This window comes from Protopterus annectens, chromosome 10.part0 (assembly GCF_019279795.1).
Source record: "Protopterus annectens isolate FY-2018-M chromosome 10.part0, PAN1.0, whole genome shotgun sequence".
NCBI classification, from domain to species: Eukaryota; Metazoa; Chordata; order Ceratodontiformes; family Protopteridae; genus Protopterus; species Protopterus annectens.
This window is the reverse complement of record NC_056744.1, coordinates 804,722,237-804,866,415: the sequence shown is the minus strand read 5'-3', so window position 1 is coordinate 804,866,415 and position 144,179 is coordinate 804,722,237. Positions and strand designations below refer to the sequence as shown.

The 144,179-nt window shown below is 39.4% G+C and overlaps 1 protein-coding gene and 1 long non-coding RNA gene across 2 annotated transcripts; one reads left to right on the top strand and one right to left on the bottom strand.

The window, feature by feature from the left end:
- Positions 1-31,611: 31,611 nt before the first annotated feature.
- Positions 31,612-81,566, bottom strand: LMO4 (LIM domain only 4). Its single transcript, XM_044085622.1, has 4 exons — positions 81,091-81,566; positions 73,022-73,118; positions 40,033-40,188; positions 31,612-32,331 (listed from the first exon to the last, which is right to left on the bottom strand). Exons 1-4 carry the CDS (start codon positions 81,324-81,326, stop codon positions 32,323-32,325), a joined length of 498 nt encoding a protein of 165 aa, XP_043941557.1. The 5' UTR covers positions 81,327-81,566; the 3' UTR covers positions 31,612-32,322.
- Positions 81,567-82,050: 484 nt separating this feature from the next.
- LOC122813355 lies at positions 82,051-119,828 on the top strand. The gene is made up of 3 exons (XR_006366670.1): positions 82,051-82,407; positions 88,256-88,349; positions 118,153-119,828. It is a non-coding gene; the product is annotated as an uncharacterized LOC122813355 (long non-coding RNA).
- Positions 119,829-144,179: the final 24,351 nt, after the last annotated feature.

Here is a 144,179-nt window from a genome sequence, read left to right as displayed (position 1 = left end):
TGTTTATTTACTTACTTGTTTCTATAGCTGAATGTAAAGTTTTGGTTTACTGTTGTATTTCCTTCCCTTTACATATCGAATTGAAAATCTTTGCAATAAAAAGTGTTTTGAGAAAATATGGCAGCATACTTTTGCAGTTGAATGTGCTTGAATTAAGAGTCAGACTAGACTGCACCTTGGTCTTAATCAAAGTATGCCACCTGGCAGTTAATGCTGAATGGATGCTTGCAATTTTATCTTAACTATCTCCTAGCTTTGTTACCAGTGCAGTGCAGATCATTCTGGGAGACAGCACCCCATCACCACTAAAAATATTTACACATATAGTAACTTAAACATGTGGTACCAACATAAGAGAACTAGACATACTGGAAACATCTGCAACACTTATTTTCATAAAAGATACTGAGTAAATAGGGTAGCCATTCTTTCACATATGTTATTAAACTCCTGAGATGGCAACTGTTACATCAAGGAAACAGTTCATTAGGTTTTGAAATTACAAGGCAATTTAATCAGGAAATGCCCCTGCTTATGAAAAATAATTCACTAATAAGGCCATTTTGCTTTTTTAGTACATAGAGATCATCTTATCAGCCATCCTTAAGGTTTGCATAAGATTTATTCTTTTTACTGAAGCACAGAGAATGGAAGAATAAAGCAGGGGAAATAGAGAGAGGTGGGTTAGTTGTTTAGGTTGTGGAACAGAGGTTTTGCTTATGTTGTATGGTGTGAAAAATCGGGGACTGCTATAGAGAGCAGTGTGTGCATTGGAATGGGAGAACTAGCTGTTTAGTCTGGGACTGACACAGACTGATAGGTAGAAGGCATCAACAAGGCAAAACACAGGATTAGAGGAAAATAAGGTACAGGAGGAAGCAGATGAGAAATTAACGAGACAGATGGCAAGCAGAAAAGAAGTAGCAGGTGAAAATCAGCAGACATGAAGGTCACGAGCGACTAAAAAAGTCAATTATCTAAAGCTGTTGTCTGTTTCTTTAAATCTGCGGGCTCATATGACATTAAAATGTACTTCCTTGCATGATGACAGGCTAGTTACAGTAGTAAGGGATGTGGTAAGAAAGAAGAATGAGATTTAAGGTTTGAAGTGATTAGGTGGAAGCACTAGAGAAAGGCCAAGAAGGGAGGGTCAGAAATGAATGTCAGGATTAGCTTTAAAATATGTGCAAGGGGATAAATAGTCAGCGTGAGTATGTGACCAGTAGAAGCTGCACAAGGGGAAAGGTAGGCTTAATCCAAGAGAAAAAGGGGAATCTTAGCAGTGAGGGACTCATATACTAACGAAAGTCCATATGCAAACAATGTGGAAGAGGAAAAAACTAAAATGATGAGGAAGGATGAGGTAGAAATTTTTCTGGAACTAGAAATCACCAGAACAGGCTAAATAGTAACCAAACTGGTTACAACAGTAAATATCACATGCAGTGATCCACGTGGGAATAAATTAATGACCTTGCAGAAAGGGCCATTTAAAAACAACTCATGGGACAAACGGATTATAGTTGTGTAAGGGCTTGTGACATAGCACTCTTTGAAGCACTAACTGTCCAAGGACCAGACTATCTGTTAAATGAAGAACAAACAATTCATCTGCTAACTTATGAAGTGTAGTAAAGAACATGGAATATGAAACTGCGTAATCCCATGTGACCTATAAAAGTAATCTATGTGGTGGGGCAATCACTTTTGCAATCCCAGGAAACAGTACTATTGAAATAAGGGCAGGGATTTAAGATGACTCCATCTTTAAACTAAGACAGAAGTAATATGGTAGAAATTAAATGAGACATTAAATGAGACAAAGTGGCAGGATGGAAATAGAACAAGGCAGCTTCTCTGAGGGAGTAGAACAGAGTAAAAAAAAAAAATATATATATATATATATATATATATATAAAATGAGGAAGCAGTTGATAACAGTAAACAGTAGCTGGAAGAAGTTATAAAGGAAGGTGGGAGGAGATGGCACCACTAACTATGAATAACTGGGACGAGGTAAGGAGGAAAGTACCAATGAAGGCAACACAAAAGAAGCAAGGAAAGATGAATCAATGGAAATTGGTTTATTTCCCTGGTCCCATTTAGCCCTCTGACTGGTCTCACAGTTGTCATGCCCATACACCCTCCCAGATGCTCTTATTGCACCTGTCAGGCTGTCTTTAATATGACCCGGACATCAGCTGCTCCCCACCACCACCACCTTTTCTGGCAGCCAGCCTTGTGCTGCTCTGTTGTAAAGCCTGTGGAAAATGGGTTACACAGGAAACATGGCACTAGCAGCCATCATACGCACTGTGGCTGGTCAACTGACTCTAGCCCTATTATTTCTCCAGTGTGCTGAAAACTAATACTAATGATAACAAACCTTAGCACTAGACTGCCCTATAATGTAGAGAAGGACAAGGCTCTCTATTCGACCTTACCAGCCAATCAGTAAAACAGCTCACTATACCTATCCAGGCATGTCCAAAGGGCAGTTTCAGGTGTACTCTCTGGTCCAACTGGTGAATCTGGGCATTTTGAGGCAGTTACAACTGCCTCATGTACACAGACAACCCTCTCCTTCTACCACCAAACACTAATACATGCGAGAGATGCAATTATACAGCCAAACTGGTGGCTAAGCTCTCTCAACCCAAGACTACACCAGACAGTCAAGAGGAGGAGGGAATTACTTGCATCACACAACCTGTCTCACATAGACCTATGAAACCAGCACTGGCAAAATACACACATAAATACACAAAAACATACTCGGAGGCTCTAAATAAAAATCTGCAAAAGCAACAGAGACCTCCAAAGCAGACATCCAAGCAACCTCCACCCCCCCCCCAACAGAAACCATGAAGCACATACTTCACAAAACCAGTGTGCCGCACAATCACAGCCCTTAAGGCAAAATGACATACCCAACACACTAGTGATAGGTGTTTTGAGAAAATATGGCAGCATACTTTTGCAGTTGAATGTGCTTGAATTAAGAGTCAGACTAGACTGCACCTTGGTCTTAATCAAAGTATGCCACCTGGCAGTTAATGCTGAATGGATGCTTGCAATTTTATCTTAACTATCTCCTAGCTTTGTTACCAGTGCAGTGCAGATCATTCTGGGAGACAGCACCCCATCACCAGTAAAAATATTTACACATATAGTAACTTAAACATGTGGTACCAACATAAGAGAACTAGACATACTGGAAACATCTGCAACACTTATTTTCATAAAAGATACTGAGTAAATAGGGTAGCCATTCTTTCACATATGTTATTAAACTCCTGAGATGGCAACTGTTACATCAAGGAAACAGTTCATTAGGTTTTGAAATTACAAGGCAATTTAATCAGGAAATGCCCCTGCTTATGAAAAATAATTCACTAATAAGGCCATTTTGCTTTTTTAGTACATAGAGATCATCTTATCAGCCATCCTTAAGGTTTGCATAAGATTTATTCTTTTTACTGAAGCACAGAGAATGGAAGAATAAAGCAGGGGAAATAGAGAGAGGTGGGTTAGTTGTTTAGGTTGTGGAACAGAGGTTTTGCTTATGTTGTATGGTGTGAAAAATTGGGGACTGCTATAGAGAGCAGTGTGTGCATTGGAATGGGAGAACTAGCTGTTTAGTCTGGGACTGACACAGACTGATAGGTAGAAGGCATCAACAAGGCAAAACACAGGATTAGAGGAAAATAAGGTACAGGAGGAAGCAGATGAGAAATTAACGAGACAGATGGCAAGCAGAAAAGTAGTAGCAGGTGAAAATCAGCAGACATGAAGGTCACGAGCGACTAAAAAAGTCAATTATCTAAAGCTGTTGTCTGTTTCTTTAAATCTCTTGGGCTCATATGACATTAAAATGTACTTCCTTGCATGATGACAGGCTAGTTACAGTAGTAAGGGATGTGGTAAGAAAGAAGAATGAGATTTAAGGTTTGAAGTGATTAGGTGGAAGCACTAGAGAAAGGCCAAGAAGGGAGGGTCAGAAATGAATGTCAGGATTAGCTTTAAAATATGTGCAAGGGGATAAATAGTCAGCGTGAGTATGTGACCAGTAGAAGCTGCACAAGGGGAAAGGTAGGCTTAATCCAAGAGAAAAGGGAATCTTAGCAGTGAGGGACTCATATACTAACGAAAGTCCATATGCAAACAATGTGGAAGAGGAAAAAACTAAAATGATGAGGAAGGATGAGGTAGAAATTTTTCTGGAACTAGAAATCACCAGAACAGGCTAAATAGTAACCAAACTGGTTACAACAGTAAATATCACATGCAGTGATCCACGTGGGAATAAATTAATGACCTTGCAGAAAGGGCCATTTAAAAACAACTCATGGGACAAACGGATTATAGTTGTGTAAGGGCTTGTGACATAGCACTCTTTGAAGCACTAACTGTCCAAGGACCAGACTATCTGTTAAATGAAGAACAAACAATTCATCTGCTAACTTATGAAGTGTAGTAAAGAACATGGAATATGAAACTGCGTAATCCCATGTGACCTATAAAAGTAATCTATGTGGTGGGGCAATCACTTTTGCAATCCCAGGAAACAGTACTATTGAAATAAGGGCAGGGATTTAAGATGACTCCATCTTTAAACTAAGACAGAAGTAATATGGTAGAAATTAAATGAGACATTAAATGAGACAAAGTGGCAGGATGGAAATAGAACAAGGCAGCTTCTCTGAGGGAGTAGAACAGAGTAAAAAAAAAATATATATATATATATATATATATATATATATATATATATATATATAAAATGAGGAAGCAGTTGATAACAGTAAACAGTAGCTGGAAGAAGTTATAAAGGAAGGTGGGAGGAGATGGCACCACTAACTATGAATAACTGGGACAAGGTAAGGAGGAAAGTACCAGTGAAGGCAACACAAAAGAAGCAAGGAAAGATGAATCAATGGAAATTGGTTTATTTCCCTGGTCCCATTTAGCCCTCTGACTGGTCTCACAGTTGTCATGCCCATACACCCTCCCAGATGCTCTTATTGCACCTGTCAGGCTGTCTTTAATATGACCCGGACATCAGCTGCTCCCCACCACCACCACCTTTTCTGGCAGCCAGCCTTGTGCTGCTCTGTTGTAAAGCCTGTGGAAAATGGGTTACACAGGAAACATGGCACTAGCAGCCATCATACGCACTGTGGCTGGTCAACTGACTCTAGCCCTATTATTTCTCCAGTGTGCTGAAAACTAATACTAATGATAACAAACCTTAGCACTAGACCGCCCTATAATGTAGAGAAGGACAAGGCTCTCTATTCGACCTTACCAGCCAATCAGTAAAACAGCTCACTGTACCTATCCAGGCATGTCCAAAGGGCAGTTTCAGGTGTACTCTCTGGTCCAACTGGTGAATCTGGGCATTTTGAGGCAGTTACAACTGCCTCATGTACACAGACAACCCTCTCCTTCTACCACCAAACACTAATACATGCGAGAGATGCAATTATACAGCCAAACTGGTGGCTAAGCTCTCTCAACCCAAGACTACACCAGACAGTCAAGAGGAGGAGGGAATTACTTGCATCACACAACCTGTCTCACATAGACCTATGAAACCAGCACTGGCAAAATACACACATAAATACACAAAAACATACTCGGAGGCTCTAAATAAAAATCTGCAAAAGCAACAGAGACCTCCAAAGCAGACATCCAAGCAACCTCCACCCCCCCCCAACAGAAACCATGAAGCACATACTTCACAAAACCAGTGTGCCGCACAATCACAGCCCTTAAGGCAAAATGACATACCCAACACACTAGTAATAGGTGACTCTATAGTCAGGAACACTGACGTCCCACTCACTAGGCTGAACAAGGAGAAGGTTACTGTTAGCTGTCTGTCGGGTGCTAGGATCCACCACATAACACAAGCACTCAGGTCACTCCAGAACAAGTACAAATACGACTCTGTCATTGTCCAAGTTGGTGTGAATGACCTGAACCGTACCTCCCTGGACTACATGAAAAGAGACATGGAAGAGCTCTCTGATCACATAGCCCAGGCCAGTATGACCCTGGCCAGTATGACCCTGACCCTGAGTAGCATCCTGCCCTCACCAAGAATGATACCACAGTATAAAGAAAAAAATTATCAATTTCAACAATTGGCTAAGCTTCTGGTGTCATTCAAAGGGGACCCAGTGTCTGTCAGTCTGAAATGACATGCTCGACATGCCACACTGCTTTGCTAAAGACAGCTTGCACCTGTCACCCTTAGGCTTCCTAATACTGGCCAAGGCTCTTGCCACCCCCATAGTGCTTTTTTAGGCAAGGCTCAAAAGACAAACACATTGCTGTAAATAGCACAAGTAACAAAAAACTGAGGGTAATGTGCTACTCAATGCCAGAAGTCTAAAACTCAAAATGCATGCACTCGAGGCACTCCTCAGTATGGAGAAAATCGATATATGTGCAGTAACAGAAACCTGGTTTAAGGCTCCAGAGAGCACCCCAGCACTACCAGGCTACAACTCATACCATACATTTCGGCCATAAAACCCAGACCAAAATACAAAAGGTGGGGGCGTATCCATATTCATCAAGGATACCCACACTTCCAGGTTAGTGGCACAGCCCGATGCTTCAGAGGTCATCCACGTGCAACTAACAATGGTCAGAACTGCAATTCAAATTGTAGCTTGCTGCAGATCACCCACCATGTCCCAGGACCCCCATTCCGCATTTCTGGAAACATAAAGGTCCTACCAAACACCCTGGTATTGGGCAATTTCAATTACCCAAACATTAACTGGGAGAACTACTCAAGTACTACCTCCCTTGCTCAACATTTCCTAGAATTTATAAACTCAAACACCCTGGATACTGGTCAACACCCCCACCAGAGGTGACAACATACTGGACCTGGTCATCACCAACATGGGCGACCGGTGTTCCACACCAGTCAACTCCTCGCTGGTTAGATCTGACCATAAACTAATAACTCTGGATATCCACATTCTGCCCCCATCCCTGGTCAAAGAAACCACCATGAAAAACCTTTCAAAAGCAAACTTCACATTACTTAAGACCGAGGTGGAAAGTTTCAAATCCCCCATGCTAAAGGATAATGCTGCCCAAGCTGCAAAATCCTTTACTAATGCACTGTACTGGCACCTACAAAAATGCATGCACCGTGCTATCCCAAGAAAAACCAAGACTCACTCCTCCAAGAAAAGGAAACCAGTCTGGTGGACCCCTGCCATAAACAAGCTATACAATAGGAGGAGGAAACTAGTACAGAAAAGGGTAAAATTCCAAGAGGGGAAGACATCCCTGATCAGTATCAGCAAGAAATTACGATCTCTCATAAAATCATCCAAGGCTAGCTTCGAAAGAAAAACTGCCAAGGACTCCAATGATAACCACAAGGCATTCTTTAGGTATGTCAAGAATCTAAATGACAATTCCCAGATCTTCTCGGAGTTAGCCCAGAATGGCACAAAATACACTGAACTGACCAATATCGTCAACATCCTGGCAGACAGGTTCAGTGCAAACTTCAGCCTCCTCTCACCCCCAAAAGGGCCAATAAACATACCAGAAGAATGTAATGCCCCTGAAATCACAGACATTACAATTAAAACAGCCCTCTCCAAAGCCAAAAACACAGCATCAATGGGACCAGATGGTGTCCCAGGCTGCATCTTACATGAGCTCACAGATGAACTAACCCCTCACCTAAACACACTGATCAAACTCAACCTTTCCACATGCTATGTGCCCATAGAGTGGCGCACAGCAACAGTTATTCTGCTCCACAAAGGTGGAGTCACAACAGACCCTGAGAACTATCGTCCTATAAGCCTGACTAGCTTGGTCTGCAAGGCTATGAAGCACATCATCATGGATCTCATTAACAGAGACATTGGGAACCTTCAAAAACTGGACCCTACCCAGTTTGGCTTTGTTAAGGGCAGATCATGTCTCCTAAACTTGGTGGACTTTTTTGAGACAGTTACCAAGGCTATAGACGAGGGAAAGGTGGTCCACACAGCCTACCTAGACCTCACAAAGGCCTTTGACACCATTCCCCATTCTGGTATTAAAGACAAGCTCACCAGCCTGAACATAAACCCCTACGTCACGAGATGGGTTACCAACTGGCTCACAGACAGAACCCACATGGTAAGAGTTGCGGGAGCTAGGTCTGACTCTAAACCTGTTACAAGTGGAGTTCCCCAGGGCTCAGTCCTAGGACCCCTCCTGTTCAGCATATACTTCTCAGAGGTACAGGCAAGCACAGGAGGACTATGGCTGACCAAGTTTGCAGACGACTGCAAACTAGGGGCTATAATTGACTCACCGGCTGACACAGACATCCTCCAAAAGGGTCTCACTGAGACAGATACCTGGTGTCAAAACCATGGCCTCAAGCTAAATGCCAAAAAGTGCATAGTCATCCCCTTTGGAAAAAACAAAGTACCAACAAATTACCACATAGGTGGTAGCACCCAAAATACAGAAGATGAAATAAGGGATCTGGGGACCCAAGTAGATAGTAATCTCTCCTTTTATAATCACATTGCCAAAGTGGTTAGAAAATCCTTCTGTGTGGCCCACCTCACAAAAGGGTTTGCATCCAGATCAAAAGAGGTTATTGTGCCCCTCTACACATCACTCATCAGACCCATCATAGAGTACAATGCCCCATTTGGGATGTACCTTACAAGACACCTGCAACAGCTGGAAAGACCACAGAAGTACCTCACCAAGAGGATCACTGGCGTCAAACAGATGCCCTATGCAGCTTGACTGAAGAAACTCCAGCTGTACTCGGTTGCATACCGCCTACTCAGAGGTGATCTCTGCCTGACATACAAGGCCATGTCCAACCCAGAATTGATGGACATGCTCCACCTAAAGAAAACCATATCCCCTTGAGCTACACGCTCTAGGGATCTAAATCTCACCACAATAATAAATAGGACATGCTGGAGGGACAGATTCTTGTCCCAGAGACTTCCCATGCTCTGGAACAAGATTCCAATCTACATTAGGCAGAGCTCCTCACTAACACTCTTCAAGAGAAACCTTGATGAGTGGATGGGAAACAGGAAGTTTACCCCAGGGATCACTTCAGTGGCTCTGCTGGACAGAGGCACAGGGAACTAATCTAAGGGTCGGCATAAGCAAACACATTCCGGCTAGGCTTATAAATGCCTTTGGGCAGATAGCCTAGTATCTACCTATGAGGGGAGGGAATACAAATGTGGCTTGAAGATGCCCCATCCCTGGACAATGAAAGAAGACTAGCTCTTATCCTGCCTACATACCCAGCTTGATGAACAGTCTTGCGAATAGCTCATGCCTTTACAGGAGTTTAGCAAGATCTCTGCTTTTCATGCCTCCTCCCAAGATGGGCGCTTCATCCTTCATGTCTGCACTATCATGCCTCTGAACTGGTAACTGAATCTTGTTTACCTGGGCCATAGTTGGGGTTTTATCTCTCTATAACACTGGTGCAGGATGCTGACTTAAATCAGTTTACTAATGAATGTGAGGAAAAATACAGGACAATATATGGCAATCCGAGTATAGATGGCACTTAGGAAAAAATAATAATGTAAGAAATTATGCAGAGACTGTAGGAACACATCTCCATGAAGTATTAGTGGGAGGTACAGTAGAGCAGGAAGAAAAAAATGAATATAGCACAAAACAGGGCAAGCCAACTGAGGAAAGATTGGGAACTTGCAGCTTCTTATCAGTAAAGCTGCTGGAGAAAAGAGGCAACTGGGTATTCTAAAACACTCTACAAGCTGCACAATGCAACTACTAGACATGCTGCTTAGGGGAAGAAAGTAGCTACAATGGGAGCTCCCTAACCTTAGTAAGGCCAAACTGAAAGATTTCATACTCTAAGACAGAGAAAAGAGCTGATTAAGATGCTCAGTAGTCTAGATGGGTTTGAAAATATGGCAACAGATGGGACCAACAAGGGAAGAAGAATTGAACCAGTTCTCTGCAGAAGTAATGAGATGTGTCATCTATAAATTACAGCTCTACCTGCAAACGTAAACAATGGGCTTGGGGAGGAAAGAAATGCCTCAGCAAGGACCAGCAAATAATGATAGTAAAGCACAAGAATGGAGAAGATCTGATACTGGAAGAAAAAAACAACTATTAAGGGAGAGTGAAAATTCTATCTTCAGATATGTGGAAGAAAGAAATAGGGAAGATAGGGAAATACATGAATTGGCTTGGGAGGGCAAGAATTTCTAATGAATATTCCTCATCTGTGTCTACCAAGGAAAGGGCAGCCAGATAACAATCTGATACAGATCAGACGTTGGACAGATAGGGGAGGTGATAATAACCTGAGGAAGTAATGTAGGCACCATAGAAGTCACAAGCTTGGCGGAATTGGACTCCAGCCCACACCTATTTTTTTTCACAGTCCTGACATGTGACACAGACATCTTGATTAGTTTCTTTGCAGCAGAAACCAAGACAAGGAGTAGCATTTGATGGAGTTATAAGTCTGATAAGTAACCAGAAGAGAATGAATGAATGGTCTGAAAGGAGGATCAACATTATTCCTATGAAATAAATACCAATGCTCTTTGAGATTGCATATACAATATGCATGAGAGCACAGCCATAAATAGGGTGATGTGAAGGGGCAACTAACCCAAGTGCAAGTTGTCAGGGGACACAATCAGCAGGTGTAGAGGGTGTGCAAGTGCCATACTGTATTGACTTATGAAGTCATAAGAATGTTGTGGCTTAATTAATAATTGTCAATACTACATTTGTGGTTATGGCTCAGTGTGTGTGACAGTATGATAGTAATTGTAGCAAGCAGATGCTTGTTACATTAGTTGTAGCAGTTTTGGTACAGTGTACAGTCACAGAGTGCAGAAGAGATTTGTTTCTGTTTTTTTTTTTTTTAAGTTGGGAGACCCAGTTTTAGCAACTGTCCATGTGTGCCAGCAAACCTAGCTATGAATCTACACAGATGGTCTGGACTTAAAAAACTAAAAAATAAAATAATGTTGATGGTTATTACATACAGCATTAACTGAAAACCAATGAAAAGTCATACATACAGATGTATAGCAGCTGGGGACAAGAGCGTTGGTGATGATGCCTATTAAGGATTTGTGGGATCACAGATGGAATAGTACATGCAGTTCTGGAGACTGTATACAGCAACAGAGGTCACATTACTAGACAAGGTGCAAAGTAAAGACAACATAGATAATGTAGAAAATAGAGATATATGCAAAATGGCAGGTTTAATGACCCTGACCTCATTTAAAAATGACAATGGGGATACAAGGGCAATGAAGGTAATAAAAGACTGTGCAAAGGGATTAAGTTTGCTAGGAAAAAATGGACATGTAGGAGAGGTTTAACTGCTATATTACAGTCGTAAAGGTTACAACAAATTATGTTTATTTTTGTGGAAAGGATTGCAAACAGATATCATGAATTGCTCTAACAAGTAATACATGCTATAACTAGTGAGATATTAAAAATGAGTCATCCAGGACAAATATAAGGCAAGGAGAATACAGACAAGAGCTATGCTAAAATGAATGCAACTGCTTTCATAGAAGAAACATAGGCTGAATGAAGCTTGCAGTTGTCTTTCAGTAAAATATATAGAAAGCTGTTGTAAGCTGAATTAAATGTTAATATTCTTCACAAAAAGCAGTTGTTGCTTCCAAATGTATAAACTATACAGAATGTAAAAATAGAGATGTTACTGAGTGTGCAATTCCTTCCAGTGGAAATGAGGCAGGGCTGTTAGAAACTGAGACTAATTCTGCTTCTCATGATGTGCACCCATTGCAGTGCCTAAGAGCTCAAAGAGTGCATTACCCTACTTGGAACAACTCCAGTACTTAAAGACTGGAAATAGCAAAAACATCATTCAAACAGAAGAAAGAGAAATTTTGCATGGGACTCACAGAGAAAAGAACTGTTAGCCAGTTAATTAAACAGGTAGATGACATTTTTAGGCAAAGTTCTTGTTAGAAGATCCATGGCTTTGAAAATTTAGAATTACCTTCAAACTCATACGTCAGAAAACAGAAATCCAAGTATATATTCAGCTAATGATACTGATAGGGTCAGAAAAGCAGTTAGTTAAAGTTCTTCTGTACCTAAGCATACTTGTACTGCATAGTCTTTGAGCAACTTTTTCTAACTGCTTGTTTATTTTATTTACAAAATGCACTGCTTAATTTGATTTATATGAAACAAAGAATGTTATTATTCACTTTTAAATGCATGTGGTTGATAACTTACTACTAGCTTAAGGGTGTGTGTGTGTGTGTGTGTGTGTGTGTGTGTGTGTGTGTGTGTGTGTGTGTGTGTGTGTGTGTGTGTGTGCGTGTGCGTGTGCATTCTGAAGTTTCTCCTCAAATTACTGATACCAAATACTTTTAGGCTGCATCTTTCTCTTTCTATTTTCTGTAATAACATGTTTACTGACATATCCTTGTCAACATGAACACAGTGCAACTGTCACATTTGTTTGTGTCTTTCGGCTTTTAGGGGTTGCCACAGCGGAACTCCGGTCTGCTAATGATTGGTAATGGATTTTTACATACCGGGTTACCAGCCCTGACGCACAACCTTCAATGAAGGCACGCCCCATTTACCTATGCCTCCACACAGAAGACACTCTAGCTGAGGATGAAGTACATAAAGAATGGAATGCAAGTCTTGGCATTCAACTATATTTAACTTGCATCTTCATAAGTGAATCTTTGAAGAATAAATATGAAAATAAGTCCAAAACTCTATAGCAAAACATTTCCTAACGCTTGAAAATGCAAGCAATGAACATGACAACCATAGCCCTAATCCAAAATACAGTGGTGTAGACAAATGATGCTATCAATTCCAAGAGGCCAAAATATCCCAGTATCATCTTGTGGGAGCATGACACGTGAACCACCTAACTTTGTTTATTAGAAACTGGCACAACCTTTGCACTTCATAACAGTATCAAATCATCTATGACTATAGTCTGCCTGCTCCTTCCCACATCAACAAACATTGCCAAGCCCTCCAGAGTCTCGATTTATGTCTTATTGGGGGAAGCCTGGCAAAATACATTTTCATAAAGGTATACTTACTTGATGGTTGTATGCGTTTATTGTTTACACAATGTAAAAGCTTATTACAAATATTTTTATGAAGTCTTTACCTTAAAGTACTCCTGCCTGCAATGTTATGCAATAAATTCCACATTTGTCTTTGCCTTGATTCAGTAACTTAAACATGTTGGAGTTTATCAAAGGAAAACTCTCCCTACATGTGCCTAATCCCTAGCCCCATCAACTATGCAATCCATGGGTTGTCAAGTCCAAACTCTGATTGGTGCAACAAATCAAGAAAGGAGAAAACCCCAAGCATATTTTGTTTACCCAGAGTGTATTTCCTCCCTACAAAGTTATCCTCATACATTCACATATCAAAAAAAAAAGAGTTAGCAGTTTCTTCCCCAGTTTAGCATTTCCATCCTAGTCAGCACCTCAGTGAACACTATGCTCAGGCTAAATGAAATCCCATGATAATCTCATGATACATTTTTAGGAATTCGACCCCTTTGTCCTTGAATTTCACTTATCACTTCTGAATGTTTCTTACCAAGGAAAAGACATATAGCAAAGTATTTGTAGCTATATTGTTATTTTAGAGCCGCCATAGCCATAACACTATTTAGTCTACAAATACACAGCCTTTCTTTTTCTCATATAACACTATTTAGTCTACAAATACACAGCGTTTCTTTTTTCTCATACAAGTCATACACCTGCATTCAATCACACCACTAAGGCCACAAATTTATTGAGAATGTTATAGTAGAAAGGGGAACAAGTCAGATATTCACCAACAGCAACTTCACTAATTAGATGAACTTTTCCAAGCCAAGAAGTAGGAGACTCTGGTTGACTATAGGACGGATGGAGGAAGATTAAATCTGAAACTCATAAAATGTTACTTTTTAAAAAAAACTATGTTAACTCAAGCATTTCTTTACATATTATTAAGGTGAAAGACTGTACAACACACGTAGTAAACAAGAGCACACGCATCACCGAAGAACAATCACTGGCATTTTTTTTTATTGAGGATTGTCAAACTTAACACTTGTCACTACTTCCATTCTAAAAAAACTAAATTGTGATCTGATAACTGAGATTTGGGTGAAATGATCATAGTAAGTGTGCCCATAAATGCACTTTGGGCAAAAAGTAGCTTACTAACAAAATAAGATCATATCACATAAAATCCTGGACTTTGTCAAAACAAATGTCCTAGAACAAGTAGTCAAGAGTACCTGCTAGGAGGAAAAATGTCTTGGATCTTATTCTTGCTAATATGGGGGCATCTTACACCATTCCTTGCATATCATTGTCACTTGTAAGGTCTGATCATAAAGTCATCTCCTTTGAAATAAATTTGAAACCACTCTTCTCACCCAAAATATCTTCAGAAATTTCTGTAAAACAAGCTATCTATTCCTAAATGATACACTGGTAACCTTCAAAAAACACCCAGTTATCTCTGCTGAATATGTGGAAGCATACACAGCCACATCATACCAGCATGTAAACAGCTGCAGAGATGCAGCTGTACCCTGCAGAAACAAGTGCAGGGCAAACCCTAGAAACAAACCTCCATGGTGGAACTGCAATTTCAGCAAGCTTTATAATAAAAGGAAGATAATTTTGACCAACAGTAAGAAGAATAATTCTCAGAATGATAGAGCTTTTGTAACTGAAATATACAAGCAACTCAGGAGGTTAATAAATTCCACCAAAGCAGTCTTATGCTAAAATAGCTACCCAAGCCAAAAACAATCACAAGGCTTTTTTTGTTATGGTCATATTAATGGAAGCACAATGCAGTAACACACTGAGCTGATTGTGAATGAAATTCCCTACACTGATACTGAAGATACAGCGAATCTGCTGGCCAACAAATACAGCTCAAACTTTACCCTTATTTGCCCTCTGTCTATCCCACAAGATATATCTGAAAATGACTCTCCTCCAGCTATCACACAAGATCATGTCCTGAAAGCGCTGTCAAAGGCTAAAAACAGTATATCAATAGGCTCTGACAATATATCTGGAGGAATCTTAAATAGCTTGAAGCATGATTTAGCCATGCCACAGTAACAATTTGGCATGCATCTATCCAGAAACATGTAACAACTGAAGCATTCACAGAGATACCCGACTAAAACTATACGAGGCCTAAACAGGTTTAAGTTTATCTATCTGGCTTACCACAAGAATGTATTCTGTGGTTTAATTGTCCAATGAGATTGGACAAGAATTTTCAATCTACTTCAGAAAACGCTTTTTGGAAATCCTTTAAAATGGCTGTCACTTGTAAACTTTCCTTTGTAACTATTTCTATATATTAAATATGATGTTTACCAGGACTACATCTTGTCACTACAGCCCCATCACATGGTCATCCATCACAAAATAGCCTGAAGTCATGTCCAACTGATTCAGCTTAAGCAAAGACATAGGACTATTGTTTGAACCATCTTCCCTGTTTTGCAGAAAACTCTAAATTCTCCTGATTTTCCACTTGTTGGAAAACCCTTACCAAAATGAGCACTGCCTCTTTGAATTTCTTTACAAAAATCTGGTGAGTGCATCAATCCATCCATACTGTATTACTTCCTGCTGTGACAGATTCAATAACCATAGCGATTTCCTTAATAGAAACTGGAGCTATCAACATGGTCTGTGTGATGCAGCGATGTATGGTAATCCTATGACTCATGTTTATGATGTGAAAAAGCAGTCTGATAATCCTCAATTATAACTGCATTCAAGCATTCAGTATCATATACCATGTCACTTCTGCCCACTGAGTTGTTTAGAACTGGGGTAGCCAACTCTCTAATGTATTGTCTGTATCTTCTTCAGAAACAGGTTTCAATATGTCAACCATTTTAACCAAAAAACAGTTAAATATTTTCCATCTATCACAATTTTCTTGACATGTATAGAATTTTTATATCAGTTTTATCACTTTAATAATTTCCAACAAAACTTTATTCACTCAAGCTGTCTGTCTGTATTCACCTTCCGCTTATTCTATGCAACTCATAAAGCACCTCAAATAAAGCTTGGGTGCACATGCAATGACAGTTCTGGATAAAAATCACCCCAAACACTAGTAATACCTTCTTAATGTAAGTATAACACTAACTGTTCAACTCCCTTGCCCTCTCTCTTCTGTTCTTCTCTGCCTTGCACACTATAACCACTCATTACCTAATTTCCACTTCATCACCTCCCCCCTCATTCCTTCCAACTTTACTACACTTCTCTTTTTGCACAGATTATTGTATCTCACTTTAAGTACACACCTCCTTGCTTGGATAAAATTCCACAAATCTGTTAGGGGAAAAAATATAAAAAATAAAAAAAAACATACAATACGCTGGTTGCATAAGTGTGCACACCCTTAAACTAGTACTTTGTTGTGTGTGCACACCCTTAAACTAATACTTTGTTGAAGCACCTTTTGATTTAATTACAGCATTCAGTCTTCTTGGGTGTACTTCTGCGGTGGTGCAGCGGTAGCATTGTTGCCTCACAGCAAGAGGTTCTCCCGTTTGATTCTCGGCTGGAGTGCGGGGAGTGCCTTCTGTGTGGAGGCTGCATGTTCCCCCCGCAGTTGGGTGGGCATTCAAAAGACATGCGTAAATGGGCGTGCCTTCGTTGAAGGTTGAACGTCGAGCTGGCACCTCGGCGTTCGTGAAAATCTACTGACAATCATTAGCAGACCGGAGTTCCGCTGTGGCAACCCCTACCCGGGAAAAGCCAAAAGACAACAACAACATTCAGTCTTCTTGGGTACACACCTGCCACCAATTAAAGAGATTCGCATTAACCCCAAATAAAGTTTAGCTGTCCTAGTATCCCCGATTAAGACTAGCCTTAAAGCCAGGCAGTGGAGTTTGATTTTTATTTCCACGTGGCAAGTGGGCACAACTGATATTAGTGTTAAGTTAGTATAAGGCATCATTAGTCATGTTTTGTTATATGCAATGACAGTGATTCATTTCTGTGTACAGTGATAAACTCATATAACCATGAGTGCTGTATGAAGAATAGCAAACATGGGCAAGGGCCATAATCTCCAAGACACAAAGGAATGCAGGCAGTGTAGCTAGAAAACTAGTGTTGCCCCCTTCATATGAGTAACTCTAATATAATTATGCTGGTATGAGGGCTGCTTGATGTCTGAAGGCCATGAGTTTGAAACACTGGCGCAGGGAGATTTGTACTTTGTCTGAGATGGAGTGACTGTGGAGTTGTGCTTAAGTGGGGTCAAGGAGTTTGCCTGACTGCAAAAAATACTTTTTCTTTGTGTTTTGTTATTTTGCAGTGCTTTGAGCTTCATTTTATTGGCTGATTGCAGTTATTTTCAGGCTTTTGTGTTTGTCCATCTAGTATTTGCACTTGTTTCTGCATATGACAGAACTATTGACATACAGTAAATACTGTTTTACATTTCCTGTTTTACTCGCTATGTGTTAAAAGGCCTGAATCATGAATGAGAAGGGTACTCTGACCAGTATACTTCCTCACTTAAGAAATGTATAAAAATAATCTCTTCTAGCCACCTTGATTTAGATATTGAAAAAGGGGAGGGGAAACCTTTTTCTTTTTTCTGATTAATTTTGCCTTCAAATGGTTCCATGTTTGAAATAAATAATTAATGGGTAAATTATTACATCAAGCTTCTGTAAACCACTGTTTCATTGCTGTTAACTGACCATACTCTTTAGGGATCAAGCCTCAAGAGTTCCATTCCTCTAGCCATTCCCCTTGAAAAATGCTGGCTAATCAAGCAACAGTACAATAGACTGGAAGGGACAACTGTCAGATTCCTAAAAAAAAACATATCAAGTCTGTTGGCTACTTCTGGGGTAGGGCTAAGGACAGTAGTATCACGCCATTGGATTTAGGATTCTATAACAGTCTAATAGATACACTTCATACATCATATTTTTTCATAACAGTAGTAACTCTAAAAGGCCTAATCCAACCTACTGGTAATTTTTCTAACACAGGGTCTAATACTGGAATCCCCACTGACATACTAAACATTAGGTCCCCTTAACCCATCAGAGCAAGACAGGTACAGCCATCAACACTTGGCTCACCAAAGTTCCCTAAGAACTTGGGTTTGTCATCCCTTGGTCTCCACCTCTTTTATTAACTGCCTACAGAGTTTGGTTTAAGTCCAATATCAGCTATCCCAAGGATTTGTTAAAGGAAATTGTTACACTTCCTTTTAAAGATTTAAAAGAACAAAAACCTTTCTATTAATTTCACCCAGAGTGAAACAATAGAAAACATTTCATGCCCGTCACCTATGCTTAATTTATACTCAGATGGCAGGTATTTGCTGTTGCTTTACTACAGCATGCTTGAAACTTGGGGGTATATATCTCTATATTATCTTTATTGCTGCAATGAGGGCAGGTTAGCATTGAAACAGAATATGTAACAAAGGAGTTATACATAAGACAGGTATTTGTAACATTTCATCTTAAAACTTTACATTCTGCAATCAAAACAAGAAATCATACATTTGCATCATGAATAACTTCAGCTCATTAACGATTCACATATTAGAAGCTCCTTTCCCATGCCTCTGGAGCCTTGCCTTCTGAAGAGAGTGGAGAAAATATGTAGCACAATAATTTTGTGTACATACACATAAACCTACATATACACAGTTTACCTTTGTGAATGCAAAGCAGTGTATTTCGACTCACAATTCATCACAAAATATACACCGAAATATGGCGAGCTGAAAAGTCATAAACACGCCAAAAAATCTTTTTTTTTTTTTAGGGAACAGACTATGCTGTACCCTCCAATAAGCAAGCCCCCTACACTCCCCAAAATGATATATACCAACTCCATGATCACACAACAGTGAAGAAAAGTGAAAACTCCAAAAAAATGCACCACCAGATCATAGTACATTACACTGTAATGAAACTCATAGCGAAGAAACACCTTTGCACTAAAGACACATGATGGCAGAGTCAGTAATGACTCGTAGGTATGCCCTATACACACATTTCATATATACACACACACATATATAAATATATTTAGATAGATATATACATCCAAACAGGTGGATCACTCAGCAATAGTTAAGTATCCAAACAGGTGGATCACTCAGCAATAGTTTAAGTAATCTAGTCACAATAATAATGTTGGCATATAAATGTCACACTACCAAGACTTCCAATATTCCAACATAATTTGGGCTGCCAATTTCAAGCAAAGCTTCAAAATCATACTTCTGCATATTCTGGCTAAGCACAATATGGTAGTTACAATGAGTAGATTGTTTTACTGACTCAAATAATTTGGCATAATTACTAAAGCAAAACAATATGACTTACTCCAAACAAAATAGGTTATTCATTCTTTAGCTGTATACATCCAAATAATCAGACTACACAGCAGCTGACAGCACTGTTAATTAAGTAGGTCAAATTTCACTGATGTGTTTCAGACGAAAGGCCTAGTGAAGTAAATAAAACAATACTTCCTGATGGTTACCTTCTGTACAAGACTGCGAAGCACCACCTCTATCAAAGTCATTCGGAAACAGAGACTGCCTGGCTCTTGCTTGATTAGCTGTTCTCTGATCTTCATTTGATGATCTTCCCATGACTTTTTCCCTTTTTAAACACAGAACACTAGGGCTTCCCTTACTGTTGAGTTTAGAGTACTTAGCCATGTTTCTAGTAATTCAACCAAAAGCACATCGTTGTGCAGCATCCCCAATGTTTCAGAAAGTTTTCTACATCACAGAGCTCAGTAAAACAAAACCTTTACTTCATAAATAGTAAGACATTTCACCTGTGCTCCAATGCCTAGCTCCTTCCCCAACATTACAACAAGGAAATGCGGTGCTCATCTTAATAAACAAGCAATGTAGTAAGAAACCACATTAAAAAGATACGTATCGATTTTCAGGTTTAGATTTGGTTTTGTAGCTTTTTTTTTTTTTTTTTTTTTTTTAAAGTATCCCTTCTCCATAACTGCATTCCAAACATCTGAATATGAAGTGCTCTGGAAACATTTTTTATTTATTTCTGGATAAAATTCTGTCTGCTGTCTCAGTAATGGGTGGACTACAAATCTTCCACCAACTCACACATTGACTTTCTAATAAATTCAAGTATGTAAATTCCTTTCATACTCTCAGGCAAACCCAACATTCTTAAATTATTGCATATGGAATGATTTTCCAAATGAACAAACTTGTTTCCCAACTACCCCAAATAAAAAAAATAAATGACCTGCATTTGCAGTGTAGCATGATGTTCCTCCATTTCAGACTTATGCAGAGCCAGAGTTTGCTGCAGTTGTTTGACAGATTTGTTTTAAGACCAGATAAGGTTTCCACATTAGTTCTAATCACTCTAGCATCTTCTGACAATGTTGCCAACTGCTTCCCCACCTCAAAAACACACCCCTAACCACCTCCACGGGAAACTAGTTTAACAGACTTTAAAACAATACTCCCAACAAAATAAAGCTTAAGAGTAGCTGCTACATACACACCCAAATGGTTATTCACAGTTTACAATAGCTTTTTATAAACTTCTGCCAAATTTCAAGCTAAAATGACTCATGAGGAAGAGCCCCCTCTCTCTCACATGCATTCCTCCTACCATACCAGTGTTTGACAGTTGGCTTATATTTGCAGTGCCAGTGGCTGAACAGGTAGCATTTGCCTTTGGTGCAGAAGGCTGTGGACTCTATTCCCACACCTGTTGATGCTCCAGTGCAGCACTTGGGGGGGGGGGGGGGATCTGCACTTCTGCATGTGTCATCCTTTGGATGAGACATTAAACAGAGGCTCCATCTGCTTGACTTGGTAGTAGCTCAAGTGAATATAAAAGATTCTACGACACCGGTTAAAAAGAGTAGGAATCCTTTACTTAACAAAACATTAAACAAAACATTATTTACATATAACGCATTTCTATTTTTACTATTTATCATTTTTCTTATAACAACCTCATTATTCTTCATAATAAACTCCCTACTCCTCTTCTTCCACAACAATAATCTGATTTTTCATAACATATCTGCCAAAATCCACAATATTTCAATCTTTTATTCCAAGTAATCCATATTACACAAAGCAAATTATCTACATTTCTCAAATATTCTCTCTTATTCTTTTAATATCAATATATAATCATATTCATATCTATATTGTCATTAATATTTTCAAAAACATTTCTTTACACAACTTTTTCCGGAATTTCACTACTGTTTAACATAAATAACATGTTGTTGTCTCTTCCTCCCCATAAAATAAACTATCTCGACTTTCTTTTGATATAGCATAATCCAATTTACTGACAGCTTATTTTTACTTACTTTAATGGCTATAATCACTTCTTCCGGTAGATTTACATAATGATATTGCTTCATCACATTATTATACCACATCCTTCTGTATTTTTCTATATCATCAAATTTTATTTTCCATGCTACTATTTTTTTCTTGATAATTTGTATTTTTTCATTTACATATTTTTTCTTTTTTTTTCTTATTCTCATTCTTTCCCAGAATTTTTGTACTTGTATTCAAAAATTCTCATCATTAAATGTCCATTATTTTCCTTTACTCACTTTAATATTCTATACAAGTTTAATGAAACAGAACAAACAACTGGATTAGGTACCCCTTTTCACTGGGTTTATTCTTGAGCTCCATATGAAAGAAAACCCCAATTGCACAATTTCCATATGTTTTTCTGTGATCACATAAACATTTGACACTTACACTGTTTTTCCCATCAATACTGAATTCACCAAATAAACCTGTTTCCTGAATGCTAATCTATATGTCCTCCACATAATACACATTTCTTCAATTTCTTTTATAAAACCCTCCCACTGCATAACTACATAATTTTCCCCAAAATTTATTCCTAGCAAAGACACTTCATTCATTGAAAAATACATCCTCCCCCCATTTTTCACCAGTTCATCCAAACCCTTACTTTTATTTTTAGTAAAGGTTACTCATTTCTTTTAATCAGCCATTCAGACAAACCAACACTTCGCTCATCCATATTTTGTACTCAGCAACAGCTATATCGTCTGCATATGTCAAAACTACTGGAATCTCCACCTCCTTTTGCATTACATACTGACCATCTTCCATGTTATAAGCTACTTCACTTTCTATCACATTCATTAACAATGCAAACGATGTTTCACTCATGAGATATCCTTGTCTTATACCATACTCCATGCATATTTCGTTACTCACCCACCCATTCACTAACTCTCACTGTATTATTTTGATATGCTGATAAAACACACTCTCCAAATTCTATTACCTATTCCATACTTCTCCATCACATCTCGCAAAGCATGATGCCTCCTTGTATCAACTGCTCTGCTAATATCAACTACCATAAATTTCACATCCTCCCTTTTACTTACATCATCCACAATTTTTCTCACAACCAATAACAATTCTTGACATCCCCTCCCTTTTACACCATATATACTTTCTTCCATAACATCCCTCATCTTCCTTCTAGTCTCCTCTGTATTACTCTCAAAAAACATGTATAATCTTGTGTGGTTGGTCTTCAATTTTTTATTTCATTCTTTTTATACTTCTTCCATACAAAAATTGTAATATCCCATTATACAACTCTTCATAAACAAACCTTTCCTTCAGCCATTCATTCAGTGCATTACAAAATACTCTATTTGCAAATCCAGCAGTTTCTTGCACATTCCATACCCTATAGCATCTGAGCCTGGTACTAAGTCAATATTTATTTTCTAAAAGTTTTTTTCAAATTCTTCCTTATCTCATTTTGGATTTTTTTTTAACTTTCCATTCTATCTTATTTCCTTCTTTTTACTTGTATACATATTTTCCCCATGCTGTACTACAATACTCATGTTCATTTTACCCAAAAAACATGTTTTCCTTTCCCTCATTATACTAATATCCTCTTTTATCATTTCACACAAATATGCAGATATCTCCCTTCCTTCTCCCTCATCTCTGACTAAACAGTAACGCCTTAATTTTCCTCAGTTTCTTTTATACATTTCCTTTTCCATATCACAATATTCTCCTGTATTTTTCTCTAACTTCTCAAATACATTTCTATATATTTCCCATACTTCACTTTCTCTTCCATCCTTACATTACAGTCCCATTGGAAAAACATTTTATACTTATTTTTACATTTAATCCACCTTTCAGACCATTTTTTATAGAAATTCTTCATGATCATATGATACTTCCATAACTACAATTACTTCACACTTTCCAATTTCACATAATTTCTTATTCTCTTTATTCTTATTCCTATTTTAGTATACTCCCATTCTCCCATCATCTCTATCCATATTGCTAAATGGTCAGAAAAAAACAAACAATCACAACTGTATCACCATCTGTTACCCCCAAAGCCTTCCAATAATACAAAATAATAATTTTCAGATCACAATGTCCTCCTCCTAAAATTCCATTGGCTTTTGTTCCACACAACTAATTTAACACATTTTTGAGTTTTGTGCATTTGTTTTTACATCTTTACCTTCCTTTTTGCATTTTCCCTTTAAATCACAATTAAAGTCCCCTGCAGTTATAATTTTCATGTTAACCACCACACAGTCTAATATTTGAAACAGATTCTCACTCTCCTTGCTAGTTATATATGCCTATAAAGTGATAATTCTATAAACATGGTCTCTCCACCTCACATCCATAACAGTTAACCTTTCCATCCTTATCAATGTTACATCTAGTTCTTTCACTTTTTACACAGCACACTCAAAAACAATGTTCACTTCCCAAGTTCCACATTATATTTCCACCCTACAATTTTTCTTTTTGCAGTCTTTCTTCATTTGTCAGGAATCCTACATCCTCTAACAGCATAACCCCCACATTACATGTAGCGCACCATTCCAGTATCCCTATCCTTCTTACAGAATTAATAATACTGTTCACATTTACTGAAAGTGCTTCAAAATTGTTTTTCCTCTTTTTAAGTTTAGGTGAAATACTGTTAAATTTTCTTTTTATTTTTACTCTTTCCCCAATTAAACATGATGCTCTCATTATGCCCATCCATATTATTTCTTCTTCTACAATTTCTTCTTTACCTACTTCATACTCTCCCCAGCATTTTGTTGTCCTTCCACATGTATATTTTCTTCCACTTAGTCTTCTTTTTCATTTACTGTTTGCTCTTAAGGATCAATCCAAGGGTCCCTTTTTTTAGAACCTGCTATTGGCGGTCACCTTCTTGCTGTATGTCCTTTCTCTCCACACTGGTTGGACTGTACCAGTTCCCACAAAAAAAAATGTGATTTAGGCTGGCCAGCAAAGTTTCATGTCTCTCTATGACCAGACACAAAAATACAATTGGCAAGTGTTTTATAATGTTCATTTCAAAACAGTTTTGAGCCTCCCCCTTCCATTCCATAAGTTTCACTGACCTCTAACTTTCACAGTACTGAGAGTTTCACAGAAACCCTGCATGCATTTTTTAACATAGTTTTCTTCCAAATAATTAGTTCTAAACTGAAAAGTAACTTTTTTTTAATTTACGTTACTACCAGAAAATGATTCTACAGATAAATGTCCTCCTTTTTATTGCACAGTTCCAGAAAATTCAATATTTGAAACTGTGGGACTAAGTCACAAAAAAATCTCAATCCAAAATGTGTAAAAGAACATATTTCTTGAGCTTTTACACCCAGAACAGGTACTAAATTGTCCCATATATAATATACATCTATTAAAGAGTCATGTTTGCTCTTATTATCATGATTAGTCTTCTTTATAAGAACAGTTTTACTTATAAATTTGTTGCTGCTCCCCTTTTTTGCCTGCTGTCCCAGCTGCATATGTTTTAGTTACTACATTATCTGCTGGGAAAAAAAAGACCTTTCTTAGTTTGTTTCTGCTTTCCTCTGTTGCTTTATGTCACTGCTGCATAAGTTTTAACTGCTGTATTCTCTCTGCTGCCACATCATCGGATATCCTCTCTACATAACCATCTTCAGCACTTCCAAAAATGTTACCTGCCATCTCACCCTCTGAAACAGCAGAACTGTCACCTGGATCACCCTGTTAGATTATTTCTAACAAAACATCATGTGCAAGCCCTCCTGACTTCTGTTCTGTTATATGCACCACTTCAACAGACTTACTTCCTTCTCCACTGAGACAGCTAAATGCTGCTCATTTGTAAAATCCACCACAAAGGAATCTTTGTTTACATTCTGAAGCATCATATTGAACAACATTTTCTCCATTTTCCACATCCAAACTTTCCATAGCTTTTCTCTCCTCCAAGTCGCTGGTTCCCTTATGCCTCTTCCTTGCTGCTGTAGTCCTCCAAAGCCCTCTAGCAGCTCCAAAGAGTAGGAAAGTTCCACAAAGCCCTGGCCAAATTTCCTCTACGAGTACAAATAGCATCTTGTTTCTCCCATGAAAAGAGGCCACTAGCCTAGTGGGACTAACCCCATCAGCAAAGCATATTTTCAGTGAAAACAGTCATGTTATTTCTATTGTGTAAAAATGGTCTGGAAGAATGGTCTAGCTGGTGGCAACAACAAAAGGCAGACAAAGGAGTGTTGGTTCTGGAGACATGTCATTAACCCCTTCTGAGAAGTGTGTGTGTGTGTGTGTGTGTGTGTGTGTGTGTGTGTGTGTGTGTGTGTGTGTGTGTGAGCACGCATATGCACAAAACAATCTTGGTCAAGTTTCAATTAGTATTGGTTGGATTGCACTACATGGCATTGGGCTCAGTCTGAAGTGGATAAAATACTGCACAGCAGATGTTTATAACTGATCTGCTGTACAGTACAGTGCTTATCGGAGTGTGGCAAGTGAGTATTACTTGAGGCTGAACTGAGCATTTACTGTATGCTCTTAAAGTTAGTTGCCTCCTAAATATTACTATTTGGTTTGGCTTTAAAGCCCACACTATCACACATTAACAGGGGGAAGCCAATCAGATTGAGAGGCCATAGCCTATGTCTATCACACATTATAGTGATGGTAGCAGGTGGGATTATACACCTATTTGTTACATTAAACAGAGTTGCTGTGCTGTGGTGTGGTGTGGTGTAGTCATATATTGTAAACTTCACTTGTATAGCCTGCAAAACAGTGTTGTTACCGGAAGGTGTATGTATCCTTGTAGCTGCAATTTAAATACATAGTAGTATATCTTACCCTGCAGTTATTTTATTTTTTAAAGTAGGACAAGAAAAAATGATTTCTGTGGAGCTTTTGTATCAGTTACAGCTGCCGAAAGAATGCGACAATGAAAGAAGCTGGTACAACCAAAGATGACAACTGCCTTGAGTGCAGTTAAGACTTAGCTCATTGAACTACATGTAGATCAATAGTGGTTGCATGACCTCAGAATGCAGTATAATCTGAAAAAAAAATGAAGCCAGAGTTGAATATAAGAAGCCTCAAACAAAAGTGAGAAGGTACAAAGGCATCAGAGAGCAGAGACAAGCAAAAGCTGGAAAGGCTGCAAGAAGAAAGGAAAAAGGGACTGGCAAAAGAAAGAACTGCTGACAATACATCTACAGTATGCATGCTAATGGGTAAAAACTGAGCCCTGGGTATCGGAGTCAGTGTTAAACTGCTTCAATAGTATACAACGGTGAGGGAGGGGGTACAGACAGCTTTATCTGGGCATTTGAATGTGCAGTTTGAAGACTTTTCATTTACTAATAAAGTGTATAAGAAAATGTTTGGAGTCAGTAATTTCTTTGCAAAATAATCACTTCATTTAACAAGTAGGTGAAGTTTTGGGAGTGTTGTGATTAAGGGAACAACTCGGCACATTGCCAGAGGACATGAGAACCTGGTTAACAGAGTGCAACACTCATAAGAAAATGGGTAAAGAGGGAGTCCTTTATAAGGGTAGCACAGTACAACTACACATGGATATAAGGGGATCTATGGGGACTGCCTAAACCCTCACAACTGGTTCCACAGTCAAATGGGGAACTGCTTGATTTTTACAAAATACCAAAGACTGTAGATTGAATGTTTCCAGTTTAACCAGGTGGAGTGTGCACAGTCCAGATGTCTATACAGTTAAAGGGTGAGGACAAAAGTCATGCGAAGAAGCTAACAGGGAGAACACCAGAGTACTTGTGGTTATGTTGAAATTGCAGCTGCTCAAGATTATCACAACGATCTCTATCCTATAATGGGAGGTAGTAAAGAATCCACTTCTAAGAAAGATAATGCATTGGATGTAATTATTTTTAAGCCTGTAACAATATTTCTCTATGCAGCCTGGTCCCATTAGAGAAATAGGAAGGACATCTTTCCAGGTGCCATTTCATATGGTTCATTGGAATGCGAAGGGGGCGGGGTGGCAAACAAGTGTTTTTTTGATGATACCCTGGCAGGTGTTCTAATAGGTAATGACTATAAAGACCTAGTACCTTCCACACAAGAGCAATTGCTCCCTGCCAAGTCTGGAGTCAGTCAAGTGAAAAAGGTAGCAGAAACAGAGATTCCAGCATATCAAACACAGGAAAAGGGGCTGTTACACAATAAAGGAACTTCTGAAAGGGAATAGTGGGACAATGTAGTAGCTGGTAGTCCCAACAGTCTATGGACAGGAATGGCTAGCCTCTGCTCATGATATTCCTTTCTGGCCATATGCCTAGGGAACAGACAAAAAGAAGGCTTATGCAAATACTGTATGGGCCAAACACTGCAAAAGATGTGAGATGACACTGTAAAGGTGGTAAGGAAGGACAGAAAGCAATATACACACAACTGGTAAAGCACCATGTAGACAAAGGATGGAACTAAATGGGCAACCAAAGGGGCAGGATTATCTCTTATGGTGAAGAGATGTCTATTAGAAATGCTAGGTGTTCTACCTGGTTACAAGAAAAGCAAGGAGTCTTTCAAAATAAGGGATTGTACAAATGTTAACTTGATATGTACCTTTTTACTCCACGCTTCATTTCTAGATGGTCTTTTCAGAAAGCTCACTCGAGTCTGCAAAAGGGGAAAGAAATTTATTGAAGTGTTACTATGCTTACAAAAATATTTTCAGAACAAAACATGTCAGGCTGAGTGTGCTGTCTTGCAGTAAAACATAAAAACAGGTTTCCGTTTTTTTTTTGCTCCCCTTGTCTTCATTTTACCAGCCCAGCTCCCCAAAGCTACTCTAGGTCTACCACCCAATTCGCTACAACCTGGACTTACTCCAGTATGGCAGGGGCGAGTTGTGGACCCTATGGGCATCCTTAGGACTCTGCCATCTTTGCAGCAGACCAGTGTTTATTTTATGCCTCACCTCCCTCCCCATGCTCACTGACCATGTCAGAGGGCATCTCCATTTGGGCCCCCTTCCCTTAAGAGAGCAACACAGACAAATGCCCTCCCACCCAAAGGAACATGCCTATCCCTCCCTGACACTCTGTCAGTCACCCAAGTCACTAATCAAACCAGAGTTGCATGGGCAGTACCATCACACAACAAAACAGCATCGGAGCTATAAAGTAAACTATATAATCCAACAAACAACTAGAGTTGGACTGCAGCAACCAGAACAGCTGTAAAACAACATCAGTTAAATTAACTTAACTTTAACATTTAATAGAGAACTGCACAGAACAAAACTACATTAGTTAAGCGCTTTCATCTAAGCTAATCAAGGACTTCTTCAGAACTCCTTGCTTAGCTCAGATGAAAGCACTTAAAACTTTTAAGTAAACATTAGTTCAGTTAATTTAACTTGTGTTGTTTTATGGCTGTTGTGGTTGCTGTAGTCCAACTCCTCTAGGTCACTGGAGCAACACCATACAGAAACTTGTTTTAAGTTGAATTAAATGTAAATATGAAAAAAATGTTAGCTGTTGATTCCAAATATATAAAATTACGAAATAAAAAAAAATGTAAATTATAATGAGTATGCAATGCCATCCAGTGGAAATGCAGTAGGAATGTCAGAAATTAAAACTAAATTAGTTGAGAATTGAATACATCTGCAATATCTGAAAGCTCAAAAATGCATTACAAAATCTGGACTCTGCTTCAATAACGAAGACAATGGGAAGATGAAAAAGCATCATTCACAATGAACACAAACAAGAAAATTTGCCTGGAACTCTAAAATAGAGTCTTACTTCTGGGCTGTGCAAATGACAGCATTTTTGGACAGAGCTCATGTTGGGAGTGTGATGGCCTGTGAAGAGTTACAATTAATATTCAGACTTACAAGTTAGTGGTAAGAGACAGAAAAATCAAAACTCATCTTTAGCTACCAGTAGTTAAAATAGGCCCAGATATGCTGGAATTCTTCTGTATGACATTTATCTGCTTATTAAACTCCTAATTATCTTTGTGCACTATAGATGCTTGACTATCTGATTTTTCATCCTGCAATGCTTAAACGTATTGCAAGTGCAGGAATTTATTATTCAGTTTTAAATTGCTGATAGAAGCTATACTGGAAAAATGTACCAATTGCTGGCTTCAACCTTTTGAAGAGCTACTGTTCAAGCTGTAATTACCATATCAGTGTTAATGGTCTGCATACTTAAATGACACAGGAATTGTGTCTTTTGTGTTGGGAGTGCTCTCACTGGTAGAAATGTTACTGCAATACAGAAGGGGTATTGGTATTGGACAAATGTTATTTACCCCTACTGGAAAATACTGTGTGCATCTCTTTGTGCAAAATAGTCTTGGTCAGGTTTTCAATTACTCTAGGTGAGACTGCAGTAGAAGGCAATGCCTCAGTCTGAAGTGGGTGAATCTTGGGGAGCCACTGGTTATAACTCTAATCTGCAGGTATACAGGGCAAAAATTTTAAACTGGGTATAGCAGGAGTCTGCTATTATCACATTCTCTTAAAGCCAATTACTTCTTGTATAAAAAAATTATGTCAAAGCCTATAACATCAGCATCAGTGACATCAACTGGGAGCCACAGCCCCTATCCAATCATTTTTTAAACTGGTGGCAGCAGCAGGGATTACAGGCCCGATCATCAAAGGGAGAACCAATCGTTTCTGCAGCCTTCTTTAGGTTGCGTTTTGGTATATGAATTTGTCAACAAAAAGTAACACTTGCTTTAGCTGCTCATTGACAATAACTAGAGAAAATGCTTCTGAAAATGTTAGAAATTACTTTTGTTTAATTCAACAAATGATAGGTCGAAGGAAAACTCGACACAAGCTTGGTGGCTCATAAAAAGAAAAGTAGTATGTACTACAACTACAAACATGTCTGGAGAAATGAACACCATCTAGACAGATTGATAAAGAACGGTTTGCTATCTAATGCCAAGCAAATTCCCCATCTGAAATTCCCATTATATGGACCCAGCAAAGTATCTGGGGCAATGAAGTTCAGGAATGGAATTTGGTCAATTGTAAGTTAATTGGCAGTGACAGAAAGTAGGCTCCACAAGGAGAGAGAAATTGGGTAAGAGAGGACAAGGCATCATAAAATGAGTTTAAGACCCGACTGGAGCCATTGCTACATGTGAAAGATTTTGCAGTTAGATATTAAACCTAGATGGTCAACTTTGACTCTTTGGAATAGTCACAAAGGGAAAACACATTGATAATAAGAGACTAAAAATGAGGTGGGTCATAGCTTGTGTGATTAAACTATTGTGTTGTATCATAACTTGGAAAACCATATTTCTCGACAATGGTGCATTTTATTATCTTTTCTAAACAGCATCTAGACAAAGTTACTTCTGTTGACAAATCTACAGATACCTCTCCAGACATACCTGAAAGTTGGAGGAACTTCCTAGACTTAACAGATGGATAGAATAGAGTATGATCCAATTATAGAGTTGCAATGAATAGGTAATTGATATTACAAATAGTGTAAATAGTTTTCTATCTTAATATTTAACTTGTTTACTTATTCTACTTTGTAAGTGGCTGTACTTTCTTCTCTTATTGTTCACTAATCTCTTTCCATAGTTGATAAAACATATAAAATGTAAACTAAAAGCAAAACAAGGCAGTTTATCCAGTAAGCTGCCAAGAAATTAAAGTGCAGACAAATCTTATCTAGATGTGTATATATTCTATAGTTCTACACCTATGGTACACTGTTCTTTATGCTAGATGGGGTGGGCCAAGGGAAAAATAGCCATGGTGGTATAACTGTTTGTGGAGGAGGAACCCAGTCAAACTGTCATACTGGGCTAGAAGGTAGTGATATGGGGCTTGCAAAGAAATCAGTTAGGTAGTCATAGAAAAAAAAAAGTACATTGCCTTTCAGAACATTTTTTGCATAAATAAAAAGATATTATGGTTGCATGTATGTTACAACCGTAATGCAGTACTACACTCCACTTTGTTTTTAGTGCACTCATTAACAGCATATTCTGTTTCAAGTTAATTTCACAAAACCTCAACATCAGGGCAAAACTGTCATATACAATTACCTGCTATATAAGAAACAATGAAATACTGGCAGACTATTCACTGATTTAGAATCGGATACCAACATGTAATTTTCTTTTAAAACTTTTATTATTTAAATACACCATACTAGAGCAAATGCCTCTGAAAATATCACAAATAAGATTTTTGTTTTCATTCAGCAAATTATAGGTAGGAGGAAATCTCTACACAGTAGCTGTTACAAGACATTTTACTGTATGGAGTAGCAACATCTGAACAAAACACTTACATGCATACATACATGTTATTTTACAGAGATTACACTGAAGAGTGTTTATGATAGAATACCACTAAACCACAGATTTTTTTCCTTTAGCCCATGGTCTGCTTTGATCATGACATTCCCTTACAGCACGTAAATATACAAAGAGCAAACAGAATGTTGCAAAGTTAAAACACAGGGTAAAAACTCCAGCCAGTGCCCTGCTAATTGTTAATGGAGGTACAAACTGGATCTGAACGCTCTTTTAATTAGGTTCATTTGTCATTTTTTCCAAAAATGTCCTCTGGTGTTTTTTTCTCATTTTCTATTTGGTCTCCATTAGCCCAGGTTCATGGAGTCTTTAATGTTCCTCTTCAGTCATTTCAATACACCAATAAGCATGAGAAGGGCAGTCAAGAGAAAAGAGAAGAAAGGGGGCTATGGCATGAAGCTGGCACTGCTGCCAGTCACAGATGTGACTACTGGAGACATGTGGCATCCATCCATGATAAGCAAGATTGGAGATGAAGGCACGCATTACGCACTGCTCCAACCTTTAACAAACCTGCAAAGAAAATGAAACGGGCAAGTTAAACGGCTGGAAGGGTTAACAGAAAACACTGCATGCTTAAATGACCTACTTAACCAGACTTCTACAATGACTGGCTCAAACTTCTAGCAAACTGCTTACCTCTGTGCCATGTATTTATAAAGAAACGATGATCTAAAAACGTAGCTGGCAAATACCCATGGTCTGCTTTTTTTAGCTTTGTCTCTCTGATAAATATTTATCACTCTGTCATTTACAGCATGATTCTTACAAAATTAATGAAAACTTCCAAACAGCCACTGTTTTAATTTTCTATTTTTTACAGGCTAGTCATCAAGACTGCACACACAAGTTATATAGAGACTGACGTTCAATACTGCAGTCCTTATTTAGCCATTTTCTAATACTGCAGATCTTGTGTGTATATATATATATATATATATATATATATATATATATATATATATATATATATTTTTTTTTAAAATATATATACACCAATACACACACACGCACACACATCTAGCTCTTAAATATTTAATTGCCACACCACATAAATGATGTCCTTAAATGATAAGGCAGATATTGCAGAAGTATATTGTTAAATCTCCGTGTGCGTTTCCCCAAAGTAATACTCTAGAATACCTTTTTCCTCAAGTTGCTAAATGCCTGAAGTTCTCTGTAAAGAGCAATCCCCTACATTCAGGCTAATTAAAATGGTCAAGGCTTGGAAGTTAAATTCCCTAGAGCTGATGCTCAGCGTGAGAAAGGTAATTTATCTGCCCAGAGCAGAGAGATTACAAAGCAAGCAAGCATATTTAACAAATGTGCATCAATTGTCTTTCACTATGAGACAGACATCAGCAACTATGCCACTAAACACAAAACAGTGTAAAATTTAAATATAAAAAGTTCTTCTGCTGAATAGACATCCGTGTACAAATGGATGTCCGTTTACAGCTGGACCCCAAAATGCTTTAAGGGTTAAGCTCTCTATTTGTTCTATCCAGACAGTGCATTGTTCAGCAATTAAAAATGCATGTAAAACGTCTCAAATTCTCAGATATTGTATTAGCAATCAATGGTTAATATTTTACTTAAATGCTTCCAATGCTTAAAAAAAAAGCAAGTTTCTGCTATTATACATGTAACCACAAATATAGATGGCACAAGAGAATGGTAAACACAGAAAAAAACAACTTAAGTACAGAAGCTCTAATGAAAACAAACTAGGCTTCACATTGTTCTGACAGTGAAGCCTAATCATCCTATTGCTCCCTCCCCCCATGGCAAGTCAGGTGGCAGAAAGTGGCCAGCATCAGGTCCGTAGGACAGACTCAATTGCTACTTAGTTAGGAGGAGACGGCGTGCATGGTCCCATGTACACTTGCCCCTTTCTTAGTTCCAGAGAGCAGAGCTCTACAATGACAGGCCAAGGCAACAGGGACATTACAGGCAGGTGATACACAAAGCCAGTTCTGCATGTCACTAATGCTACAAACGCCCAGTTTCTCCTTTAAGAATGAGGCCAATAGCAGCATTCTCAAACTCTTCACCCTCACCTGGCCTCACAGATGCATATGCTGCTAACTGATCATGGGTTTGCTGAGCTGTAATGAGGACTTCCTCCTTCTACACCGCATCTTCAATTCTTTTGACTGAAAAGCAACAGAATACTATCAAACCATTTAGTTTTCCCCATGCAAATCATACTCAAGTGTATAGTTCTGCCAAATTTACAGGGCCTTAAGGGACATAAAGGACTGCCCTTAAAAACTACTGAGAGGAATTAACTACTAGCTAACCAAAAAGCACAATGATTAAGGAAAAGGCTAGTTCAAACAAAATGTCTGCAGTAGAGCAGGAAAACACTAGTTTAAAATTCTTTGGCAGTACTGGGGAAGGAGAGCGTGGGAAATCCCACTTCAACAGTGATCCTTCCCTTCACACTTCAATATTTATGGTAAACGTACTCCAATAACTGTTACGTTAATTTATGCATCACAGAAACATTGCACTCTTGCCAGAATCTCACATCAGGATTAACATTGGGTGTTCTATTCATAGTAAAAGGTTACAGTATGCATTTTTATACCACAGTAACAAAACCAGCCTTACTTTTTAGGAGTGCATCAAGCTAGTAATGTTGTGAAAATGCGTGATGGAAGACTAGGTGGCTGGTTAATAAACACACTGACCTTCAACACCTTTTAGTCTCTAGTGGAAAACTGCCTTGTCCTGCCCAGGTAGCATTTTGCCAAGTTTGTTCATCAACAGCAAAACAAAAGGTGACGCAGTCAGACAGTATATGGAATGTTTGCCAAACCTTTTCAGTCTGCATGAAGGGCACAAAATTCATCTGTTTACCCATAGTTTTGTTTCGAAAATGCCCCACACAAACAGTCATAGTGACTAGCATCCTAGGACTGGTACAGATAACTGTAAAGCCACCCTAAGCACGAAACAGGTGTATGTCTTCGAGGATAACCTGCCCTTGTGAGATGTGCTACAAGTCTTCCAGCAAACACACAAGGGCTTTCAGTTCAGAAATCACGTGAGATGAAGTCTAACAGGTAATAAAAAGACCTGTAAGGCAAGTATTTCAGATGCGCCATGCTGGCAAGTTCAGAGTCAGACTGAGATTTTGTATAACAAAGCTAGTGTGTGTCCCAGGCTAGAGGGGTCCATTCTAGATGGGATGAAGTAGACTTTACCCTTCAAAAATAAATAATTTTAACGGATGCATTACCTGAGAACTGTAGATCCAGACAGACGCAAGACACAGCTAATACATGCATCTTATTCAAGGAGTAAGCTGTTTGTACAGCTCACAGAGGCAGCCAAGATGCAACATGTGGGAAAAGAAGGTGGGGACTACTACCTTACTCTAATAACCGAGTGAGAATCTAGTCCAGTTGGAGTTATTAGGATTTTGATTTTTTTTTATGATACATATGACATCTGTAGAGAAGAGATGGTTGACAAAAACCTAATCTCTCTCAGACTCTGAGGCTGAAGCATGTGATGTTGGGGTGAATAGTGTCCAGTCCTGTTGAAAAAGGTCATCAGCTCCACTGCTACAGTCTGCATCAGCAGGGAAATGTTGACTTTTCTTGACCAGCTGAAGGTTACATGTAGCTTAAGGCACTCTCTGGAAAGAGAGGAATTAGAGAAAAAAAAGAATAGAATTCAAATAACTGACTCCACCCAATTAAGATTCTTGTACAGCATATCCTAAAACAGAACTCGTACCACATGAGGCACAAGCAAGGTCAACCTTATCAGGGCACTAGCTAAACACATCTACTTACTAGGCTTGGACATGCAAGCTGTCATTACAATCAGCCTGCAGAGGGGCTATGAACAGGTACATCTCCTACAGGATGCACTGGTATCACTGTTGTGTTGTGACACAGCCTGTGGTGTCAGTCATTTTAGGGCTGCTTGAAAAGCCATCACAGCATGATAGACGACAGTCTTTTCCATCAAGTAACAGTGTTTTTTTTTTTCCTTTGGGGGGGCCCTACTCCACTGGTTTTGGACATAAAACAGTAGCAAGTATGGTCTTTATGCATAGTCCAATGTACATGCAGTCAGAGAATTTCTGATATGACCAGATGAAACTCTGGATTCCTTGATTTCTGATGTCACAGTTCAAACTTTCTAATTATGGCAGAAATTATGCAAGTACATCCCAAAGATTCTTTTAAACCACTGGATCTTGAGTATTTTCAGATACAATGCCATGAGAATGAAGATGACATGTAAATCCAGAGGTCTAAAAAGCCTAAAGACATGGCCCATGACAGATGGGAAAGAATAAAACAGTACTATTTTGTCCTATGATAATGAATCCCTAGAGCTAACTTACTTCTTAAACAGACCCAGTCAGTAACATTACACCTACATTCTTTTTTTTTTTTTGTAAGAAAACATCAGAGTAGTACGCATGCTGACTTGGAGTACTACGGACAAGAAACACACTTGGGAAAATTCCCTTACTCTGTCATAAAATGTCAAGAGATCTTTTAGAACTACCGTAGAGTCTCCAAATCAGTTCAACATCTCATCAGGACAGCAGCTCGCCCCACTTATGTTGCACTACAGTGTCAGTATTGGAACACGTGTCCAAGCTCCTGGTGAGGGAATATGGCCCACAGTCTTCTGGTCTTCTTAGTATCGAGGCAAAATGGGCTACCTGTTGAGGGACTGATACAGATTTGTATCCACTATAACCCCCTAGGAACATATTTTGTTGAGCAAGTCCTAAGGTGGACTTATGTGTTATAAATGACAGAACTATACATCAAGATCATGACTCATGGTAGAGCTGCAAAGACTAATATTATACTGAAAGTACCGGTCATCTGCATCTGGTACTACATGCAAGGCATGTAACATCAGAAGGTGGGCATACATCTGATGCACCAAGTACAAAGCTAGACGTCTGCAGGTCAGCAGTTGTGGTAGCAAGAAAGTATTCAGAGGAATTAAGCCAGGTTATACAGGAATACATCATTACACTATTAGTAACAATGTTTAATTCACACTTTTTTATTGCATACATTTTTTAACTTGATAAGCCCACCGTGTCCACTTTAGGGGCAACTTGGGAGTACTGTCTTGGCTAAGTGATTTGATTATAGTCACAAAGTAGGTAAATTAAGGTGGAAGGATTCAAGCCATATACCTTGAGCATAGGATTCAGCTTGTTAGTAGCTTAGGGACTGTGTTAAATGCCAGACAACTAGAGAATACATAAGAACAAAATTACTCAGAAAAAGAAACCTATACTTATACTAAGACAGTGCTACACAATAGACTGCAGAAAAAGTAGAGGTTAAAATTGCTTTGCTTGCTTCTAAAGCAGTGATAAACAATTCTATATACCTTACACTACATACCAATACTACACATACTTGTTCTCTACTTTTTTTTTACATCCTACTGTACTTTCCATTGTAAATCTATAAAACAGAATAACCACGTTAACTGCACACTTTTTATTTCCTTGCAATAATTCAGTTCTGTAAGACTGCCTGGGTTAATGACGAAAAAGTTAAATATGCTATCAGGGCTGATGGAAAAATCTATCACCATTCTGAAATTAAAATTCACCCATGGTCAATATGATTTAATACCCATGCAAGCAGTGCTATAAAGAGTAAATGAATCAATGCCATCAATACATAATCAGTATGAAATATGATGTGAATAAAATTATGTGGAAGAGTCATACTTCCAGTCCTTTCTGGACCAGCATGGTATGAAATGCCTCTTCATTGAAAGCTGACAGTAATTGTTATAAATTAGACATAGCACTTATCAAAATGCACTCACATGTATGGCTATAGGAGTTTAATACTTATTAAAGTGATTTGGACTATCTGTTTTAGGAAATTAAGATAAAAATGGTAATCTATTCCTTAGGCTATATAAAGGGGAGGAAATATGAAGACACAGCAGTAAGCTAAACCTGATTTACCTGTAAGTGTAAAGAATATCCCATGACACACAAAAATACACAACACAGTGCAACTGATGAAATAATTCTCTCCTTTTCAGGTCACAAAACAGTGGAAAAATGCATACACACACGCATATATACACACACTTGTAGATACACATACAAACATGCATGTATATGCATGTGTGTGTATAATACACACACACTATATATATATATATATATATATATATATATATATATATATATATATAAATATTATATCTTTTCCCCAGAGACTACAAGTGTATTTCACTTTTGATTTAAAAAACATGAAACAACTCACTGTATTATGCATCTAAAATGCATGTGGAATAATTTTTCCAATGAAGCAAAATTCGAGTAATATGAGTTTCATATACATTTCTCAGTGTGGCTACAAACAACTTTTAGAGAATAACATTTCTTAGAAGACAACTCTCAGAGGAGCAAAAACAACTTGACCTCAGTCCATTTTTTTTAAATAACTATAGCATTAAAATCGGTGAATCATGGCTACAGGCTAGCTCACCACTGCAGCAAAGGTTGACTGCATTAGGTGGTTGTTATGCAAGTAAATAAATCGCTAATCTGCTATCTGAAACAAAACAGGTTTAAATCTTTGTAAGCTCACTTTCCTACTGAAGTCTATGAAGCCACATTTTGCAGGTATATTGACTCCCACAACATGAAAGGGGCAAAGTATCAAAGTATTTTAACACTACATTATTTCACAATATTATTTATACTATGGTGCAGGTGAAAGAGAAATACATCAAAAAGCCCTACACAGTAGTAAAAATGTTCCCAACAATGAAACAGCCCTAGACAAGCCTGAATTCTTACATAAAGACAATTCAAGACAAGCCTGTACAACAAATGAGCTGTAGCCAGCTAGTCAGCCATATGTTTCACAGTTAATTAAATCAAAACTTTTTATTGTTTAATAACATTTCTTATAATAAAACATACTGAAAAGAACAAGCTCCCGATGCACTCTACATAAAAACATTACCATTTGAATGTTTTTTTTCTGGGTAGTCCAGCGTTCCCCACCTTACAAAAACATGCTAGCTCCCACCCACTATTATATTATACATGGAACGAGAGAGAATATTTTATATTTATATTATACACATACATACATACATACATACATATGTATTGCATTAATAGACATACACATACTTATCACTGATCTTGTGTCCTCTGTCATGTTGAAAAAGGTCAGAGGTAGACCAATTTCCTTACTCAATTAATGCATTAAAAATGAAAAATATAAACTGAACAAACAAAACAATCCCAAATTACATCTAGGTAAATTTATTTGTGCATTTCACTGGATGACCCATACAGAACAATAGTACTTTGTCATTATTATAAACACCACACATAAGCATCTGTATTTACAAGTAACCTTAAGAAGAATAGTGTACAGAAATTATTACAGTTATGCCTATATTGCTTTCCCTTGGTCCCTGCTCCTAACATCCCACTTGCTTGTTGGTGCACTACAGATTTAAAACATAAATGGCAACCATTAGGGCAGTAAAACTGAAATAATTCACAGTTAAATGTAAATCACATTAAAGCCACTTAGAACCCACTCCTAGATTACATTACCCTTACAAACTGTGCAGCAATATTTTATTAGTACATCATCTGCTAAACATCAAAGACTGCATGTTTTCCTTTCTTTGGCTAGAACAGATTATCTGAATGCAAATTTATTCTTCTTTTAAACTACATTTCCATATCCTTTGCATTTTTTAAACTACAGACAAAACTGCTTTTTGTTCCAAGGATACGCTTCTGCCTGGATAACCTTGTATACACTTGGGCAACTAAAAATCACATCGAAACAAGGCTTATCATGACACTGTCTCAAAAACGTGGACCAGTACAACAACACAATCTGTTAAGTCTCACAGTATCCAGAAATAGATTCTCCAAGTTCTAACTACCTGTGGTAACTCACACAGGTTCAGTCTTAAACATCTGCTTTTTTATTTTATTTAAACCCACTAGACGCAATGTTTTTCAGGGTGCCTTACGAGTGCAACCTACTTGACAGTTAAATTGAATGCAAAAGAATCAAAAGAAAGACTACAAGCTGAAGCTTGTTAATAACTTGCAACTGAAATCCTCTATGTTAAACAGGCAGACAACTTCCAGATTCATTATTGCTCAAAGACTGAATAAAATTTTCAGAAATTACTTAATGGTCTCACCTTTTGGTCTGGCAACAGCGGGTTACTCTGAAGTGAACTCAAATGGCCGCTGATGAGAGCTGTAGGTCTATCGTGTTCACAGAACAAACTGCCGTTGATATAATGAAATCGATCCCCTGGTACCAAGCGATTCCGACATGTAGCACATGTGAAACACTAAAAAAGCAAACAAATCCACCTGAGTAATAACCCAGCACATTAATTCTGTAAAACTGGATTTTTATCAAAATAACTAAAGTCTCTTAACTTCTGTTTAACAAAAGAACATGAACGCCACATATCCACAAGTCTCTTCCATTATGTACAAAGGAAGAAATGCATTCATTTTGGTTAGTCAAAATAAACAATGCATCAGCTGCTAATTCTGAAAGTAAAATTCAAAACTCAAACATTCCAATGACATTATAGAGCTATGGCACAGGAAGTCAAACATTAATGTCTGATAAAATATTAAAGATAAAGTCTGGTTTTCTGTATGATGTTACTTAATACTTATCACATACACAAATGCAGCAGACACAGTTAATGTTGAGATTCTTTTTTAAACAGGAGTTAACAGATGCGAGCAATACTTCTATAGTTTACTGTGCATGAATGCAGGAAATTTAGCACAATCTGATTTGGCCAATCAAAATTTCTGAGCACTTTCAATGTTTGCTGTTCTTTTAGCTACATTCTTTGCATTCCCTTACCTTGCCAGCTACATACAGTTTTGCTAAACACCCGACAAGGATTTAAATATCTCAAATTAATAGCAAAAGCAGACATGCACAATGTCAGTGTTACAGACATATCAGGAAAAAAACACTTAAAACATACCAGGTCACTCCCAGTTCAAAAAGTATGAGTAGGCACAAATCAAGCAGGGGGAAAAAAAGTTTAAGATGCATCCAACCAGTTTCTACAGCATCTGTACTGCTGAGGCTCAAAATGGCAGCATGTTGAGCATAGCAGTCAGTACCTCTTTATCCCCAGCAAAGCTTTATAGCTTATTCTGGGATCCTCAAGTACTTTCTTGCAAGCCCTTCAGCTTGTCCTGGTTCTGACCCAGGACACCTCCTAGTGGGGCATAACTGACATTTCTCACATTCTCCCAGTGTGTAATGCCTGGCATGTCCCCCTTGGGGGATGCACAGGGGACACCCTTATCAGGTGCCAAATTCACTTCAAAAAGTATTCTCTACTAATGGAAGAAGTGCTGCTCAGGCAGCTTCACAGACCTGTACAGTTCTACAATCGCAATGCTGCAGAAAATCTTCACTTTCACTGCTTGTATAGGTGATCTGATCTGCTTGTTCACCAGCCAAAGTTCATTACCACAGCTGAGGTGGAGATGTAGCCTCACCAGTAAGTTGACAGTATTACCCTGGGACTCTGCTCTGATTTTGCCACTGCAATCTACAATGCCTGCAGTACTGTAACCACTTCAACTATTGCCCTATTAGTCTCTCAGTACTTTCTACCCTCACTCATGGACAAGCCCCTCCCTAGGAAACAAAATCTGCTACTTGGTGTAGCTACTTTCCTCTGACCTACAGAAAATTCATTTTTTTCCATGTCAGAAACACTGCCTCTATATTTGGGCCTTGGGTCCCCCCATTATTTATTTATGGCTTTGCCCAGATTTCTTGCTCTAAGAAATTGAGAGCTACGACCATTTCCAGTTCCACAAAACATGTACAAATTAAATTGGCATAGGCCTTCTCAGGGAAGCTGATAAGTGTGATCCTTATACAAGCGAGACATCATTCGGTAGCTAAACACTGGAAAGGCAGGTCCATGTCTTTCTTTGTTGTATAATAAAATTAAGAATTATATCGTGGGTGTAGAGTTATGACGTTTGGGTTTGGATCATGTCCGCGTCATGGTCAGTATGCATGTATCATTCATGAAACAACCTAGGCAATGCACAGACGACTTCCTCCGATGTTGCTGGTTGGTTTGTCAGAATCCCTTTGAGGTCATCCAAAAAGTCATTTGGTAATGTGTATGCACACTCCACCTATGCAAGGGTCTTAACTTGACAAATGCTGCTTCCTGGACTGATGGTACCTTTCAAATCAGTAAAATTGAAGAATCAATCAACAGCACTGCATAAAAAACTAACTTCACAGCTTCTCTCATCACTAGTAATCACCAGCATGTCCTAGGGATACTTCAATGTCAGCAAATCTTTTTTGTATACAGCTCTTGGAAGCCACCTTACTAATAAGTCTTGAAAAGGGTCCATTTAGACTCCATATACACTACCTCTCTACACATAAGAGGCAAGCTCTTCCAAGTGTAGGAGCTGAACTCATCCCCGAAAAGAAACACTTGTAACTCATTAACAAGAAACGCTCTGTATATATTTATCAGTATTTGGTAACTGAAGGACAACATTAGCCCACATGGATTTTTCACAGACACAGTTCAGTAGCACTATTTAGATAAGTGACTTGCTCCCAGTCAAACAGAGGGTGAATGGAGGCCAACCGAATGAAACCCTATATTACAGACTACAACTCTAATGACTCACAGCCTTAATCCTCTGCATTAATTGCCATATTGTAACCTCACACAAATCTGTCCAGTCATCTACCTGGCTGTCTTGACACAATTCATCAACAACTAGTGGTTAACTAATAGCCAAGAATCTCTGGACTTGAGTGTCTAGATAAAAGCTTCAACTCTGATGACATCACTACAAAGTCCAATAAGAGATCTTCAGTTCAAGTGTTCTGCAATGGAATACACTTATGACTCATCTTGTGTTTTAAGCTTGTTCTGGATAATCCATTACTCATACAGAAATCTAGAAACAATTCATCACTTGGAAAAAGATCAAGTAAGCTGTTCCGCTCAGTCATGCCCCCCCCCCCCCCCCCCCCGTACTGCTGCTGTTCTGTAAGAGAGTGCTGAAATCTTAAAACACTATTAGAGGTTACTTGGGTGGCACAATGGTGCAGCACATAACATTATTGCCTCAAAGCAAGAGGTGCCCAAGTTTAATTCTCAGCTGGGGTGCCTTCTGTGCAGAGTCTGCATGTTCTCCCTGTGTTTGCTTGGGTTTCCTCCTGGTGCTCTGGTTTCCTTCCACATTCCAAAGACATGCAGTAGGTGGACTGGACACTAAATTGGCCATAAGTGTGAGAGTGTGTGGTGTGGCTGAACTACAACCGCAGGGCTAGCCACCTGGTGATGTAAACCTTGACTCTACTAGATTGTGACTGTTGTGAAAAAGGGGTTGTGGATAGATTAGGTGGTATCATGCCAAGCATAGCTACCATGGACTTCAAGAAGGCTAAAGACTCTGAACAGTTGTTTGCATACACATACAAATAAGTTTTACTTTCTATAACTTACTGTCACATCAAGATAAACCTCTCAGCTACTGGTAAAAATTACAGCTGTACAACACAGAACTAGGCGCATGTGAACATCTTCACTCTTGCCCAGGGTCTCCCTCAAAGAACAAATTAAAGTGCAACAGAATCCCTCTTACCAAGTTTAAAGAACCACTACTGGTGAACAGGTAAAACCACCAATATATAACTGGTATTATTCACCCTCCTATAAAAGCTCTGTCTCCATCCCTAGCAAGCATCCAACATTCCATACATAAAACAGACACTTTCCTTTTCCAAAGTCTAGACCATCTTAATTCACCTCACACCTGCCTACTAACAGACTGGTATCTTTTGCTTTGCAGGTGGACAGCTCACACAGATACATGACACAACTTATTGCATCAGTCTCAGCAGGAATGCTCAGGACCTTCTGTATGGCATCTCTCATGTAACACTAGAAGAGCTTGCTAATTTACTTGGCCTTGTGTTTTCACATTAGGAGTGATGCTACAATGCCAGTTGGTCACCTAGTTATCATTGTAACATATGGCTATAGACAAGATTAGTAGTAGTAAAACTGAGCTAAACAAGTCAAGTCATAAGGGAAAAACTACTCTCAGACACAGGACTGAAAGGTGGCAAAGTTAAGGCAAGCAAACAAGGGTCGGACTACTGAAAGACTTTTGAAACAGACATTCCAGCAAATGCAAAGAAAACAAAATGACATAGACAGCCCCTCCAAAAGAAAAAATCAGCAAGAATGGTTAAAGGCACTCCAGCTGGCAAAGGAAAGAACTACTCAAGGAAGGCTCAACAGGTTGCACATTTACCTTTGGTGCTGGATGATCAGATGGTTGTGGGTTCTATTCCCACCCCACATGATTTTCCCCATTATTGACACAGCTGCTGCACTCCTGGGTGTGCAGATCATTTAGAGAAAAGTCATTCTCTGAGGTTCCATCTGCCTGAACTGGGCTAGTTCAGATGGATATAAATGATCCTACTGTATTTACAGAAAAAAAGAGTAGGAGAATGTTATACAGTGCCTTAGCCAAGTTTCCTGGTGAATACCACCTTGGATATCCTCCTGAAAACAGGCCATTGGCATATTATGATTAACCAAGTTAAAAGGTATAAATAAATAAAAAGAAACTGCATGGCAAAAAGATGAAAAAATGAAAAAGATTCACTCATTGAGCTGCTGGACCAGAGAAGTAAGCCATACAAAATGTGATACACGAATAGAGGAGCTCTGTTCTAAATAGTCATTTCTGTTTAGTATGCATGGTGCAAAATCTGTCTGAAGCAAATCAATGGCAAAAAAAGAGCCTAATACATAAGCTGGTTAGAATGTCAAGAAGATTCCTAAAAATTGGAAGTTAGAAGCAACAATGGAACCCACCAAGGTACTATGTACACCATCTCCACCTCCATCTTGCCCACACACTTACTGATGCTGACAGTTATTCCAAAGTTTTTAGATGAATAGAAGTTTCATATTACAAAAATGTTACAAAAGCTGTGGTAAGGATTACATTTCCAGAACAATGGACCAGACTGCGCAGACTGGGATATTAGTACTGGATAAAAAGTGAGAAAAGAACATGAAGGATGGCAATTATACAATCTACTTAAAATGTAACAAACTCTTTCAATTGTGCCACACCACCATTCAAACATGAAGGACTTGCAGGTATACTGAGTGACTCGTACATTAAAAATGGCTGACTGCATACAAAACAAACAGCTGACCGAAGGGAAAAGAAGCGTAACTAGACGGAATGGAGAATAAAACAGGAGGGTCCTGTCAGGATCAGAGGTGGACTCTGTTCTCTTACTTCTTGATCACACTACACAGAGATTACAAACAAAGACACAAAAAGTGTGTGTGTGTGTGTGTGTGTGTGTGTGTGTGTGTGTGTGTGTGTGTGTGTGTGTGTGTGGTGTGTGGTGTGTGGTGCGTGGTGTGTGTGTCCACACACGTTTCATTATCAGTATTCTAAAACCACCAAAATACAGAAATGTGGAGTGAAGCAGCCTTACACTCGGAAAAGTAATGCCATTAAGCAACGTATTACTCATTGGACCACATCATTACAGCAAAACATTGAGAAGGAAGACAGCCCGAGATGACAACTTCAATAGTACTGAAGAATTTCAAACTATAAAGCATCGTGACGACTTAGGGTGGCCACGGTGGTGCAGCGGTTAGTGTTGCCGCCTCACAGCAAGAGGTTCTCTGGTTCGATCCTCGGCTGGGGTGCCTTCTGTGTGGAGTCTGCATGTCCTCCCTGTGGTTGTGTGGGTTTCCTCCGGGTGCTCCGGTTTCCTCCCACATCCCAAAGACATGCTGTAGGTGGATTGGACACTCTAAATTGGCCCTAGGTGTGAGTGTGTGCCTTCTGTGGATGGTTGGGTGCCGGGCTGGCAACTCAACACCGTAAAACCACACTGCCAATCATGAGCAGACAGGTGATCCGCTGTGGCGACCCCTAACCGGGAAAAAGCCGAAAGAAGAAGAAGAAGAAGAAGAAGAAAGCATTGTGATGACTTCCACTTGTATGTGTATGTACTAGGGAGATAAAAGACTTGAAGCATGTCTATTTCCATAAAGCAGACACCAGGATTTTCTCCAGGTAAGAGGTAATTTACATTACATGTTACACCCCTAATTCTACAGTGTAACAAAATATTGGCATTACAAGTGCCACGAATGGAGCATATTTTTATTTTGCTACATTGATAAAGCTTCACAGCAACGTTCAGGTTGAGAGGCCAAAATAGAGACAGAAGCTATTAAAAATCTATGGGAAAGATCTTGGAAACCACTACATTTAGTGGAAAACTGCTCATATACCATCTATATAGCAATTTAAGCAGCTTAAGATCAACATTACCACATCTATCTATGCCTATCTATATATTTATAGATATGCTTACACAGGTTCATACGTAGTTACTTGGCATGCAGTCCAGGAGACCATTAAGGAACATAATCCAAATTCCCAATTGCCACAAAGCACTGTCTGGTTAAAAGTGTATTAGTCCCTTTCAGAAGCATGTTTGTAAAGATCCAGGTGACTTCTCCATTTTAATTTTTTTCATTTCATTGTTTACAGTTTTTCTATAGAATCCCCACAAAATGTCATAATAGGTATTTGGAAATGATTTACGTAAAATGCAAGGCATAGCAGGTAAGCAAAAGCAGTTTCTTACTTGCATTGTGGTTTCACTGTTGTATCATCACATGTAAAAATCATCAATGGGAAGTGTTCTACCTGCAGGATGTAGTTGACAACTGGCTTTTCTAGGAAGAAAGAAACTACTACTGGTGGATTTAGAATGGAAATACAGTAGCATATACATTAACTTAGGCAGTGAGGCATTGTGGGCCCGGTCTTTCATGATGTCCTGGCAGGAATTTTTGAGCTCTGAGAAAAAAAAATTCAGGTGGCCACCCTTAACACAGAATGCAAAAATAAAAAAGCACACTTTTTCCCATCAAAAGTGGCACCACTTTGATATTGTATATGGTTAGGAGATTATATCCAGTTTTAAAAGGTATGTTACTTACATTTGCTTCATAACATGACCAATACACTAAGTGACTTGCTCAAGGCTGTAGGCAGACAAATGAAGATTGAGGGAAGCACACACATGCTCATACATACACACAAACTTCCAACAAAAAAAGTTCTCAACGTCTTGCTCCCATTTTATCTGGTCACTAGACTCCCCATCTCCTCAACCTTCTTATGTTATCTTAACTATCAAATGGGCATTAGCTAATTGACTATATAATATTCCCTCCTGGAAAAACAAGTTCTAAATCTTTCAAATTAACACCCTCCATATAAGGATGCCCTTAAAGTCAAACCAAGCAGGCATCAGGCAAATTTATCTCACCGCCTTTCTAGATCACCAAAACGCTAAGGAGTTATACAAGAATTTGGAAAAACAGAGTGTCAATGCTTAATATATGAAGGTGTGAAGAAGCCATACTAACAGAAGCTATTTTAACTTGTAAAACTCACTCTTCTTAGAGCTCTTTCCAAACTCTTACTGAACTGTTTATTTTTCTCTTCTACAAATCTAATGACTTAAAAGTCATATGCTTTCCTTTGCATCACATTTACTCGATTTCAGTAAAGCAGAACTCATAACTCTACCACAATATCTATATCAAATCTAGCTTAAATCTATTTTCACCAAAAATATCAGGTTTGTCTCGGTTTTTTAAAGGCCTCAGAAACAAATCAGCACTTTGGCTCCTATTACCTGCATCAGGATCAAAATGATGCAACTGTGACAGGTCTTAAACCAATTAATTTACTTCTAACACTATACCTTTCTGCACTTCTGTCACTTTTTCATTCTGAGGTTGTCCTGTATTAAGATACAGACACTTTAAAATTACAAGAAATCAAACTGTGGCCTTGCACTTTCTGCTTTACACATATTTTATTAAGTCCAGTACAAAAAAAGAAGAGATGATGCTTTACTCCCCCCCTTCCACCCAAGAGGCTTCTCAAAAACCTGTTCAAATGAACTTATATACATAAAATACTCCCGAAAGCAGGAGATACAGAGTTTGTCATCTGAGAAGAACAGCACAAGGACCTAGCAACTAATTCACAATGTCCACAACAGTTTTACAGTACGAGACAGGAAGCACAACACCCAATAAGACTTTTAAATGTACCAGCACGCAAGTTGTCTATCCACTTGAACAGGCTTCAGAATAATTTTTTCTACCTGTATTCTGCACCAGCGTCCACAGACAGACAGGTATTATCACATTAATTAACTCATCTTTAAATAAAGAAACTATATGCAAAGCCCAAACTATACAAAGTTCAATCAAAACCTGAAAGAGTTAGGGAGTTTACATGATTAAAAAATTATATTTGGGAGCCAACTAACTGCAATCTGATGCTACTATATGCAGTTTCCTGCCTCCTGATCTCCCCATTTCAAAATACAAATCCCTCGTGTTATTTCTCAACTATGAATGTTTATCTAAGTAATCAACTGCCGTACCCCACTCTCTTGCATTTAAACATATTTATCTGTAGTACTTTTTTTCTCTCTTTCCAGATCAACTTGATCTTTGGCATAAAATCAAAGTACTCAATTTCATTACTTACAAATACTGACTACTATACTGTTATATAATTTATGTTTACCTAATGCATGTTCATCACAACACTGCAGGATTTGAATTATGATCATGCTTATGTTTACTCCTTTATCTCTGCACTACAATTATTACCCTATGTGACTAATTATTTGGAGTATAACTTCGGTGTGGAGATTTTCTCCCTGGGCTTTGGCTGAAAAGTTTCTCTTATCTTTTTTCTTTTTTTGCCCAGTTGCATTTTCCTTGTCAGCAAACGGAAATAAATTAAATAAAAAGACAAAATCAGAATGTGATCAAAATGCGTTGGGGCTGCCTAGCACAAAGTCTCGCTATTATTGGAAAGCAAACATTTAAGAAACTGAACTTTTACATAGGTAATATTATTTTCTTGAATTTCCTGAATTGATTTGCTAGAAAAGACAAGGTCTGCATACAATACGATATTGACTAAAAGAAATTCGGCATATTTTTTGCTTTTAATAGAAGTGGAAAAGGGGGGGTCTAAAACTGAACCTTGTGAACACCAGCTACAGCTGGAAAAAAAAATCTGAGCATTCCATTTTGCACATTAAAAGCATCTAGGACCAAATAACATTTCCAACAATACATTCTATGTAGCAGAGAGAAAAAAATCAATGGCATTTAAAAAAAAAAAAAAAAAAAAAAAAAAAAAAAACATGGCTTCTTTCCTCAGCTTATATAGACATTAACGGTCATCACAGTTTCCTTAGCTTATATAGACATTAACGGTCATAGTTTCCCCAGAATAAAACACATTTAAGGAGAAATTATCTTACTACAGACTGGAATTCATAACACAAGCTTACTTTAAATGAGGTTTCATTCTCGACACTATAAGGCAAAGAAAGATCCTCACCTGGAAAATATAAAAGGTTCAGATATAACTGGATTTGGAAAAGTACAGAAATATTTTTAATACCTGCAGCCTAAAGAAACCATGGACTGCTAGCCACATTCTGTCTCCATCTGGATGGATTTTACTGCTTTTATACCCCAATGCTGAACTTTTTTGGGCACTGGTGAGTACAGGATGCTTGCTTGATTTACAGCATATCAAAATCTTACATCTCCCAAAACTGCCCTGCTACATGATTGCTTGTCTACTGTAATTGGCAGCAAATACATGCAGCACATGTTATAGAAGACATAGTGGATGCAACATGAAGTATACACTCTGCAAATGGTATGAAGCTAGGTTGCAGTGTTTCAAGACATACTCGGTAGCTACCTACAGCATATTTCTATAGCAAAGCAAGCCCAGCTTGAGCACAAGTTCTCTGACCATCGGAAACTCCTGCAATAGTGGTACATACGTTAACTATAGAGAACTAGCCAACACTGATATTTTTGGATGTGGAAAACACCTTCAGTTTTAAACTCACAAACAGCATGATAAGCGAGGGAAAGAATAAAACTGATACCAACAGCCTAGTACACTCACAATCTTAAGATGTGGATGCAACATCGAATCACTATGGATCTGCTCAGGTAAAAGCATAGCATGTTAAAAAAATGGTTTTACAAGAGAGACGCAAACACAGCTAGATAGAGAAGCACCCACCAAACCATGGAAAGAACAATTACTATGATTGTGACCACTGAACGCCAAAATATTATAGACTGTAACATTACTCAAACTGCAGGAGAGGTTCTTAGGAACCACAGAAGCTTCTTAATACAAGGTAGACAAACATAGCCCTGAATTTTCTTCTCAGCCTGTCCACAAAAACTCAAAGGTCTAAGACATGGCCAATACGTTTTGAGAAAAACACATAATCCTTAATCTTTCATTATTGCAAGCACTAATTAATATGCATACTAAAGAAAATTTCTCTGTATACCAATACATATAGCAAACTCATTCTCAGAGAAAAAAAAGATGCGTGTTTGACAGATGCAAGGCAATACATAAAAATTTTCTACTTCCCTGATAAGGTGCAGTGTATGTAGAGCCATCAACTCCTTCAGCTGTTTCTTGTCAAATTGAACAAGGACAGTTGTTCCATTGCAGATTCCTTTGGAAATCAACAGTCCTAAATTTCCTAATGCTCCTACACAGTAACAGTCTATTTTGCTAGGCACACGCAGGGAGCTATCAAATTAAAGGTACAGGAGTTTTAGGATGAGATTCCCTCTTCCATCCACACTGCATAGCTATCTGAAAAATGTTATTTTGTTGGGTGTAGCTCAGCTTTTAATTCTAGCACTACATGAAAACTGTACATAACCACACAGCTGCCACTATTAACTGCGGCATGCCAAGTTGCTGGAACTTAAATGGATCTCACATTCTGGACTACTTTACTTTTTAAGACTCCCTCTAGTTGCTGTATCCCCTCACCCCTCCATATAAATTACATTATAGTCATACACCGTTATTCTATAAAAACGCACGTTAATCATTTTACTGTGTACCAGTGACTACATGGAAGTTTCTTTGGGTTCTTGAGTGAAATTCCTAATCAGCACTTACCATCATCAGCACAGTAGCACAATATAATACAGCTGTAATCAAATGGTCAGGCTCTGAGGAGAGCCGAGGATTGTAAGCCACTTATGAAACCTCATTCAGAGCCCTGTCTTCTCCCACAATTGAAAGTTAGTTGCCATTTTTATAATTCACAGACAAGCCTGGCAATCTGTTATTTTAGTCATCTTAATGACACAACTGAAAATCGGTGCAAACTAGTGGTCTCAGTGGTCTTCAAGCCTGTTTATATTTTCGTACAGAATGTTCTTGATTAGAGACGCCTTTCTTTTTAATTTTATATATATATATATATATATATATATATATATATATATATATATATATATATATATATATATATATATATATATATATATATATATATATATATATATATATATATATATATATATATATATATATAAATAAAATTTCTCCTATGGACATTGAGAGTTTGTTTCCAGTTTCAAATGTGATAGCACTACTTTGCTTTACATATTAAAACATAAAGAAGGTATGCATTTTTTACTTTTTCGTTCAATACATAACAATTTAAATACTCGGCATATAACTTTCAATTTAAATCTTTCCAGCACTGTGAAAGACTAGAAGTCACAACTCTTGTATCATTCTGCCAGCTGAAGCTTCAGGCCAAGCAAAGAGTCAGCCATCCTTCCTTCCCCTTTGACTTTCATTATTCTGTAGTCAGATCCTAAAAGCCACCACCATGAGGTTATAGAAACCACACTGTAGAGTGTCATAAAGTAGCACTCTTGTCTTTGATGCTGGAAATCACAAGGGTTTAGCCCAGAACTAACTACGTGGACTGTTATTTTGGGAGGCTGCAACTGGGGTTCAATCCTCTCAATAAGATAGTGAGGGTGGATTCAAAAATCCCAAGGAGGGGGAGAAGACTTTCCCCATTGGTATGGTGAAAATTACCCACCTTTGGAAGGGGGGGCATAGGATTTGCAAAATTAACATCTATATCCTCCAGGTACAAAAATGTAGAAAGATACAGACGAACTTGAGAATACAGTTCAACAACATAGCCACATACTTTAGCCACATTCAAAAAGGGCAACAGACACTGATGAACATTACAGAGGTTGCACTGGAATTTCTCTTTCCCAAAACAACAAAGCTATTTATATCACTTAGCTAACAGACTATGAATCCACTATAACAGCCTCAGACAGAATCGGTGACTGAAGCCCAAAGCTGCACATGCATACCATGCGACAAAAATGTGGCCAGAATATGAACTAGCATAGGAATATTCACTCAAGGAAATAGCCATTTGAGCTAAATGTAGACTTCATTTTGGAAAAATTAAGCTTTACTTTTCCCTCCAATATGATGCTGCCAAGAACAAAAATATGGAAACCACAATACCGTCTATGAGAAATAACAGAAGGTGAAAATATTTCCTAGAATGCCTGGGGAACCTTTGATGCAAAGTCGACATGTTCTCCTGATGTTGGCATGAGTCTCATCTGGCCGATCATGTGTCCTCCAACCTCTAAAGACATAATAGCAGATTGACTGGCAACCTTTGAGTTTGTTTCATGTGCAAATAACTGTGCTGTTAGCCCCAGACCAGTATGAAACTCTACCTATTGTCACAACTAACAATTACCAACAAGATGATATGTTGGTTTCTTATGCCTTCCATGTACACTACTGGAAAATTACCTTAAATTTTCTACATCATCTTTCCCCTTCTCCCCAATGCATACGGCTCCAGCCAACTGCTATTCTTATACTACCGGAAGCAATGCCCATTGTACATGTTAATAATACTATGTTTGCTACAACACAGGCCTGTTTTGATCTCCAAGATATACAACGGATTCCATCTCACGGATGTTTTAGGACACCACTCTCTCTTTTCTAAAGTCAGACTTCAACTAAAAGCCTGGCTTACTCCACTCCATGCTACCTTGTATCATCTGCTCGATAAACCATGCACCAATTAACAATGATGCACCAATATTTAAATCTAAAAAACTACAGGAAACGGAGCAACGAAAGATTTATCCTGCATTATCTTTCCTTTGCACGACTGGAAACCACACATTTCACAGAGGATAAATTCAAAGAGCAACATTTTGTCAATCTCAGCACACTTGGAAACAATTTGCAAATTTCTGGCAAGGAAGAAAAAGGAGAAAGGTGAGTTTTACTGGTATTTTAAGGAGGAAGGTGAGCTTTACTGGTATTTTTTAGTTAGTGCTGCATAACTTGCTCTGGTATACAGGGAAGTGGGAAGCAAAGGCTTGGTTCAAGGTTTTGCACCGATCTTGAGTACCACATTTCATTTAACTAAATGAGGCAGATCAGATTTTAGTTGACTTTATCTTTAATGAGAATATAGCACAACCTGCATCCCCACACTGTTCAGCATACTGCAGCTCGGCAAATCGGAAGAGTCATCATCTAGTGTTTAATGAGGACCTTAAAATAAAATACTTTTCACCACCACCACCGACTGCTTTGCAGTTCTGCAATTCCTATACACATCAAGAGACACATCAAGAGACACACACACTTCTACAGACTGCAGCATTCAAAGTGAGCCCCGATCTCCCATTAAAATACTTTACTGGGTTTTAAATGTACCTTGACTCACTGTCAAATTCAAATGTAGTGATTTGTGAAAGCCAACCATAGTGAAGGGAGACTACCCCCACCCAAGTATAAAAAAAAAAAGCCATTTTCTTTGGACAGCAGCATCTTAAAAGAAATATGTAATTATCACATTCATGTCAGTTAAGTGAAGACAATAAAACAGACAATGCAGCTATTTATAAATTTGTGGCGGTCCAAAAACCATTTTCAGGCATGACCTGGGCCAAAAGAAAAAAAAAAAAGTAAAAAGCATGACACTTTACTAAGAAGTCATGAATTAGTACAGAAAACAGTAACACAGGATGTTACAGCACTTTAGTAAAACAAAAAGTCCTCAATACAGACGCCAGTCATCAGCATTAAATCAAATGAATCACATTGGAGTCACTTTGCTTTAAAATTTACCAGCATGTACATAGACTGTACATAGTAAAGATATCCTTGATGGTAATATTTATAAAGCTCAAAATGATAAGCATCACAGACATGCTGAATAACTTGACAGAGGGATCAATGCTAGTGTCACCATGCTGCTAAACATCCTCAACACAAGCAATTGCATCATTGTTGATATATACGGTATGATAGTACACAACAAGAGTCCTTCACCAAAGACTACTGATTAGTGAAGCAGATTAAGGGGCATCCCTAACTGTTAACAGCTTTGAGTATACAAATTCAGCACCAAGACTAGTAACAGTACCGGTAAGTGTGACCACTATCAGAGACCACCACCAGCAATGTTGTGTCACCAATGTTACCAGCCTCTATCATATCACAAAATAGCCATTAGTAACACTGCCTTTTTAACACACATACGCACCAGTTTTAAGGGAAGGTTTATAGTAACTCTATGATCACATCTAAGTGGACTAACAGTAAACCTTGGTTGGGGAATAACATGCTAAATGTATCACTTGATATAGAAAAGATCATACAAAAGTACTATCCAGTTACAGCATAACCTCCCCTCTGGCCCCAACTGCATATCAATAAACATAAAATTGACTTTGCTCAATAAACCCATCAATTACATGACAAGCTCCCCTAATCATCCAAACTCTTACATCAATTAGTATTCCCTCAATGGAGAGAGTTAAATCCAGATCAAACTATCATTTTTTTAAAACACTGGACATTTGCCTATGCATAAACCACCTATGGCACTTTGACATCTTCAGTGTTTCCCCATTTGTCCCCAGCCTGGAGTAGTAATACTTTCCAATGTCTTACATAGTTTAACATTTGCCTGGTAGAGCTGCCTTGACCTCTATTGGGAATGGAAAGACGTTTAGACAATTTTCTTGCACAATAGTTTACACAGCATTAATAAAAACTCAATATATTCTTACACAGAAACAGGATTTTAATGCAAGGGCAATACTACCTATATTGCCTGCCCAGTGTTTAACAGTTAAGCTGCAAGCCCTTTTTAAGTTTGTCCACATCCACAAGCCTTATGCCTGCCAATCACATTTGTAAATTTAGTCATTCTTCAAAACTTGCTTCATCTAATTCAAATTCAAGGGAGAAGAGCATATCCCTGCACTCAATGGACACACAAGGCAGAGGAAGTAATTCTGGATGGCCGAGGAAGTAATTCTGGATAAGATGCCTTCCTCTTGCAGGAAATAATACAGACGCCCATAGGCAAACTGAAGGATCACCATTTCACCTGTGGCACATCTCTGGGATGTACAAAGGAAACCGAAACACACAGTGAAACTCAAGTAGGACATGCAGACTCTGCACAAAAAGGCACCCCAGCCCAAGAACTGAAAAGGAACCAAAACTGTAGAAAGGTAGCAATACTAACTGCTGTACCACTAGGAAATCAAGACAGGATATTGTCCTAACCTGGGTGTAGTTGGCTAAGTTTGCAAAGATTCTTGTTCCCTAACCTGGGTGTAGTTGGCTGAGTTTGCAAAGATTCTTGTTCCATTAGCCTAGTAATCACCTATGAACTGGGCTGCCAACACTCAAATTTGGTTATTGTTTTTCATACTACCATTTTTTCTCATTGGAGTTCATTATAGGCTATCTGCCTAGGGGCAAATATTGTATGTATAAGATTCCTATAGCTTATGTAGTGTGTACCTTTTTTTGTAGGCTTTTTGTGCTGCCTTTTTGGTTTTAGGCCTGTCGGTGTAATCCTGGGACAAACCCTGGATCCCCCATACACCATCCCCATCCACGACTGGATTCTTCTTGAGTTCTTTCAGAGGCAGGTTGAGTCCCTGGGGCGGGATCCTCTGATTCCAAATGAAGAGTCTCAGCGAGGAGCCTTGATCCTGTCCAGCAGTTCCCTCCATTTCTGTGCTTCTCTTCAAAGGTTCTGTGCTGAGTGGCTCTAAGGGATTTAGATTTACAGTTGGATTTATTGAGGTAGAGGTATGGATTAATTCTGGATTTGACCGGGCTTTTGTATGTCGGGCATAGATCGCTGCAGTAGGTTGTATGCAAGTTTTTTAACCGAGAGAGTTAGATGCTGTTTGTTTATGTGGCATCTGTTTTGAGGTTCTACCTCTTTTGACTTCTTTTTGGGGGCTGCAGGTGTGGGTCAGGTATCCCAAAGTACATCCCAAAAGGGGGTATTCTGGGATGGATGTGGGATGGCTGATGGGAACACTTGTATTTCACTTCTTCCTGATGTAGGAAAGACCCTTTTGTGATGAGGTGGGCTATGTAGAAGGTCTTTCCTTTTACTTGGAGGTGGGCAATGTAGATCAAAGGAGAGAACTTTACTCCCATGGTCCCCAAGGAAGCTTTCTGTCTTGTACTTAATGGGTTTCATATGTGGTTGTTGTAATACATTGTTTTTTCCAAAGGGTATGACTATACATTTTTTGGCATTTAGCTTTAAACCATGGCGCTGGCACCAGTTATCTGTCTCTGTGAGACCTTTTTGAAGGATGTTTGTGTCAGCTGGAGAGTTGATTATGGCGCCCAGTTTGCAGTTGTCTGCGAACTTGGTGAGCCATAGTCCTCCCACGTTTGCCTGTACCTCGGAAAAGTATATACCAAAAAAGAGTGGTCCCAGGACAGAACCCTGTGGGATGCCACTTGTGACTGGTTTTGAGTTTGACATGGCTCCAGCAACTCTCACTCTGTGGGTTCTGTCTTTGAGCCAGTTTGTGACCCAACTTGTGACATAGGGGTTTATATTTAAGCTGGAAAGCTTATCTATGATGCCCGAGTGGGGTATTGTGTCAAATGCCTTTGCAAGGTCCAGATAGGCTGTGTGGACTACCTTCCCTTCATCTATGGCTTTGGTGACTGTTTCAAAGAAGTCAACCAGGTTCAAAAGGCAGGATCTGCCCTTGAAAAAGCCGAACTGGGTAGGATCTAGTGTCTGTAGGTCCCCAATGTCTTTGTTTATGAGCTCCATGATGATCCTCTCCATAGCCTTGCAGACTAAGCTAGTCAGGCTTATGGGGCGATAGTTTCCAGGGTCCGTAGATGCTCCACCTTTGTGGAGTGGGACCACTGTTGCTGTACGCCATTCTGTGGGCACATATCCTGTAGTGAGGCTGAGATTGTATAGCTGTTTTATTTGAGGGATTAGTTCCTCTTGTAGTTCATGTAGGACCCAACCTGGGACGCCATCTGGTCCCATGGAAGCAGTGTATTTTTGCTTTGGAGAGAGGACTTCACATGAGCATCTGAGATGTTTGGGAGGCAGCCATCTGCCGGGATAGATACTTGCTCTTTTGGGGGGGGGGAGTTTGCACTGAACCTGTCTGCCAGGATATTGGCGATGTCTGTGGGTTCAGTGTATTTTTGTCATTTAGAATCAACTCAGAACAAGTCTGGGAGTTGCATCCCAGGTTTCTAACATAACTGAAAAAAGCCTTAGGATTGTCTTTGGTGTCCTGTGCAATTTTTCTCTAAGCTGGCCTTGGAGGATTTTATGAGGGATTGTAATTTTTGCTAGTACTGATCAGAGATGCCTTCCCTATTAGGATTTTGCTCTATCATGTAGTAGCTTCCTCCTTCTGTTGTACAGTTTATTTATGGCAGGGGTCCACCAGACTGGGCGCCTGCCTTTGGATGATTGGGTCTTGGTTTTGTTTGGGATAGCATGATCCATGCATTCCTGGAGATGTCCGTAGAATGCATTTATATAGGATTCTGCAGTTTGGGCTGTAGTTTCCACTGGCCCTGAGGCCTTGAAGGATTCCGCCTCGGTTTTCAGAAGTGAGAAGTTCACTTTTGAGAAGTTTTTCACTGTGGTTATCTGGGCTGGGGTGGGGTCGGGATGTGGACATCCAGTGAAATTAATTTATGGTCTGATCTTACCAATGAGGGATATACTTCTGGTGTGGAGCATAGAGTCCCCATGTTGGTAATGATCAGGTCTAGTATGTTGTCCCCTCTTGTGGGAGTGGCGACTAGTTGTTCCATAGCATTTGAGTTTATAATTTCCAGGAATCTTTGGGCTAAGGTGCTGGGGCTTGAGTAGTGCTTCCAGTCAATGTTTGGGTAGTTGAAGTCGCCCAATATAATGGTGTTTGGAGAGATCTTCATGTTCTCCAATGTTTTCAGGAAAGCTGAATGGGATTCCTAACTTTGAGAGGGTGGTCTATAGGATGCTATAAACTAAAAAGCAGTCTTGCCCACTGTTAGTTGCACATGGATGGTCTCCGATACTTCGTGCAATGCCACTAACCTGGAGGTGTGGATATCCTTGATAAATATGGAAACTCCCCTCCTTTGTGGTTCGGTCTGGGTTTTGGGGCCGAAAAGCATGATATGAGGTATAGCCTGGTAGTGCTGGGGTGCTCTCTGGAGCCTTGAACCAGGTTTCTGTCACTGCACAGATATCGATGTTCTCTATACTGAGGAGAGCTTCGAGTGCGTGCATCTTGAGGTTAAGACTTCTGGCGTTTAGCAGCATTACCCTTAGTTTCTTGTTCCTTGTGCTGTCTATGGGGGTGGGTTTGACTTTTGAGCCTTGCCTAAAAAAGGCACTATGGGGGTGGCAAGAGCCTTTGCCAATATCCGAAAGCCCAGTGGTGACAGGTGCAAGCCGTCCCTAGAGAAGCAACGTGGCTTGTCGAGCATGTCATCCCAGGCTGACAGACACTGGATCCCCTTTGAATGACACCAAAATTTTAGCCAATTGTTAAAATCGATCATTTTGTCTTTGTACTGTGGCATCATTCTAGGTGAGGGTAAGATGCTGCTCAAGGTCAGGGTCATACCAGCCTGGGCAATCTTGCATGAATTTCCCTTGAGTAGATATGCATTTGTATGATTCGTGTGAACTTCAGTATCTTAAGTATAACAAAAGAAACTAAAAAAATAATTCAGTAAATCAATTGGCAGATGACAATCGCTTAGATAACCTCTACCATGAAAGGTTAAAAAAAGAGAAAATCTTACCGTTTTAAAGTACATACCATAATGTTTATGGTTTTTGTGGATCATTTTCCTCATTAATCTGGTAGTACAAGTCCAACATTCCAATAACTGTCCCTTCTGCAAGCAATTAATGAATTTTCGCTCTGTTTAATATTTAATAAAACAGAATCTTCAAATCATACCAAGTAATATTGACAAGCCTACTAGAATGAACACTGAGCCACCTAAACTGCCCTTTATTCCCCTGTAACCACACAAAGAAACTTCACAAAAAGTTGTCACCTCCAACTTTGGATTTAGTTCCTTTAAATCTGAAGGAATTTCAGTTTCCAGCTCTGTTCTGATTAGTCATGTGATACTTAACTGATATGCCCTTGCCTTACGGAGCCCCTCCCCCTTAACATAAAGGAGGTTCCTTCACTGGATACGGTAATTTCCCATCTCACAGCTACTCTATTAACAATAAGATGCACGAAAAATGCATAAACAGGCAGGTCCTCGTACCATTGTCCAAATATGTTTTTACCATTATACACTTACATCAAAGGACCTAAAAAGTCACTCAACTTCTTATGTTAAAAACTCCAAACACATTCAGCTAGAACAATTTCTTAACCTGTCAAAAGCCTTTGGTACATTATGGGATAAGAGACCTTGGGACACAGGTGGACAGTAGTCTCTCCTTTGATAATCACATCGCCACAGTGGTCAGGAAATCCTTCTACGTGGCTCATCTCATCACAAAAGGATTCTCATCCAGAAAAAAAAGGTCATTGCTCCACTCTACTCATCACTCATTAGACCCATTATAGAGCACAACGCCCCTTTTGGTATGTACCTCACAAGACATCTACAACAACTGGAAAGACCACAGAAATACCTCACAAAGAGGATTACTGGCCTCAAACAGATGCCCTATGCAGACAGTCTCAAAAAACTACAGCTTTACTCAGACAGTCTCAAAAAACTACAGCTTTACTCCATCGCATATCGCCTACTCAGGGGCAATCTCTGCCTAACATACAAAGCTATGTCAAACCTAGAGCTGTTGGACATGCTCCACATAAAGAAATCCCAATCCCTCCGAGCTACACGCTCTAGGGACCTAAACCTTGTCACCACAATAAACAGAACATGCTGGAGGGATAGACTCCTGTCCCAGAGACTTCCCATACTCTGGAACAGACTACCTATCTATGTCAAACAGAGCTCCTCATTAGCACTCTTCAAGAAAAATCTTGATGATCGGATAGGAAATGGGAAATTCACCTCGGGGATCACTTCTGTGGCTCTGCTCGACAGAGGCACAGGAAAATAATTTTCTTGGGTGGCGAAAGCCAGGGTACATTTTTTGGCTAGACTTGTATGGGCCCTAGGGCTGACAGCCTAGTACCTACCTATGAACCTATAAGCATGTGGTCCTGCACAATCTGTCCAGTTATGGCCTAGAAGTGTGTAAAATATAAACATCCACCCAATCAGCAGGTGCCTGCAAGACAAGTGACTATCCATAATAAAACAGGACTATATGTTTGCTCAAGATAGTTGTATGTAACAAACTTGGGGGGGGGCACTTGAGGAGCAGGTGCCAGTTAGACAGGAAATGGAAAATATATTCCTAAGGAACAGACACCTGTATGACTGGTACTGAAAGACCTTCTAGTTAGTAGGCTTGTGCCAATGGAGCTGACACTTGATATGGCTACTGATGGAGGACCAGTATGGAACTACTGACAAATTATTGGCCTTCAAATGTTTAAGGCTTTCAGTACACTATAAATCACTCAATCTGTGGAAAAGTGATGACTAGGGTCTGCCTAAGAGGAGAAGAGTACAAAACCAGGGCCCAGCATGGAGGTTATTCTGAGAAAGGAAGGGAGGCAGTACAGAAAGGATGGAAGCCTTACTAGCTGAGTAACAGTAATAAAGTACTCTTAAAGTAGTGAGGTTAAGCTTCGATTCACTTTTCTGATCTTAATATGCCTTGCTTGTAGTTTAAGTGAAGAGGCACATTTTGTTCCCTTGGATCCTGAATGTCCAATCTCAGTTTCTGAACTGCCTGGAACAGGAAATAGAAACAGCTCAGCAATGCCTCTTTACGGATTGTCCAGCTCAATACAAAACTAACAGACAATGGAATGCAGTGTTTCTCAGCAGCTGACACTAACAAAAGTCATGAGTGTGAAGACAGCTTACAGTCTCAAAACAGGGAAGAAAAAAAATGATGAAAGGAAAGAAAAAGGGAAAATATTCTTCTGCTGAGAGACAGAGCATGAGCAACTCTGAATTCCATCATCCAAAATTTAGAAGAATCTCTTCTACTTCCAAATAGCAGACTACGCCCCCCCCAATTAAAGCGGCAGGTAAAGGCACTGCATTTTGAGAAAACAGAGAAGAGGATAAACAGCTTTGAAAAATTGTGTGTGTCAGGTAGTCCTATTGGTTTCTATAGTCACCGTCCAAGTGTCAGCATTTTCACCTAATAGATAATAACAGTCTCCTTTATTTAAATACAAATCTAGTTTCAATGTGATGCACAAAGGGCAAATTCATGACCCTCGTGTGCCTGTGTTTTTTGAGAGATAAATGTTATCCCTACTAATCAGTATCTTATTTCTGGTCCACTTCCTCAATAAATCAAAGTTTGAAATGTTTGGTCATCCATTACATTTACTCACACCATACTTGCGAGAAAAAAAAAAAGGGAAGAAAACTTTTTTTTCTTGTATTTTCTGCCAATGCTGTGTTAAGATTTTCAGTTACATTATTAAGAAAAGTAAAACATGCGACACTGCTGAATAAAATAAACATGCATATCTAGTTGAGAGACAAAAATTAGAATAGAAAAGGTTCCCAACAGCAGAATGGTGTTATGTACTGAAAGGGCCAGGAAACCAGGTCTCTGTGGATAAAGAATACAAATTCCTTAAGACCTTCTGGGAAGCACTTTATTCTCAAACAGATGGCATTGGCAAGAATGTCTATATACATGCCAAGATGATACACTGTACACAATTAGAGGGGGTGGTCTAAAAAGGGACAGAAACAAAAAAAAAAGACAGCCAGCTCTTGTAGTGTAGGGAGACAAAACCCTGACTACGAACCAGGTGACCTAATTAAATTAGTGGTTTGGTAGTTTGCCAAAGATGGCAAGAAGGATACCCATCCTTGATGGTAGAGGTAGGGAGCCACATATGCACCACCACAATCTCTTCAAGAAGGTGATGGAAATGCAAAAATGCAGCCTGGGGGTTGGGTGCTAGTCTCAATTAGCCACTACCTGTCATAGACCTCAGTGATGATGTGGGTCGCAGGTTTCCTGCCTACAGTTAGGGCTAGGTCAGCAGACAGGAGGGCAAAGAAAAATACACTGAAAACCACAAGAGAAACAAGTCTCAAAGAGGAACATAAAAAATATTTTGTTGACTATTACCTGAGCATTCCTGAAACAAGGTCACTGTCCAACACTGCAGACACTTTATTCCAGTAGCACAGCTCTCCGTATCAAACTTGTACTGATTTATCAAATAGCTAGAGCCATCAATGCAGACATACAACTCCTCCATCAAATTTCCAAACCATTAGGCACACGTGCATACAGTACACACAAATATACACTGTCATTGGGGATGTCATTAGGAGATATCTAAAATGATGGGCATTCCAATTAAATTAAAATAATAAAATATGCAGAATAATATCCAGAGTTGCCTTCAACAATCTGCAGATACCGTATAATCCAAAACTGCCAATTTTCACGCACAAGACGGTTTTGCTGAAAGAAATTAATTGCAAAGACATTATCTGTAGAAAATTCACCATCTGTAAACATTCAATCTAATGAAAGACTTTGGTGCAGACTGGCTGACAGGTACCCATAGATAAACTCAATTGTTCCAGTATTTGAATTCAGTCAAACTTAATAAATGCCTGCCCCCCATCTATACTACCACCATCTCAGTGGATTAGATCTCAACTAACAGACCAGTGGGATCCAAAGAAATGATTATACTTCCAAATATGACAATGTATGAGTGTCTGTGAGGATTATCTGTGTCAAAATGTCGAAGCTCCAGAAGCAAAACAACAGAGATGCATTTTCTCATTAAAGAACGTAACTACTTAAAAGCAGTCTTTCCCAAAACCTGAACAAAAATGTTTAGCATTTCTGGATGATGTCTGTAATATGAGTCACGATCACTTTAGGTGGTTTCTAGCTCTCTGTAATACACCTGGCTTGCATTACTGTGAAGTATCTCTAGTCTTGAATTGCTCACTGTACTTTTAACTAATTAACTATACTTTAAGCGACCATTTTCTAAATCTTCATCTAAAAGGATTGTTTAATGTCAGACTTGAAATAGACAATACTGGAGTTAAGCTCAGAACGACTGCAATCAGGATAAAGTGTAAACATATTCAAGAGTTACTGGCTAATTAAGACTTTTTATTGGTCAATGATCTAGACTTCTGGGGCTATGTCAATGAGCTAATCAGGAGTGTATCTCAGATTTTTGGAATTGTACACCAAACACTAGAATGCAATCACACTCTCCCACAAATATAGCTCCCTTCAACCTTCCTTGTCAGTGCATGTTTCTGAACAGTGCACCCTTTTACCATTTAAAAAATACTAGCTACATGAAATAATCAACAGCCTTAATACCCCCCCCCCCAAATTCTTGCTTGAGTGAAGAAAAACACTCACTGGTGAACATTTGCATTGAATTGTCCTTTAACACAGCTCTTAGACTGAAGCCTCTGCGCCAAAGCTCAAATTATAAGCATGCAGTGCGGTGCCTTACCACAATATTTATAGGCTTTGAAAACAAAGTCTTTCCTTTTATCAAAAATGGAGAAGGGGTAAAATGAGCAAATGGCTAATGAATTCACAGGGACCAATAGTAACATAATCTTTTGAAAAACACAGTACGACCTTCAGTACAACAGTTGCTACTGCAATTATGAAAGTCCTCTACACACAGAAATATAGAATTATGCAGGTAGATAAGGCATGACCCATCTAATCCACTCAATACCTTAGATGAAAAGTTACATCCACCAGCTTTTCCAGCCCACTGTCCATCAATAACCCCTTATGTCTACGTTATATAATACATCACTAAGTTCTGCTCTACTAACTTTACTGGGAAGGTGTTTAAACTGACAGGGAGCAAAAATTCCATGCAGCTGAACTTGGAAATAAAAGCATCATTACCAGGTGTCCATTCCATTAGTCTACAAGCAAAGCTAATCTCATTCAAAGAAACAAAAGTACCCCTAAATAAATATTGCATCTTCAGAGGTTACAAATACATTTACAAAAATGTGTGAGATTGGTGCCTTCCTGTGTTGTTTTTGCTGTAATGTACGCATGTTAGAATCACACATAAAAAAAAATAACTATTACATGTACTACCCATCCATTTCTAGAAACTCCTTAGCACACTTTTTGCATTTCTACATCCTGAAACATACAAGGCCCATGACAAATGTATACCCCCCTCCCCCCCAAGTAGAAATCAGCCTCCTTCACCAGACCATGCAAAACACTAAAACCAGCTACTCAAAAAACCTAAAAGCTCAACTCCATTGTAGCAAAACTATCAAGTCTTTCAGAAACTGATCTCCTTAACTTAAGAAGTCTAACCTCCTTGCATAAGAACTTGATAGGTGACATGGTTAGTCTCCCACAGTTCTGGAGCTTCTCGATGGTCTCCTTGACAGTAAGCATAGTAGGACTCTGTACTGTTACAAACACCCTGACTACTCACTCGAAGTCTCTAGGACAATGAGATTGACCTCCTCATAACCGCTGTACTTCTAGTTGTTAGAACACCTTTTCACAGTACCTGTAAGTCACTGGTACCAACTCAGTTAAACTAGGAGGTCTTCTCATCCACACAACAGCCCAGCTGCCCAGTTATCCCTGCTTTACATTTTGTAGGCATCAAATCAGGCACTCTGCACTAAGATGACCTGAATTCCATGATAGATCAGACACTTTTATCTTTATAAAAGGTTATCAACTGATTCCAGCATAACCCCTAATAAGGCAATACAAAGACCAATATGACTAAATATGGTTCTGATATTGACAGTCCTCTAGGAATGCAGGACAAGTAAAGAATGTGTAGTGGACGTCATTAAACCTTTCAGCCAACCCCTACTGTGCACACATACCCCTTAACCTTTCAGCCAACCCCAACACACACACACACACACACACACACACACACACACACACACACACACACACACACACTCCTACCCTTACACCCCACCACACATACAGAAACAGAATTAAATCCACTCGACAGAAAGAATGCAGTTGCCCACTCAACAGAAAGAATGCAGTCACAAAGTTCAGCGATTGCCTTTAATGCAAACGCTCCCCTCCATCTTCACCCCGCCTTGTCCGACTGAAAATACATTTAAAGTCCTGAAAAGCTAAAGATAGAATACTTACAATGGTAAAGATGGCATATTACTTGTACAAAGACAAAGATTATCTCAAACAAGTGTCCTTGGTGGAACTTAGTAGGACACCAACTCAAAACCACAGCATGCTTTACTTAGATAATGTATGGAAGGAGAATTCCAACATAAAAACCATACTGCACCAGCAATAAAACACAATACTCCCCAAAGCTTGAAGTGGAAAATTACATGCAACAAACATCGCCAATGACACTGCATACGTATGAGAGATTAAAATGCACACATAACATGGCTGGTGTGACAGGGAAATAATTCTATTAATTTGACTAAATTCAAACATTTGCTAGTTTCCAAAAAAATTTTTTAATATATATATATATATATATATATATATATATATATATATATATGGGTGTACTTTTGAAGAACGAATGTTCACTACTTCGAACTTCAAAAATACACCCGCACTAAAGCGAAAGTACACTTTCATGAACCCGCTAGACCGAATGGGCTAGCAGTCACGGACCTTAGGGCGCGGGTTAGGGTAAGGGGATAGTTAGTAGGGCTATCCCATTACCTTGACCCGTGCCCCAACCCTAAGGTCCATGACTACTGTACCATAGGTTCATAGCCTAGCACCTACCTATGAACCTATCGGTCCAAGGGCCTACGTAAGCCTAGCCAACAAGGTTCCCTGTCTTACGCCACCCAAGAAAGTGCCACTGTCAAGCAGAGACACAGAAGTGATCCCCGGGGTGTATTTCCTATTTCCCATCCACTCATCAAGATCTTTCTTGAAGAGTGCTAATGAAGAACTTTGCTTGATATAAATTGGTAGTCTGTTCCAGAGTATAGGAAGTCTCTGGGACAGGAATCTATCCCTCCAGCATGTCCTGTTTACTGTGGTGACAAGGTTTAGGTCCCTAGAGTGTGTAGCTCAGAGGGATTGGGATTTCTTTAGCATATCCAACAGCTCTGGGTTTGACATAGCTTTATATGTTAGACAGAGATCACCTCGGAGTAGGCGATATGCTACGAAGTAAAGCTGGAGTTTTTTTTGAGGCAGTCAGTGTAGGGCATTTGTTTGAGGCCAGTAATCCTCTTTGTGAGGTACTTCTGTGGCCTTTCCAGCTGCTGCAGATGTCTTGTGAGGTACATTCCAAAAGGGGAGTTGTACTCTATAATGGGTCTAATGAGTGTCGAGTAGAGAGGAACAACAACCTCTTTTTTTCCTGGATGAGAACCCTTTTATGATGAGGTGTGCCACGTAGAAGGACTTCCTGACTACTGTGGTGATGTGACTATCAAAGGAGAGACTACTGTCCACCTGGGTCCCAAGGTCTCTTATCACACATTCGGTGTTAAGTAGATTGCTGCCTATGTGGTAGTTCATGGGTACAGAGGTTTTACCAAAGGGGATGACACTGCACTTTTTGGCACTGAGCTTGAGGCCATGGCTCTGACATCAGGCATCTGTCTCAGCGAGGCCCTTCTGTAGGATGTCCACATCATTTGGGGACTTGACTAGGGCTCCTAGTTTGCAGGGGAAGACATTCCAAATCGGGCTATGTCCTCCACTGTGGTGTGATAGTCACAGACCTTAGGGTTAGGGCAAGGGGATAGTTAGTAGGGCTATGCCCTTACCTTGACCCGTGCCCTAAACCCAAGGTCCATGACTATCGCACCACAGTGGTGGACATAGCCCATTTTTCAATGTCCTCCATTGTGGTGCGGCAGGTTCGGTCTAGTGAACTTAAACAAAACTGCACTTCTGTTAAAGTGCACTATCGCTTAAGTGGGGATGTACTTACCCATTTTGAAAAAGTGAATTTTCGTTGTAGGAAGGTACACCCATATATAGTGCATTGTTACGGTGAGGTTTGTAAACACTATATTGTAGAATCACTTATAACCACTTGTATAAAAATTCAGTGTTTTCATTTTGGATCTAGTACATAAAAATTCTAATCAATTATGACTATGAATATGGAACACACATACTAACAACGCCATACTGCAATTATTTATTCAGAGTTACATGCCTTTATTTCTCAGAGGATGAACACAAAGAAATGTTTCCTTAACAGGAGTATCTGAGACTGTTTAGCTTATTTAAAACTGCACTCATTTTTTTACTCTTGTGAAAATATGCACTAAATGTCTATCGCTCCCTTGCTGCAGGCTTACTAAAAATTTCAGAGACATTATTTTACTACATATTTGTAGACAAATGGAGTTACTCAGAACTGCCAAGAAAAAGCTACACACATACACTTATGCACAGACTAAGAAAGAGACATTTCAGATACTAAAAATAAGCAACTTAAAAATACTCCAACGAATTTGGATTACAGCAGTTACTTTTGAGTACAGCAATTAAGCCATTTTTTTTTAATACAAAAAGTAACATTTTAAAAAGAACATAAAAGCAGTAAATAAAATAGACCTCTTGCAAAAGTTTTTTTGTGTCAAATGCCACAACAAAATGAGTGAGCTGAAACTCAATAAAACACATTAAAAATAAGATGTGAGTAATAACTGCAAGAAAATTGGTTACTGTAGACCCTCCCTAAATTTCCACAATTGTATGTGGGGGGTCACTGTCCGGTGATTATTTTTCTTGAAAGTTCACATTCCAAAAGAAACCTACAAGCAAGGTCAACTTCTTACAACATATTGTAACAAGTACTCTGCAGCATCAGTTATCCTATGCACGGCCTCTCACATCTCTACATTTTATGGACTGCTTTCTAATGGTTTTCACAAGTATAAAATACTGACACCAACAATCAGAGTTTTTCCTGCTGCTGTAGTTGTGCTGTGCTCAAAGATAAAGTCTGACCAAGGAAAATTTTACTCCATTAGCGAGTGCAACTACTTGCTATAAAACATTACACCCAGCCAATGGAGTGCTTCTGTAAAATGTAGCTTCGGCCACATTCAAGTCCACTACAAAGGAGGGACTAGGACTCTTAAAACTTCAAAAATGGCCCATCTCCCACATCCCACTGCACATTCAGACTCACACCAACAATATACACAGCCAATCATAGATTAGTCCCCACCATCCACAACCCACGGTGCGCTCCGTTTCATGTCGGTAGCATCCGCACCACTGAAACTCAACGGCTATATTAAAGAGCAAAATGGAAATATTCAGCAGCTAGTCAGTTTCTTGCATCAAACTCAGCTAAGAAAAAACAGAGTACTAGTTAACATTATCAGAATATTCATGAATGCATTCAATAAAACGTGAAGAGTAGCAAATTTTCTCATCAAAAGCATCAAACCTGATATGTCCACCCATGTGCACCCTTCATCTCTTTCTCATCTTTTGTACAATTCTTAACACAAATTAATTCAATCATGCAGAGTGTTAAATAGGTAGTTCAAACAAAATTAATCATTAAGCACAGCCTGCATATACAAAACTGTATATATACATATTGGCGTAGTCATAACTGAAAGCTTATTTTACAAACTGGGGATTGCACCTTAAAATCAGAAGTCAGCTAAAGGGTCTGATTGACTTTTTCACTTTTTGTTTAATGAGAAAGCAAGAATGTGCAGATATGCATGCATGCACACATGGATTCATTTCATCTCTAAAGTTGCTTGAAAAATGCATAGGGCCATAAAGTCTCTAAATGTATGTTTTGACTATATGAGAGTAGCCGGCATTGGGGTGGTACTCAAAAGCACAACATGCTAATCTTTTTCTGTATTAAGGGAATCTGCAGTGTATGTAGTACAAAAATATACACTGCACAGGTAAACTTAGGGTCTGCAAGTGAAATTTTATATACAGCTATTAACAAGTGAACTTTACTATTAAATGATAAAGCCTACAAGCTGTTAAAATGCCTGTGTGACTCAATTGTGGGGTAAAGCCATGTTATGTATTTATGGGTGCGTGTATGCTTACTTCATATGATAACTTTAATAACATGTATGCATGTGTTGTTTTTTTTTTCCTCATTAAGTCTACAGCTATCTACAGGATGGACTGCAGGAAAAAGAAAAAAAGTGCACTTTTTACATGAACCCCCTACCTCCACTGCACTAGATTATATCTCTCTCACACACACACATACCATATAGTTGTCTTCAGAGTGTGTAGAAATATACTGCATAATTACAGCCATCTAGAAAATGGACTGGAAAATTCTTACTACGACCCTACTCTTTACATTTGATAAGGTGTATGTATATTTATAAAAAGCCAGGGGCCTCTACATCACTATGTAATGTTACATGCACACAGTAACAGGACTGCCTAGAAAATTGACTGTGCAAAAAATAATGCATTATTTCCTCAACACTCCTCTCCCATGTATTATACTGCACAACACAAACACACAGCTATCTATAAAGTGCACTGGAGAAAAATAGTGTAGTTTTACCAGAATCCTCCCTCCATGGCACGTCTCTCTCTTTCTACATAATTACATATAATGCACACATAGACATACACATACATATCTACCCATCGTGTGCATGTATGTAACAGCACAGTTATCACTAGTAAAGCCTGTGAGGTACTGCTTTAGTATGTTAAAACTATGTTATAATACATTGTATCAAAGTGAAAGTCTGTACACTGTAGAAACGGCATATCTAACTTCTGCATGTGTGGCAGCTTCCCCACTTAAGGGGAATTAAAAAAATTCCTGAAATTTAAATTGAAATATGTACATAAAGCAGATTTTGGATAACCCTAATCAACGGGTGTAAAACCAAGGAATTCCAGTGGACTTTGGCTTGTGAAGATAGAGAGAAATCCACAGCCTCAACTTGGAGAAGGGGTACTTTCTCCAAGGGTTTAAGACCACTGAAAGAACTGTTACTATATCCACTGGAAGTGAACTACAGCCACAGACTTTGTGGACTTCACTTTATTCTGCACCTGAACTGTTTGTTAGACCACAGATACTATTTGTAGTGGTGAAGTCAGATTTATGTGCCACACAATAACACTGTTAGTGTGTGTCAGGTGCTTGCATAGCTATACATGTGAATAAACAAAAATATGTATTTATATTTGTTTATATATAATTTATAATTTGTTTGAATGATACTAGGGTCATCTTATATGTACAGTAGCTTACAGGTCCCGGGACCTAATTTTACTTACTGCTCAAGAATAAATCTACATTGGTATGAAATTGAAACTGGAAAATTCACATGGGATATCAATGTATTTTATGAGCCTTCATGTGCTGCTATACACAATGACATACATGTTTTGAAATAAACTTCTCACTAGTAATGTTTATGTCATTTTGCATGGGAAAATGATAAATACACAATATATCCAAAATAAAGAAAACTTTAGCAATGAAATGGGTGCATGGCATACTGTAGCAAGAACTACATACATTGTATTGTTTGTTGTTGCTATTTTGCTTGCTTTGGTTATATACAGATGCCAGCAGATAACAGTTCTGGCCAAAGCACATTTTGATTGTCATCTTAACTTGGCATCTAACAGCTGGGATTTTTCTGTGGGGGAACAGAAGAATTTTATAAATATAGCAATCAAAGAGCAGTTTTGTTCCAGTGAAAGTAATGGAGGTTTATATCCCGCTGGTATTCTTTAAAAATATAGGATTAAAAAAAGGGTGCAGCTGAACCAACAATGGAATCAACACTCTTTATTTGCTCATAAGCACTGTAGAACTAAGTACGCTTGCATACTGTTAACAGAAAAAAATGGGAACTTTACCACTTACTAGTTAATAATCAGCTGCAGTATTAAATGCAGATTGAACAGTTAAAAACTGCACTACAAGCTCTGCACATAATCACTGTAATCTGTGTAGAAACACAGATTCAGAAATTAGCCAGAGATGATGTCAATAACCCCAAACAAAGAATATAAATTCCTAACCAGGTAAGCTCAAATGCCAATTACAAACAAGCTTTTATTTTCAGAAGAAAGACCGAAAACACTAGCTAGTTAGCAGACTTGCTCCAGCTCACAAAGTATGCAAATCATAAATGAAACAGACCCAGGTCAGCAAAGTGAAGCATGTTTACTTGAACTCTGAAGGACACAGTAAAGCCCTACCAAGCTCACAGTAGAATCGCTTAAAAGGTGAAAGTAAAGTGGGGATTTCCTACAGTAGGACGGTTACACATGTCCAAAAAAAGAATGTTGGTATGCCAAAAAAATCAGGGAAGGAACTTGATTTTGAATAAGCAGAAAAACAAATAATGGAAAGCCTAATAGAAGTTTTAAGACAAGCCTTTGGAGCAGCCAGCAAACCTGTACGTGATGACCTGAACAACCAGACAGGAGCATAAGGGCAAGTAGCGCCTTCAAACAAACAAGGATCAGACTGTGAAGGGTATGGAAAGTGACCAAGGTTATTACAAACACATCCGACTAACCAGCAGCCAACAAAAGTCACAGATCACTGAAATGACATGCAGTGTCCATGTAGTTCCAATCAGCAACCTGGCTACAGACTCTTGTACCTGCTGTCACCCATATCACAGCACGAAACATTACTCCAGATCCAAAGGTGGTATACAATGTTTAATTCCAGGTGTATTCTTCAGATGAAGATATGAAGTCCTAAGGGCAGTGGATAACTGGTCCTATTCTAATGGATTCCATTCAAACATACATGTAAAAAAAAAAAAAAAATAATAAAAATACACACATACATAAATAAATAGGAAGAGCAAAAGATTCAGTCTTAAAGCACTTACTGGACACCTATCGAGGATCAAATCCAGGCATTCCTTACTCTCCAAGCAAGCTATAGAATTATGTAATTACTGACAAAGTACATAAAGAAGAAAAAAGCATTCTCCTGGACACTGCTACCATAGACAAAATGTAAAGTATTAACTAAAAACAACATATGTCAAACACGATTACAAAAATGCATTTCATTAGTCAAGACAGACAGAGAGAGTGACAGTGTTTGTTTTACTGCCTTAGTTCATATGGTGCACAGCCTTAGTTCATATGGTGCACACAGCACATCATTGTTATAAACTGCTTCTAGAAAACGTACAGAAGTCACCTTTTGCAGTGATACATGAAAATTAAGATACTTGTGACTTAAGGAATCAGCAAGCCTTTTGGCTTCATTTTTTTTTTACCACCATAGGTTAATGTACCATCATACAGCCAGTGGCTGCTTTCTAAAAGCTGCATTGTTTCCTAGCAAGGCAAAATGTGTCTAGGTGATACATGAAAATGCAATCCATAATGCAAATCATACAGATTTACTCTTTAAATCAGAGATGCACACAAAGAATAGTGAATAATGACCTATATGTATATGGAAATATAACTGACAAAGGTTATCTGTAGCAGCCGTAAAGCAATATCTGTACAAGTACATATTGTATATTATGGCTACGCTCTAAATCAAGAATGTATAATGTCTGTTCACCAAAAATGCAGTAGAAGTGTCAACATCAGTCATAAAACTCGGAAGTATGGAGCAAATATATGCATTTACACCCCTGAGAACAGAGCAGCAAATGTTGTATGTAAAGATCTTACTGCTATTAAAATATATGATGATCTTAACAAAGGGAAAAAAAAAAAAAAACATGAGGTGGGGTAGCTACCTTGAGATGATAGACATTTCCTTGTGCCCTCATGACCAGCTCACTGGCTGGAATCGACTGCCCACACGCACTGCATGCTCCGCTGTTTCCAAATAACCTGAAAATATAACAGCAAATTATTAATGACATTATAAATGAAGTCCTGGTGCTTATACTTTAAACATCTTTTAAAATAATGACGTTCCTGACCTATGCAATGAAACTTAGATTGCTAACATGTAGAAATAAATACCTTCAGCTGCAAACAGAATATCTTTCTGCATTCTTACATATAATAAGAAAGCTGTATGTATTTTCTACAAACTAGGTCACACACTGACATTATAAATGAATAGCAAAGCACAGAGAAAAAGTTATTTAAAATGGTATTTCATCAAAAATATTGACTTGCACCTTTAGCAAATACAAAACAATCTTGCGCTACACACATTTGATCAGATTACTGGATTCAACATAAAAAGATACATTTCATGACTGGAGTTTAAATGGTACTGTGTCCTTGAAATTATGTGAAGACCTCTCTTTGTGCTTTAATCATATCTTGAGATATGAGTCATCAAAAGGGTTAAGAGGATTTGATTGTATATCTAAGAAGACATCATGCTTGGTGTATTGAAACTCCAGTAAACCTCCATCAGTGCAGTTTCCATTAGAAACTCCTGGCTATCCTGGTTGATATATAATGTGCATGGGTTAACCTTTTCAATCATGGTGTCAACACTTTAGATTTGCCTCTGCTCATCTCTTTCATCCTAACCTTCTCTCTCTCTTGATAATGAAATGCTTGCTCCAACTTCCCTCTATCTGTTCCTGAGTCCACAATTTAGATTACTTCATCTCTGCTAGCAACAAACTGAATGAAATTTCGATTTGAGCAGAAAGTAATTTACTGGGATCTGGACCAATTTGTCATCATATCTCTCTGGGTGTTTGCTGTATCACTGCAGTTTTCCTATGCAATCAAATGAGACCACAACATCTGCCATGGGGGGACTTGAAGAAAAATATATACATAATGCTTTACGTTTAAAGGGACAGCAGGAAAGCAAATATGTACAGCTACTTCATTTTCACCTGCATATTTCACTACACAGCTTTTGACCTTTCTAGTCACAAAGTGTACAAGCAAGCAAATCAGAGAAAGGACAATCAGAACAGCAATATGACACTTTAATGAAAAAGTGCATGTTAAAGGCGTAGCCAGTCATAGAGGTGTACTCTTTTTTTTAACACCTTTATCAAACTATATTAAGTTCACATTTACAAATATACTTCACATATATTGCTATATCATATAAACTAAGCAACATTACATACATTAATTCAGTTCCTGCCCCTGATGAATACACTCTTTGGAGCATCTTATATTATGACCCAGAGACACCAGAAAAAATATAAATGGCTAACCCACAATATACCATGCAGATCTTAACTATTACTGTTGCTAAGCAGCATGTGTAATCTAAAAAACCTTCCTATAATACCAATAGCTGAAAAAAATATGTACTTTAAGTTTACGGGGCAACATTTAAACAGACGTGTACATTTAGTAACTTAACTGGATGTAGCATTACAAGGCTGTGAACGCACATAGGAAATGTCTGACTATACCCATGGGTGCATGTTAAACATACTGAAGGTTGTTTACAGGCAAACCTGGGCTTTATAATTTACACACACCGGGGATTTGCGGGTAAGAAAAAAGAAAGAACATGCCTTTAAACTAGATGAGACTGCACCAAGCCGCAGCCTTTAAATAATTGGTGGAGTTTTCAGGTTCAGAACTTGCAGTGCAGTCTTGTCATGTCTAAAGTACTAATTCGCTGTCGCCACTTCATTGAAAATAGCCTGTAAGTTGTTATTAAATGCATCGACAGAACGACAGGGTGAGTAGTAAAACTGCCCCCTATGATGGCTTTTAATAGGAAGCCTGAGAAACAAATTTTGCAGCAGCATCGATTTAAAGAGTTCAATCAAAACTCCATTTCAAAACTAATTAGTTTGAGATCCACAACATATCGACACATTATTGCAGAAATACAACAGCTCACAAGCTTTAGAAACCTGAAAGGGGCACTGCACAGCCAAGCTGCAGTGAGGATGAAGCATGCCTACAACACAAATACAAAACAAAGGCGATTCAAAACCACGCAAAAGAGCACCCGGGGTGCAAAGAAACCGGAAAGGGCAATCTCTATTTCGGCGCACGGCTAGTAATCCAAAGTATCTACCTAAATATGTTGCACATTTACACGGCTGATCTGTTGCAGCACAATGCAAATTCTAAGACCAGATGGCAGAGAATGTAACATACTAGAGAGGATGCAAGTAAAGCCCCACAAAAAAAGAACAGAATAGTTGCAACTCTCTTTGCCTGTCAGAACTACATATGTTGTACGGATAGTCGGGCCACTTATGCTAAAATTTCTGCAGAGAGGGCAGAATTATTCGTGGAGTTTTATATAAAAACAGTCCTGGATGAAAAGATGACATAACTTAGTAAGTTTGTTGAAACAGTTGTTGAGCGCCCAGCCTTTCTTTAACAGAAGTCTGCTGACCTCTCATCACAGCTGAAGGCCACAGCTGTAAGTCGATCCCCCTGAACTTTCCCCTCCTGCTCTTCTTCCTCAAGTTGCAGGCTTCATTAGGGAACCTGTGCAGTGCAGGACGTGAGCTGATTTAAGGGGCTCAGCCTGCAGCTACTCAATTAAGCTGGCCAACGTTGTCCTTTAATGGTCTCTCTCTTTAACGCATGCGATGGGTACAGATAGCCACGGTCAGGCTAATTAAGGCCAGGGGACTGGTTAATTGTGATGACAGAAGTGGTTTCAGTTACTTCTCCTAAGGTCTGCAGACCAAAGAGCTTATTAATACTTCAGCAAACTGTGCGACGCAATCAATCACAATCACAAAACATCAAGAGTTTTTTTTACCAGATTTACTATTGTTTTAGATGTGTGAATGTTTTCTTCACCAGGGCTGTACCCAAGTCAACGTGATCAGTGCACTACCCTAGCAGATCTAATGTACAGATGTACACACATTACATACACACACACACATATATAATATATATATATATATTTTTTTTTTTTGGGGGGGGTTAAGACTCCATACCATACATGGATCAGCAAAGCCCAGTACATGACTTTGTGACTTTGGCTAGAACTTTCTAGGGATCCCTCACAGTTCGGTCACGGTACTTTTGTGAGAAAACAACTTAAGTACTGTTAAGAAACAGAACCGACACTGCAGTCTTCAATGTCCAAATCTCTAGCTTTACCAAATAACAGGGATAACAGTGCAAGGCGTATCCCTGTTGCTCTAGCATTTCCTTATAATGTTGACTTGAATCTTTTTAACATGCTAAATAAAATAAAAAAACCCTAAACCAGCAACGTCCCACTCGTGAGATCCAACGTGCTTTAAAAAGCAGGGATAAGCACCATTACCTAAGAAGGGCTTCTGTTCAATAGCAAATGTGGCATTAGAGACTAGGAAAAAAAATCAGCCAAATTATGCTTGGTTAATTCAGAGTAACAGATCTGCCCCCAAGTGAATTGGAGGCCTTGAATTAATTCTGTTATGACAAATCAAGATAAACGTTCCCCCTAAATTGCATGCGATTTAATTAATTTTTGAGATCCTGATTTTTTTCCTAGCTAATAGTTCACATGCTCCTGTGCTGTCATTGTGCTTCAGTGGGCAGACTTCAAAGTGATATTAAATAACCAACTATTAGATTTACCTAGCACGTCCTATTGGAAAAGTGCCATTTAATTACCTAGCCTGTTCAATTAAAGGGACAGCGTTCACCCAGCAAGGAAGCAAGACGAAACTCCGATTTTACTACCACCTTCAAACCCACGCAGCCTGCTAATGGCAGTGCAAAGCTTAAAATACAGTAGTTGGCAACCTATTTAAGCAGGCACATATTAAAATGCATTCTGTAAAAAATGAAGTACCCTCTATGTACACTCTAGCATCTAAAGGCAGGTAGTTTTATCTTTTACACTATTTGTCAAAATAACCAGAACCTTACCTGGATTAAACAATCTCAAAGAAATCTTAACATGAAATGTTAAATATTTTACCACAACAAAAACTACAAGTATGTAGCACAGCACACCACATTGCTTATGGCACATCAGAGCCCCCCCCCCCCCAAAAAAAAAAAAAAAAAAAACAGAAAAGTGTCAGCAGATCATGCAGAAACTCGTGTGTACAGAAGTCCAAAAAAGCACCGCTAACCAACTGTCTAGCTATTAAATGGAGGCACTTTAAGAAAGCCCTGTTTAATAATTATCGCTGCCTTTCATGCACTCGCCAATTTTGTTAATTAAATGTTTTGTTTGCGATGCTGCTCTCATTCATTTCAAGCACGTCATTCTGAGTGATCAAGATAGGCACCAGATCTCATTAGATAAAAACGTCCCACGGTTTAAAAAAAATTACAGGAGCCATTAATTAAACAATTTCATTGTGTGACTCGACTGTCGGGTTCCTTTATCTGAACTCTGATCTATAGGCGCAGAGTGCAGTTTGTCTTTTACCTGCCTAATGTTTCAGCCGATGTCTGGCCACTAGGTTCGTCCACTTTTAATTAGGGTCCACAGTCAGGGCCAAGCACCGTGCCGCCTGCCCGTTTTAGAAATGCTACCTTCACAAATACGAAAGTATCTTCCAACAATATCGTTTGTTATATAGTCTGCGTTCAGCACTGCTTTCCTGAATAGAGGCTGAAATGAACCTGTTGGGATCAAACCATGACCATTTGGCACCACTTGCACGGCAGTGGCTGGAATAGTTGTTTGCATCAAACTAGTACCACTGTTAATGAAAAAAGCACTAAACAAAAAGCTAAGGCACTCAAAAGAATAAACAAACCAGAGTACAGAATATTAACTTTTTATATGATTATCATTAAACATCAGGTGAAAGAAAATGCCTCTTTATATCCACATACAGTACAACATCGGGTGAAAGATAAATGTCTCCATACCCATATACAATACAAATCGCCACTGAAGGGCAATACACCCACTAGTTCCTATGCAACTCAGAGAAAGTATGGTCTGGAAGCATTCATTATGTATTCCTTTGGTTTTACTGTCTTCAAGTCTCAAGTGACAATGATTTCACAAGAAGTTCCCACTTCACAGCTGGGGGGAGCTTTCCCCTTTAAAAAGGGAATGATTGTTAATCCAAACACTCCAGGCCATATTACCTGCAACTTCTACTTCCAATTATAGTAAAGGCCTAAACCAGCAAAGGGACCAAATGTAACTTACAATGTTATCTTTTATAACATACGAAAATTAATATATCTTGCAAGCCAGGGTAGAGAACAAAAACACAAGCTACAAAACGGAGTCAGGTTAGTTCCTAGAATCAGATGTTTACTCAAACAGGCCAGTTAGAATGTTAGCAGAAAAATGCACACAAAGTTTAGGGCAACTATCCACAACACTTAATTTTAGTTGTCCATGTCCCTTCATATTACCTGAAACATCTCAAGCTGATAAAGGCTAAACTCAGCTATAAGTATAATGTTAATGAATAGTGCATTTCTAGAGAGAACAAATATCTTGTTTTAAAATAAAAACAAATCTTCAGTTTGGATTCAGCAAAATGCATATGTGACAACACACAGTGAGCAAAATATGACAAAATTAAAACTGGAAGCAAACAATAGAATTAAGTACATCAGTCTTTTCAATGTGTATTCAATGTACAGCATTACTGCCAATTATGAATTTATGATTTAAAATGTCATTGGACAGCATGTAAAACTACACTTTTCTCCAAGATTACAGAGGATCTTCTAGAATCAGAATGTGTAATATACCTTACAAAGTGTAACAGTTGAAGTAAAAATGATACCCTACTCACATGCAGCCGGAGAAGCTGGTCTCCCACAGCCTTTGAAATGACTAATTCCATGTTATTCCTTTAAACTTAATTTCTCAAGATTAAAAACATTTATGGCACAGGCCAAAGATCTGTTCAAATTAAGACTACTGCAGAAAAGTTAAGAAGCAGCAATTCTTTTTCTTTCATAATGTATACAGTTACTTTTTGTGTTTGCCTTGCTTTTGTTATCTTTTACACTTTGTGCTCCATCCCTTCACTTTTTCACTCTCTTCTCCTCCCCTTCTTATTATAACCATCTACTCCTACTATCCCTTATACTTCACACTTACTGTTATCAATTTATTGCCATCTTCGCACAACATTTTGCTTCTATGCCTAATACTTCTTGTTAACTTGCTTGTCTACATTCCGGACTGAAACTAAAATAGGTCCATTTGACTCAGTGCTCTACCCTGGTTACCAAATTAAATGAATGAATAAATAAATTGTGAGTTAGTGTGTAGCAAACAATTTCACAAATATGCCACTCAAGTCACAACTGCTGAAAACATTTATGATCACTACTCATTCAGCTAAACTAGTGCAACAACTCCTTCTCCAAAGTATGCAAAAAAGAAAACATACCTTGGCACCCTAATTACAGCCGTATTTGGACAAAGGCAAAACTACCTGGCATCAAGAAGCATCAAAACAGCAACAAGCCAGTCAGCACAAAAGCTTTCAGTTGAGCTACCTGAGAATGAGCTATCATATATTGGAATTTGCTTGCAGACAGAGGTGAAAGGAGCAGCTATAAAAATGTGCTACAGCACAATGTTGTAAGTTATACTTACAAAGTAAAAATGTTTCCCATTCTTGAAAATCAGAACTTTAGCAGCATCCAGTGCCCAACACAACAAAAGAAACATCATAGTTTAATGGACCATTGTGTATGTGTGTGCGTGTAAAAATTGTCTTTCAGACTCACTTGCATTTCAGTTCGTATGATCCTAAACAACATTAGCAGTGACCATCTGTACCATTTTACAGGTTTCTCACCATTCCTCCATTTGCCCATTTCCATACAAAATAAGGGTCACTCAAAAATAATGCAAACTAAGAAATTTTACAGTAAAACGAAACGTAAAACTCTGTATAAATGCACACGTACTTGTGTGTGGTGTGTGTTGGGGGGGGGCGGGCAATGTGGTCCAACTCATTGAAGTAAGTTACACCTCTAAATTAGAAAGTGAGATCCAGTCTTTAAAATATACCCAACTCAACATCCCAAGTACAACACAGCAGGTGTCAGGACAGCTTATTGGACAATAAGAGATTTGTACAATGCGGCCATCTCAGCATTTCAGATAAGAAACCACTCATCTGGGATAAGCAAACCAATACCAGTGTCAAAAGACACACATCTCCAGCCAGACTAATGGGAACCAAATATACCTCACCTGTTCCTCTGCTTTTGTCATATGTGATGTTAAAGCCTATTCTGCAGTGGATACATAATGTTTACTTTTTAGAATCACTTCTTAACATAACACTGGAATTCGTGCACAACAACTGATTATATCACAAAGCACAGTCTATTAAACTAATGTGGTGCAAACAGCCTCTAACAGTACCTCGGATGAACATTATTACAATTAGAAGAAAACTTGTTTTAAGGAAATGAAGAAAAAAATACGTTTTTTTTTTGTTGTTGTAACACGTTACACTAGACAACAGGTTACGGAAACCCATGTTTGGCTCTTAAATAATAATTTTAGAAGTGGCACGGTAAAAACCCAGAGGGGAAGGCTTCCTGGTTTCACTTATGTAGTAAACTACAACACTAGCGATAGCAAATAGTTTGACCTTGCATACAAGAGAGGGGTGAAACAATAATTGACATAAAACAGTAAACAGTTCGGGAAAAATGAACAGCATTTTGCAAAACGATTTAACAAAGACAACTATCGTCATCCAAGTCAACACAAATATACACAGGCAGATCCAAGGGGATCAGTAATGCACATTCTGGCATAGGGAATTCGGATCAGTTTGCTCTTTTGACTGATCAAGTCATGGGTAGAGGAAAAAGGAGAAATCTCATTCAGTCAGTAAGTTAATAATACATAACCACCTTAGCCAAACTAACCTGGAACTGGAAAAGAAACGCCCTGCTTATATTCGCAAACAGACGAAGATAATTTGTCATGTTTTACCTGATATAGTCGTTTCTACAAAGAATCATTCCACTCTTGGTGTAGCAAGATGTGCCAATATCTCCAAGTTGAGCCTGGCAACAAGAACACTTCAGGCATCGACTGTGCCAGTAGCTGTCCATTGCATAGAGGAGGAAGCGGTCTCCGATCTTCCCTCCACATCCCGCACACCTTTTCCAAGACAGAGAACCAGCGGTAACTGTGGGGGCCTGAGAGCTAGTGCCTGGGTTCACCATGTTCTCTTAACAGTTAAAAAAGTGCAAATTACAAAAGGCAAATTACATATGCAAAGTGCAAAGGAATAAACTATTAAAATTCACACATTTTTCCTGTGCGATCACTCCCTAGCTTTACTTATTACGTGCCGAAAAGTAGGCTTAGCTAAAATCAACAACACAGGTACCTATTCCGCGCACTTAGAGCTCAGACTTTCACACTGCAGCACTAAACAATGGTCGTGGCTAGATTCCCATGGCTGAAAGGAACCTTTCGACGTCACTGTTGACGTCACGGGGAGGCGAAAGAGGAGGGATCATCTTGTTCGGCAGGAGAAAAGGCGGGGTAGTTGCTCGCATTTTGCAGTAGTCGTGTTTAAAATACTTTTTTTGTATGTGTCTTACCAATAATCAAGTAATTTTATTTGTTATGACTTGATCCTTTATAGCAAATAAATGAGAAACAAAACAAATATTAACCAATTGTTCAAAGGAGTTGTCGTCTTGATGTCTGGATATTGCATTATACTTGTGCAGGAGGCATTATTGTATTAGTATAGGGGTATATACTTTTTTAAACTTATTTTTTTTTTGTTGCTTCTTTTCAAAAACATATAGTCACTGCGTAATACTGAGTACTGATTTAACTAACAATCATAGTATACTTTCAGTAGTTTACAGATGCGCAGTAGCAAGCCACGCCTACATCCTAATCACGCCCAAATATCGAGTCCTTACGTAATGAATATTCATGAGAGATCTCTGACGCAATTGGGCAAGGGTGAGGAAAGCTGACAAAGAGTATCCGAACTGTGGATCTTAAATGTGTATTATGAATAACGGCGCTAGTTTAGGTGTCCTCCTGGGTAAGGTGGACATCCTGAAGTTGCCACTGAGGAAGAAACAAGTTGGGAGGCGCACCAGTTTGCTGGCAGACATTGAGTTTGTCACACCATAACAAAACGAGAAGGCTTTGTGGGAATGAGGCCCCAAATCTGTAATAGAACCTGTCGGATGTGGTGTACTGCCTAGATGGAGGAAGTCACCTAAAAGTAAGAATCAGCAGCAGGAAGGTTCTGTCGAGGAGTTGAGGAACAGTAAGGTATAGTCATTTGGATTTTGAGATCTTATTTAAAAGCCGTGGGTTGTGATGGTGGGGTTTGACTGAACTTGATTGCCGACAATTGATAGCTTTGGCAACTGGTAAGCCAAGTGTTGAAATGCTAAAGTGTTACATTTGCTCTTTTTAAAGGTACAAGGCAAACCACTGTGATGGAAATTGCAGTAAAAATAATAACAATGATAACTACCTTTTATCTATTTTTTTCTGTTTGCTTAATATCCTCCCTGTCTCGAGTCTACTTGTCCCTTCAGTCCAAATGGGCAAGAGCTGGCCAGAAGGCTATAATCAAAACAGTCTTTTGGGTTTATTTCTTTGTTTTTAACCTGTCCCCCAGACTTCTTTATGGTCACTAGAATGTATCTTATAGTGCCAGGCCAGTCCTTTGATGTATATCCAGTTGCACTCATGCACTGATTCCAGCTACAACATAATGTGCTGCTTGGTAAGGACCAGGTTGTGTGTGTGATTCCAGTATTTGTGATGTACACTGCCTGGCAAGGAGTTCTTGTACAAGATTTCTTAACCCAACGTTTTTCAGCTGGGATAGTATATGTTGTGTTGTGATGAACATCACTACTTTTAGTCCCTTAGGATGGTTGAGCAGCTTTTGGCCATGTCACTTCCATCCCCATCAGTGGCTCCTCTGCTATCTAGTCCACTATCTGAGACTAGATCATTAGTCAGGGCTGCACGTTTTTCTCCACAGACCAGTTGCTCAGTCTTGCATGCTAAAGAAATCTCTCCAAGGAGCTGCATTCACAAAATGTGTACATCTTTATCCGTTACCTGGCAGATGAATAAAATGCTTAAGTAGATAAAAAATAATTTCATGATTATCGCAGTGATTTCTGCAGAGTATCTTCCTTTTCAGGTGTGATCACAGAAGGTAATAGTCGACTGAAATTGCCTTAAAACTTCCAGAAAAAAGGGAGGCTGTGGGTGTGTTGGGGGCAGGAACCAAAGTCTGAGATCTTGCGCCTAACCTATGCAATATGATAGCCCTGGAATGGAGGAATGCCCTTGGTATTGATAAAAAATAGCATACAGCACTCACTGTTTGTGCAGAGTTTCTCATGCCTTCTGTGATGATAGCCCAAAACCATAAGATTGATTTGATAGAGTATTTACAAAAGACGCATTATCTTCTATTACTGCAACATTGTAAAACAACAGCTTTTGTAGAGGAACTATCTTGGCGGACAAAGGAAATGCTTGTTTTTCTCCATTCCTAGCATTTTTAGTTAGAGGGGCAAAGGGTACAGTAAAGCTTAGCACCCTGCAGTTTTTATTTTGCATTGCACTGAGAAGTTGCACATCATCTGCATAGTTTTTGGGGCTCCCATGTCAAAACAAGTATGTGTGCATTTATACAGAGTTTTAGCTGTAGTTTTTCTATAAAATGTCTTAGTTCGTATTGTTTTGAGCGACCCTTATTTTGTATGGAAATGGGCAAATGGAGGGTAAACGGCTACTGATAGTCACTGCTAGTGTGGTTTAGGATCATAGAAACTAAAAGGCAAGTGAGTCTGAAAGACAATTTGTACCTTGCCAGTGCCCGATCTTGTGTTTTACCTCCCCCAGCAGTGATTTACTCTTTTTGTTTTTATCCTTTCTGTGTGGTTGTGTGACTGTAGAGTTAAATATATTTAAGTAAGTGGGATATGGGGTGTAAGGTATGATTGCTGTATGTGAAATTTTCTATGAAATGTGTTTTTCACTTATTTTTTGTTTTTCAGTGATTTGTGCTTCAGTAAAAACAGCATTCAGTAAAAAGACATAATGGTTTCCTTGCCTCTTCTTAATAATATACACGCAACTATTTTTTTTTTCTTGACCTCCTTCCACTTTTTTCTGTAGTGTCCAAATCTCTCTCCTACACAATTTCCAACACGTACAAACAAATCATATATGGCCTCTCTGTCATCATTCTACCTAATATATGCTTCCTCTTAATTGTACTATTTATTCCCCCCCTACATTCCATGTCCCTACTCTCCAAAACCCAACCACTATTCCTACAGAGCTAGGCTCATAGGGCCTTTAGCTATGTCCATCAGGCACAAACAATCCCCCCTAGACCCATGACTATAGGCCTGAGTCACTTCTGGCTCTCTGACCTTTAGGCAACATACACCAAACCTCCTGGTCTGTGTCTTATCGTAACACACCTACCTGCTTGGATTCTGTCCTAATCATACCTGCCTTTTGCTCTATTATCCCCTTTCATTACTTTTCATGGTTCCCTCTGTCTGAAACCTGCAGTGTTCTGCATTCTCTTCCTTTTTGTGTTTGCCTTACAGTTTATTTTATATTTGGCCACTTGAACTTATTCACATCTATAAGAGTCACAGAGCTGACAACTTTACTTCCTACCTCCCTTTAGTACCTCCACTCTTCCTTTTCCTCATCTGTGTGCTTATGCCAAATTTACTCCAAATACATATGAATTCTGTTAAAGTCATTAGTACTTCACCACTTCACCTATCTTCCCATCTATTATTGGAGGCTTAATCGTATAAGAATAAATATGTGCATAAGACAGAGTGAGACATTTAAGAGTATGTGAGGAAAAAGTTAAAAGTGATTAAGAAGATAAAGTTTTGCTAAGAATTCATGTGTGTGAAAACTATTTAGTGGAATGGTAGGCGTTGCAGTTAGGTATAACAGTGTGGTTGTATGAAATGTAAGTTACTGATGAGAAACATTATGTTAGTAGATATGTGGATTGTGGTGTAGGGTAGGATTTATGCTAGAGGTAGATTGATTTGTAACGAAGCCCATTGTGAAAGAAAATGTGAGAATGGATTGGTTGAAGTGGTATAAACATTTGGGGTGAATGATGTGCAGAAGAGTGATAGGAGGAGGGTTATATGACGTGTATGTATATGATAGGGCGTAGTTTGGGAGCCTGTCTCTAGTTAAGTATGCATTTAATGATATGGGGGGTGGGAATGGGGGTAGGGTGTGAAATGTGGCTAAACGAGGCTCAAATTCCTATTTTCCAGAGAAAAAAATCAGTGGGGTAGGTGATAAGAAAGAGGAAAACAAGACTTTATTTTTCTGTGGGCAATATGCAGCATTGGAGAGTACAGCGAAATGAACTAGATGCATAGAGGCAAAGGAAGAGGAGTGAGTGAGATATCAATAGTCGATGGTTTAGTGAATGATAGGAGGTACACCTTGGAAGCACAAAACTGGGCTTTATACTGTTTATATGTAAAACTAGATTATCTTTAAAAAAGTGGAAGAAAATGTGAAACTTCTAGGCTAATACAAAGAGAATAGAGTGATAAAAGCAGAAGCCTGGAGAGTACTAGTGCTATTCAGACAGAATCTAAAATGAGAAAAGCAGGGAGAAAATAAAGGGCACCAAAACCACTTTACAGTTGAATGCACAAATATTTGATCTGCTTCAAGGAGCAACAGACTGACGATAACAAAAGGTTTCAAGACGTGTCAGAGCTTACATTAAATCTGTTAGGACATTAATGGGAGCATTTCATGGTTGTTTTAGAATACTGTATTGCACTGGGAATGAAAGTGCACTAGTGTATCATAGAGAAGGCAAAAATTCTTTTATATGTGTGTAAAACTTTTTCTATTTCATAGAAGTTCATTAAAGTAAACATGCAGTACTTCGACTATGATAAATTTTTGCAAGCAGTACCATGCATCAGTAGATAGAACAAATACTACATGGAGTGGAGACAAGTGAGAATGTTTGTTTATTTATGTTAGCCTTTTCCTTTTTGATGACAAGGTGGGGTGGTTGTAAATTAAAAGAGCAAAGATAGTGTACCATGTGCAGTGTTCTATTCTGTGCACATAAAGGGCTTCACTAAGTTTGAGCATCATTGTTTAACTGTAAGTATTTGGAAATATAATTCAATTGTAGTGTGTATTTCTAAACAGTTGTCAGAATGATGGCGCTTGTAGATAAAGCTGCACTGCTCATATGTGATTAAATGGCATGAAAAGTTTAGGTGACAATGAAATGTTAGCACAGACTGTGAATGGCTACTAAAATATTGATAAACAAGCCTGTTCATTTGGGGAGGGGAGTAGTAACAAGTGTTTCTTGCTGCAACACTATTGGATTATATACAAATCTCTAGTCACATTTGTACAGGTCATATTTTATAACATATGCACGTGTGAATAAATATATATATATATATATATGTGTGTGTGTGTGTGTGTGTATATGTGTGTTTGAGTGTATACACACACACATACTTCAAAGTATCGAACTACCACTGCATCGACTCCCATATCATCAAGACAACTTTGCCATAACTGCAGAACATTGAACACCCAGAACATCGAAAACTAACCCTGGGAAAACAACCACTAACCCAACATAAAAAAAAGCAAATCAGACTCACCAAATGGGGGGGGTGAAGCCCCCCACACCGCCCCCCCCCCCCAACTAAATATACCAACTCCGAGATCACACTACAGTGGGGAAAGGGCGAAATTCACCATGGTGGCCAAGTGCTTTCCCATGGAAAAATTTCAATGTTCGATGCTCTGCATCTCGATGATGTAGGATTTGATGAAGTGGTAATTCGATACTTTGAAGTAGACCATATATATATTAATACACACACGCATATATATGTATGTATATATATCTATATATAAAATGTATTTGCATTTTTATATAAATTTTTTATATATATATCACATACACACACTGTAGCATTTGCAGAAAATATTCAAAAAAGCAATATAGACACTAATGCTCATGCTTCGAAATGTAACCTCGGAGCATGCAACTTTAAATCAATTTTGCACTCACCACACCACCTGCTAAGTTATTTTTTTAACTTCAATCTTTAATGATTTGCTACTTTTTACATGCATGTAAATGTATGGGTGTCTTTCTCTTTCTGTATACACACGTGTATAAATGCGCACACACAAGTTATATAATATAATCTAGGTTGGGAGGGTGGTGTAATGGCTAAGGTATTTGCCTTACAAACACAAGGTGCAGGGTTTGAATCTCACAAGGGATAATTGGCTAGGCTTAAAATGGCTTGCAAGGGCAGTTAGCTTAGTACTAATCTATGAACCTATTCTATGAACCTATTTATCCTAACTCAGATTGTATATTGCCAGGGAAATGGGATATTCTCCAACCTAATAAAGTAAGAGTCTTGCACAATTGTTGAACATCTGTTTTGTCAACCACAGTGTGTCCATATATGTGTAACATATATGTGTGTGTGTGTGTGTGTGTGTGTGTGTGTGTGTGTGTGTGTGTGTGTCATACCTCTTGGAGCAATAAATTTGGGCAAAGCCATAAATAAAAATGGGACAAAGGCCGCAAAACAGGGACAATTTTTAAATATTGCTCTTACAAACTTAGAGTAACAGGTTTTCTGTTTTAACATGAATCTTCTTAAGGGTATGAAGTCTGAAACTCAAATGTCTGTCATTATTTTTTTAACTTCAATCTTTAATGATTTGCTACTTTTTACATGCATGTAAATGTATGGGTGTCTTTCTCTTTCTGTATACACGTGTACAAATGCGCACACACAAGTTATATAATATAATCTAGGTATAATATGTGGGTGTGTTTATCATCTACGGGTGTGTCTATATGTAAATGTTATATTGGTGTTTGTGTGTGTTTAATATATACACACACGCACTTGCACATACACATGCATGTATATACATACACACGTGTGTATATGTATGTATATACATGTGTGTGTTGGTATAATACGTGTGTGTGTGTGTGTGTGTGTGTGTGTGTGTGTGTGTGTGTAAAACAGTCTTTACTTGTTTAACTTTGCATTTTTTATACCGTTAGAGAACTGGAATTACTACAGCAGCTGACAGCTCGGTCTCGTCTCCTTCTCACCATCACAGACTGAAGGGAAGAACATCATAGCATGTAATGACAGGTAACACATTGTGTGCACTTTATTTTTGACTACAAGTTATATTTGTACTCCTGTGCTGTGTGACCACCCCAGATACGCCTTTGATCTTGCACATCAAACACAGCACAGTCCATGAACTCCCCTCTAGCAACTTGTCCCTTTCACCTCCTACCTCCTGCTACTCTGGCCCTGCAGCTCTTTGAATCATCCTGTACTTGCATTTCAGTGCAATGATGGGACATTTCTGCACTTACCCAGCATGTTTAAACATATATCCCTTATACAGTGGGTCTTTTAAATTCAATCCGTGTATGAGAGGCATTTTACTTTTTTTTTTTTTTTTTTACAGGAGGCTAGAGTAGTCCCCATAGTACCCACTAAGGTAACAAAACCAAACCATGATTAAAGAAAATGGTTAACATACTGAGATTGAAATGTATTTAAACACCTTTTGCAGTGTAATAATCCTAACTGTCACTCCTTCAGTCAGAAACTGGGCTGTTCATCATATTTTTTGCATGCTGATATCCTTTCCCAGGCTGGTAAATATTTTATAGTTAGTGAGACCCTTCTTTAACTTAGAATGGCATGTAAAAATATGTGAAAAAGGCTAGCTTCAACTGTTGGCTTAGATCATGGGTGACAATCCATGGAGGTTCACTGCTTCTCCTCTTGAGGAATGGGCTATATCGCTCCTCAGAAAGGGTTGGGGTACTGAATAGCCCCCCCCCCCCCGTGTTGCCTTTCCTAGGCAAAGCAAAATTAATGGAACTTTTAAGGAAGTCTGCAGACACATACAAGGTAAATGGGGTCTCATTAACACCTACAGTTATATACAAACTAAGTTGCTTAGTGGCTTACCATGTTCTTGAGGGAATTTGGATATGTGTTGCAGAGACTTGTTTCAAAGATGCTTCAAACATTCTGTAAATGGCTGGTAATATCTCAGTTCAGCCCACTAGCCAAGGAGGTGATGTATCCATTTTATTAAGTCAGTCCTTCAAAAGGAGAAGTAGGGTTATACAAACAAATTGTGGATATGAAGTATTCCACACCGAAGATGCAATAAACACAACAAACAACCATTTTTTGACATGTTAAAGCACGCAGTACGTGCCACAAGCAACACTTGTAGAAGGTTATCACACTGCCTCCATGTCACCCCAAGAACATTACTACTTAAGTCACCCCGTTGCAGAAAATATTTAATTTCGTTGAATTGTCCCTGCATTGATAGAACTGCTGAGTCGGGCACAAAAAACTGCTAGGCTTTGTAAATCTCAAACAAAATGTGAAAATGTTAACAGGGAGATCATCCTAACATCCCTGGCAGCCTTGTGATGAATGTTGCCCCCCCCCTTTTCAATATGACCATAATGCACTGACATGCCATGTTTTGTACTAAATATAATAATAAAAAGTACTAAATATAATAATAAAACGTATATATCATCTTTCAGCCGCTATGGTGCCATGAATAGTCACCATCTGTCTTTTAGCTGGGACTGTATATTATTTTCCCCACCTGCACAAGCTATTGAATCATTTATTACCATCCACAGCACTAAATAAATCACTGCCTTGATAAATGTATCCCCCAGAGGCATAAATATATTGAAAATGTTTACAGTAAACCAAAATGGTGGAATTACAAAATCAACCAATTGATAACTGAAAAAAAAAGAGCATATATGGTCTTCAAAATTTAGCCAGCCCGATGCCACATTTATATTTTGTTTATGTGGATAATAAACTGATTCCTAACATCCAGTTGAGGCCGGCAACCCAGGATTGCAGGAGATGCAGGGTATGGTAGAGCACTACATAGTAGTTAAAACCAGGCACTAGATTGCTAAGCAGAGACTGTTAGCACCCAGAAGTAGGGGAGGTTGTGGATCACCATGCGTACCAAGCTTTGCACTAATGTTCATCCTGGCCCAGTTAATTAGACTAAAAGAGTGTAAAGAGAAGAATTGGCAAAAACTGTGAGAAACAAAGAGAAAAGTGGACTGTCTTATCTCATACAGGATTACACAGAGGAAAAATGATATAGAAAGTATTGGAAATTATAAGTGGGGGGTGGAAATGGCTATTAAGTTTTGGCCAACATACATCTCTAGCACCTGATTTAGGAAGAGGATAGGAAGATTTGGGAAGCTTGTGGAGTAACTTGGATCAGCTATTAAGCCAGAAGATGAGACATTAGAGGGGTTCATACAATATTAGGCCTTCACATAATTGCATGAAGTAAAATACAGTATTCCCCAGCACACTGATTTACTTTAATTAATACGCACACTTTCTTATAATAAGGATAGAAGTAAGAATAGTAGGGAGAAAAGGGGAGAGAGATTAGCTCCCTGAAAAAATCTGTAAGCATTAGACTGTGGGGGGAATTTAATAAAGCCTACACAGTCTTATTTACCATGTAGACATGCCACACTGCTTACATGAAAGTAAGCAGGTTTGCGATCCAATAAGCACTGCTGGTGGTGCACATGCACGCGCCGACGTGGGAAGTTCCGTGGCATACAAATCACCTCATATGCAGGTGAATTTCATGCAAATGAGGCCGGTAGAGCGATCCAGCAAGCAGATAGGCAGCCCTGCAGACCCTGTGTCAGTGTTCTGTGTACAAGACTATAGACAGACAAAAGGGGATGTAAAAATGGAGGTAGATAGACAGAAATGGTATAGCACACACAGATATGAGCAAAACTATCCTCTGTCTGTTTCAAAAGTTACAATAAATTTGTATAAATAAAAGTCTTGGCATGTTTGTGTAGTGCGCCACAGTGCGCAAACATGCCTTATAAAAATGTGAAAAAATCAAATATTAGTATCATGAGACAGGAATGTATTACAGGACCCTGCGTGCAGTATCTACAATGGTGCATCGGTATTGTTGCTAAGGTGATAGGGCTCAGAACCATGTAGTATCCGGGTTGTGAGCACGGATCCCTATGCAAATGAGGTGGAGTTACTGAATAGCATAATTGGGTAATCATGTCCAAAGATCCCCTCCTTGTAGGCAGAGAACCATGTTGGTGTCGACAGAGGAGGTAGCTGACATCAGGCGAGAGTGTGTCCACTAACGTCTGAGCTGATTGGAGCATAGCTGCTCCTGTTTGTGAGGCGTGCCCCCATGCTGAGCATGCAAGTTTGGGGGGGTGTGCACTGACTGCTAAGCATTGTTTACCTATGGGGTGCGCATTTGCACTGTATGCTGCAGTGCTCAGAGTATTTAAAAGGCCAGTTATGTATTAATTAATATTGATCCTTGCTTAACTTAAACTAGGGCCATTAAATGATGTCAGTGATATACTAGGCAGGTGCAATGCATCATAGGTAGCAAATCATGCTGACAGCACAAGCAAAGAACTATAAAGTATGCATACAATCTACTCTGCACTATTGGAATAAAGATTTGGGAATTTTAACTGAAAGAATACTACTGGATGCTGCAGGTCTGCTACATTTGTATGTGTTTGATTAAGTGAATGCTGCTTCTGCTGACAGTAGGCCCAGGCAGAGAAGGAGTAGAGTGTTGAGGCCCAGGGTAATCTTCCAGGATCTACATGAGTTGGAGATTGTAGAGAGCTACAGGGTGGACAGGGACATACTGCAAAAACTCGTTAAGCTCTGCCACCCTCCACTCACTCCCAGAGCCAGCAGAGGGGGGCCCATCCCAGTGGAAACAAAGGTATGTGTAGCCCTTAGGATAATAGCCACAGGTACCTTTCAAGGACCAACTGGGGACATGATGGCGGTGTCACAGGCAAGAGCATCCAGGGTACTCCACCAGTGCCTGGATGCCATGCTAAAGCATACTAGTGAGCACATACATTTTCCCTCACCCCTGAGGCAAGGGCCAGCAATATGCAACACTTCTGCTGTGTAGCACAGTACCCTGCTGTACTGAGTGCCATACATTGCACTCATGTACACATCAAGGCACCACATAGTGAGGAGGATAGAATATACATTGGCTGCAAGAGGTACACTCTCATCAACTGCCAGGTTGTGTGCAATACTCAGGACATTATCATGAATATGTGTGCTGGCAGCTGTCACAACTCTCCTATTTGGTATGCATCAAAGCTGTAACAGATGTTTGCTAGCAGGGACATTCCACACGGCCATTTAATGGGGGATGCTGGAACCGCGGATGATGACACACATCAGAAATACACACACACACACTGAAGAACGCCATAATGAGGCACACGCACAACTAAAAAGATCATAGAGCGTGTGTTTAGGTTGCCGAAGTCATGGTTCCGGTGCCTCGATATATCTGTTGGAGCCCTGCAGTACTCTCCAGCCACATGTGCACATATGTTCACAGTATGTGCCGTGCTACATAATGTGATCCTGTGGAAGCAGCTGCAGCAGGATCAGCATAGGGAAGGGATACACAGCCTCCCGCCAGTGCTTAGGTCACCACAGCCACACTCACAAGATGACTGTGAGGAGCCCCCTGATGATATCCCTGTAGGCAGATATAAGCATGCTCAGTATGCCCTGGCATTGGCTAAGAAACAACACGTAGCACATTTCACTGACAACCTAGGGTCCTAGGGACTGACACCCTTCTCCTACTTACAGACATATATTAAAATAGCTGATGCCAGGCAACCCACATAACCTGTACCTATCCATGTACTGGCTGTGTACTGCTTGCATCACACAGTCAACCCTGAACTACAGTTCTGTCAACTGCTGTATTTTCAAGGTAAGTCTCTAACGTACACACTAATTGTAAGTATTGCTATAATAAGGTATCATATGTGTGGACCTGCTGCTGTTATGCAAGGAAATATAGTGGGCTGTTTGGTCAGATTTAACATGCACATGGGACAACTGATACCCAGTTCAATAGGATGTGTTCCTTAATATTCACTAGGCCTCATGGTTGGAATGTTCATAACATCAGACAAAGGAGATGTTAAACAGTGGGCACACATAATATTTAGAATGCTATCTGGACTACTGTCTACCCAAGCTGATCATGTGCTGTTGTTCCCCACCCCCAACACAGCAGTGTACCCATATAACCTCTTTAACAGAAAATCAGCTATGGTATATCAGTGGAGCAGGCAGTCTCAGGGCTGTAACATATATAGCGTTTACACATTGTGTGTGTCTCTTCAAGCAGGATAACAATGTACATATGTATGTTGTTGATTGATGAATGACCCCTTTCTGTCTAGTGACCTGTGTGGCTCAGTGGACTAGGGATGCTAGCATGGCTGATGGTGTTGATGGTTCTAATCTGGATTTACTCACATATTTTGCTTGTGAGGTAGTGGTATGTTGGTGTTTTCACAGAATGTCATACCTCTCAACATCTTAGTGCAAGAAATTTGGACAAAGACAGAATGATTGGGGGACAAAGGCTCAAACATAGGGACAGATTTTAAATATTGGTCACATAAACCTAGACAGTTGCTGGAATTAAAGGTGTTGCAGCAGTACATATTTTCTGATGGATATAAAGTCTGACACACAGTTGTTTGTAGTTAGTAGAATGTTTTGATGTCCCAACATTCAATAAAGCACCAGAAGACCACAAGTGTATGAGGAACAGACCAAACATATGAGGCAAAAATCAGGACATTTTGTGAAAATCAGCACAATTGAGAGGTATGCAGACTATCAGTCTGTTGGTGGTGTAACATTACCAACCTCAGTCACATATTAAGTACAGCAGACAACTGGGGAATGCTGTGGACATTTTGAGTGAAATGCAGTACTGCAGAAACAGGGGTGGATGTTAATGTCTGTAACATACAAAATCCTGGACTGAAATACAGGTAGGTGTGGCCTGGAGTCACATTATAATTACTGACAGTCCCACTGAGCATGCCCGTACATTTTGTAAAAATAAGTGCAGTTCATTGAAATGAGCTGTTCTGTATAAATGTCTAACAAATACTAGCATATACATATTCATCTGTCAGTATCTCTTTCACATGCATAGTATAGTTATGTAGTGTCAAGTAGATTATATCTTGATATGTGTGTGTCTGTATATATGGGGTCTACTGCTTTTAATCGAATATCACTTATTCAAAAAAGAGCAGTAGACCGCTCAGTTACGCGAAAGTGCACTTATGCACTTTCGCGGAACTCGGTTCAACGAACCGATAAAAAAAACAGAAAACACTTACTAACATTACATTGAGTGGGGGGCTTCACCCCCCCACACACCCCTACTTAAATATACCAACTCTGAGATCGCACTACAGTGGGAAACAGGTACCAGTTTCCCTGAATGGTTCGTTGAACCGTGCTTTGCGGAAGTGCACTTTCGCGTAACAGAGGATCCACTGTTCGTTTTTGAGCAAGTGGATTTTCGGTCTTTAACAATAGACCCATATAAATATATATATGTACGTATATATATATATATGTGTGTGTGTGTGTGTGTGTGTGTGTGTGTATATATATATATATATATATATATATATATATATATATATATATATATATATATATATATATATATTTACATATATTAAAATGAGACATAGACTCCCCCATATATTTACATAACACATCTACATAGCTACATTTATATATACATTCCTGTTATATACAGAAATGTGTGTGTGATTGTCTGCATTGTCCGACATACCCTAATAATGGTGAGTAAATTGCACTGTCACACAACCGTAATCTTGCTCAATATATTTACATATATTAAAATGAGGCATAGGCTCCCCCTATATATTTACATAACACATATACATAGCTACATTTATATATACATTCCTGTTGTATACAGAAATGTGTGTGTGATTGTCTGCATTGTCCGACATACCCTAATAATGGTGAGTAAATTGCACTGTCACACAGCCATAATCCTGCTCAAAAGATCCAAACTAAGGGCGCAACAGTACATAATCCAATTACCTACAGACCCCCATGTCTGCTGGATGTCACTACGTAGACAGACACAGGTGAGCAGGTGGTGTAATATATAATGGTGACAACACATGTATGGATGGAGCACATTGTCCCTGCCCACAGTGTTGCCGATCTAATTGCAAGCAGCCACATATCCATACTGGTAACTGTACACACATAGCTAGGATAACAGCAGTTATCTCACTGCTAGGATACTAGATGCAGATAACAGTGCGAACCAATATCAGTCTGCAGGCCAGAGATTCTGTTCAGTGCAAGCCTAGTGTGAGTAATGCACAAGTACTGTGCCAGCAATGACATCTACAATAGACTTAACCTGTGGTGCATGTAATAAATACTGTGATCTGTAGTGTATAAGCCTAGGTACGTAGGGGTTCTAATCTCAGTGCAGCCCACTTGGGGTGCATGCGTGTGCGCGCGTGTGTGTGTACAAGCGTGTGTTCGCGTGTGTGTGCGTTCGCGTGCGCGTGTGTGTGTGTATACCCCTGCAAAGCTACGGACATACCCTCATTGGCTATCCAGGAGCAATGGTTATGCACATTTTGGGCCCGTAACTTGCTGCTGTCTTCTACAAGACCTGATGATGTCAGCCACCTTAAGTCTACCTGCTCACAGTGTAGTATCAGATGTAAGCTGTGATGCATGCGATATGTAGTGTGATCTATAGTGTATAAGCGTAGATAGGTAGGGGTTCTAATCTCACTCCACCCAATGTGGTCCATGTGTATATCCATATGGCATACATATGATAACCCTTGTAATGTAGAAATAGTTAGGGCTTTACATCATTTTGTTTGTAGCGGGTGATGTGCCCCCCCCCAAATGACTGACCACAGTAAGGCTTGCTGATATCAACAAGCATTATTTGTTCTAAACTGATAGTACTAGCAGACATGAGGTGTGTTGTGCGCATTGGGTACTGTGATCTGCAGTGTGTACCAGTTAAGTTTTCTAATCTATGTACAGCCAACTTGCAGTATGTGTGTGCCTTGGCGTGTCTTGTATGCAGTGAGTGGAAGTGGTGCTAGCGTGAATGTGGCCATGCTTGTGTGTGAGGCTGTTAGAGCAGTATAGGATCATAGAAGGTTACTACGCTAATGGCCCTGGGACCCTTCCAAGCCTAGCCACAAGTTTATCCCCAAAAAGAAACCTCAGTCAGCAACTGTTGCCCCTGTCAATGGTGGAACCCCTGGGACAAATTTTTGGTTTCTCATCCACTCGTCAAGGTTGTGCTATACATCATGTTATGGAGCCATAGGACATGTGAACTTAACTAGCGTAATGGCCATACAGCCTTCACAATCAGAAACGTCTGTATACCCCTCGGTACAGGACCCGCACATATTGCCCAAGAGGGACTCTGGCAGATGCCATGTGTTGAGATGGCGGCCACCCAGCCACCGTGTCTTGAGATGGTGGCCACCCAGCCAATCGAACAGATGGCATGTACTGAGGTGCTGTGTGTACCATTAGACAGGGTCTGTTTCAAGGGTGTGCTTGTCTGTTAGACAAATGTCTCCAACAAGCATGTAGTACTGACGTGACATAGTTAATGTCCTTAAAGTTGTTATCCATCTACTATGCTCCCTACAGATAGGCAGCATATACACTCCAGCAAGGTCACACCTTGCCCTGTAGCAGACCTTATCACAAATTATGAATGTATGAGTGCGCTGACTGCAGCCATTATCCTTGGTGGCATGGCAAAACAGTACTGCATTACACGAGTACATGTCAGGTAATGTAATCACCCTGTGCATCAGAAACATAGCTTCGTTTCCCTGCATCGATGGGAAGGATGACAGGGTTGTGGCACAGGTATCATCACTTGCCTAGGGTGATGTGTGGGGGTCCTGGAGGCATAGGCTGGCCCAAACAGTTGATAGCATGTGTGTGAGTCAGGAAAGGGAGCAGGTTAGATGGACCATGGAGAGGCGCAGTGTGCGTCTCTAGGTGACCTGCTTGTGACACTTGTGTGTGAATGTGTGCGTGTACACAGTCAAGCTTAGTGCTAGCCCTATACATGTGTATGTTGGACAGCTTTTGACCATACAGTTGACTGTTCACCGTCTCTGTCCCTGAACATGGGAACTGGCTCTGCCAGGATTTGCACTGGCACCAACATACCCAAGGTCAGATGGGGTGCTAGTACCTGACGGTGACTGCTGTCTGCTGAGACCGTGTCCCCCACGGGACCTCCCAGGACCACTTGGCCTGCCATGTCGGGGTGTGGACAGCACATTCTCCTCTGTAGCACTGGATGTACTACCACTACAGGAGCATAATTGTGTGGACTTGCAGTAGATGGTGTTGCTGATCTACGTCCACATGTCCGCCCAACTCCAAGCACACGTTCCAGCACAGACACTGTGCAGTCCAAGACGGACACTGCCTCAGCCCACCATTTGTCCTTTGCTTCAGTGAACCATTCCAGGGTGTCCCCAATGTGATGGAGGCGGTCATGAATGTCAGACTGTGCTGCATCTGTAACCCTAAGCATACATCTAGTGTTCTATTCAAAATGTGCCTTTGCCTCCACGACGGCCCGAAACATGCACCGAGTGACCCGTGATGTGACACCTGCAACAAGTGGTGGGTGGGCAGCAGTCCTCCTGTGAGCACCCCTGTCAATCCGCCTGTGTGGGACCTTGCCAGCTCTCTGGCTATGACCAGTGGTTAAACTCACTGAAGCCAAAGTTCCCACATTGGCCTATTCAATGTCTCCATCCTCTGCCTGTCCAAAATCTGAGGGGTGTAGGGATTGGGTATGTGTGGGGAATACTGACTGTGTGAGGTGACAGTGGGGGCAGAAGAAGGATGTCCACCTCTGTGACAGATGCACCCCCCCGGCAACTCCAGCTGTGTCTTACTTTGGCTACCATCATCATCAGAGTCTGAAGAGACACTGACATCAAGTTGTGTGGGGAAGAGACCCCAACCCCCCCCCCCCCCGGTCACCTGTGGAAACCAAGACAAAACAGAACATTACTACCCGCACTATTATGTATGGAAAACCCGCAAAGATTCATAATAATGAGGATCCACAACTGCATTGCCCGTATCACATCTTCTCATCTCCGCTTTCATGCACAGCAGACTTCCTCACAACAAAATATACATTTGACTCAAGGCCTTTATAGCAAGCACATCAGATAAGTCACTTGACCAGTACAATATACCTTTTAGGTATGCAGTATGACCTGATAAATGCAAAAAAAAACAGTACACCTCAGTATTTCTGTCTTAACAAATATATACAAATACAAATTTCAATGCCTAAGGTATGTACCATCAACCTTTTCAGTTTTTACAAGGTATGTCTGATTAATTGCCTAATGTACACCAGTAGGCTTATTAGCTCTGAACTATAACTGCAAAAGTGTTTCTGCTCATTCATCTACACTCCTGTAATTACCACTTTAGGAAACGTAGGTAACTGTTCCAGACTGGAATTTGCAAACATTCTACTCTGGTTACACACATTAAGTGTACATAGGGAATTATCTTGGTCCTTAACCTTAATAACATATATATTTTTCATAACAAAACTGTATCAAGCTTACCAGGAGCAGAATCACAGCCTTGGACAACTCCTGACGGACCTGTAAAAAAGGTGAGGGTGAGGTAATTTTAATACCACTGCATGTTGCAGCACAACATGGTAATACCTGCATATATCTCACATGTAGAGTAGCTACTGTGTTACTTGCTGTATTGGTGACATTCTGAGTATGAGTGTACAACTGAGCTTAAACCCCCCCCCAGCACATTGACCTGACATCTACGTAAAGATATGTGCAGCCTAACAGAATGACGGCTACAGTATTAGAGTGGTGATCACAGAAAACATACCTGCATTCTCCTCATCTCTGGACACTGTAACACCCACCTCCATGATGTGTGGTGTGATGGATGCTTGGGAGTTGTGTCCCTAAGTTCACCAGGAATTCCTCAGCGACTGTGAGTGGTTGTTTCGTTGCAGGCCCTCCACCGGTGACAGCACGATCCCTGGCTACATCAGCTACCCTTCATCATGCAGCATTCACCGTGTCTGTAGTGCAGTGATGAACCTGTTCACATGTCCTGTCCTGGTGGCCACTGTCATTCACATTCCAAACAAGGGCTGCCTACAGTGCAGCCTGCTGTTCCCTGTTATGCCTTCCCCTGGATAGGAGGATGTGATGATGCTGCCATATTATTCGTTCATTCTCCAGATCTGAGAAGGGGGCATGGTGTCTGCGATACATTAGTCCTGAAAGACATCAAAAGGGAACACATTACAGGAGCAAATACATGGATGTCAACTATATACAGATACAGCAAGAACAAAATGGCCGGCACTATCCACTGCTTGCCTACACATGTCATACCCCACAGTGTGACAGCCTACTACGTGTGTGGATACAACTGAGATAGTATTGTTACTGCAGTAGCTCCCTGTGTGCCATGAGAGATTCTTGCTCCCTGTGTGCCATGAGAGATTCTGCTGTATGATCAAACACCCAACACTCTGGTCCACTGTGATAAGTCCCCTAAAGCCAGCCACCTAATAATATGTCGTAAGACCAGTGCCAGACAAATAGTGTGCTATTATGACCACTATATAGGGACAGTCCAACAACACCAGTGTGCCACAATGTAACCATGATGTTGTACATCCCCTGTTTGTATAAGACAGCAAGGTATCAATGACATGTCATTACCACAGGTCTAAGACAGGCTTACTGCTGTAATCCCTATTCCCAATACCTCTATCCTCCCATCTGCATCCTGTTATACACAAAAAACAGTTACATACCTGGTGGAGTGCAGTACTTCTCTGTTGAAATGTGCTGCTAGTAATGTTTAACAAAGGCGTGCTCTGTATGAGGAAAGTCTCATACATAATGTTTCCACATAGCTGTCTGCTTGCATTTTAACATGCTTGTCATTAGCAGGTTATTGCCTCTAAATGAATTTGTGACTCTGATATGCTAATTGCAGCCAAAACAGCTGTATTGCACTATCATTAGCCAATGACATGCAAACACCGTGCAATGTGTAAGGCCTTCATGTAGAACAGGGCCCCTTTCTTAGCCATTGAGATGGACATTACTGGAGTGAGGAGACTGCATAATTGCAGAGGGTAGGTCTGTAGCAGAAACCTTTATATAGAGCTGTGTGTACCACAGACTGCAGCTGCTGCTGCAGGTAATAGACATAGGCAGAGAGTGTGAACACTTTGTAGGACAACAAGCTGTAGGTGTATCTGTGTCAGCCTTGTTGTAGAGGCAGAGCCAGGGTGAGGCTGGGTACCCTTTGCACTCCAGTTATGGCATGTATGTTAGGCAACTGTGTCAATAACAGAATACTAGGTAACATATAGTAATGCTATATGGATATGTGAGGTGTGCCCCTACCTGCAGGCCTGTGATTTCCAGCACTGAAAAGCAGTTATTTAATTTGCAATGCTTTGTGTGGATAATGATTGCATGAGTCCTTCATTAATTTTGTCTTCACGATAATGTAATTGAAATGCAACACAACACTGGATTTGAACCCAGGAGTGTGTGTGGAAAAATGTACTGTTATGTCAGGCATTTAATAGACTGAGCTACTGAGTCACTGCTATAGCAAGTGTATTTCCAAGGTATATGTGCTCACATACAGGCTGTGACAAACATTTTCTCCATCCATCAGTATGTGCATGGCTTTATATGGATGTATTTCTCACCACAGTCCCAGTTGAATATTTATTTTGCCATGAATGCCTTAGTAGGTGACTTTTTATATGTTGCTGATAAAAGGGCACATTTACCTGCTATCACAGGCCTCAGTTACATCCATTGACATGTACTTGGCTGTCTAGTGGTGTCCTGTTGCACGAGAGTCCAAGGTACACTCCCATTTCTTCCATTACTTTTTATTCCAGTTTGCGTGGTGTGGCACGGTGCTCAGCTCCACTGAAACACGCCTTATGAAATGACTGTAATAGGCAATTACTATGTTTTGTTTAAACCACCTGTTTTAACTAAGAGTTGCATGTCAGGTTAATGCATTGTGCTGCAGGTGTGATGGGCTTGGGTTCGAAACATGGCAGAGGTGTTTATTTTGTACATGTGTCTTACAATATTAGAAACACATATAGTCATTATAGCTCTATTTAGCTGAGCTGAGCGAAGCTGCGAGATGCGGCGCATCCCGCAGCGCCATATTAAAAATAAATGAAAATAAAAAAAGGGGAGATAGAAAAGTGGTTAAGTTGGAGCAAGCAGGGAAGAATGTGCAGGAAGGGTATAGGAAAGAACCATAGCTATCAATTTCTTGTACAGCAACAACTGTGCACTTTGACAGAATTTGTAGATGAATTTGGATTCTCAAACCCCAGAGAGAGGGGTGAGGACAACACAACTGCTTTGTCAACCCAGTTGGACCAAATTACATGTGTCCAGTGGACACGTGTGCGAAATGGAGAACTATGTATGGGATGAATTTTTTTTGGGATAGGTGCCTTTTTTTTAGGGGAGAGTGGAATGTTGGGGAAGGGACAAGGGTACGTGTGGGGGAGGTAAGTTGATTAGGTGAGGATGCATTTGAAAACAGACAAGATGGCAGATGGGCGGTGTTTGACACATGAGGGGGGTGAACACCTTGGATAGGGAGGATGTTGTGGAATTCAAGTCCCTTGAGCCTCCAGACAGCAGCAGCATGACTCACATCCCCACCCATGGGACTGTCGGCACTGCCCCTTCACTGCCCCGGGGGTGGCAATACTGGAAGCTGGGCACTGGGGCGAGGGTGCCCCACCAGGTTGGCCAGCATCTCCTTAATCTAGTGCAGGCAGCGTTCGTAGCCACTGTGGACTATCATCCACACCAAGACTAGCAGCTCAGTCCGGGTGATAACACGCCCTCTGCCACCACTCCCAGATCAGGGTTTGTCCCCATCCCGTTTGGTGGCACTACTCGACACCACAGGTATTGCAGGGGTGGCAGAGGGGACACCATCAGTCTGGGTCCCAGACATGCTGGGAACCGGTGCCACAGCCGGTTGAGGCAAGGTAGGGGGATCAGCCAGAACCGGCCTACCTTGACATGCTGTGGTAATTGAGGCATATCAATAAGTTGAGGTTAGATTGTTAGTATTAACAGTATACATAGCAATGTATATTATGTATGACACAACATGATATAACAGAACAGTCAGTATGTGAACAGAATGCCAGTAACAGATAAAGCATAAGGGCAAACATGGTTAATTTAACAAGGTATGTTAATATGACAGCATAATAATAATAAGCCACATTTCCCAAAAACAAAATATGTTAATAGTAAATCCTAATAATACGTAACATTAAATACATGCAGATAAGATGTGGGAAAAGAGAGAGAAACGGTCCATTCGTCACATTGCAGATTATATCCCCCAAAACAGTGGGAATATTAAATCTACAGATGTGTATTGTCAGTTTTGTGTATACTGACTACAAGTCTCCTGTAGGTGATGTAGCACTACATACCTCTCAAGCTGTTTCATGGGACAGTATGGGCCAAGCAATAACAAATGCAGGTACACAACTAGACAGAACACTTGCACATCATGTGGACTTGTATAACTACCAAGGTGTTCCATCAGCAGATTTAAGACTTTGCATTTCAAGTAATAATGACTGTGGTAATCCTGTGACAGACGAATTATGCAATATTAATTACAGTACGAGATAGTGTGACACTTGAGAGCCATGTCTGTGTACAGATCATAAACTAGACAGCAATCATGCCTTAGTTGCCAGGCATGGGGATAGAACCTAATAGCTGTGACTGCAGGAGCCATCTACAAATAATGTAATAAGTGTGACTGTAGCAACCTAGTACAGACATGCAAGGAATACAGCCATACTGGAAGTAGACAGATTTATGTATGATGGTCATCTCCCTGTCTGCATAAGGGCTGAGCCATAACAAAACAAAACAAAAAAAAACTAACATCAAATCCACCGTGGGCTGTATGAAAGTGGTGAGCTACTGTGTTATCCAACCTCATATTCCTGATATATCCCAAGTCTTCCAATGTCCAGCTCTTGACCATTCTTTTTGTTTGTCCTAAATACAACTTGGTTGGTGTGTGCCCACATCTATTATATAAACTACCCCACACAATCTGCAACTAAAATTATTCATAGCTACATATTTTTTTGCTATTAATTTTAGTCCCGTTCAAATTTTTTAATCTTCTACAGATCCTGCACCTTCCACAGGGAAAACAACCTCTACGTCCCCCACTCTGCTGGGGTTTAGCCAGATTTAATAATTCTTAAGATTCAAAAATCTGCTATAGGAAGAAGTAAACTTCTTAGGGAATAAATCCCCCCCATTGTCATCATCACAAACAGTGGGTCAAAATCTTTCCAAAATTCTCCTAAGTGAATCGGAAAAGGGAGAAAATTTAGAAACAAAAAAAATCTTTCAACCTTATCCCTTTCCTTTCTCTGTCCTAATGCTGCTCTCCTGGGGTGAGTGTTCCCAAACGTGTCTATGCCCCTTACTCTTTAAAAGCGTCTGTCTGACCTTCAAAAAGTCTCCTCCTATTATAGATTTGTCATAAGTGTTGTTAAATATACGTTTGTATTCTCCATATGATAATGAAGCTAAAAGATGTGGCAGATGCATACTGCCAGCCAACAAAAAATTGTTGGCAGCAGTTTTCTTAGTATAGGGTCTGAATTGTACCTTATTATCTGATGCAAATAAATCTGCATCCAAAACTGTATACTTTTCGCACTTGCCTTGAATGTAAGTTCCAAGCCAAATGTGTTCTTATTAACATGGGCCATGAATTTATCTAACTCTACCATGTCACCTTCACAGATTAAATTAAATTGTCAGTAAATCTTTTATATATGATGACATGTTGAGTAAAAAACTTCCATGTTATAAATGAACAAATTTTCAAAATGGTTCATAAGCATAATAGCATATGATATGGAATATGCTGCCCCCATCACTGTACCCTCTTTTTGTAAAACAAATTGTTTACCAAACTTGAAACAGTTGTGTGTGAGAGAGAACTTTAAAAGTTGTAACAAATAACTTGTTTGTGGGCCTTCTCCTAACATCTTTTTCACGTCTTCCAAGCCCCAAATGTTTCTAATGCTGGTATACAAAACCTTAACATATACACAAGCCCATTACAAATTTTTCCTCCACTGCATTCCTCCTATCAAATCACAGAGTTCTTTTGCATTCTTAATGTGAGACATAACCTTGGATAAATAAATGTCCCTTTAACTGATGGTCCAAAAAGATGCCCACATTTTGCAAATAAGAACCTCTCCCCGAGACAATAGGTCTGCCAGGGGGTTCTGTAGGGACTTACGTATTTTGGGAATGTTAAAAAAAATAGCATCCCTGGAATTCCTTAGATGTAATTTCTTGATGTCTGAAAGGGAAAAAAAGCCTAATCTCTCACCCCTTTCCAAGAGTTCAGACAAACTTGCATTATATTCTGTAACAGGATTAAATTGCAACTTCACATACACAGATACATCTGCAAGCAATTTTTCAGCCATTTCATTATATTTAGCTCTAGAAAAGATCACCCAATTGCCTCCTTTGTCTGCTTGGGGATATACACGTAATTATTAATATCTCTCAATTTCTGCAAAGCCATCCATTTATCTTTCCTCATAATAAACTTTATACAATTCTTTCTACTTTTGCTATATTCCAACTCTAACTGCGTACATATTGTTTTCAAATGAGCATATAGCTGCAGATAATTTAAGAGGTATGAAATTACTAATATGAGGCACCTCGGGTACATATAACTTGCCATATCCTGTAACGAAAACAGCCCCAGCATATCCATAACCTAAACTGTCATCATCCAGAATTTCTTCATTGATGTCAAAAAATTCCTTTTTCATACAGATATACATTTAAGAACGAATCAGCCAAACTGACATCTTCATCAGGTATTCCCTGATTTTGTATCAAAAGTCAATTCATTTATTTTTTTTGCTATTGAAATAAACTTTTAAATTCAATTTCCTACAAAATCTGCTGACCTCTAAATAGAGGGCCGTCAAGCTTGGAAATAGAGTAGGAACAAATTTCACATCCTTAGCAAAAACAGACTCAGTATCAGAATCTAAAAGGTCAGACAAATTTATAACTTTTAAGTCATTTCACAAGTCCATGTCTTTGTCAGGATTTAAAGTTCTCCAGTAACTCACGTATTCAGAAATTCCCGACTAACTAGGTAGAATTGTGCAGCAGAATTAACATCATGCTAGTTAGTTCTTTTTCTTCTTACTGCCACTGTTGTTATAATTGCTGCCCTGCCATCTCCATCCACAGCCCCTGGTTTGCTGTGAAATGGGACGCTGTTCCTGTCCATTCATACCCTCCGTATTCAAGTTCTCAAATGACACGGTCTTCCTGCTAGACATAGTGTCAACCGATGAGACTGAAGAATCTCGCAAATCGCTCTTCCGTTTGGCTCCTGGTTACCCTGCCTCTTCTGGGTTTCCGTTGCCAGGAGAAAATAAGATTATTTTTATAATCTTTGATGTCATGATCCAACTTCCCTTTCTTGTGGCTGACAACCCCCTCCTCCACTTTGGAAATGCATTTTTTTTTTTCTTTCAGCCTATCATAAAGAATTTCCTCTGGTAGCAAACCCGCCAAAATGTCTTGCAATTGCAGGATTTCACCTTGTATTTTTTCCTTTCGTTTGTTTATCTTGATAAGGATTTTCAGCCAGCCACAGTTACATGCGAGAGAAAGTGTTTTCCACTCCTCCAGCAGATCAGTTTCATCCTCGGCAAACTCAAAGGCAGGTAACCAATCAATTCTAAGCCCTCTGGGGTAACGTCCAAACCAATATATTTGTCAAGTAACCTGATGTCATAAGACAGTTACCTCTCTAATAAGTTCGTCTTCTCTCTCTTTCGGCTGTTCGCATTAGGGGTCTCCACAGCGGATCATCTGTTTCCATTTCTTCCTGTCTCTGCATCTTGCTCTGTCATACCAACCACCTGCATGTCCTCTCTCACCACATACATAAATCTAATCTTAGGCCTTCCTCTTTTCCTCGTTGCTCCATTCTTAGCATCCTTTTCCCAATATACCCAGTATCCCTCCTCAGCACATGTCCAAACCAACGCAATCTCGCCTCTCTCTCTGCCTTTGTCTCCAGATTGTCCAACCTGAGCTGACCCTCTAATATACTGATTCCTAATCCTGTCCATCCTCATCACACCCAGTGCAAATCTCAACACCTTTAACTCTGCCATGCCCAGCTCTGACCGTCCGTTTTGTCAGTGCCACTGTCTCCAACCCATACAACATAGCTGGTCTCACTACCCTCTTGTAGACCTTCCCTTTCACTGTTACTGGTACCAGTCTGTCACAAACCACTCCTGACACTATTCTCCACCCATTCCACCCTGCCTGTACTGTCTTTTTCACCTCTCTTCCACACTCCCCATTACTCTGAACTGTTGATCCCAGGTACTTAAACTCATCCACCTTCTCCAACTCTACTCCCTGCATCTTCACCATTCCGCTATCCTCCCTCTCATTCACACACACATATTCTGTCTTAGTCCTGCTGACCTTCATTCCTTTCCTCTCTAGAGCACATCTCCACCTCTCTAGGGTCTCTTCCATCTGGTCCCTATTCTCACAACAGATCACAATGTCGTCTGCAAACGTCATAGTCCATGGGGCCTCCTGTCTGATCTCGTCTATCAACCTATCCATCACCATTGCAAATAAGAAAGGGCTCAGAGCTGATCCTTGATGTAATCCCACCTCCACTTTAAATGCATATGTCACTCCCACCGCAGACCTAACCACTGTCAAACTACCCTCCTACATATCCTTAGGCACCCTGTCGTATGCTTTCTTTAAGTGCACAAAAGACACAATGCAACTCCTTCTTATCTTCTCTGTACTTCTCCATCAACACTCTCAGAGCAAACATTGCATCTGTAGTGCTCTTTCCTGGCATGAAATCATACTGCTGATCACTAATCATCACCTCCCTTCTTAACCTAGCTTCCACTACTCTTTCCCATAACCTCAAGCAGTGACTGATCAGTTTTATCCCTCTGTAGTTACTACAGCTCTGCACATCATCCTCTCTAATAAGTAACTTTTCCAGCTGCATAAAACCAGCCTCATATGGATATGGGTGCACACCAGCCAAGTGATATATAGGACAAACAAAAAGAATGGTCAAGAGCTGGATATTGGAACACTTGGGATATCCAGAATATGAGGTTGGATAATCCAGTAGCTCACCACTTTCATACAGCCCACAGTGGATCTGATGGTTTTTTTTTGTGTTCTGGATCAGCCCTTATGCAGAGAGGGAGATGATTATCTTAGGAAACTGTTACAGCTTGAAACTAGATTTATTTATAAGTCAACAATCCTAGTGAACATGTTATTCTTATTGATTTTAAAACTCTGTGAAATCAAAACACAATATCTGCTCATAACATGGGCTACCTCAATTATGTACCTTTTGTTCCTGTGGAGAGAGAAAATGTGAGCATTACATGACTGATACAGCAAGAGATTCTCCACTTCGATTCTCGGCTAGAGCATCTTCTGTGCAGAGTCTGCATGTCCTCCCTGTGGTCGAGTGAACATTTAAAGACATGCACGTAGGTGTGTGAGTCTGTGTGCCTTCTGTGAAGGTTGGGCACTGGGTTGGCAAATTGATACCATAAAAATCCACTGCCAGTTGAGTGGACCAGTGCTCCGCTGTGGCATCCCTAACCGGAAAAATCTGAAAGAAGACATGATTGATAGTGTGCTGGAGATGACCTTGAACCATACTATGAGATGAGCAATACAAGTTACAGGACATTCTTTTTGCATTCTAGAACTATTACAGTGTTATAATTGAGTGCACTGACAGTAGAACACACATGCATGAAATACAGCCATTCTGCATATACTAAAACAGCTTAATTATCGTATCAGCAATGCTGTGAACATTTTGTATTGTTATTGCTTTGAAATATCTGTGACGTACACACACAATATCTGCCCCTGGAGTGGTCTACCTCACCCATATACCTTTATTACCTGAAGTAGGAGAAACAGAGAGCATTATGTGACCGAAGTAGGAGAAACGGAGAGCATTATGTGACCGAAAGTGTCCTAGAGACAGCCTTAGACAGTACCATGAGTAAAGCAGTACAGTTTGAGGCCATTCGTTTTGCATTCCACAGCTGTTAGTGTTGCACTTAATTGCAGCAACCTTACCATAGACGAGCAGTTCATACAGCTCTACTGCCATGGTTCTGACAACACAATCCTGCTGAACACCATTTTACTTGCTGTTATTGGTATTGTTTATTGAACATCAGTTGGCATTGTTCATGTATTGCACTACAGCTCTAATTGCCCATTTATTGCACTACAGGTCTGCCTGCCTATTTATTGCACTACAGCTTTTCTTGTTTATATTTTATTGCAGTAAATGCTTTAGTCTTTCTTGCTTATTGAACTACAGTTAGCATACTACAGTGGATATAAAAAGTGTACAACCCCCTGTTAAAATCCAAGGTTTTTTAATATAAAAAAATGAGACCACGATAAATAATTTCAAAACATTTCCCACCTTTAATGTGCCCTATAACCTGTACAATTCAATTGAAAAACAAACAAATCTATTAGCGGAAAAACTATAAAAAAAATAAAAAACATGCAATAAGCTGGTTGCATAAGTGTGCACACCCTTAAACTAAAACTAATACTTTGTTGAAGCACCTTTTGATTTAATTACAACATTCACTCTTCTTGGGTACACACCTGCCATAAATTAGAGAGACTCTGATTAACCCCAAATAAAGTTCAGCTGTCCTAGTAGGAATTTCCTGACATTTACTCAGTTGCCTGCAACAGCAAAAGCCATGGTTCACAAAGAGCTTACAAAGCATCAAAGGGATCTCATTGTTGCAAGGTATCAGTCAGGAGATGGGTACAAAAAATTTTCCATAGCATTGGATATGCTATGGAATACAGTGAAGACAATCATCAAAAAGTGGAGAAAATGACATTGCAAAGAACTGGACATCCCTCCAAAGTTGATGAAAAGACGAGATGAAAACTGATCAGGGAGGCTGCCAAGAGACGTACAGCAACACTGAAGGAGCTGCAAGAATTTCTGGCAAGTACTGGTTGTGTACTACATGTGACAACAATCTCCCGTATTCTCCATATGTCTGGTCTAAGTAGGGTTGCAAAACTGAACTATTTTCTTATACAGAAAAACATCAAACCCAGCTAAAATTTGCAAAACAGTACATCAAGTCTCCCAAAAGCATGTGGGAAACTGTGTTATGGTCTGATGAGACCAAGGCTGAACTTTTTGGCCACAATTCCAAAAGGCACATTTGGCTCAAAAACAACACTTCGCATCACCAAAAGAACACCATCCCCACGGTAAACTATGCTGGTGGCATTATCATGCTTTGGGGTTGCTTTTCTTCAGCTGGAACTGAGGCTTTAGTCAAGGTGGAGGGAATTATGAACAGTTCCAAATACCAGTCACTTTTGGCCCAAAACCTTCAGGTGTCTGCTAGAAAGCTGAAGATGAAGATGAATTTCACCTTTCAACATGACAATGACCCCAAGCATACATCCAGATCAACAAAAGAATGGCTTCACCAGAAGAAAATTAAAGTTTTAGATTGGCCCAACCAGAGCCCAGACCTAAATCCAATAGAAAATCTGTAGGGTGACCTGAAGAGGGCTGTGCACAAGAGATGCCCTCACAATCTGACAGATGTGGAGCGCTTTTGCAAGGAAGAGTGAGCAAATATTGCCAAGTCAAGATGTGCCATGCTGATAGACTCCTACTCAAGAAGACTGAGTGCTGTAATTAAATTAAAAGGTGCTTCAACAAAGTATTAGTTTAAGGATGTGCACACTTATGCAACCAGCTTATTGTATGTTTTTTATTTTTTATATTTTCCCCTAACACATTTATTTGTTTTTCAATTGAATTGTACAGGTTATAGGTCACATTAAAGATGGGAACAGTTTTGAAATTATTTGTTGTGGTCTCAGATTTTATATCACAAAAACCTGGCATTTTAACAGGGGTGTGTAGACTTTTTCTCTCCACTGTACATCCATACTTGCCATGCTCACAGTGCAACCTGGCCAGGCTCCCGGCATGGGACTTGACATTGCGAGCCCTCTCAGCTGCAGCTGTTGGGAGAGAAGCACACCATTATGCATACCAATTTTGCAGACATTCAGCGTGCATATTAGTAAAACAAAGGAAAAATTACTTGCATATTTGTGGGGCATTTTCTGCTCTTGCCTCTTGGCCCCAGGTGTCTAAGGTTCCCCTCTTTCTCCTTTTCAGGTAGTCATAATGGTGACAACACTACCAATCTGTGTGGGGATACCAGTAACACTGGTGAGTTCCCTGGCCAAATGGTCCCAGGCCTCCTCCTTACACTCTGCGCCCTGGAATTCGCCCTGCATCATGGTTTTTAACAAGGAGCCCGACCATGACCCTGGACTCCTGAATGCCCCACTTCTGCAACTGAAAGCACACACCTTCTCGAACACCACCAGCCATACCAACAGTTGATTGAACTCCAGTGACTGTTGCAGAATTCCTGCCTATTGGACTTTAATATAGGCTGTTTTCCCATCCTTACAAGTCATTCAGCAACATTCAAAAAAGCGCTGTGTCACTTAGCAGTGTGAAAGCACTAAGCACAGCCAAGCAGTGTGAAAATTCACAGAACCGTAGTTTTAGCGAGGCTTGGCACCGAGCAAACGTTATATTTATGGCTACGGTGGTGCTGCAGTTAGCATTGTTGCCTCATAGCAAGAGGTTCTCCCATTCGATTCTCGGCTGGAGCGCCTTCTGTGTGAAGTCCGCATGTCCTCCCTGCAATCGAGTGACGTTTAAAGACATGCAGGTAGGTGTGTGCGTGAATGGGTATGCCTTCTTTGAAGGTTGGTTTTCGGGATGGCAACTCAGCACCGTAAAAATCCACTGCCAATCATTAGCGGACCGGAGTTCCACTGTGGCGACCCCTAACTGGGAAAAGCTGAAAGACAGTAGTGGCACCGAGCAAACATTGGTAGCCGTTAGCATGTTTATGCACTGCTTAGAATGAATGAGCAGTGCGTAGCAGAGTGCAGCAGTGCAAAAATTCACCATAGAAATTAAACAAAAATATTACAGTCACTTGCAGACATATTCTGCCTGTTATGGAATCGAACCCAGGACCTGCTACACATAAGATTGTAACTCAACCCATGTAGCTAGTTGGATGTTATAAAAACTAGTATACCTTCACATATACTACTAGGCTACGTGTTAGCGTTGCTGAACACCACTGAGCACCGCACAAACGAGCTTAAACACACATATAAATAATTGCATCCAGTTTCTATTTTTAGATGTCTGGCAGGTGTCGGACATGTATATATGAGCTCTGCTCGGCTGTGCTGCCATCCGCACCTCATCTCACAAATGAAAATTAAAAAAGAATAAAAAATGTAATTATGATAATTAATTACATCCTGTTTCTATTTTTAGATGTCTGCCTAGTGTCAGCTGTCTATATGTGAGCAAAGCTTGGCATTGCTGCACTCAGCGTCGTACAAGCATGCAGATGAAAATAACAATGACATATTATACAGTTGATACACTTCACAACATTACAACAGTGGTGGGGAGCATTACAGGGAGCCTCACACTCCTCTCCAGTCACATGTAGCTGCTACACCTCTCCCTACACTGATTCAATATTCATGTTCATTGGCTCTCCTTCGACAACACGCCATCATTAATATGCACAGCATGCTGCCGAGGGGGAACCATGGCCATGTACATGGATGCATTCTATATAGGCTCTACACTGTGCCTACATGGATTTTATTAAATCCTGGGAAAAGACAGGAAGTAGGACGTCTTCTTTTTTTATTTCAGCTTTTCCCGGTTAGGGGTCACCACAGAGAAACTCCGGTCCGCTAATGATCGACAGTGAATTTTTATGGTGTCGAGTTGCCAGCCCAGCGCCCAACCTTCAAGGAAGGCACACCCACTCATGCACGCACCTACCTGCATGTTTTTTAAAGTGAATTTGACTGCGGGGAGGACATGCATACCCTAAACAGTGCACAATGTGAAGAGGTTTGGAAAAATTGGGATTTGCTGAAAAAAGAACAGATTTGTATGGGAACAGTACATGAGAATACTGCATATTTGGTACTTAACACTCTGGATTGTACGTAGCGGGAGAAATTTCCTGGTGCATGTTGGAAATATGGGGAGGAAGTGGCAGGGCCCTGTCTAGCGTATGTTTTGGAAATGTGAAAGAGCCCGGCATGGATGGTGACCGGCCAATAATATGGTGTTGCAAGCCTTATCAAAACAAACAAGCTTGTTACGGGTATTTTTTTATTGGAACTGGAAAACACTAACTGATTATGGAATAAGGATGAAGTACAGGTACTGCTGGCATTGCCTTCACTTTTGAAAGATAAATTGTCTCGGGAATTGATGACTAAAATGCATAAATGTATGCCAAGGTTGAAGTTAGAGAATTATACCACGTTATGGAACTGAAGATATTTTAAGTTAAGTTCAGAAGAAAGAGTTACTGAATGTTGGAGAAGATTTTTAATTGGTTCTTAACAGATATTTAAAATGCAATCCTGTGTTTATATTATAGTTGATAGGAAATATCTCTTGAATGTTGCTGAAATATATTTGTTTGCCTGTGCAGCTTTTCTGAGTTTGTATTAATAGTCTCTGGTCAAATAAGACTACATGTCTGTTTATGTGCAAGTATTGTGGTCCCAATTCACATGAGAAGCAGATCCACAGACCCCAGTAAAAACAGACTTAATCATCCTCCATAAGAGTATTGCATGACATGACATGACAGAAAGAATCATCGTACGACTTATTCAGGCACAGGAAAACCTCCTCCTCTGTGAAATAACCTGTATAGTTTTGTTGTGCTTTTGCAGTGCCATTGCAAAATGCGATTACTAAGGTTATTGGTATTCACAAGGACATGCTTACTGATCAAAATATTCTCCACCAGTATGTCATTACTTTAAAGTCAGACTGTTGAAGTGTCGGTCTTCCATCTGCAGACTGAGTTATTGGAGATGTTTGGTAAAACACTGAAATCTATATTAGGCTAAGTTTTGTTTGTGTAGGTGGGCAAAAGTGGAACCACCTGTTGCCCCATTTACTGTTTGTAGTCAGAAGTGAAGCTTCGTCTGATACCCCATTTGAATCTGTGTATGGCAGGCATCTTTGACTATTGCTTGACATTGCTATGCCAGGCATCCAAGAGGTTTGCTTAGCATTGCTAAGGAAAGCTGTGAAGAAGAAAAACACTCTTTAAAGTTGTGATAAAACACTATGATTTGTAAGGTAGATTAAAGATGGTTATGCTAATAGTAATGGAACCCAGGAAATGCAACAATGGGTTTATAGTAAAAATTCTCAACTTAGAGAATTTAAACCAGGAGATAAAGTACTATTAGTAGTGTGCTGTTTGGAAAACAAATGGGCTAGATGGTAGGGATCATTGAAGTGATGTAAAGAATCAATGTAGTAAGCTGTAAACGTAAACAACCAGGAAGGGGAGAGGTAGAGCTAATTTACTATATTAATTTGCTGAAGGAACTTCAGGAAACTGAGTAGTATTTCAAAGTTTGATACTATCCTGTGCCCTGAAGGATTGAGAAAATGGTCAAGACCAGACATTAACATTAGATTTGATTAAAGGGATGCTAGTAGATACCAGCTACCACCCCCTTGCCAAAATAAGAAACCGCTTTTGCAACCTTTGATGGTCTGTTTCAATACGCCATGTTTGACTTTTATATGGAGCTTCAGCTACCTATCACAGGCTGAATGATAAAATATTGAAGCTTCATTCTTGCTATGCTGCAGCATGCCTGGATGAAGTGCTCATTCATTAAGAAGTGCTCATTCATTAAGAGGCTCGGGAGTCTTACTTTTTGGAAGTTTAAGCTAAGTTAGAATCCATATGACGGGTAAGCTTAACTGTAAATGCTAAGGAAAGTAAAACTGGTATTGTGGGAGCAAGGTATTTAGGATCTATTCGAGGAAGAAGCATGGAACTATCACAACTAAAAAGAGACCATTAAAAAAAGATTGTACTGTTCTCTCCATTAAAGACTGGGGAAGGCTTTTCTTGCATTAGCTGGATGCTACATAGTTTGTGCCAAACTTATGACTATTGCCTGCCCCTTGACAGATCTAACCGCTCTAGTGACTGGTCTCTTATTGTAAAAAAGGGGTCCTATGGGCTAAGCATATGTTAGTGACTCCTTGACTCCTCATTTTACTAAAAAAGATTACCTTGTATATTGTTGTATTAGGTGTCATTTTGAGGGCAGTGCTGATCCATTATATTCAGGGTGAGAAGCAAGGGAACATTTAGTGTGCTGTATTAGCAGGAAGGTGAGCAATGCAGAAATGAGATACTCTGCTATTGAAAGTGAGTGTCTAGCTGTAAAGTGAGCTATTATACCTTACAGTACTATTTATCGGACAGGTACTTCCATTTGGTGACATATGTTCTGTTGTAGTAGTTAGGTAGGCTGGCTAATAGCAATATCAAATTGTGCCCATGTGCTCTATATCAATCCAACCCTTCCAATACACCGTGACCTACAGGCCTAGCCAGTGCTGATGAATTGGAATTCATCACCCATCATTATAATTCCAAAGCTCTTGGTTTTGTGCTGCAGTGGGGTAATTGTAACTTGGTGGTGGTAGAGAATGTGTATATGCCTTTAAATATATACTAAAACGTGTACTGCAGAATGGAGTTTGAGAATATTTCCACACTGTTTAGGCAGAAATCAAGCTTAAATACAAGTTAGTGTGATTTATAAATGGAGACTGCCTGAAGCAGCAAAGTGGAGAGGCTAGCTCCTCAATGAAGGAGCATCTGAAGGAAGACCTTGTGGACATGGAGTTAAGAACCCAGTCATAGCTACCTGTGGCTTATTTCTGTGGAATGCACTTTTGAAAAGTACCTTTGCTTAAAGCTAACATTTGGGTTTGCATGAGGCCTACAAACTTGCTCATGGATTTGGAAATAATTGCATCACTGGTGGTAAAAGCTACAGCAAAAAGTGGTAGTTTACACAATGCTGGGATTTCAGCTTTAGAGACATGTTGGGCACAATGAGGAAAGACCTTAATGGCTAAGTTTCATTTATTTATTTATTTATTTATTGCAGTTGGTTTACCAGGATAGTCCATTGGGCCACAAGGAACCCTTTTTTCAATGAGTCCTGGGGGAAAAAAACCAAAAATACATTTTACATACATATAAACATATATTCACACTTACACTCAAAGATTAACAATAAGGTAAAAATGTTTCATGTTTCTGAATCGCTCTTAACTGCCACTAGCGCTAATCAGCACTGTCGTGTGGTAGTTAACACTGACTGATAATGCATCATATTGGTACAAGAACCCTTCTCATTCACTCTCCCACACACACAAACACACACCAGATTTCTCTTGCCCTTTTGGCCATTTAGCCAGATGCACTTCTTTGCAAATGCTCTCATTGTTGAAAGTGGGAGGTTAGAATTTGGACAGTTGGACTGCGTTTATGTGTTTGTGGATGTGATGTGATGTGGCAGATATTGTTAAGATGTGTGAGTAAGGGATGAAATTACTTTTGAGGGTACTGCTAGTGTGGAGAGAGAGGGCTATCCCACATGACTGGAAAATAAGTGTTCTAGTGCCAGTATACAGGAACAAAAAGAACATTTACAACTAGGAAGTGTAGAGCTATCAAATCTTGTCACACTGCATGAAAATGCTGGCAAAACTGATTTGATAAATAAATACATAGAATAGTAGATAGTGCCTGAAAGAGATATTGAATCAAATGCTTTAGCCATATCCAGGTAGGCAGCATGCACCATTTTCCCCATCATCCATTGCCTTAGTGATCTTTTCAAAGAAGTCCACCAGACTTCAATAAGCATGACCTTCCTTTGACAAAGACAAATTTGGGATGGATCCAGGAGGTTTCCTGTGTCCTTGTTTATAACTTCCATAATAATTCTTTCCATGGCTTTGTAAAGAATACTAGTCAGATTAGTACTGGGTATATCTGATAGGAAGTATAAATCAGGAGGTCTTCTCCGGTGCAATCCATCCATTTCTTGGATGGGTGTCCTCCTTTCCTATTGCCTTCTGCCTTTCCCAACATTATTCATCAAATTGTCTTCTGTATTCCTGCATGTGTATGCCCAAAGTACTGTAATCTGTTCTTATGACCTTGTCTGCTGTAGAAGCTATTTTGGCTTCTGTTCTGATCTCTGCATTTTTATCAGTCCTGTAGTGTGCATTCTACATCCAGTCTCTGGTACCCTATCTTCATCACCTCTAGCTTCCTCAGTTGCTTTGCCTTCACTGCCCAGGTTTTTGTCCCATACAAAAGTATTGGTACTTTTCAGCTTCTTGTGTATTCTTCTGTCACACACTATCTCTGACATTTTGTGCATTTGGCTGCAGTAGCTCTAATTCTAGATTTGACCTCCTCATTCAGACCTCCCAGATACTTGAGCTGTTAACCTGTTCCACTGTCAAAATATTCTTGTGATCCTTGTTTTCTGCATTGGTATAGAATGGAAAGGCCAAGGAGGAACTAATTTACACTTTATACTACGTTGCCTGGGATGGTAATCCTATATATTTTGTTTCTGTTCCCCTGGTATGTAGTTCTAGGATCGTATCCCCAAGTTGACTAGCGTCTTTTTCTTTTACACTGTCCCTGTATTCTCTCAGTTCCTGTTCATTTTATAGTATCTCTGTACTACCTGAGATTTTAATATTATAGTATCCCTGTGTTCTCTAGTATACTGCTCCCTTATTTTATTGTGTTCCCCTAGGATATATTTCTTCTAAGATAAAAAATGAATTCTCATTGGCTTCATGCTACAGAGGGACTGTAACCAGAGTGATCTGAGATTGCTAAGCAACCTTGGAGCTAGAGAAACCTAGAAGTGAAGGTAGGAGTGAATGCCCGATGCTGTCAATCTCAACATGTGGGGAGACAACAAGGCTTGCTGCTGTACTAACACCTAGTGAAGATTGGGTGTACTGTTATGCCATCAGCAGTCAGGCTGTGGCAGGGACTTGCATGCTGAATAGCACGTGTAACCAGAGTGAGTTGTGTATGGTAGTACTCCTGGCCAGAGGGTGTTATTGTTGGCTGAATCCTTTGGCTGCTGTGGAGGTCTAGGGGTGTTAGGGCATGAAAAAAAAAGGAAACTTTGCCTGCATTGCTGCTTCTCTTGACCTTCTGCCAAGCAGCTGTCAACCAAAGGGAGGTAAATGGCCAGATGGGCTCACACAGAAAGGCTGATGGCTAGCAGACAGCAGGGGTAAAAGGATGAGCACATCACTTGACCAGCTGTTAACAGAAGTGGGAGGGTGGGACAAGTGGACAGATGGGGGTCACAGGCTGATGGCTAGCAGATAGTAGGGATACAAAGATACAGAAAAAAGGAAATGGGAATCTCAGACTGATCCACAGTACTTTCATCTTATGTGTTTCCCTGGCCTACATAACCTTCCCAGACCATCAGAAGAATAGGATTTTCATACTGACTTAGGAAATTTGAATTGCCAGTGCATATGAAGAATGTTGCACTAGAAGAATTATTTAGGGGGGAGGATATTCAGAATGACTTTGTATATTTGTAATACAAGCATATTCATCAATAATTACATAATATAAGGGCTTCCCATGTTGAGTAAGCTGTGCAGCAGTGAAATTAAAGCATCCTTGTTTTTAAATGAGCTTTTTCTCAAGAATCTCTCATTTGTCTTTCAGACCTCGGCTTGCTACCTGCCAATCATTTGCTGGCCAAGGAACCCCAGTTCATCTACTGCTTCCTATGTCGCAGATGGAAGTCCTGCATTTTTGAAACTAGAAGCCTGGTAAATGCTGTAATCATAATGTGGTGAAAAGGCTGCGTAATGAGTTATTGAACATCTTCACAGTAAAGAAGTGAGGCTGACCTTATGCTGCAAGTATCCAATACTGATAGCTCTAAACATGCTTTCAGTCTTTATTATGGGCCTCCAGTTCTTAGCTGCACTGACTTTTGAAAATGTGGCTTCCAGAAGCAGTTACCCGCCACTTTAGAGTAGTGCCTTTGCAACATGAATTCTTGCACCATATTCATAACATTTGAATGGTGGTCTTCTGCTATTTGTTTCAAGTGGTAGACGTTCTCCTTTTTAATATGAGTTCATCACTGTAACTTGTCCTGGTTTGTGATGTGTGATGGATAAAGAAATCTATAACATAGTACTAAAAATGTATTGCTTCTATCTGGTTGAGTCTGTTGCATTTAGATCTGCCATTCACTTGAAACAAATATCCTTATACTCTCCGTAGCTGATGCCAGAAAAAACATTGAGTATTAGATGGCTTAGTAGCATACATAGTGCATTGTTGCTGCTATTGGCTTCTAGCAGATTCACACAAGAATTGTCACATGAGCAGATTAGTAGACAGATGATTTCAACTTTTAAAGTCTTACTTTTCTAACGGGTACTTCATTGTCTTTATTGCAACTGTTTGCTTTTCCCTGAATGATCAGGTCCTCTATACCCCACTGCTAACAGACAGCGGTACTACGCTGTTATTTTTACTCTTTCTGTTAGGGAACTAGTCAAACAAATGGAAACTTTCAGAAATGCACTAATCATAACCCCTTTCAAATAAAGGTGCATGTTTAGTAAGAAACTATCTTTGGATGCAAATTAGTGAGAGAATTGTCATTTTGTCTGCAAATTTCCATTCATTGGCATGTTTATTAAGAAGGTGGTCTGTGTGCAGTTTTCTTCCTTTCTAATGGCACTTGGATTGTTAGAATTGTCAGTCTTTCTTGACACAGTATGACGACAACAAAGTTGCTAGTGACCCCCTGATGATGATGATGGTGAGGGATCAACAACTGTCTTCTTTCTTGGGCGTCAAGACAGCTTTTTACACTGTGCCAATTGGATCCTGATTGCTGGTCTGATAGTGTACTGTGTGTGCTAACTGGTATGGTCCTTGATTGTTTTCTTTATTTTTCATGTCATTATAAGCACATGGTGTCTTGCTCAAAGTATACTGCTCACTTTCTGAAGCATCTTTGTTTAATATTCAACATTGAAAAAAAGTTTGTTTTTATTTCACTGCTACTCCGCTTTCCTCTGTAACCACACCCACAAATTTATATCCTGTTGCTTACTGGAGAATGATGTACATACAAGAGCAACTTATTTGCATTGTAGTTTCACAGCTTTGTCTTCACGTGTGTAAATTATCAATGCTAAGTATTCACCTGCAAGACCTAACTGGCAGTATGTCTTTCTAGGAAGTAAGAAACTCCCACTGATGTATAGGCTTCTGTATGTCCATGCTGAACACATTAACTTGGTTTGTGAGGAATTGTGCTGGTCATGGCAATGAATTTCAGTTCCAATAAAATTTTAAGGGGCCTGTCCTTATCAGTTGCTGCATTGTTATTCATGGTGTATACTTTGCTGCTAATAAAGGTCATTGCAGGGAGAAATGTTTACTGCAAATCATGTGCTGAATATATTTAGCTTTATCTCTCATTTTTCTTCAGAAAGTGTCTGAATTCTTTAATGTTTGGGAGAATGCTTAGGTTCCATCTTTGGCTGGATGTGTTTAATCGACTGAAGCTCAGCCCAGCCAAGACCAAGATGATATCTGTATGTGTTGTCATATTTATGCTAGATAGACTGCGGTGGTGGTGCTGCGGTAGCATTGTCTCCTCACAGTAAGACGTTGTCCTGTTCGATTCTGGCTAGAGCGTCTTCTGTGTGGAGACATGTGTGAATGGGCGTACCTTCGTTGAAGGTTGTGTGTCAGGACCGGCAACTCGGCATGTAAAAATCTACTGCCAATCATTAGCGGACCGGAGTTCCGCTGTGGCGACCCCTAACTGGGAAAAGCCGAAAGACACAACATTCTTTTGCTGTCTTTGTTAATTATTTCTATATGATTATATCTATAATTATTTCAAGTTTATATCTTTCCTTTGTTACGTAGGCATTCTTGGTGATAGACGGTCTCAGATGGCCCAGGTGTTAGTTGTGATGTGCCTCAAGAATATTGCATAGATCTCAAAACTGTTCAAGTCATAAATGGCTTAGTTTTGTCATGTCTTTACTTCATTTCTTTTTATGTGCTGTCATGCTTGTGACTTGCTGACCTAGAACATGTCCTATCACTTATGTGCTTCAGGATCTATGCTGTTTGACAGTTTTGAGATTTGTTTGTAATATTCTTACTGCCCCCTACCTGGTCATATATGGATTAGGTACTGCTTATCTGAAATTGCTGCTGAGGCAGTATGTCCCACCTACATAATTGAGGTAGTCCAGTGCAGGACTTCTGATTGTTCTGAAGGTCTGGGTTGAGATCTCTGGCAAGATCTCATTTTCTTAGGTAGTATGGAATCTGCTACCTTCTCTTACTCAGGCTTGTGAGAGGGAAACATATTTTAGGAGGTCTCCCAAGATACCATCCTTTTAGGAAATTCTGTTGTGAGTTTGGAGGTTTGAATCTTTGATGTGGGTTCAAAGAATTAAACATGAATTTGTTCTACTGCACTAGTTTTAAGTGATGTCCGAATGTTAATGTTTTAAAATTGTAAGATGCTTTAAACTAAGTATTGTAATACTTTAATAACCACATTTTGTTTATCATAGTAGCATGAAGACCAGGTTTTAGTTTTTTTTCTTTTGCGGTCACTAGCTTGACCATCTTGCACTGATTATGCATTATTTACCTATGTAATTAATTTGCCTGCCTGACGTAGCACCCCATATTACAGTAAGAGGGCCCCTTCCCATTGAGATTAACCTTTCAGTGGCCACATCTATGGCCAGAATTGTGATAGGCCTAGATTGAGTTTGTAATCCAGAATGGCAGGGATATTTCATGCAGACTCCAGCATGCTAGTCTGTTTCTGCAATTCAGATGTCCAGTGCATATAAATGCCTTTCCCATTGGTGTCTCTATGCTGTTAGTCCCATCTCATACTTTGCTGTCATCACTTAGGCTTGGCCAATACTCGTGCTCCTAGGTTAACTTCAGGTCTCTACCAGGTGATGTTTGTCTTGAAAGAATTCATACCTGCCCAAGAGATAGGGAAACTAGCCCACAGCCATGCATTCATACTTCTTTTTTCCAGTTGCTCAGTTACCAGGTTCACTTCTTAAATCCATCAACTCTGTATTTACGGATCCCCTACATTGGTGAACAACAAATGCCAAACTTTCCAGAGTTTTTCGAAGGACAGAAATAGACCCTGTGCACTGGACATCTCTTACATGTGATCAAGTAGTCGAACCATTACTTTAGGAAACCGGTGGTAGACATACTTTTTCTGGAAAACTGTAATGTTCATAATTGACTTAGTGTCTCATGCCTATATGGTTGTGTGGGCTTTGAAATCTAAAGAACAGTTTTGCTTATTTCACTTCAAGTAGCCATTTGGAGCTACTCTAGTCTGTTTAATAAGAATGTTACAGAACTGCATTGCCTTACAGTGCAATAATATGCAGGTCATGCCCCTTAAGTAAACTAATGCAGTCTGGAGTGCATTATTGTACTAAAATGCTGCACACTTGATTTCTAGGTTGCATTTGGCCAGTGACTTCACTTCTGACACTAGCTTATTGCTTAAGATCAATTTGTAATCCGTTGTATTAACCTTTTCCCGGTGTAGAATTAGGGGAGTTTAACTTGGTGATGCTGTGACATGTAGTACAAGTGATTTGTTTGGGTCTGCTAAAACTACCAGTGTCATATGATGCTGAACCAATTTTCTTTATAGAAACATTTGTATGCCTACAGTCATATTTCTTGCATTTTTCCTTGTGTCTTTTGTTTCCCTCATTTCAAAATTTGAGTTCAAGCACAGTGGAAACATTGGCTGTACTTCATAGTTTCTGTTAGGAAGGGAAGGTTGACATCTTGACAAGGCTTTTCCTTTACGGCCCTGCATTGGTATGACACAAGTTCATTCACTGCCATCCCATATCCCACATAATTCTGCTTTAGCTCCACATTGGTTTTACAGCTGACGATTGCCATAGCTTCTGCTCCTTCACAGGGAAACAACAGTACAGCAGTGAAAGAGAGCAGGCGTCTGTGAAATAAATAAATGTTTCCTGCCTTGCCTCACCCTTCTAAGCAGCTTGAGACATTTCCAGTACCTATGTCACTAGTGGTTCTTTTGCAACATCATGCATCTACCTCATACTGTTTCACTGGGTGGGTGACTGCTTGCTAAAGTGCCCATTTCACATATAAGAGGTCCAGACTTTGCTGTGCCGCATTCTGACCTTCAGTGCAAGTAACAGTAGCGGCCATGTTGATGGTAGTGGCACTTAACATTATTCCACTGAGGCAGAAGAAAGCATTGTCTGTATTCTAAACCATTGCCTTAATATGTGGTTTAAAGCAAAATCATTGAGGCTAGCAGTGCTGCAGATCTTTCTGCTATGAAAATGATCAGAAACCAGCTGCTGGAGTCCAGTGACAATGAGATAGTATCCTTTTAGTCATGTTTTCCAGGAATGAAGTGAAAAATAATGTCTGTGTTTTTCATTTATCAGCATGGTTTGTGGTTAGCATATGTCTCCACCACCATCTATAGGTATGTCATGTTTCTGGGGTTGATTTGAAGGGGGATAGGTAGCAGTAAGCTCTCCTCCCTTGTTGTATAACAACATTCAGAACAATAGTAAATATTCTTTACTACTTGGGAATGCTTATGGGATGGGCATGATTTTTACACGAGACATCCCCATTGTGAACATTTGGGGAAAGACCCTTGAGCTGATACAAGATGTTTGACATTTACATGATTTGCAATAAGCTTTTATGCTTCTACTGTAATACGTCTCTGAATTAAAAGGAATTCTCCCCATAGTATTATCCACAAACACTTCCTACATGTTTAAAGTTTACAGTCTTGGCCAGCAGTTGAAAAAGTGATAGCTGTAAAGAATCCCAGTGTTAAGAAGGGGAACAATTGACTACAGAAGGGATGACAGTTTTCGCTTTGAATTCAGTAACCTTGAGTAACAGTTTTATTTATTTTTTATTGGCTAACATATGGCCACTTAATTGTTTTTGTTTTATACAGCAGTGTTGGTTACATAGCTAGACGTAGCATGTAGGGACAGATTATTACACACCATGCACTGTTTTGTTTGAGGACATTGTGACGTGGACACACATTGACATGCTTTCTAGTTAGTCTTCAGAAGTAATCACCATATGCAGGTTGATAAAGAGATTTAAATGCTGCTGTAAAGGACCTTCAGGAAACTAATACTGTTAAAAGTGGCTTTGGTTTAAAATGAAGTATACAGATAAGTTGGCATAGTGTACCTTTTCCTTACTTGGATCAAATATATCTGCATATACATAAATTCAAATGATGAAATGTAGTTATTGCATTTGCATGTAACTTTGAAATATGCGCCGATTTGCGTTTCAGTATAGTCATACTAATGTGAAGTGTGTTGTAGTACAACATTTCTTAGCAAAAAGTTTAGAATGGTGGGGCAAGCAAAATTAGATTACTTTAACATTTGTTTACATATGTCAGTGAGTACTTTCTTGGCTTTTGATCTGTGAGGATATTAATAAGCTTATCCTTTCATTCCTATGGAAGTTTTTATACCTTATGTTTTGCATACAGATAACCCAGAGTTAGGGCGAACAAAGATGTTTTGGGACCTTTACACATTTCCTTTATCCATAAGGGACAAGGGTGCATATTTTTTATGATTTTAGCCCCTCAATGATGGTGATGATTATGATTATTATTTAGTGAGAAAGCCTTGTGGCCATTCCAGTTGTGACAGGTGTTTGGACAGATATATATATCTACATATATATATATATATATATATATATATATCGAAAGGAGTAGTATACCCTATGATCAGCCTGATATGTAGATTAGATTACAGTAAATTAATACATGTGAACTAGATAGTGTGAAATAAAGAGAGAGAGAGAAGAAACTCTTGACAAATGTAATTTTAGTATAGCAAATTAATACATGTACAGCTATTACAAGAGGAAAATATTCCAAATGTTTTCTGTATTGTTTCCTTGTTAGTTGCTCTATACCAACTGTAAGCTGATTGCTGTCTATATTTTCTGACCTAAGGGTGAATAACCCACTACACTGGGCTTCACTTTGCTCCCCTGCCCTACCCTCAGTGCACATCCAACCCCTCACACTCTACCATTATATTTTTCACATACACCTTTCACCTGTGACACCCATTCCCCAACCCCTCCCCCAAAACTTTCTATGATAAACACCCATGTTTCTATTTTCTTATTTCCCAACTTCCTTCTAATATTTAGCATAATTCCCAATAACATTCTCCCTCCTGTATTGATTTGCAGTATATCCATTCCTACTCTGACCCCTATCCGATAGTACTATTATTCTATATTTCCCCTACCCGACACTACTATTATTCTACATTTCATCTTCTATTGTCCCCAAATAAACACTTACTACTTCCTGTCTTAACTACATCCTCATACTCTGTACTTTCAAACTCCTCTATTTCTTGGATTTTAGAAACCTAAAGAAGATAGGACAACATAACTTCCTTCATAGAAAGTGCTTCCTTCCTACTTACTGTCTACCAGCTTTCAGACTCTACCACCACTAAATATCCTACTGCCCTGCAACTTCTTGCATCCTTTTTGATTCCTACTTCCCGACGACTTGCCGTCGATAAAATACAGATCTGTTAAATCATGCTACCCCTCAGCTTATCCTTTATTCTTCTCCTAGTACTGAGCCATATGTCATCCAACCGTGACTCAGTATTGGCTCTTAGCATCTCTCCAACACTGTCCCAACCCCTATCCATATTTCCTCCCTAAACCTTCCACACATTACACCAAACCTATTTAATGACATCCCTCACCTTTATGCCAAATATAGAATGACAATATCCATTTCAACTTGTGACAAAATAAAATTAGGTAGAAAGTACTCTCCAGAAAGCAAGAATCAGTAGTACCCAAATGCACTAAAATCCTCCTAGGACGAGGCATTCACCCTAATCCTTACTCCACCAATCACAGTTGACATCAAGACAGTTCCTTCCACACACTGCTGTAACCCGTGGTCAGCCCCCACCCCAGTAATCTAACTTTTGCCACCATATATATTAGAAACACAAGAAATAAAACTACTAATCTACATGCCTGGATTAACCAACAAAAGTCTGATTGATATTCTAGCCATCACTGAAACTTGGCTTAAACAACTCTGAAATTGCACCCCTTGACTATAATATCATCTGTAATAACCGTATAAAAAGGAAAGGTGGTAGTATTGCTTTAAAATTTCACAACAATTACGTCACTCCACCTACAACCAACTATCATCATCATCATCTTCTTTCGGCTGTTCCCGTTAGGGGTCGCCACAGTAGATCATCTGTTTCCATTTCTTCCTGTCCTCTGCATCTTGCTCTGTCACACAACCACCTGCATGTCCTCTCTCACCACATCCATAAACCTTATCTTAGGCCTTCCTCTTTTCCTGTTACCTGGTAGCTTCATCCTTAGCATCTTTTTCCCAATATACTCAGCATCCCTCCTCAGCACATGTCCAAACCAACGTAATCGTGCCTCTCTGGCTTTGTCTCCAAACCTTCCAACCTGGGCTGACCCTCTAATATACTTATTCCTAATCCTGTCCACCCTCGTCACACCCAGTGCAAATCTTAACATCTTTAATTCTGCCACATCCAGCTCAAACTCCTGCCTTTTTGTTAGTGCCACTGTCTCCAACCCATATAACATAGCTGGTCTCACTACCCTCTTGTAGACCTTCCCTTTCACTCTTATAGGTACTCGTCTGTCACAAATCACTCCTGACACTCTTCTCCACCCACTCCATCCTGCCTGTACTCTTCTTCAACTCTCTTCCACACTCACCGTTACTCTGAACTATTGACCCCAAGTATTTAAACTCGTCCACCTTCGCCACCTCTACTCCTTGCATCCTCACCATTCCTCTATCCTCCCTCTCATTCACACACATATATTCTATCTTAGTCCTGCTGACCTTCATTCCTATTCTCTCTAGAGCATATCTCCATCTCTTCAGGGTCTCCTCCACCTGTTCCCTACTCTCACTACAGACCTACAACCAACTATACAGAAATTAATTTCAGCAGAACCTAATACTGCTTTATTTAGATTTTCCATAATTGATTGCATATTGGGGAATTGTAGGGATAAATCTGGCTGGCATAGCATTTTAAATGTTAAAGAAAGGAAATGGATTATTAAACTGTGGGGTGGGGGGGGCTTTTTCCTCCTGGTCTAAATTAGCATCTTTAATTAACCAGTAGGAGGCTGTTTTGAATCTGTGTATGTATATATTAAGGGCTTTTTTTGTCCCATCACCTGTATGCGGTTTGTCTTTTTTCACTGAAGGCTGTTGAGCTGAAACCGGTTTGGTTTAGGTGTTGGGGCTTTTTTTCCCCCTCACCCTTGATATTGTATTCTTTGGCATATTAAATTGTTATACCACACTTCGTGCTGGCACAGTCTTTTTTGAATTTTCTTTTGGACTTTACAGCCTTTGCACTTGCCTTACGTGTGGGTTTGGATTGACTTTGGCTTTGCTTTGCTTGGTTCTCGCTGTTGGCGTTCTGTGTGGTTATTGTCTGTTCGTTTTATGGTTCCCTATTGGATTTTGTTTTGCTGACCGGATTTTACCTACATTTAGTTTTGTTTCCTCAATATTGGACTTTGGGAGTATACATTGATTGCTGGCACCTGTTTCGTCAGTACTAACAGGATGGGATACGCAGAGTTTCTAGGCCTAGCAATTGGACGGAGGGATTACCCGTTGTAGTATGCACTGTCCATTTGGTCCAATTCTTAATATTGTGAAAGATTTGGGTACCCTTGTCATCGTTTACATTTTTACAGAGATTGGACGGTGTGTACACTTTCTTGGGAACGGGAACTGAACGGAGGAACAACTTGTGTGTTGAGGTACTGTTTAGTGGGATCGCCTATTGTCTATTTCATCTTTTGTAGATGTTTGTGACTATCTTATCCTATTTTTGACTGGTGCCTTTAGCAAATTCAGTGATTTACTTTTTCGACCTAGTACTTTCCTAGACAATATTTCCGTTTTGTTTTATTGCACTTTACTTCAAACGGACTTTAATCTCTTTTATGAGGTTTACCAGGAAATTTGAACTTGGAACTGGTGATTTTAACAAGGACTTTAGAACAATTTGGTCATCAGCCTACGATTTCTAAACATTCATGTGGGGTTGGTTTGGATAATTTGATGGTTGGGGCTTGATTTGAATTTACAGAAATTCTTTTTTGAATTGTTGCAAACAATTTATGAATGCTTACTATTGTAGTTTTCCTTATCAAGAGCATATGGGAATGATTATGGTTCTTTACAATACTAATATAATATCAAGGTTTTGCTGTATTTTTTGTTGTATATCTGGCAATTATATTTGTTTCTTCCAGGTCAGGTTTTTATGTGTGGGCCCAGTACCACTACGTATATTTGATCTTATGAATCGGCCAGCGTTGTTGCCTAATAGATGACTTTTAGCCCATCCTTTGATCCATTTTTATATGGGTTTGATTAGGGCTAGTCATTATCAATCTTTTTTGTAGGGTCTTATTACGTTAGTGCAGTTAAGGTTTTCTGATGTATGTTTTTTTGTTGCCAGCTTTATTATTGAACTGTAATTTTTTTATGATTATGTAGAAGGCCATCCTTCCATATAGTTTGTATTCCATGACAGTTTTGGGTGGATAGCCAGGTCCTTATTATTTGGAAGGGAACTACCACTAGTACTTTTGTATTTTTGTATTTTCCAAGTTACATCTCTTCCCAGGTCATGATGTTCCCTACATACTGGGAAAAATTCTTGATATATGCTTTCACATGCATCAGGCAACTGTTGCTATCTAACTTTGCCAGGATCTTATCTATTGGGCCTACTACATTTGGGACCCGATTTTTTTATGTTTTTTGGTTCTGTTGGTTTTTGAATTTAGTGACACGTAACATTGTGTGTGGTCTCTATAACTGATGTACAGGACCAGAATGGTCATTCACAGCAAGGGTTACTTATTGTATCACTTTATATACTGCTTTTAGGGGTAAATACCCAATTATGAGTAGGGATTACTGAATATTTAATTCCCTACTTGGTTTTCAGTATGGTTTTTGCCTATACAACAGCTGATATATTAGTTTCAATGTATTGACATGATTGTGGGCCTTGTGGTTTGTGACAGAGAGTGACATTGGGTGGATATATATTTTTTTGTGCCTTCTTTTGTTGGGTTAACTCAAAGGTTTTTTGGTCTTCCCTCCCCACTATATGTTGGTCTGGCGACCCTTTATTTTATTTTTTTGGTTGATTGCTAATTGGTCAACATATACGTTTGACATGGATTTGGCTCCTCTTATCAAAGGTTTATCATCCGATATGGATGATTTGGAGGTATTTGGGTTAGAACCTGTTAGTTTAACTAATAGGGACAACTTTATAGATAATGACCAAGCTAGCCAATGTAAGGCGGCCTTCTTTAAACTAAGAATATGAAGAATTTAAGAACTAATGTCTGGCATTTATGGCTCTTTAAAGCCTATCAACATCAACAGATTACACCTGGGGGACTTGTATATAACCTTTGGTACAAAGTGTTGACCAGTTACTTTCTGAACAATGGGCACAGGTGTAGCAGCAGGCATCCATGTGTTTTGTGGATGTCTCTGCAGCCTATTATGGTTCAACAAGGCATTCAAGAAGTTGAAACTCTATGTCAGAACCTTAATGCTTTTGAGACTTTACCTTGCTATACATCCTGTCTGAACCAACTTAGTAGTGAATTACTTGACTTGGAAAAGGAACTTAAAGAAAAAAATATAAAGAAATTTAACAGAGATTTAGGTGACTATGAGAAAGGCAAACCTTTTGATATTTCCAAAAATGTCAAATTTATGTTCTCTGACAAGAAACCATTTACTCCTAAACAGAAAAGACCTAAATCCATTCTTAAAAGGAATAGAGATCCCTCCAGTTTCACTTCAGGGGATGAATCATTATCCAATACTAAGGTTGATGAGAACCACATAGTTGCATCACCAGAACCCAAGCAAAGTAATTCGCAACACCCTTTAGGGTCAGGATCGGGAAAGGGGGGGAGTAAACATAAGGGTAACGAGCAATTTGGAGGGGCTTCTCAAACTGATGACACAATGTGCATAATATTTCTTCTGTAACGCTGTCTGAAACTGAAATAAAGATCTTGAACAAAGGCCTGAACTTTGTACCTTTTTTTTTTGTACCTGAACACTGGCTTAGGATGTTATGGATTTTTGTCATTTATTAAATCTAAGGCTATAGTTTGGTAATGCTCCAGCCAATGCTCAAGAGAGGCTTTACATTTCGTGGATCTACTTTCATGCCCTCCATGTCACCTATTGTATCAATTTTTCAGGCTAATGTTCTTAAAGATCTACATTTTAAGCCTCGTGAGCAGGGCGGTGGTTGCTATTGATGCTGCAGCATTAGGCCCATTCCTGAAATAGGCCCAGATGAAAACAGATGAGAATTTTCCAGAAGCTGCACAGTTTTTCTTTGCTATGTTAACCTCAAAATAATTCTTAGAATGAAATTTGAAGTCTGACTTTCGGACGCCTATACACAGCGTTACTTATTTATATAGTTACTATTATTCTTTGCGCTGTGACGTAACTATAACTGTGTTTATTGTTAACCAAAGATTTCAAGTTAATGCTATAAATTTTACGTTAAACAGTTTACTTTGTGATATTATTTTGTACTGTTTCACGCACGCTTGCTATGGCGTCTCAACTCAGTGGATGGGATAAAGCAAAAATGAAAAGGAAAGAAGCAACAGAACAAGCAAAGCTTTTGGCGAAAATTCCAAAATTGAGTTCATACTTCGGAGTACAAGCATTTTCGTCTCAATCGTCTGCGTCGGATGCGATTGCGAGTTCGAGTGCTCCTGAAGACCAGTCCAAGCAAGATGAACCTGTGGAGGCAAGAGAGAATAAAGAGCGGGAAAGTTCAGCGGAGAGAGAAGAGATGAAAGGAGATGCTATCGCTGAAACACTATCGCCGACGCTTTCACCAATGATTTGGGACAGTGGGGTGAAATTGACGCTGACACTCTAATATTGGGCCAAGAAAGGTCCAAAAGACTGCCAGCACACTGAATTGAAGTTTGAAGAGAGTGCCAGACGATACCCGAGTGAGTCTTTCCAACGTCGATGCACAAAGACCTTCATGCGTACGCATCCGCTCAATGGCAAAAAATCCTGTAGACAATGGTTGTGCTACTCGCCTTCAACAGGGAAGGTGTTCTGCTTTGCATGCAAGTTGTTCGGCGGCAGTGCTGTTCAAGCGACCAAGTTCGTTTCTGGCGATTTTGACAACTGGAGGCCAGGCGAATCAAGAAAAAAATGCATGAAAGCACCGATTGGCATTGAGCGGCTATGTTGTCCTTTGAGGCCGGTCTTGTTGACTACCTAGCCGCCAAACAGGTTGAGGAAGAGCGGTGTTACTGGCGCCAGATTCTGAAGCGGCTCATTGACTTTCTGATATTCCTAGCTGAGTGTGGTCTTGCTATAAGGGGCGCGGATGAGATCATAGATTCCGGATGAAATCATAGGTTCCGCTCATAATGGTAACTACCTTGGCATCGTTGAGCTGTTGGTGGAGTATGATACTCTGCTGGCTTGCCATATTAGAAAATAGCGAACCGTGGGAAAGGTCACGTTTCCTATTTGTCATCTACAATTTGCGAGGAACTGGTGAAGCTCATGGGACAAAAGATGCAGGACACCATCCTGAAAGAAGCCAAGGAGGCAAAGTATTTCTCTGTTTTGATTGACTCGACACCTGATGTATCATGCCTCGATCAGCTAATGATTGTTATCCGGTATGTTCTGCCGTCGGGCCCAGTTGAACGGTTCCTGACATTCATGCCTTTGATGATGAGAGACACAGCGGAGCAGATGGCTAGCATACTTCTGAACTTTCTGAAGGAAAAAAGCTTGGATATTGCTAACTGCAGAGGCCAGTCGTATGACAATGCGTCAAACATGTCAGGACGATACAATGGTGTCCAGGCAATTGTGAAGTGAGAATATAAATATGCCGCTTTTATTCCATGCTGCAACCACAGCTTAAACCTGGTAGGAGATCAGACTGTTGAAAGCTGCAGTGGCTGTACCAGGTTTTTCGATTTTTGTCAATGGACTATATGTATTCCTGTCTGACTCAACATATCACTGGCAGCGACTAAAGAATCACTGCCCACTTATGCTCAAGGGTTTGCCTGGAACCCAATGGTGTGAACGTGCAGATGCTGTCAAAGCACTGGTAGAAGGGTGGAAGAGCATTCAGGAAGTCCTGGATGAGCTTGCGGCAGATAAGGAGCAGAAGGCAGATGCCGAGGGATTTTCATGCAAGATGGACGAACTTGAGACCGCAGTTATGGTGACTGCCTGGAACGATATCCTTGGCCATCTCAACAGTATGAACATTAGCCTCCAAGATCCTACAGTCAGCCTGAATAAGGCAACTGGCTTGATGGCATCACTGGTCGACACGGTTCAGTTTGCACGAGACAGATTTGACGTGTATGAGCAGATAGTGACTGAAAAGGTTAAACATGGAGAATACAAGGCTGAGCAGCATCAAGGCCGTAAGCGAAAACAAATGCCTGATGAAGGAGCTGCAAACAAAGCAGACCTCAGCCCAAGGGAAATGTTCAAAACTCAGATGTATCTGGTCATGATCGACAGTCTGTTAGCTGAACTGGAAAAGCGGATGAAGGTGTATGACGATATTTGTAAAACATTTGGATTTCTCTCGGAGCTAACGTCATTGACCATTGAGCAGATCGAGGACAAAGCTAAGAATCACGTTTCCTCATATCCAGATGACTTGGAAGACACACTGGTGGCTAAGTTGATACAGTTTGCTGCATTTATGCGCACTCAGGAACTGGTGACTGTGAATGAATCAGCAGAGCTTACCATGTACAAGCTTTTGTCATCGTTGAATCTTTCTCCGACATTTCCTAATGTTGAGATTGGGTTGCACATCTATCTGTGCATGATGGTGTCCAATGCTTCTGGCAAGCGGAGCTTCTCAAAGTTGGGAATAGTCAAAGGAGATCTGCGGTCCTCAATGGAGCCGGAAAGGCTAAGCATGCTGGCGCTTATGAGCATTGAGCATGAGCTGCTGCACAGCCTTGACTTCACTGACACGATCAAAGAATTTGCGCTTGCTAAGGCCCAAAAAACGGCAATATAAGTAAGCAGCACTAGAGCAATAGTAAAAGTGACAATATGCATAGGTAGGCTAGGTTAAGTTGATCTGGTTTAGCCGTTTCTGCAGGAAATGCACTTTTCAGACAATTGCTATTGAATGTTGATGTTACATAGCTTGATGATAATCTTGAGTTGTTATGATAATACGTTGACACATCATTATTCATGTTCAGTAAAGACTGGCTGGTTGCGTTGCAAGCAGTTAAGGCTTCTTGGTCGCTCTGAGTGTGCATGTACGGTGAGTGTCGAATGCACGTGCACCAATGCCGAGAAAAAATAGGCCCTTTTTGTGCTGCAGCATCAGGCCCAATTTGGTCTTAATCCGGCCTTGCTCGTGAGTATAAGAACTTTCCCAACAATTTATCCAAGGTTGAGGAACAATGTATAGATAGTTTAAGGAATAACATGGATATTGTTATTCTACCTGCGGATAAAGGAGGAGCGGTTGTGATACAGGACTGGGTCTCTTATTGTGGGGAGGCATTGAAACAGAGGATGGTAGATACTGTATGGCTATGCCATTGGATCCTACTAGGAGGTTCAAAATGGAAATCAATACCTTTCTAGGTGAAGCTCAGGAGGAAGGCATTATCAGTAGTGCAAGTATTTTCCATCTTAAGGTACCTGACCCTAAACAACAGTATTGTTATCTTTTACCTAAGATCCACAAGGATCCCAAAAATCCCCCAAGTTGCTTCAAGACAGGATAGGGCCAAATCATTGGAATACAAAGTGCAGTCACCATATACTCAGTCTAGGATGAGACTTGTTACTACTTTTGGCAGGAACACCAAATCATTTATGTATATTATTAATCGACATTGGAATATCCTGATGGCAGAGGAAAGGCTGTCTGATTATTTGGGGCTTTTTCCTTCCGCAGGGGCTGCACATTGGGTTCTCTATTTAGTCATTACAAAAGGTTTGACCATAGGGGGACTTTTCCCATCCTTGTACATTCACGGGAGACACATTGGTGGGATGTGTCCCTTGTGGATATTGCTCCCACTGTTACAGGGTGAACAAAACTAAGGAATTTACCAGCAAAAATACATCCACGGTCTTTAATATCACTTTCTTGGCAAATTGCAGCACAAGTTGGGTAATATATTTGGCCACTTGTTCATGCTCTGCGTTTTACGTGGGTCAAACTTCGAGAACTCTCAAACTCAGAATTGGGGAACTTGCGAGTGACATAAAGAATAAAAGACGGTCCAATGCTCTCTTTAAACACACTTGCAAACATAATAGTACTGTATTTAGATTTGCCATAATTGATTGCATATTGGGGAATTCTAGGGATAAATCTTGCTGGCATATCATTTTAAATGTTAAAGAAAGGAAATGGATTATTAAACTGGGGGGGGGGGCTTTTTCCTCCTGGTCTAAATGAGCATCTTTAATTAACCAATAGGAGGCTGTTTTGAATCTGTGTATGTATATATTGTTTTTTTTGTCCCGTCACTTGTATGCTGTTTGTCTTTTTCACTGAAGAAGGCTATTGAGATGAAACCGGTTTGGTTTGGGTGTTGGGGCTTTTTTTTTTCCCTCACTCATGATATTGTATTCTTTGGCTTATTAAATTGTTATATCACACTTTGTGCTTGCTGTGTCATAACTTGTATCTCCCTACATCCAACAGAAACTTGTATGGTTTCACACAGCTAATTAATAGCCCCACAAATTATAGCAAAACCTCAAACTCCTTATTAGACTGGATCCTAGTATTACACCCTAGTAAATTCATAACTGCAGGTACAATGTTAGACTGACTCGGTGACCATCTCCCAAGCTATACAACTTGACATTTCACACGTCCACTTAAACATCATGTTTATAAAACAATATACAATCTGTCCAAGCTAAACCACAAAATATTCATTATTACTCTATTATCTATTAACTGAGACATCCTGAAAATCCTCCCCATAGATGATGCTGTAAATGAATTTGCTACAACTCTCCTAAATAGCCTTGCACCTCCTAGAAGCAAGAGACTGAAAACAAATAAATGAATTTGGCCATCCGGAATGAGGAGAATGCTAATGCAGAAAAAGCATGCAAATAATGGCCAAAAACTTCAAAATATTCTGCGACTATACTGTAAAGCAAATAAATGAAGACAAAAGACTTTAATATAACAACATTCAGAACAATAGTAAACACAGCCCTAAAACATTCTGGTCAGCCATTAAAGAAATCTTATATCACAGTCGAAATTCAGCCCTATCCCCTTTCCCAGTAATTCCCCTCTCAAAACCAGAATAGATTTCAACTCTTATTTCATAGCTAGTATAGCTGCTCCAACCAAGGATTGCCCAGCATCTAATCCCAGCACAACAGCTACATATCGCCACATCCAGTCTTACCTTCAAACCTGTGCCTACATCCTGTATAAAACTTCTCTTAAACTCAAACCATGCCCTACTTCAGTTGATGACCTTCCAAGTGATTAACTTAAAATTGTAGTCAATAGCATTGCCTATCCCGTGTCAGTCCTTCTAAATAGGCCAGTTCAGGAATTCTCCATTCTCTCGCTCTTGTAAAAAAATCACACTTTATCCCTCTGTGTAAAGCAGGAAATTCAACAGACATCCCTAACTTTAGATCTGTAGCAATCTTGTTCTCCTCTCCATAATACTTGAAAAATGTATTCAAAAACAATTGCTAAACTGTCTCCTCCAAGCCTCCAAGAAGACCTCCTATCCTCCACACAACATTGCTTCCATCCCTGCTATAGTACTAACACTGCATTTCTAACCTTAGTAGATACTGTCAGTAAAGCTAGAGATAATGACGGTTTACTCTCCTCATTTCTAGACTTGTCTGAAGCTTTCTACGCAGTTTCTACTTCAGCTATCCTCACGAGGTCTAGCTCAGCTCACCCTTCTATGGTTCAAAAGCTACTTGTCCAGTAGGTGTCAGTCAAGTTATATGCCACTCCACCTCCCAGTCACCACCAGTGTACCACAAGGCTCAGTCCTTATTCCCCTCCTCTTTAATTTTCTCAACGACACCCTCCACACACACACACACACAAAACAGGTCTCCCTAATACAATACGCAGATTACTCCATAGTCGTATCATCAGACAGCCTGGCAAATTTCAAAAAAATTACTCGGAGAAGCTTTAACAGCCATTGAAACATGGCTGTGTAACTCACAAATCATGCTCAACCAAAACAAAATAAATAAATACCCCCCCCCCAGTGTCTGTGTCAAAAAATAAAATTTAAAATATTGTGTTTTAATAATACAACCATTGAAATCTGTTCTCAAAGCAAATTATTAGTGGATGACCATGTTAAATTTGACCTGCATATACAAAGTGCATAAAAACTAGTGATGCTTTTATAAGAGTAAAATAAATATAAATTTCTCACCAACACAACTAAAACTACACTTACCAGTACTTGCCTCCTCCCTCAGTTTATTGTGCTCCCATCCTTAATCTCAAGGCACCACAAAAAAAGCAGAACTTGAACAAGGTTATAAAAAGTTGCTAGATTTGCAGCAAATACCCCTTTCAGAATCCACCACTGTATAGCACTAAAAAGCCTAAATTAGTTAGAACTACCTCATCAACTAACATATACACAACTTCTTACCACCTATCCATTTGCTTGTCTGGCACTAAGTACTATTCTGCACAACAGTGTTACCACTTGGTCATGACAGTCCAGTGACCAAAAACCTCTCTTTTTCTGCAAACCTATTAAATCTGTTGGGCATGGTCTGTACTCGTAGTTTCCCTCCCCAGACTCTGTCATAACCCTGTTTTTTTTCTCTCACTCCACATTGCAGTTTCTGTTAATAGTATAACTAACTTGCCTTAATTTCTCTAAACTGGCTAAAATTTTTCTAAATATTAAATTGTCATGCAAGTTGTATCTGTTTTTATTTAAACAATAGTTTTTTTTATTATTTTGAAGCTTGTAAAATTCTTAAAATGTCTTTGTAATACTTCGGAGCTTTTCTCTCCGTGCCTCCACTAACAATGAGTAACTACCCATTCAGACTTTCCAGTAATAAAATGTCAGTAAATATAAGTAAAGTAACCTGATCAGTGTATAGGAAAAATCAATGATTATTATGGGAATACAAAAAGACAGGGAAAAAAAAGTCTAGTAATAGTGAGCTGCCAACATGCAGTGCTGGGATTTTCATTCTCTGTCATAATTCTTTCATCTTCAGTGTGTTGGCGTGTTTTACAGCTTATCCGCACTCTTGGAATTATCTGATATGATGTTGTATAAAAGTGAATACATTGTTAAAGACACGTCTGGGCTTAGTTCTCAAAATGAACTTGTCCACGTGATGGGTACCATGTGTGCCCTGTTTCCATTTGCATACTTGAATTGTTTTTTTTTTTTTTTTGTCCTGGGCCACATTGCCTCAGTAGCATTGAGGTTGACAATAGTCAGTGTCCACACTGTTACTGCTGTGGTTAACAGTCAGTGAAGTGTAGCCTATTCCTGGGAATGCTGACAGAGCCCTACAAGCATCCCAGAGATCCGGAACTGTTGTAGTGCCTGGGAGAACATATGCATGAATGGTTAAGAATAAAGTGGCTGCACCTCTATGCTCCACAGATGTTCAGTATCTTGTTTTAGTGGTGCAGTGTTATTTCCTGAACACCTAGCAATCCAGCTAAACCAAATTTCCTTCTGTTGGACTTGGACATAAGCTTTTTTGTAAAGGCCATCTGAGTTTTTTTTTTGCCAGGGCCACATAATAACATGGGGCCTTGCATCATTTCCAGATGCAGATGTCCCACAGAGATTGGCACTGCTCCACTGTAGCTCTTGTGCAAACTCCTAACATGGTCAGCGGTGACTGGAATTTTTCTGGCATAGTAATAAATAATTATCTTTGCCTGCACAGGCAGTGGCACTCTGCTTTGCTCAAAGAATGTGCCTTTCAGCGGTCCACACATGCTTCTGTATTTTCTTGAGTGGTGCATCCAGGCAGCTGCAGAACTGTGGGAGTGTTTGATGGTGGCACACTGGGCATTTTTCTCTTCTGTTATGATACCGAATGATTGATGAAATACTATAACTGAAGATGGACAACGCAGTCACTTTCTTAATGTATGCACCGCTGTACAATGACTTGTTTTAAACTTCTTAGATACCCTCCCCCAAACACTATGAGTGATACAGCGAGAATATTCGTAACAGCAAATCAGTTACTGCATTGTTTATCTCATAAAAAATAAATTTCAATTAAGCATGTATGACACCATCATGTGAAACATGATTTGTACATCTCTTATTTTGTTTTAAAAAATGTCATACTGTAGAAAAAAGAATTCCTGTGAAATGCACTTGCCCCAAGGTATTTTGGAACAAAAGGTACTTTGACAGTATGATTCTTTACTCTCTGAACTACAAAATGGCAACAACAGTGAGAACAGTCCTCATGAGAGGACATGAACAGTAACATCTTAAACAGTGTTTGTGAAATCCATAGTTTTTGTGCCTGCCCATTAGACTTCAAGAGGCAAAAAAAAAAAAATAATTCTTAGTGAAAGTTATTCAGATAAGCAGTGGAGAGAGACTGAGCATAAATATTACAAGTCTCTAAAAAGTGCTTCCTTATATGCATTGCGTTCGTGGAATGACTGCAGCAGAGCATTGATCTCTCTCTAGCTAATAACCCTTTTAATGCTTATCTTACCACCCAAAAGCAATCTTTCTGATCACGCCCTTTTCAGGCTAATGTTTTCTACACTTAACTGCTTCAGATTTCGTGAGAAGCCTCCATTACTGGCTGTTCATTTTTTGTTAAAAGGTAAATATAAAATGGGAGGAAACATTACACTAAGAAAAGCATCCAGTAACCCCATTAGCTAAAGCTCTTAAGGACAAGCAATACCTTAATGCTGATTAAATCTAAAAGGGATGAATCAAAAGGACTGGCCAGAAAGTGAGTCCCCAGATAACCAAGGACCGGCCCTCATCAAGTTTCATTCAGAGTAAAAAAAAAAAAAAAAAAAAAGGCTTTTAACTTAAATGGGCTTACTCTGGTAATTACATGGCCAAGCAATTTAGGTGCTGTGATGGAGTCAGTGAAACAGAAAGCAGAGCTGGCAGCTGGAGGCAAAATAGCCCCCTTTTAAACAACATCTCTGGTGCTTTATAATGGAGATCAAGCAAGAAGCTGCATGAAGTTAGCAATTTGTACTACAAAGGTGACTGCTTAATGTATTTGTTAACGTTAAAGGTTTTACAGAGTGCAGCATGTTAATGTACATCCCTAATAAACTTTTCTATGTGCATAGATCAGCTAGGTAGGGGAATAAAGATTTCTCACTGTAAATGAAATGCATACTTGCTATGTTTTAAAATAACAATGTTGATTAGCATTTATTGTGTCTTTAACCTGTAAACATGTTATAGATTTGTTAGTGTAAGAAAACTACTCACAGGGTTTGATAAATATCTTCTACAGGTTTCTGCTAAAGTAAGTCCATGCTCTGCTTCTGTGGTGAGAATTGACTAAATTTGGGACCGCAACTAGTGTTTGCTTACCTTTTCCTGGCTGACCTGTTAGCCACACTGTGGTGTGCTCTGGCAGTGCTAGGGTCCCAGAACAGTACAAGCTGCAAGCATAACAGTTGAGGGGGTATTGTTTGGTTCTCGGAGCACAGTAGAAATGTGGCACTTCTGAGCTGCAAGCAACTAAGTGAAGATGTTTTATGACCTTTTTCCTCATTTTCTCAAGTACTTCCCTTTAGTACTTCCATTCTTTATTGTCTCTGTTAAGCACATAATTGAAAAGCTTATCCTTCCAACAAAACTCTGCACAGACAGTTATCACCAAACCACTGTAATTCATGCTATAGGCATATTGCTGGAAAACAGATCACTTACACTGATAGTCACCAGCATATGTAGTGACATAATCTGTCTTTGGAATAATATAACATCACAAGCAGAAACTAATGGAGTCAGCACTTATTCACTGAAAATAGATTCCTACATTGATGGACCTGAAAAAATGGCCTTGCAAGTCAGCATTGCCTGGTTGGGAAGGTCCGTGTTCCTCAAAAAAAAAACTAGGCTGTAGAATCTCCAGCTGTCAAATGTACTTCCTGAAACATTCCAGGCTTAAGCCTGAAATAGACAAGCACTTTTACTTAAGGATGTGTGATATTGGTGTAATGTTTGCACCAACATTTGAAGTAACGTGGGACAATTTAATCTATATTTTGGAGACTATAGATAATGCAGTGGGTGGGGGCATACATTGATTACAGTCTTTTATGTTCTGCTGCTAAAAGACTGATTTTATGAGGGTTGTAGAAGAATGTGCAGAGGTAGATTTGGAAAAGTTCTTCAATATTCAATGTACGTAGCATGCCTGTTCCCATCTCCAAATGTTGCTCCACTGCATACTTGTTCATTTTATAGTTTGTAGTATATCATTTTTGTAGACTGTAAAACAAATGCATTCTGAACTATAAGAAATAGAATGTTTCTGGGAGGTGCTTGGAAAAATATATGGTATATGTTTGGCTGAACCAGCTGTAGGTAGTCCTGTAGCAAAGGGCAGAAAAAGGCAAGTGTCAAGATCATGGTACATTGATTCTATACTTCTGTAAACTTGTGCATATTTTGTATATGACTATAAGTGCATGTGGATGGTGAAGTAATAATTAGTCATTTTTTTTTGCCTAAGTAATTAATTTGATGTCTACTTTGTAAAGGGTGACTGATTGCTATTGCAGGGAACTGCAGCTGAAATGCTGGGTTTAGTGTAAGCTTTCTAGGTTATATCTATTGGTCATATCTTCAGACTGTTACAACTATATATTTTTAAGTACTTTCTTTAGTTATGTCCTGACATGCAAGTGTACTTGCATCCCTCCAGCCTTTCTTGCAGGGCCTGTAATATAGTTTTGAAATCATCTGGAAGATTTAATGTAGAAATGGGTATAGTAGAAATCTAATGTCACAAAACTGGATCCAAATAAGATTTTTAGTTTTGCACTGATGCATGGTAAAACTTCATATGTCAGAGTAGCAGCAATGTTTTTTGTAGACCTGCAAAACTGATATGATACTTAGCATGTGTGCCTTTGAATTATAGCATTTCCTTGTAATAATCCTGTAGCCAGATGATTTTTGCAAACCCTTTTCAGTTATGGTCTGGACTAAGAGTTGCACACAGACTTAAGTCTCTGCGTTTGCACAAGCACTGATACAGCCATTAACCTGCATCAATCTCTACCTGACAGAACAGACTTTTCTTTGGTGGGACCAGACTAAACTAGTGTCAAGACAGTACTACAGAGTGAAGAACTAAATTATTTTGTAACACCATTTAATGCAATGGCACTGCCTGCGTGCTTTAGACTACCTGCATTTTTTTAAATTGTAAAATCTTTGCAAGTACAGCTGTCACACGCACTTGTTTCTACTGAAGTTCAGCAGTTAACTGATAGCAGTATCTCTATTAGTAAAAGTCCAAGTCTGTTGTAAGGCTTTAACATTTGAGTTGGATAGTGTTTGGTTGTATCCAGTATAAAGTTGCAAAGTTAAGTGACCTTGACAGAGGTCTTAAAATTGAACTCTTGTCTTGCTTTAAGCGTTTTGTTTCCCTTTTAACTAGGGATAAGTTTGTTTTAAGTATGGCAAGATAGTTAAGGTAATTTGACTGTTTAAAACATGAACTTAAAATTTAAGTGATTTGCATGGGATTCATGTGTATGTCAAGATGAGGGAGGTCTCTAAAAGATAGGCCCACACTCGCATCCTAATCACAGTTACAATAACTTCACATTCTCCCTTCATCACAAAAAAGCATAAGGTGAACCCTTAAATTGCCAAAAAATACAGAAGAGTTAATTAATTGTAGCGCTATTTGCAAGTAGCTTTGTTCATGTGATTGCAAACACTATAGTGTCTTTGCTTACCAGCTGCAAATAGTCCTGTAATTAATGTTGAGTAGACATAATGGGAGAGTATGTTAAACCACATGTCTAAAGGTCAGCAAAGAATATGCTAGGCAGGAAATATTATCTAATGTTTTTGCAAAAAAAAAAAATGTTTTTTTGTAAAGCAGCATCTTGGGCAAAACCCAGTCAGCAGTTCTGATTTCGTGTATTCACATGGTTTCTTACTTTGTAACTCACCTTTTACTTGAATCTTTAAATACTTTTGATGTACATGCAGTGTTACTATGCTGAGCTTTAACTGAATTAGTGGTTAGGTAATTCACTTTGCTGGGAAAAGTTGATCTTAATAATCTGCTGTGGTTTGACTTTTTGTTGGACTGTCCCCTATACACAAGAGGAATGATTACTTGCTAATCTCCAATTTTATACCGACCAGTTATTGACCAGTAGTGACTGATATGAGGCCCTATATATATATTTGTGTGTGTGTATTATTTTACTAGATTTTTCTTATTGTCTTTGGATTGTTGGGGGGCACAGATTCACTGCCTCATGCAGGTGCTTGTGAACAAAATGGTTTCTGTCACCTGATATGCAGAGCTGCATTTCTTTATACCTCTCTAACTGATCTGAAAAATTGTTGTTCATAAATGGTTCCGAATAGTAAAGAATAAAAGCTCCAGATCGGTGACGCCTATTAAATATCTGTTCTGTTGATGTACACAGATCAAGTGTATTTGAATTAATATTCATTATCCAAACTTAAAACTGTGTAGCTGGAAAGATTGTCTTTATTATAAATATGGTACTCTACCACCCCCTCATTACAAATTTTCAGAAGAACAGGGAAAGTTTAGAGCTGAAGCAAAAATGTGATTTCAAAATCAAAGACTGGTAAGAGGTGTAGGCATATCAAATGATCGTCTTCAGATGTAAACAGCTGCTTCAAAAAATCCTCACCTTGAATCCTTTTCCTTCAGTGTGCATAATAAGACAAGCATGTAAAATGGGGTTAGCTAACAGTCAAACATGTACATACATGAGTACATGATATGCGTGCATTCTGTGTGGTGGGGGGTTATCCTGTCATTAGTAGCCATGAAAATTCTACTTCCTGACACCACAGATTCCAGTTTGGTAATAAATGTGTTTCATTTATTTATTCAGTATTTCATTTTACTAGGATAGTCAAATTAGTCATTTGCATGGGTGTCCTGTGAGAAAAGCTGCATGCACTAGCCAGTAAATAGAGATAATGAGTGAAGTGGATAAGAGAAAAGCAGTGAGTATGAAGATTATGGTGACTATAGATTATAAAGTCTATAGTAGCAATAATGTGTGAAAAATAGGAACATGTGCTCCGAATTCTTCTGCATACATGCTTCAGGTTGGGCGAATGGTATAAGAGGACAGTGCTCAGCAAACCTGTAGTTGGATCAAGAGCATATCTGGAAGAAGAATCACGTCACAGAAACAGAGAATTAATGAGAAGTACAGTAGGGAGAGTGAGAATTGTGATGTGTTTGTGGCTAACAAAATGAAAAGGTTGTAATAATTCCATTGCTGTAGGTAACAGGACTATGTTTTGGCACAGGGAATGTAGGTATTTTTTTAATGCTACAGCAGCGTGTTTGTTTTGAGAAATGAAAAACGGCATTGGATCTGAAATAAGGGAATGAATGGTGGATTGCTATGTACTTAAGCTTGTTTACTGCAAAATTTACTCTGTCCTAATAAAGGGCCAGTAACAACATTAGCATTCTGTACAAAACAAATGAGCTATGAGATGTACACTTGGCAAATCAGTGACAATGCTTGTATGAAGTCTTAAAAGGCATATGTGAAGGGGAAAATCCCTTGTGTCCTGTTTTCCTACTTGTGATTGCTTGAAGTTAACTGCAGCTCTAACTGGAGGGGCATGATTCTCACTGTGGTGTCTACTCAGACTCCACTTAAGCACTTCAGAGAAGTAATGTGAGAAAAAAAAAATTCCTCTCTCCACACTGCCATACTGTAAAGCAAGGTATTTTGCTTTGAGAAACCCTTCAGACACTACAGACAGACAGACAGACCCTACACATCACTAAATATTTGATATAAAGTCCCAGCCACACAGGGCCTAACTCACCCAGTCCGTTTATAAAGACACTGTCTTGCAAAAATACTGTCATACCAAAGGTCATGTTTGTAAAAATGTATTAATCTTTATATCATATGTTATACTTTGACTGTCTTGGCCATACTGGAAAGTGTCCATTTATAGACGGGACTTTGTAAGAAAGCTTGCACAAGTGTTACATAGGCTGAAGAAATGGAGAAAATAAGAAACAATTCATAATCACCACAAAATAAGTTAAAAATGTAAGGCTTGTACAGAGTAATATAGGATTGGTACTGCTCAAAACAATTGTATTTGGTATGGTACCATATACATAGGCAAATCATGCTATGTAATTTGGTTCTATTAGTGAATGAAGTGTAATCTGATTTTGTTGCTGTATGGGAACA

Excerpts from the sequence above, each read along its gene's own strand:
- LMO4 (XM_044085622.1), bottom strand. The coding sequence starts at position 81,326 with ATGGTGAACCCAGGCACTAGCTCTCAGGCCCCCACAGTTACCGCTGGT. Across the intron at positions 73,119-81,090 it reads TGTAGAAACGACTATATCAG|GTTATTTGGAAACAGCGGAG; the intron begins GTAAAACATGAC and ends TTATATTTTCAG. Across the intron at positions 40,189-73,021 it reads GAAATGTCTATCATCTCAAG|TGTTTCACATGTGCTACATG; the intron begins GTAGCTACCCCA and ends TTGCTTTTTTAG.